Source organism: Mesoplodon mirus, assembly GCF_964341445.2.
Source record: "Mesoplodon mirus genome assembly, chromosome: 4".
Taxonomy (NCBI): Eukaryota; Metazoa; Chordata; class Mammalia; order Artiodactyla; family Ziphiidae; genus Mesoplodon; species Mesoplodon mirus.
In genome coordinates, this window is record NC_138979.1 from 6,523,212 (window position 1) to 6,667,390 (window position 144,179).

Below are 144,179 nucleotides of genomic sequence, written 5' to 3' on the forward strand. Positions count from 1 at the left end.
CAATGTTGTGTTAAGGTCTGTTTTATAGCAAAGTAATTCAGTTATACATACACATATATATATTCTTTTTAATATATTATTTTCCATTATGGTTTATCATGGGATATTGAATATAGTTCTCTATGCTATACAGTAGGACCTTGTTGTTTATCCATCCTGTATATACAAACTTACATCTGCTCACCCCAACCTCCCACTCCATCCTTCCCCCAACCCCCTCCCCTTTGGCAACCACCAGTCTGTTATTCTGTTTTTGTTTCATAGGTAGGTTCATTTGTGTCATATCTAAGTGATATCATATGATATTTGTCTTTCTCCTTCTGACTTACTTCACTTAGTATGATAATCTCTAGTTGCATCCATGTTGCTGCAAATGGCTGTATTTCATATTTTATGGCTGAGTAGTATTCCATTGTATATATGTACCACATCTTCTTTATTCATTCATCTGTTATTGGACATTTAGGTTGTTTCCATGTCTTGGCTATTGTGAATAGTGCTGCTATGAACATAGGGGTGCATGTATCTTTTTGAGTTATAGTTTTGTCTGGATATATGTCCAGGAGTAGGGTTGCTGGATCATATAGTAATTCTATTTTAGTTTTCTGAGGAACTTCCATACTGTTTTTCAGAATGTAAGTTGTTACACCAACTTACATTCCCACCAACAGTGTAGGAGGGTTCCCTTTTTGCCACACCCTCTCCAGAGTTTGTTATTTGTAGACCTTTTAATGATAGCCATTCTGACCGGTATGAGGTGGTACCACACTGTAATTTTAATTTGCATTTCTCTAATAATTAGCGATGTTGAGCATCATTTCATGAGTCTATTGGCCATGTGTATTTCTTCTTTGGAGAAGTGTCTCTTTAGGTCTTCTGCCCATTTATTGATTGGGTTGTTTATTTTTTTGTTGTTGAGTTGTATGAGCTGTTCATCTATTTTGGAAATTAAGCCCTTGTCAGTTGCATCATTTGCAAATATTTTTTCCATTCTGTAGGTTGTCTTTTTGTGTTGTTTATGGTTTCCTTTGCTGTGCAAAAGCTTATAAGTTTGATTGGGTCTCATTTGTTTATTTTTGTTTTTATTTGTATTGCCTTAGGAAACTGACCTAAGAAAACATTGGTACGATTTATGTCAGAGAATGTTTTGCCTATGATCTCTTCTAGGAGTTTTATGGTTTCATGTCTTATGTTTAGGTCTTTAAACCATGTTGAGTTTATTTTTGAGTATGGTGAGAGGGTGTGTTCTAACTTCATTGATTTACATACAGCTGTCCAAATTTCCCAACACCACTTGCTGAAGGGACTGCCTATTTCCCATGGTATATTCTTGCCACCTGTGTTGAAGATTAATTGGCCGTAGGTGTGTGGGTGTATTTATGGGCTCTCTATTCTGTTCCATTGATTTGTATGTCTGTTTTTGTGCCAGCACCACGATGTTTTGATTACTGTAGCTTTGCAGTATTGTCTGAAGTCTGGGAGGGTTATGCCTCCTGCTTTGTTCTTTTTCTTCAGGATTACTTTGGCAATTCTCGGTCTTTTATGGTTCCACATGAATTTTTGGATTATTTGTTCAAGTTCTGTGAAAAAATGTCTTAGGTAATTTGATAAGGATTGCGTTAAATCTGTAGATTACTTTGGGTAGTATGGCCATTTTAACAGTATTAATTCTTACAATGCAAGAGCATGGAATATCTTTCCATTTCTTTGAATCATCTTCCATTTCCTTTACTAATGTTTTATAGTTCCCAGTGTATGTTTTTCACCTCTCTGGTCAGGTTTATTCCTAAGTATTTTATTTTGGGGGGTGTGATTTTAAAAGGTATTGTTTTTTTTACATTCCATTTCTGATATTTCATTTTTGGTGTAAAAAAAAATGCAACCAATTTCTGTATGCTAATCTTGTATCCTGCTAACTTGCTGAAATCATTTATCAGTTCTAGTAGTTTTTGTGTGGAGTCTTTAGGGCTTTCTATATATAGTGTCATATCATCTGCATATAATGAAAATTTTACTTCTTCCTTTCCAATTTGGATACCATTTATTTCTTTTTCTTGTCTGATTGCTGTGGCTAGGACTTCCAATAAATACTATGTTGAATAGAAGAGGTGAGAGTGGGCATGCTTATCTTGTTTCAGATTTTAGTGGGAAGGCCTTCAGCTTTTCACCATTGAGTATTATATTGGATGTGGGTTTGTCATAAATAGCTTTTATTATATTGAGATATGTTCCTTCTACGCCTACTTTGGTAAGAATTTTTAATCATGAATAGGTGTTCAATTTTGTCAGATGCTTTTTCTGCATTTATTGAAATGATCATGTGGTTTTTATCTTTTCTTTTGTTTATGTGGTGCATCACATTGATTCATGTGCGTATGTTGAAGCATCCTTGTGAACCTGGGATGAATCCTACTTTGTTGTGATGTAAGATTAGTTTTCTATTCTTTTTTATAGATCTTTATTGGAGTATAATTGCTTCACAATACTGAGTTAGTTTCTGTTGTACAACAAAGTAAATCAGCCATATGCATACATCTATTCCCATATCCCCTCCCTCTTGCATCTCCCTCCCACCCTCCCTACCCCACCCTTCTAGGTTGTCACAAAACATCGAATTGATTTCCCTGTGCTACGCTGCTGCTTCACACTAGCTAACTGTTTTACATGTGGTAGTGTCTGTATGTCGCTGCTACTCTCACTTCGCCCCAGCTTCCACCTCCCCCACCCCATGTCCTCAATCCATTCTCTGTCTACGTCTTTATTCCTGCCCTGCCAGTAGGTTCATCAGTACCTTTTTTTTTTTTTTTAGATTCCATATATATACGTTAGCATATGGTTTTTGTTTTTCTCTTTCCGACTTCACTCTGTATGACAGACTCTAGGTCCATCAACGTCACTACAAATAACTCAAGATTAGTTTCCTTACATAAATTTTAAAGCAAATTTTAGAAGAAAAATACCGTAAGATTGATTTTTTTATATAACACATAGTGTCATTGTATTGAACATTCGGAATCTGCAGAATGTTCAAAAATAACTTTATAAAACATACTCTCAGCAGCATACTAGTACTTGCAAGAAAATAAGAGATAACCCCATGGACCAAACCTAAAGAAGAGCTCCAAAAAAAGACCAATAATCCAATGAGTTGGATATTCCCCAGCTGTCCTGGAAGAAGGCATGCGTGTTTTAGGGGTTGGGGTTTGCTTTCACAATTCTTGGATTTTCATAATTCAGAAAGATTCATGTACCACAGTGTTCACTGCAGCACTGTTTACAGTAGCCAGGTCACAGAAGCAACCTAAGTGTCCCTCGACAGGTGTGGCACATATATACAGTGGAATATTACTCGGCCATAAAAGGAATGAAACTGGGTTATTTGTAATGAGGTGGATGGACCTAGAGTCTGTCCTACAGAGTGAAGTAAGTCAGAAAGAGAAAAACAATACCGTATGCTAACGCACATATGTGGAATCTTAAAAAACGGTACTGATGAACCTGGTGGCAGGGCAGGAATAAAGACAGAGACATAAAGAACGGACTTGAAAACACGGTGGGAAGGGGAAGCAGGGACAAAGTCAAAGAGTAGCATGGACACATGTAAAATGGATGGCTAGTGGAAAGCTGCTGCACAGCACAGGGAAATCAGTTCGATGCTTTGTGATGACCTAGAGGGGTGGGATAGGGAGGGTGGGAGGGAGGCTCAAGAGCGAGGGGATACGGGGATATATGTATGCATATGGCTGATTCGCTTTGTTGTACAGCAGAAACTAACACAGCATTGTAAAGTAATTATACTCCAATAAAGATATAAAAACAAAAGTCTTGGGTTTTTAAGGCATCAAATCAAAAGATGATAACTTGAACTTGTGTGATGTCACTAATTGAAACTGAGACTTTCAAATGGCTGTACCTTTAGTGAAAGCATAGAATAAAAAGAAAATATGCCCAACACTCAAAAAACAAATAAGTGGGCTTCCCTGGTGGCGCAGTGGTTGAGAGTCCGCCTGCCGATGCAAGGGACACAGGTTCATGCCCCAGTCCGGGAAGATCCCACATGCCGTGGAGTGGCTGGGCCCGTGAGCCATGGCCGCTGAGCCTGCGCGTCCATAACCTGTGCTCTGCAATGGGAGAGGCCACAACAGTGAGAGGCCTGCGTACTGCAAAAAAAAAAAAAAAAAAAAAAAAAAATCCACCTGCCAATGCAGGGGACACGGGTTCGATCCCTGGTCCGGGAAGATCCCACATGCCGTGGAGCAACTAAGCCCATGTGCCACAACTACTGAGCCCACGTGCCCCAACTACTGAAGCTCACACACCTACAGCCCTTGCTCTGCAACAAGAGAAGCCACCGCAATAGGAAGCCCGTGCACCGCAAGGAAGACCCAACACAGCCAAAAATAAATAAATTTTTAAAATAAATAAATAAATAATGACTGAGAGAAAATATTAAAAATTAAATGGCTGAAACCTTTCCCAAATTGATGAAAGACCTGAATTTCCAGTTTGAAAATGTGCAACAAACACCAAGCAGGATAAATAGAAGTGAACCATACCGAGATAACACAATAGAAAACCAAAGATAAAGACATGTTCTCAAATGCAAACAGAGAGACAAGACAGATTTCCTAAAAATAAATGACCATTAGATAAACTAAAGACCTCTCAAAAGTAACAGTAAACTACAGACAACTGTAGAATGTTATCTTTAAGGAGTAAGAGAAAACAACTCCCACCTTATTCATACATTTTATTTATTTATTTATTTATTTATTTATTTATTTATTTATTTATTTTTTGCTGTATGCGGGCCTCTCACTGTTGTGGCCTCTCCCGTTGCAGAGCACAGGCTCCGGACGCGCAGGCTCAGCGGCTATGGCTCTCGGGCCCAGCCGCTCCGCGGCATGTGGGATCTTCCCAGACCAGGGCACGAACCCGTGTCTCCTGCATCGGCAGGCGGACTCTCAACCACTGTGCCACCAGGGAAGCCCCATACATTTTATTTTTATTTAACAAACATTTACATGTCACTTACCATGAGCCAGCACTCTTTAGGACCTTACAAATGTTAACCCATTTAACTGACATAATTTAAGCCTCATAAGCCCATAATGTAGGTACAATTTTAAACTTTCATTTCACTGATAAGAAAATTGAGGAACATCGAGGTAAAGTAGTATTCTCAAAGTCATATAGGAAGGAAGAAGCTGAACTTGTATTTTGTACCTAATGAAATTATCACTGAAGAATAAGACATTTTTACAAACAAGTATATAGTGACCACAAAAAGCTTCTCATTAGCAGAATTCAGAAAAGATATGCTTTAGGAAGTAAGAAGTTAAATCCTAAAAGAAGGGATGGTAAACAAAAATAAACCTTAAGTATAAAAAAGAGAAACATAATTTATAGATGACTTAAGGGAAAACTAAGTATTGGACACCACCACTACTAATTCAGTTCATTACTTACAGATAAAAGGATAATTTTTCAGATAGATATAACAATTCCAAATGTGTAAACATCTAATATATAATATAGGAATATATATAAAGCAATGCTTGGTATAAGAAAAAATACTGACAAATCTATATTAACCATGGGAGAACTAACATTCTCCTCCCCAGATGACTAATGAACTAGATTTTTTTTTAGGTTTTAAGGCTGTGGATGGAGAAAACAATGAACTGACATTTTAATTTACCAGTAATACACAGAAGCTTGTACCAGAAAATCAGAGAGCAGATATTCTTCTCAATCATGCACAAAACTTTTATAAAAATTCACCATGAACTAAGCCTGAAAGCAAGTCTCACCAAATACCAGAGTATCAGGATCACAGAAATGTGTGTCTGCTGAACAGAATATAATTAAACTAGAAATTAATAATAAATAGATCCCTCTAAGAAATATTTAAAATTTACTTGGAAATAATGAGTTAAGAAAGAAAAATCATGGGAATCATTAAATATTTGAACTGAATGATAATTATGAACATGCTATATATCAAACTTGTATAATTCTTAGATAGTAATTTTGTAGCACTAAATGCTACATTAAAAAGATTGAAAAATAATGATCTAACCATTCAACTCAAGAAGTTAGGAAAAAGAACACAAAAAAACAGAACATGATCATTTTGCAACTCCTAGTGAATTAATTGACTCACACAAGGATTTTCAATGGATGCTTAACCATTAGATAAAAGGTTGACAGAAAATTGAATGGACACAGCTAAAGTAGAGCCTACAGATTACCCACTGGTGACACCTTACTCAAGTGATCAATTTTAACAACAATAATTAGACACCCAGCCCTTTGATGTGATACAGTGAGAAATACATAGCTTTATTCTTAAAGTATTCTTACAAAGAAGTGTTTTGCCATCGAATTAATTTATTCAAATTAATCAAATAAAATTTTTACCCCTAAACTTTCAATTTACAGGAAGTACCAAAATGTAGAGTAAGGTACAAGTCAAGTAATCCCCACAAGGAAACAATCATACACATTTAAAAAAATCAGATATTCTAAAGTAAAATTGATCCAGTCTCTTCAAAAAATTAATGTAATGGAAAAAGGAGAGAGAAGAGGAATGTTCTATATTAACATATTCTTTAGAGAAGTGCCATATATTGTCATTGATTGAACCATGGTCTGAAGCAACTAGCTTTAAAGAGCTTTGTATGAACTAATGGAGACATCTGAGTAATATGAAATAATATTATTTTAGGGAACTATTATTAATTTTCTTAGAAGTGGTGAGGCTGTTATGATTATGTAGAAAAGTATCTTAACTTTAGAGATGCATACTGAAATAATTATAGGTATCTTGTTACGATGTCTGTAATTTATATTCAAAAATTTACCAAAAATAGATGAAACAAATGACTTCATTGTTAAATCTAGGAGAGAGATATTTATAATCCTCTTCTCTTTTTTTTGTATATTTAAAATTTTTTTTATAATAACAAGTTTCACAAGTGGAAACCAAAGAAAATAGAAGCAGCCTTGGGGCTCTACTGTTGTTTGCTTTAGAAGGGGTTAATGTGAACCAGACCTCTGTCCGTCTAGACTCCAGTCTCACCTATGGCTGCCTCCCAATGTTGCAGAACGTGTAGCACCAAAAGATTCAGGAGCAGACGTCGTTCATCCTTCAGCGAGTGTGGCATTCTGCCTGAGCAGAAGCCTTGCTAGTCATCCTGACACTAAATGAACCAGAGAGTTGATGATCGTACACCTTTTCCTCCTCTGGTTTTGTACACAGCGTTCCAACGTCAGCTCTGAGTCGAGCAGACTTGGACAGCTCCCACTGAAGATATCCAAAAAAACTGTAGAGACAGTCCAGGATAAAATTAAAAGCAGCTTCAACTTAGGGAACCAATTTTCCTATCCAGTTTTACCACTGCTGACTTCGTTTAAAACCAGTAGCATGTTCTTTTCTGGCTGTCCCGTTCCATCCAGTTTCTGACCTTTACCCAACAGAAATTGCCATTCTTCTTCCAGAATATAGATGAAGAATTAGATATTAGACTGGCAAAAATTAAGAAGCTCCATTCCATATTCATTTATTACAGTCTCAACCTGCCCACAGGGGATTCAGTAAATGCTGTGAGGAACTCAGACAAGCCCTAGAAGAAATCACTAGTAACAGCGGGAAAGAAAGGTCTTGAGCATTAAAGGCAAACTGTGTTATAGAACTCCAGAAAAAAGCGCTATGTGTAGAATAAAACATGAGGCAGGCTATGAAGAACGATAGTTTTGTTTCCACTTTATCAATCCTTTCATTTCTTTTTCTTGCCTTGCTGACTAGGACCTCCTTTTTGCATTGAACGAAAGTGATGATAGTAGCCATCCATCATTTGTTGCCAGTCTAAAAGGGAAAATGTTCTACTTCCTCCACTAAGTGTGATGTTGCCAAAGGCTTTTTAGTTTTTGGAACCTGTAATGGATGCTGTTAGTCCCTACCCAGACTCCTTTCATTGAACCGGTCAGTGAAGTCATTCCCCAGCTACTGGAAATTATTGTCAGTTAAAGTTGACAGTTGCCCCTTTCTACAAAGAATTACCCTCGACCGAACTGGAGCCCCTGGGGCAACCAGTGTCGAATGACTGACACACACGGGATTGCAAAGACTGAACACTGGTAAATACCAATGAGACACTGAAGAATGTGTAGCCTCATGTTCATTAATCAGCAATCTAAGACAAAGTATGCAACTCAAAAATTCTCCTAGGCAGCTTTTTAAAAAACAAACCCAAAAACTCATTTTCTGCAATGAGGGAACAAACAAACCTGAAGGCCAGATATATAATTTATTTGTGAGAGTAGCTGAACTTCAGAGAAGGCCAAATTCTCCTTGCCCAAGTCAGGGCCCTGATCATAAAGAAGTGGGATTCAGAGATTTGGGAAGGATGTATCTAGCCTCAGTTTCTCAATACGTGTGCCTGTTCACAGACAGCTTGAGTATCCTCACATCATGGCAGTTGGCTTCCCACAAAGTGGAATCTCTAAGAGATCAGGCAGAACTGCAATACTTCATGACTGAGTTTTAGAAATCACGTATCATTACTTCCACAATACCGTGTGGGTCACACAGTTCAGCCCCATTCAGAGTAGGAGGGGACTACTCAAGGGCAGGGGTCACTGGTTGCCATCTTGGAGGTCCCACAGACCACATTTTGTCCTCTAATAATAAGTCTCTCCTACATGTAACATCTATTTATTCCCTGCCTAAAGGCCCTAAGAGTCTCATACCATTATAGCATCAGCTTGAACTCCATGAAACTTATCTAAATTAGGCGGGTATGAGCTTCCTCGCCTGTAGTTTCTGAAGACTTGGGAGCTGAGACAAGTTGCCTGGTCCATACACCCATCACAGTGGTGGGGCAGGATAGGATAATCACAATAGTCTCTTCCATCCAAAACTGGTAAAAAAGGAGGTATTCAGGAGTTATGGGTCCCTAACAATTCTGAAATATAGAAGGACACAATGGGACATGTGTTGATAGTTCTTGATTTAGGACTTAAGTCCTGGGGATGATTCACTGTAGTTTTGGGTCTGCTCTCTGAGCTCTTGGATTTTTTTGTCACCCTTCCTTTTACCATGAAAGGTATCTCCTGTTTACAGCTAGGTAGTTTTCTCAGCCTTCTTCCTATATAAATTTAAGGGTTCACAGTCCAATTTTTATTTTTATTGTCTCTAATCCTTTCTGTCTAAACTGGTGCTGTTTCCATAAGTATGATTATTTTTTAAACTTTGTGGGTCTCCTGTGAATCTTATCAGAGTTTACTCTATTGGAAAAGAGCCACACTATGGCTCTCTTTGAGATAAGCCTTTTTCTAATTGGACTTCCCAGTGAGGCTGCTGAAGCATAACATACTTTAGATTCTTCGAAGCCCTTCTGTTTAAAGTAGAAGATCCATGAGACACACACCCGTAAAATCTTTAGAGGGTCTTTTGCTTGCTTGATTTTTCTAAGGTTTTTACAGTCACATTCTTCTTTTCATCTTTAGATTATGGTTTTTTACATTTCCCTGTATTGAATCTTCACCTGGAAGCCATTTCTTAACTTTTACATCATTTGTCATATGGAAGGTCTAGGGATTCTCCAAATCAGCAAGGCTTACCTCTTTTATGCTTAACTGTTATTTCCGGAGCGTATTGCTCTCCTCCTGTATTTTACTACAGGTGACAAGAAGAAGCCAGCTGGCACATTCAACACTGTGCCTGGAAATCTTCTAAGCTAGATCACCTGGTTCACTAAGGAAATTTTCTACTTTCCGCATTACTGCAGGAGATAGCATGTTACACAGGGATCCCTTTCTCTGTAGTTTCCAATATTTTTCTCACTTTCCTCACTGTTGGTCTCCTTGGAACCACCAGGCTTCCACTAACAGTCTCTTTGCTACCATCTAGGCTTTCACTAACATTCCTTTTAAAGGCCTTCTATGTGGCACATATATACAATGGAATATTACTCAGCCATAAAAAGAAATGAAATTGAGTTATTTGTAGTGAGGTGGATGGACCTAGAGTCTGTCATACAGAGTGAAGTAAGTCAGAAAGAGAAAAACAAATACTGTATGCTAACACATATATATGGAATTTTAAAAAGCGGTACTGATGAACCTAGTGGCAAGGCAGGAAATAAGACGCAGACGTAGAGAACGGAATTGAGGGCATGGGGGTGGGGAGGGGAAGCTGGGATGAAGTGAGAGTAGCATTGACATATATACACTACCAAATGTAAAATGGATAGCTGGCGGGAAGCAGCAGCATAGCACAGGGAGATCAGCTCGGTGCTTTGTGACCACCTAGAGGGGTGGGATAGGGAGGGTGGGAGGGAGACGCAAGCGGGAGGAGATATGGGGTTATATGGGAATATGTATATGTATACATAGAGCTGATACACACTGTTGTACAGCAGAAACTAACACGACGTTGCAAAGCATTTTTACTCCAATAAAGATGTGAAAAAAAAATTAAAAAGGCCTTCTGGGGCTTCCCTGGTGGCGCAGTGGTTGAGAGTCCGCCTGCCGATGCAGGGAACACGGGTTCGTGCCCCGGTCTGGGAAGGTCCCACACGCCGCGGAGCGGCTGGGCCCGTGAGCCATGGCCACTGAGCCTGCACATCCAGAGCCTGTGCTCCGCGACGGGAGAGGCCACAACAGTGAGAGGCCCGAGTACCGCAAAAAAAAAAAAAAAAAAAAAAAGGCCCTCTGCTTTTCCCCACTGCCTAGACTCAAAGCAATTCCTATATTTTTTAGATTTTTAGAGTAGCACCCTACTCCCAGTATCAAAACCTGTACTAATTATCTATTGCCACATAACCAATTACCTTCAAATTTCATGGTTCAGAATAAAAATAAACACGTATCACGTCCTAGCTTCTTTAGGCAGGAATTTGGGTGCAGCTTGGCTGGGCAGTTCTGGCTGAGCGGTTCTCATGAGGTTCAGTCAGATGTCAGCTGGGGCTGCAGTGATCTCAGGACACGAGTGGGACTGGGGCATCCACGTCAAGGTGACTCACTCACATGGCTGCCGAGGTGTTTGGCTGCTGGGGGAACGTTTTAGTTCTTCTCTATGTGAGCCTTTCCACTGGACTATCCACACGCTCATGACACAGCAGCTGGCTTCTCCCTGAGGGGGGGATCCTAAAGAACAAACGTGGGAACTGCAGTCCCCTTTATGACTTAGCTGCAGAAATCACACAGTGTCACAGTGTCACTTGTGCAATATCTTTTTAAAATTAATTAATTAATTTATTTATTTATTTATTTTTGGCTGTGTTGGGTCTTCGTTTCTGTGCGAGGGCTTTCTCTAGTTGCGGCGAGCGGGAGCCGCTCTTCATCGCGGTGCGCGGGCCTCTCACTATCGCGGCCTCTCCTGTTGCGGAGCACAGGCTCCAGACGCGCAGGCTCAGTAGGTGTGGCTCACGGGCCTAGTTGCTCCGCGGCATGTGGGATCCTCCCAGACCAGGGCTCGAACCCGTGTCCCCTGCATTGGCAGGCAGACTCTCAACCACTGTGCCACCAGGGAAGCCCACTTGTGCAATATCTTACTGGTCAGTTCTTGGAAGGGACTACACAGGACATGAACAGCAAGAGATAAGTGTCACTGGAGCCCTCTCGGAGGCTGGCCACCCCAGACATACGTGACATTCATCAGACTTTTCATATCTGGGTTTCTATTCACAGAATAAGAGTAGGAAGTAGGAAAGGTCAAGTGGAAGCTTCTGAGACTTCTCCTCCAGCTAAGACAGAGCATCACGTACACTATGGCATCCTGAGGGGAATGTCAAAGATTAGTGCCACGCTAGAAGACCTAAAGGATGCTGGGGTGATGGTGGCCAGCATGTTCTCCATCCAATTCACCAGTCTGGCCCCTCCCGAAACTGGATGGATAAAGGTGGATGCCAGCAGATTACTACAAACTTAGCTAAAGAGTGGCCCTGATTGCAGGTGCTGCACAGGCTGTGGTATCTTTACCACAGTTGAGTAAAACGACTTTGGGTACATGGAATATGGCTATTGACGTGATGAATGTGCCTTGTCATTACCTATCTGGAAGGAGGATCGGAGAGAGTTCACATTCACACAGGACGAACAACGGTACATATGCACTGTGTGGCCCCAAATTTGTATTTATTTTGCTGCTCTCTGTTACTGTATATACCCCAAGAGATTGGGACTATCTAGAAATTGCACAGAACAGCACACATGGATACAGTATATCGATGGTGCATTATCTATTGCTGCATAACAAAGGCACCCAAAGCTTAGTGACTTAAAATGACAATAAATATTTATTATCTCACGTAGTTTCTGCTGGTCAGGAATTTGGGAGCACCTTAGCTCAGAGGTTGTGGTTCAGGGTCTCTGATGAGTTTACATTCAAGGTGTTGGTCAGGACGGCAGTCAACTGACGTCTTGCCTGGTGGTAGAGGTCCCACTTTCACCTGGGCTCACACTCATGACTGGTGAGTGGGTGCTAGCTATAGACAGAAAACCTCAGTTCCTCATCACATGGATCTCTCCTAAGGGCTACTTGAGCATCTTTGTAACATAGCAGCTTGCATCCCCTAAGAAAGTAAGGAAGAAACTTTCATGACCTTGACTTGGGAATGATAGCTCTATTCACTGTGAAGAGGGAATACACAAATATAGGAGTAGCGGAAAGAGAGAACCACTGGGGACATCCTTGGAGGCTGGCTACTGCACAGGACATCCTGTTAACTGGACCTGTTAACTAAGAAGTGGGATGCCTGAAGAGGTTAAGAGAGAAACTCTACAAAGATTCGAGGGCCTACCAAGTCGGTGAAATCTTAATGGGTTCCACTGTCTGGGCATTTCAAGACATCCCTCCAAAATAAAGGACACATTATTATACCTTGCACCTCCTGCCACTGAGAAAGAACAATGCTGAGTAGCTTGCTTTACGCTTCAGAAGCAATACACTCCATACTTGAGTATAATGTTCAGTCTCATTCATCACGTGAAACCAAGTTTTGAGTGGAGCTGAGAGCAAGAAGATACCTTGCTGCAAGGTCAGGCTACAGGTAAAGCAACTCCGCCCCTTCCTGCATATAATCTTACAGCCCTTGTGGTTCCCAAGGTAACACATCTGTGGGGAAGAAAAAAGCTGGGTGGACCCGCAACGCACCCCAGTAGGAAATTTGCAGCACGGAACAAAGGCCAGTTCCTCGCCTGTCCTCAACTTCAGGATTCTCCTTGCAGCTTTGCCAACTGTCCTGCAAACTCTCGATTTCTCTTTGCACTTGCTATTTCCTCTGCCTGAAATACTCCTTCATCACACACCTTAGCTCCTGCTTACACATCTCTGCTTACACACCACTTTACTGTGAGTCAGGAATGGGCTCTATTTAATATTGCAGTCCCCTACTCCTCACCCACCACTCTATTCTTCTTTCTCTGCTTTATTTTTTCCCAGAGAATGTGATGTAACACACTATATACTTCATTTATCTGTTTTTCTCCATGTCATTCACATTAGAGTGTAAATTCAATGAGGGCAAGGATATTTGTCCATTTTTTTAAACTGCTTGATCCCATATATATATATATATATATATATATATATATATGGTTATTGGGTGAATGACCCCAGATTTTAATTGCCTAATGAATATCTTCATCTCATTGCTTCCAAGACACTGATCAGTCATTACCTCCCATGCCCTGCAACAAGCAGAGGGGTGCACCCCTCCAAAGTTGCTCATGTCCTAATCCCTGCAATTTGGGGATATAACCTATGTAACTGGGGAATCAGGCTTCAGATAAAAATTAAGATTGCTGATTAGCTGACCTTCAAATAAGGAGATGATCCCAGAGTAGCTGGATGGGCTCAATGTAATCATGAGTCCTTAAAGGTAGAAGACAAACAAGAGGAGGAGCTCAGAGTGACATGATGGGATATCAGAAGGACTCAACCACTGGGTTTCGGCAGCTTTCAAGATGGAGGAAGGGGTGACAAGGCATGGAATGCAGGCAGCCCCCACAAGCTGGAAGAGGCCAGGAGATGAGCCCTTCCCCAGACCTACAGAAAAGAGAACAACCCTGCTAATGCTTTGACTTTAGGCTGGTGAGACCCATTTCAGACTTCTGACCTGCAGAGCTAAGGGAATACATTTGTGTTGTTTAAGCTACTAAATTTTGAGGTAGATTGTTAGACTGCACAGAACACAGACACACTTCCTCCCCATTCTCCTCAGATCTGCCTGTTCTCCTCTACCCTCTTTATTACCAGGGACACACTTTCAGTCAGAGGTCGTAGCTTCCTTTAATGGGCAAGGTGTCCCCTCCCTCAACTCCAGTTTTCATGCACTGGCTTCAGTCAACTTCAGCCTTCAGAAGTCAACCTCCTGCTCATCTAGTCCTATTCCCACACCTGGAACCTACAGCTTTAATCCCCATTCATGTTTCTGGTCAACAGAAATGCTAATTTTGTATTGACACATAGTTGTGTTTTATTAACTTTTTAATAGCACCGTCTTTTCTTAGTCAGTCACCAGGTTTTATCTGTTGTGCTTCTAAAATGTCCACGGAATTTGCCCCTCATTGAAATCTCCATGGACTGCTCTAGTTCAAGTGCTAAGCATCTATCTCTTCATGATTGCATTTATTCCAATAACTTCCTTCCTTACTGGTTTAGATGTTTCCAGGCTTTCTCATCTCACTGCATTCTTCCAGGTATCATTATAAAATTGAAAGATGATGTTATCACTCCCCTATTAAAAAATCTTAACTAGCTCCTGTTATATTTAGAATAAAGTTTGTTTATTAAGAACCGAGGCCATAGACCCTGGAATCAAATCGCCTGTGTTCTGAACCTTGTTTCAGCTCAGATTCTAGGTCAGAAAAACCTAGGTTTGCATCCTGGTTTTTCCATTTACTGCATGATTCAGGGCAAAGTCCTTATCCTTCTAGGAGATCATTGTAGTACTTCACTGAGTTTTGAGAGTTTTGTACTGTAATACATGTAAGGAGCTTACTACAGTAACTGGCAATTTGTGCTCAATCAATATTTGCTTCTATAATTGTGTAAGATAGTATTCAATATTCTTAAGATTCTGGCTCTCGATATTATTCTATTCAGACTGCCCTAACAAAATGCCAGAAATTGAGTGGTCTAAACAATAGAAATTAATGTTCTCGCTGTTCTGGAAGCTGCAAGTACAAGACCAGGGTGCTGTCAGCATTGATTAATGGTAAAGCCTCTCTTCCTGGTTTAGAGAATGCTGCCTTTTTACTGTGCCCTCACGTGGTCTTTTGCCTGTGTACGTATGGAGACAGAGAGACAGAGAGACAGAGAGAGAGAGAGAGACAGAGAGAGAAGTAGAGAGAGGGAGAGACCTGGTGTCTCTTCCTCCTCTTATTAGGACACCAGTTCCATTGGATTAGGGCCCCATTTTTATGACCTCATTTAACCTTAATTAACTCTTTAAAGGCACTATCTCCAAATTCAGTCACATTGAGGTGAGGACTTCAACATATGAATTCAGAAGAGACACAGTTCAGTCTATGGCACCCTCCTTAACCTGATATTCTTCACTCATCTCTCTCTAGTGACACAAATACCAGGCTCCTGCCACAATGGGTTATGTAATGCCTAAATGTACATCCTCCCTTTCTTCTCTAGTCAAAATTCTATCCAGTTCAAACTTCTCTGGTGCCTTCTCCAGCTCAGATGCAGGAATAATTCATCTTCCACCTTTCCTCCTATGCTTCCTTGTTCAAACCATTAATATAGCTAATATAAGAATAGGATTTTTCATTGTGCATATATCTTTTACATACAACATACTCTGTTAAATCCCATAACTGTACGATGTAATTCTTATTAATAAGCTTATTTTATATATGTGGCAACTGAGGCTCAAAGAAGCTGTTTATTGGTGCCATTAAAAAATGTGCTTTTGCTGCATCGCACGGGCAGGTCAGCTCGGTGCTTTGTGACCACCTAGAGGGGTGGGATAGGGAGGATGGGAGGGAGTCGCAAGAGGGAGGGCATATGGGGATATATGTATATGTATAGCTGATTCACTTTGTTATACAGCAGAAACTAACACAACATGGTAAAACAATTATACTCCAGTAAAGATGTTTTTAAAAATGTGCTTTTTTATGGATAATGGCGCCATTCACTGATTATGAAACATTGAAAGGGGAGCAGGTTTTATGGGGAAAGATGTTTGATTTGGCACATACTGAGTTTGACGCACCTGTGACACATCCAAGTGTGCATATATTATGCACTCATCTAATATAGCTAGTTCTGGATTAATATGCAAGTTTGGATTGGATCTTAGTTAAAATGTTAGCACAAGTAAGTGATCAGTGGCAAATGACTAACTTCTTTTATTCTGTGTGTTAGTGAAGAATAATGTTAAATTATTTGTGTACTCTTTATGCTTGCTTCCTTTCCTTCTCACTCCTTCCATATATTTAAACTTCTAAACATCCAATTTTTTAAATATAGAAGTTGAGCAGTATCTAAAGTAAATGGGATATTGAGATGATCAAAGTGAGTCCTGCCTATAGACGAAGAAAGCACAGTATGGCGAGTTAAGTGACTCATCCAAGGTCACAGTACCCAAATGAAAACTAACATTCAGTTTTCTAATTCCTATCAAAAGTCTATTCCATTATATCAGTGATTCCCAAACAGTATTCGGCAGAACATAAACTGTGAGAAACTCAGTGAACAAAATGATTCAAATGTGTCTTTTAACCCTGAATATAATCCCATCTCTTGTTTAACTTTATTCAACCCCGCATTTAATGATAGAACCCCTTTTCCACCAGGTATTAATGTTCGTAGGAAATGCTTTGGGAAATGATACACTGTGTTATACTTGAGTGTGACAATGGTGGGTTTAAAAGAAACTTGGTATGCTTGATAGGAAAATTATCCTGCTGAGATGAGGTTAGGGTCATGCAAAGGAAAGCATTTCATTTGCTTGATAGATTTACACTGTTATTGGAAGACATAGGGCATATAAATTAAATAGTTTTATTAATAAATGAGTAGGGGATTGTCTTAGCAACCTGCCTAGAACTTCTTAATCTTATTGTAGGGCAGGTTTGTTTTTTTGGGTTTTTTTTTTTTGGTTTTTTTTTTTGCAGTACGCGGGCCTGTCACTGCTGTGGCCTCTCCCGTTGCGGAGCACAGGCTCCGGACGCGCAGGCTCAGCGGCCATGGCTCACGGGCCTAGCCGCTCCATGGCATGTGGGATCCTCCCGAACCGGGGCATGAACCCGTGTCCCCTGCATCGGCAGGGGGACTCTCAACCACTGCGCCACCAGGGAAGCCCATAGGGCAGGTTTTTTGAAAGATTGATTTCTCCTAAATAAGTGGTAGTGCAAATACACTAAATTAGGAGTCGAGGGCTTCTAGTTAGAGAATTGTTCTTTTCATGATACTTGCTAAGAACCTGGTAATGAAGCTGTTTTGCTTTTAGTTGACAAGGAAATTTGGGGAAAGACAAAAAGATAATTAAGCACAGAGTTAGTGTTTGATAATGAGTAATTAATACTGCTTCTGTGAAGTAGTGAAGATGGCTAAAGAGAATTAATTATTATGGAAATCTAAGCCCAGTTTTATGGAAGTGCCCTGACTTGAATTTGAAAGAAAGAGAAATACCACAAATAAAACTTAATGTGTGAGCAGGAAGCTTCTGATATTTTTAAACTCTCTTTTAGGATTAAAGATCTTTTATGCAACCTATGTGCATCTTAATGAGACACATCAATTTAATCAAAACCATAGATGGTCCGAAGGAAAAAAAATAATAGTATGCTAAAATATGGAGTAAGATAAATACTCCGAAGGAAATTTACATAATTTTCAAGTCATTATAAAAAAGAAAAAGGCTTTATTGTCCTGTACCAGAAATATATGCAACAAACTTGACTGTTTGCAATTTTTATTTTTCTAGGTAATTACTGAATAAGAACATTTTAAATGACGATTAATTTGCATTTTTACTCTAATTTAAGCAAGTTCACGATTTAAATGCAGTAAGTAATGAATAATTAAGGGACATAAATAATTTAACATTAATCAAAGATTCCTACTTAAAAATATGTCCTGCTAATTAAAAAATGTAGAATACTGCAAATAAAGACTATAATCTAAAGGTGGAAAGAACGTACAAATCAATGTCTACCCAAGATTTTGCCAGCTTCCCCATAGCCCGAAACTAAGAAAAATCACAGATCAAGAAATAATTCATTTTCAAGAATACATTTTTGAAAGTATAGCTTTTTCTTTCTATCTGTGGACAGTTAATCAAATCTATAACTACTATATGTATACTAATGGAAGGAAACCAAATGTGGCAAACACCTCTGAACTTAAGAGTTCTGCCACTTACAGGATCTATGAACATTGACCCTTCTCTGTCTCTCAGGAAGTGAAATAATTATGCAAATTGTAAATCACCCATGCAAATATTAGATATTTAATTGGACCAGTCAATGGTACTTCCCCTGGTTCCCTCACTTACTGAAAGATAGTGAATTCTTAAGTTCCAATAAAGACAAGTTTCATTCTGTCATCTAACAGGTACTGAGACCCAGGTATATTCAAGGCTGTGTATTAGGTACTATGAATAAGACAGGTCCTTGGCTTCCATAAACATATACCGCATGAGAAGAGTAAATAATTCTTTGCAAATATAAGCAAGTTATAGATAAGGTAGTATGAAATTTCAGAAGCTGCAATTTTTCCTTTACGTTGTAATAACTGGAGAAAGCTTTACTACAAAGTGCCACTTACACTACGTCCTGAAGAATGGGTAAGATTTGGTTTGAAAAAATAGTAAGATAAAGAATATTCTGAAGGGAATAACAATTAGGAGGAAGGCTATGGATATGGTTCAGGCACTTTGAATAGTTCCTTTTAACTACAGCAAAGGTTGCCTTAGTCGGAAATAAAGTGTAAGTTAGCAAACCCTCTTACTTGCTACCTGAAAGAAACCCATCAGAGTTTGCCTTTTCGTTGTAAATTCAAAGCTCAACCAGAATAAATTTCCTTCTTTTGAAGCAGCACAGATAGAAGTTTTCACCCAAACTAAATTTAACTGAATGCTTGTCAATGATTTATAACCTGGTCTTTAGCCCACACACCCTACAGTCTAGAAAACTGTAGATGAAATTGCTCTACCATTTACAAACAGGCCGCTTTGAATCTGTTTTCCTCTAAGTAGCTTTGTAATTCTGCGTTAGACACCTGGGAGAGACATTTCCAGTGCCCATTACGCGACATTTTTCGGTCCTGTTAATAGTTGGTTTGACTTTATATGACTGATCAAGAGGCTGACAGCCTTCAATTTATCGGCGGCCCCTCGACACAGACACGGATGTTTCCTCATGGAGATTCAACCATCGTCTCAAAGCTCTGGTTTGGCAGAATTAATATTACACATTTTAAGGTATAGGCCATGTTTCTGGGCCCTAGGGCTTGGGCCTCAGACACCCCAGCTAAGGCCAAAGCAGTGCGGACAGGAAGGGGGTATTCCAGGGGTAGAAATGTGCCAACGCCCACGGGACGCGATGCTCCTCCCAGCACAAAAGACGCCACCGCACCACCGGGCCCTGGGACTGAGCTCCGAAACGGCCAGGTGCTCGCCAAGCCGCCCTCGGCTCTTCCCAACCCCCCCACTTCCGCTTCCGGGGAGGCGCCGCCTGGCCCTCCGGCCTTGGGGGCGGTAGTGAAAGAGAAGCCGGAAGTGGCCGCAGTACTTCCGGTGCGGGAAACTCCTCGCTGCGGCTCCGAGCGGGCTTGACAGGCGCGGTCCCTGCAAGTAGGTCTCTCTCCAGTTGCCTTCCTCCCGTCTAACCTTCCAGCTCGTTTGCCGCCGCCGTCCCGCCACGCCGGTCTCCGAAGCCGCCCCTTCCCCATGTGCCGGGGCAGGAGTCCGGAAAGCCAAGACCCGCTCGCCGGTACCCCATCATGTCCGAACTGACTAAAGAGCTGATGGAGCTGGTGTGGGGCGCCAACAGCAGCCCCGGTCTCTCTGACACCATCTTCTGCCGCTGGACGCAAGGTACCCTGGCTGGACTCTGGCTTCCGGCCGCCGCTCCCTTTAGCCCCGCGAGAGTCGAGCCGTGACGCCTCTCGCGCCACCCCGCTCGCGTGCCCCGCACTCCGTCCCGGTTCCCCTGCTCAGCTCAGAAACGGGACTTTCTAGAAAAGCCCTCCCTGCCTTGAGGGTTAGAGCCTGAGTAGGGGAACGGTGCCAGTGGGCCGCCAAAGACCCGAGGCGCCCCTGCCACTCCCTGGGCTGCCTTTGGGTTGGAGAGGAGGAGGGGGCGGCTGCCGGGCTGCAGCGGGTGACACTGAAGGTGTGCCCTGTGCCCCGGCGTCCGTTCCTCCAGCAGGGCTCCGGCCGCCTGGATCTTTACCCCCTAACCAGTCTGGTCGTTTGGTCTCATTTTGGAGAGAGGGAAGTCCACGTGAAAGTCGCAGTGGTTAATTCCAGAAAGCGATTGTGTTGCTCGTATTTCAGTTAGGCGGGGTTAGGCGTGGTACTCTGTGCAGAAATGTAATGTTGCGGCTGCAGAGTGTTTGTTCCCTTGACCCGAAGCGTCCCCGGTTTTGAGGTGGTGTGGGATCTGTTGCAGTTCAAAGGAATATGGCCCATAGGACTTCCTGGCCCGATCTAATTACGCAGACAGACTTTTGAGTTATATAAGAAGTTTTGTTAATACTACGAGTAATTGTGAAATGAAAAAACACCATCTGTTTGTATTTATTAGTCATCATCCCTAACTCGTAAGTTTCAGTATTAAAACACAACGGGAACATTACTTCAGGTGACTTAAAAGGGACAATGGTGAGGTTGAGGTTAAGAGCATAGTGTTTGGAGTTAGGAGAATGAGTAATGGACGTATGTAAAACATCCCAAGCACGCAAATAATAGCTAGTTAGTACTATTACTAAAACATTTTATTAAAATATTTATTTAGAAAATACCGATTCTCAGCGGGTTTGGGGGAAGTTTAGCATAGTAAATCTAAGTCCTTGCTTCGTAATGTGTATTTAGTAACAAAAATTCAGGGTTTAAGTAATCCCTTCCTTCCTCCCAGATACTGGTAAAGAGCTGGTAAAATTAGAATCGTAATATATTACAGCCAGGTAGGTTATTTAGTCCTTTACTCTTGTTCTGAAGATGAGAAAAATGAGTTGTGAAGGGTTAAATGACCAGGCCAAAGTTGCACAGATTGATAGAACTGGGAACGAATTCCACCTCTCCCATCTCCTAATTCAGCTGTGTCTTTGTTGTTTTCCTTTGTGTGGCTCAACCAGGCATGTAATTAGTTTGGCTTTTTTTTTTTTTACAGATTTAATTATGTCGCTTAACGAATATTTTCTGAAATGTTGGACATCCACATTTGCAGATTTTAAAATTTATTTTCCAGTTTGTCTTATTTATCCTATTAGTGAACAGCCCTAAAGTATGCAAGACTGTGAAGGACTGAGAAAAGTTTTCCTTCCTGTTAATTAATTAGTCATACAACACAATAAGGTGATATTCAGCCTCATTTATTGTAGTACTGTGGTGCAGAGGCAAGGAGATTTCAGAGGCAGTTCTAATAATGGTTAAGAACAGGCTTTGGAACAGGCGTACTTGGGTTCTAGGTTCAAGGTTTTTAGCTTATTTGAGCCTCAGTTTCCTTCTCTGTAGAGTGCAGATGATAGTAGTACCAATCTTACAGGGTTGTTGTGAGGATTAAAGGCAGGTGAATTCGTTTAGGCACTTAGCACAATATCTGACATGGAGTAAACGCTCAGAAAAGGGTAGCTTGATTTAAAACGTGTTTAATTGTAAACCAAGCCGAAGATCGCCCTCTGGCCATGCCCTGACGGTTGCAAGAAGTTATTGTTAATTTGATGGATAATCACTAAAAGAGAACTTCGTAATGACATATGAGAATGCCTTGCCACCTTGTAGTCATACAGAAGTTCCTTTACAAGATTTGTTCAATCAATACCATTTCAAAATAAAGGATTATTTATTTATTGCTCTACAGGGAGTGCAGTTATATTGTGGCTAGGTAACTCTTCAGAGTCTTAAACTGATCATGATTTTTAAGGCAACCAAATATGTACTTTTAACTTGTCACCTCTGACTCAGAGGGATGTTGTCATCGGTCTTGCTGTGTTAACTTTGTATTCATTTATCCATTCTTAGAGGAGGCAGAGACCATTGCTGACGATTGCTGTGGCAGTGACTTGGGATTGTGGGAACGGGCACAGGACACTGCTTTGCTGCGCTTGCCTTACTGCATTCATACTGTGACATCAGCTTTGGCTTTATTTCATCATCTACATCTGTGCTTTGAATTGGCAGCTGTAATCTCATTAGTCTTTTGGAAACAAGTTACAGGTGTGAGGTGTTTGGGGTAAAGAAACATAGAACTATGTCCAGGGATGTTCCGTTTATGAAACTGTATTGATTGGTCATGTTAAATTCCTTTGATATGTTAAACAGCTGCAGCAGTTGGGGTTTTTTTTGTTTGTTTTTCTCTCTCTTAATTGATATGGCAGTTTCAGATAATATGTTAAAGCAGTAAGTGCAGGAGTGGCACATAATATTTTTTTGTTCGTTTAAAATTCATTTGGCAGTTTTAGATAATTCTCTTCTGCAAAGACTTTTTCTTAAGAGAAGAAAACAAAATAGGGTTTTGGTTTGGGTTTTTTTTTTTTAACAGTTTTTATTTTAAAGGCAATAAGTCACATTATTTAAAGCTTTGAAGTTGTTTTGTTTTTTAACTTGGGAATTTACTCCCTACTCCTGCCTGCTTCCCTCCTGCTCAATTGCCTATAATACTTTTTAAAGAAAAGCGTATATTTTCTACCTCCTTATTGGTGAGCACATTTATCCTTCATTGCCTTCTCCCTCAAACTGACCAGTGTTCCAGACCTAGACTTGATAGGGTGGGAGGGAAGACAAATGATAAACATAATATAGCATAAGTTAAGCATATATACAAGAAGGTAGAGAAATAAGGAATTACAGGGTGAAGTAGCCTGGACAGGCCTCATTTTAAGGTGAGATTTGAGCAGACTATTGAAGTAACTGAGTTAGTCATGCAGGTATCTGAAGAGTGTTGCAGGCAGTGAGGATGGCCATCGTAAAAGACTTAATGACGTATGCAGACTACGTCTGTTTTTTTTGTTCAAGGAACAGGAAGCAGGTTAGTTTGGCTGGAGAGGGAATGAGGGAACGGGACAGTGATAGAGATGGTGTAAGAAATAATGTGGCCCAAATCACTAAGATTTTATAGGCCATTGTAGGGACTTTGGTTTTTATTCTAAATGAGATGAGAGGTCATTGGAAGGTTTGGAGCAGCGGAGAGACAGGTTTTTAAAGGGCTGGTCTGACTGCTAAGTTTGAGGATAGACAGTCGTGTATTGAGTGCGACAGCAAGACCAAATGAGAGAGGGTAGAAGACCATGGCTTAGACCAGGATAGTGGGAAGTGGTCACATTGACCTCATGCCAGCAGAAGCAAAATAAGAGTCATCTAGATCTAACAAAAGTAAGTGTTAATCTTATTATAAAGGCAAACATTTTGACTTATTGAGAATTTGTTTTCTTTTCAGTACTGATTGTCTAGCCAGTGTTTGGCAATTGTTTTCTTTAAAGGGCCAGTGCCTCTATTGTCTCTGTCTCATCTCTGCCATTGCAGCAGAAGCAGCCCTGGATAATAAGGGCATGGCTGTGTTCCAAAACTGCATTTAAAAAACGGGCCAACCCTGGTCTAAATTATAAACTCTGAGAACCCATTTTTTCCTTTTCTTGGCCCCCTTGCTTCAAGTTTTAAGTTACTTCGTTGTTTCACCTAAAGATTAGCTAGAAGAGAAACCCAATTTGTCAGTCTATAGCAGTTCAGTGGTGTTTTGGGGTGGAGATGGGGAGGGAGCTGTAGTGGATTGAAATTAGAGTTTTGGACTTTCCGGTATAGGACAATTTTTGTTATGTAATATGAAATAAAAAGATTCTAAGTAACTTTGGAAAACTGAGGGATCAGTTAAAATGTAAGCATAAATTGTATGCAGGAGTTAAAGCGTTTGGATTAAAGTCCAGAAGTATGATGTCTATTATAATGTGATTTAACATTTTACCAAAGTACTAAAATGATACACCAGTATCGTTAATTTGTCTTCCAAAGTGAAGGTAAATTGGTGTTGTGGACCATATCATTTCAGAGGTTTTTGTTGTTGATGGAAGCCTTTTATTTCAAATATAGGTTTTACTTTCTCCCACCTACCTACATCATACGTCACCTAAAAACCAATTTTTTTAAACTCACAATTTGGAAGCTTATGTGACAAAGTTAATTTCTTGGTACTTTTGAGTACATAATGTGTTTTTCAGCTCAACGCATCTATCATAATACCTTACGTCTGTATTAGGCTTTACAGGTTTTGAAAATCTTACTTAATCCTTACAGCAACCCCAAGAGATAGCAAAGGATAAATGTATCAATAGTTATCCTCCTTTTTGTAGATGAGGAAACTAAGGCTCAGTTCAGGTTCCACTCAACCCGTATTATCTGAATTATAATGACAAATGAAGTCTTTCTGTGGCCTTTGGTTCACATGGAAGGCTAGAACCACAGAGGCACTAGTGGTCAAACTGGTTTGAATAATGTAAGTCAGTCATGAAAATAAAAGACTGGGAAATTGCAGAGAGGTTCATGGCTCAGGTTTAAATTAGTTATGAGCTGTAGAACTGAGAAAGACTTCTATGTCTGTAGTGCTGTGGAATGTGATACAAAATCGTATATTTAGGATCAGATGCTTTAGATGGCCTATTTCAGATCTAATTAGGAAAACAGCCATTTTGTGATAAGTTACTTCCTCTTAAAACTAGGAAATAAGATGAATATGAGAACACTTGACAAGAAAAATAACTCTATATCCTAAACAATTCAAACTCAAGTGAAACCTTATTATAAAAGGGGGTGCCTACTTAGCATAATCCTGTTTTAGGATAGGATAATTTCCATTTGTCTAACTTTATTTCACTTTTAAGCTCTAAGAGGCTTTGTTCATTATCAAATAACACACTCACGCATATATACTGTAATTAATGGAATTTGGCATAAAGCAGATCTGCCTAGAACTCTCTCCCTGGGGTTTTTATCTCTGAAGTACAAAAGCAACTTATCAGAATGCATTTCCATCTAAAAGCCCCACCCATGGATCTTGAAAATTGAGTTACGTTATTAGTCATTTTAAGGAAGGCAAGAATCCATTACTGAGACCTGTTTACCACATACGCTGGAAGTTTGACAGAGCCTAGTTCACCGCTGCACTTAGGCCCAACGCCAATGACCCTCCCTTCCCAGTAGGAGAAGCGGTAGACAAAGAGCAGAGGCCCCTTGGCTTCACCTCCTGTTTCTAGACTGGCTCTCAGATTTGGTGGTCCTGATGTGATAACCAGCACCCTCACGTTCTCATTTGTCCTTATTAAATTTGCCCCATCCACCATACCTATTTCTTATCCTGCATTTTTCTTATCCTCTATTCTGTTTCTCCCAAGGTGGTGGTGTGTGTTGCTGGGGAAAATTGTGGTCAGCATCAGTACACATGTAGGAATTAAACCTTAGCTGAGCCCTCAGTATTTCTCTTAGTTCTTTATCCTGTCTGCTTTTCTTTTGTGTTTTGGAATTAACATTCTCCTCAATTTTCTGTGCCCTCATGCCCCCCACTCGCAATCAACAGCATCTCTTCCCTTCCTCTTTGCCTGCATGTCTAACTTGGAAGCCTGCTAAGATTTCCTTTTTCTCAAGTTTGTTAAACTCAGGGCCCTGTTACACTCTTAAAAACTATTACAGGTTTCAATATGAAAAATAAAAAAAAATTAATGAGGCCTGTGGCACTATTTTACATTAAAAAAAATCTCTTCAGTGTCTAGCTCATAGGAAGACAGGTGGATTCTCCCACTTGCTTCTCCATTCTGTCTTACAATATGTTACAATATGTTGTTTCAATATGTTACAATATGTTGTTTCGGTTGAAGTATCTGCGGAAAATCCAGCATCACACAGATATGCAGTCGGTAACATAGGAGTCTTATAATAGCCTTTTCAGATACTTGTGGATATTCTTCTTTGATACTACACCAAAACTCAACAAGTGGTAGTTTCTTAGCGGTTACTTGAAATACAGAATCTGAAGCCACATCAATGAACTTTTCGTCCTCTGTTAAATTGAAATCCATTGGTTTGTCTTGTACTTTGACTGGATCTTTTACCCATGCATTAAATTTGTAACAGCGTGCATTGGTCATTGGAAGTTATCGGTCTGGTGGTTTATGCAGATCTTCTAAATGTTAACTACATATTGTTATACAGTATCAAAAGTCACATTAATTATTTCTGATCTTGTCAGAAAAATCTCTGAGTATTGAGAAGCTGTCAAGCTATAGTGCTGGACTTGAGTTTTCCAGAAGTTTAGTTGTTACTTGAAAGCTTGAGATTTTATCACTGGCAGAAATACTGTCAAGTTATTTTCCTTGAAGTATCAGGCTCACTTCATTCACTTCTGAGAAAAAGTCTAAATAATCATAATTTGTTAGTAGGTCTTCAAAGTAAAAACAGCATTCCACAGAAAAGCTGTTAGTTCAGCTCACAGTTCAAAAAATTACACATGTGCTTTGAGAATCTGTCAGTCATCGCTCAAGGTATGTAGCAGAGGTGCTTTATGGGTAGTTCCCATTTTGTCACACAGACTATTTTTTTTAAAGTACATTGTATTCAAAGTCAAGATTTAATAAGATTAGCATTAGTAAGGGCTTTTTAAAGTTAAATTGGCTTTTTTGTGTGTTTGAGAGCATATTGTGGTGTTTCCTAGTACAGTGACTGCTGGTACAGCTTAATGTCACTTAATGTGTGCTAAGGCACCAGTAACGTAACCTGCTATTCATTTTGTACCATCGCTGTGAATATCAACACAGTGAAAAGGGAAAATATGTTAGTATTGTAATAAAAATGATTTTCACCTCTAGCAGGTCCCCTAAAGGGTCTCTGGAACTTCCCGGGGTCTGTAGGCCACACCTTGAGAACCTATCTGTATTCAGTCCACCACCACCACCACACCACACTGTCTCAGTTCTTTCAGGACTTGGAGTCCTTAAACTCTCTCTTTCCCATTTAATCACTCTTTTCCTTCTTTTAAACTCATGCCCTTCCCTCTGTAAAATAATAATTCTTTATCCAACTACCCTTCAAGCTATTATCCTTTTCCCCTTCACTTGTTTAACAAATAGTTTGCATTTTCTCCTTCTCCTTGTATTCTGAATCACGCCTCAACCCTTTAAAATTTGACTGCTCTTCCCAGCATTCTACATTTCTTTTTTTAGTATTCCCAGTGACATGCTTAATCCAGTATTTTCATTTATGTTTTTATTCTACTCAGCATTTGTAACAGGTGACTGCTGCTTTTTCCTTTCTAGGACCTCAGTGTGTTTCTTCTCTTACCTTTCAAGTCTTTGTCAATCTCCTTTGCTGACTCAGCGTCTGCTCACTTTTGTTGTTGTTTTTTTTTTTTTTTTAATGTTAACCGGCTTCATTATCTTTGTTCTACACGTTCTCATTCACTTTTAACTGCCATGTTTAGGGTGATTCAACTTGCTATCTCTAATCCTAAACCCTGCCCTGGGCTCCAGACCCATGTTTCCCCAACCAAATTGTTGTTTCACATTTTAGAGACTGAACTTGGAAACAAACATCCCCATTATCTTCACTCCCAAAACTTCAGCAAGCATTCATTGAGTATTAACTATATAACATACTAGGAAAACAGTAGTTAATAGAGCAGGCAAGATACCTGTAAGGCAAGACAAACAATAAACAAGTGAACAACATGTAATTACAGGTGATGATAAGTACTCGTTGTGCTGAGGGATGGTAGGAGAGATCTACTTAGATAGGCCTGTCAGGGAGTATCTCTCAGGAGGAGTTAATACCTAAACTGGGTCTTTAAGGATGAGAAGGATTCAGCTATATGACAAGAGAAGGAAAAAGGGCTTTTCATGCAGAGGGAACAGCAAGCATCAGGGCCCCAGGTAAAGACCTTGGGATGTTCTGAGGGCCTGAGATCACTGTAGATGATGAAGGTAAGAGTGAACTGAGGGAAGGTGGGGTTGATAGATCCTACAGTGTCTCTTAGGCCATGAAAAGGAGTTTTCTTGTAATTGCAATGAGAAGCCATTGCAGGCTGTGACAAAACCTGACGTCCATTTCTAAAATATTTCTCTGGTAACTATGGTGAATAGATAAGGGGTGGGGTGGGAGTGGGAATGTGGGCAGAATGGGGGGACCTGGTTGGAAACTCTTAACAGTGTTCTAAGTGAAAGGTGATGGTGGTTTGAACCTGAAGGTGGACTAGAAATGGGGTAGAGATATGTTTTGGGTCCTTGAACCAAGAGGACCTTACCTTAAGGTGAAGCCTTAAAGATAAGTCCGATTTTTTCAGAGGAAGTGTTAGCAGGTGTTTCATGCGGAGGGAACAACGTGTTCAAAGTTTAAGAAACCAGAGAGAAAATGCATGTCTGGGGGCCTGAAAGGAGTTCAGCCTGCCTAGAGCCTAAAGGAGGAGAGTGGCGAAGAGCGAGGGAGGAGATACAGGCAGAAGCCAGACCATGCAAGACCATGTGGAGGAATTTGGATTCTGTCTGTGTCTGGAGTTCTCATCTGAGCTCTATTTGGGATTTACCTGATGAGCACCCATAATGGAAACCTTGGGCATAGGTGAGTTACACAGGGAGAACGTGGAGAATGCAAAGAAAAAAGATTCTAAAGCCAAGACCTGAGGAACATTAGCATTTAGAAGGAGTTGGTCACCGCTCATACTGAGAAGAAACAGAAAAGGAAAATTTGGAACAAGATGTACCACTAGAGCCGAGGGCCAAAAGATTTTCAGAAGTCAGTGGTCAGCGTTTCAGATGGTTCTCTGGGAGATTCATCTGAAATAAGAAAGACTTGAGAAATAGCCTGTCTGGTCATTGATGAATTTGGTGAGAATGAGTTTGGTGCAGTCACAGGTTGAAAACCAAATTATTGTGGGTTGGGTAACTTAAGACAGTGCATGTAGACAATTAGGTGGGCTTTGAGAGAGTGGTGTTTGGAGTTTTGGGTGGAAGGTTGTTGTTGTTTTTATGGTCAAATGATTTTTTAAATTAAGACTTTACTTTTTAGAACCATCTTAGGTTCACAGCAAAACTGTGGGCAAGATACAGAGATTTCCCACATACCTCCTGCTCCCTCAACATGCACAGCCTCCCACCCCACTGTCAGTGTCCCCCACCAGAGTAGTACGTTGGTTACAGTTTTGAACCTGCGTGGACTCATCATTATCACCCAAAGTCCACAGTTTTCATTCTTGGTGTGGCACATCCTATGGGTCGAGACAAATGTGTAATGGAATGTATCCATCATTACAAGATCATAGAGTATTTTCACTGCCCTAAATATCCTCTGTGCCTTGTCTGTTCAACCCTTCACCCACTGCCCTCCTCTTGGCAGCCACCGATCTTTTCACTGTCTGCATAGTTTTGCCTTTTTCAGACTGTCATATGGTTGGAATCATATGGTATGTAGCCTTTTCAGATTGGTTTCTTTCACTTAGTAATATGTAATTAAGGTTCCTCCATGTCTTTTCACAACTTGCAAGCTAATATTTTTTAAATGCTGAATAATATGTACTATTTATCCATTCACCTACTGAAGGACATCTTGGCTGCTTGCAAGTTTTGGCAATTAGGAATAAAGGTGCAGTAAACAGTGTGTGCAGGTTTTTGTGTGTGGACATAAGTTTTCAACTCCTTTGGGTAAATACCAAGGACCTTTTGGTAGAATCTTGAAGAGAATTTTTGTTTGTTTTTAAATATGTGAGATACGTTTAAATACTGTTTGAAAGAGAGGTTGAAGGGTAAAGAGAGAGGAGGTGGGATGGAATGGGAAGCTCCATACTGTTTCTTATCTGTCCTGCTATCTAGTGTCTCAAGCTAGAAACTTCAGTCAGTTCTAATTTCTTATGTCCCAAGCCTTTCCCCACTTGCACATATTCATCAAATATTAATTTTTACCTTAGAAATACTGTTTGGATATAGTGTCTTCCCTCCACACTTAAGTTTCTTTTATTAGTTTGGCACTGTATAGGTCTGTTGAAACGGCCTCTTCCCCATGCTGGTCCTTTAAAAAAGAAAAAAATACCAGTATGATTGTATTACTGCTTTAATTAGTACTTGTCATGGTGTGGCCCTTCCCAGTATTAACCTGCTGTCAGCTCTCCCTCCTCCCCTTTCCCATCTCTCCCGTCTGCCTCCATACTGCCCTTTGGCTGCATTAACGTTCCCTCTGATCTATAAACTTGTCCTGCTCTTACGAAACCTCTTTCCTTTAATAAAGGTATTTTCTTTACCTGAAAGTCATTCTGCCACCCTTGCCTCTCTGATAAATTTCTGTTCAAGGTCAGCCTTAAAGTTAGCTGGTATGACTTGACTCAGACCAAGTCACTACTTTCTGTATCCTCAACACTTCATACTTCTGTTATAACATTCGTTTATCCCTTCATCTTAGTAATTATTTGTTCATATATCTGTCTTCACCTGGACTGTTGGCTTCTCCAGACTAGGGACTTTGTCATTCACGTCATTTATATATCGTAGATGCTTGGTATAGTATCTCAGGGTCATTAAATGTTTGTTAAATAAATGACAGAATTATGACCATTAGTGAAATTTCACACATTCCTAGCATGTTGGAATTGGAAGTAATCATTTTAAAGCTAAGTACACTGAGGCCCAGGGAGGTGAAATGATTTCCTGAAGCTTATACAGATGGTAACACACTTCTCCTGACTTCCGGCCCCAAGCTCTGTGCAGTGTGCCAGTGCTCTCTGAGAGAACTTGTACTAGGTACTCTCAGTCAGTGCTAGTTGGGTAGTGTTTAAATTAAGATAGAACCAATATGGCCACATTCACTGTGTATGATGTTCTTTAATTTTTAGCTTAGCGAATGTGACTCAAAGATTGAAACTAAAAAAGATACTCTCTGAAAAGGGTCCTAAAATATCTGTTTAAATTCAGTACGTAGACTGTCTAGTCTTCCTTTCAGTAAATTATTTAAAAATCAGATTTAGTGTCCTTTTACTGAAGGCCACACTTTATCTCTCTGGTCCACTTAGTGGGGTCCCTGGACGCAAAATTGTGTGTGTGTGTGTGTGTGTGTGTGTGTGTGTGTTTATGTGCATTTGGCAGGGAGCCTAGGTTCCATATCTTTTTTCAAAGAGCTCCTTTATCCTCCAAAAAGTTAAGAACCACTGCACTTGACAGACTTGAGGATATTTTGCTGTTGTGATAAGTGATCTTTCTCAAAGCAAAGTACATTAAAAATTCTTTTAGCTACTACTTGAATTACATTTTTAATCTTTGCTACTTGCTTTCATTTTTAGGGTTTGTGTTTAGTGAATCAGAGGGATCTGCATTAGAACAGTTTGAAGGTGGCCCCTGTGCTGTTATTGCACCTGTTCAGGTAACATAGACTCTGCTACTTTACCAACTCCTTAGAGGGACGTGTTCAAACGTTTCATGCTTTACTTTCTGTTTTCTAATACCTGTACTCTGTAATCATGAGGCATGATCAGTTACCTCTTAACTTTTGTTCTTGTAAATTGCTTTAAATATCCAAAATAAAAATGATTTCAGAACATGAGTAGGTTACACAGCAGTAGCCATTTGGCTGTCTTTATTTTCAAGAAAACGTAGTAGGTGTTCTCTGACTTTCAGAAAATTTGGAGTTAATGATCATGACATCTTTCTTATACAGTGATCTGTTGAGTGATAACATTTTACGCCAAAGATAGTGACACCGTAGCAGTGGTACTATTTACATTTGTTCTATCTTTAAAAACGTTCTTTCTAAAAAGTTGAAGATGCATTAATATTTTCATGGCCTGAAACTTTATCAAATTTTAAAATAAGTTGACAGTATATACTGTTTTAGGCTCTAGCTTTGGTCTTTAAAATAAAATTAGTAGCAACCAATTTCAAACAGAATCCCCAAAATAAAAGATTTTTTCTTTGGGCAAAAGACAGAGTGAATCTCAATGTATGTATTTGATTTTGAATCTTTATGTGTTGCATTGTTTGAAATTCAGAGGCTGATTTGGTATAAACCATTACATTATTAAAACGGAGAATTGAATTTTCAGTTTGCTATAATATTTACAATGTCTAAACAGAAGTATAACTTCAGAACCGTTATAAAAGAAGCTTGAATTTATTGTTTTAATCAGCACATTTTGAAAATACATATTTAATGTGGTATTTATTATTCATTGGGCATAAAGAATGCATTCCTGAACTGTTAGCTGCAAAGTAAATTTGTGTCTCAAACCTTATACTCCATACACTTACAGTATGAAATTGAAAATGTATTTTCTGAAGGAGAAAAAAATTTTTCCTTTATGGTGCATTCTAAAACATCCTTTGTAGGTCATTATTTTTTATTTTTTTGAAGAGTAAAGTTGATACATTTTTTTTCATTAGTAGATTTACCAAAAAAATTTAAGAAAAACTTGAATGTTTGAGCTTTGCCTGGGGATTACAGAGTATAAAGAATAAAATTTAACTATAAATTAGTTATGAGACTGTTATGTTGAGTAATTGAGACAGATTTTGGTTGCTAGTAGGAATCTTACCTGAATTTGAAGATGACTTGTCCTGTTCATATGCATGTTAGATTATATTAACATAGACCCTCTTGGACCATAATAATAATACCCTTAGGGTCTTTATTGCAAGTCTTTGAATATAGTTAAAGTAAACCACAGCAGTTTCATGTTTATAAAATTTAGTATATTTCAAAAATGGTAGTTATTTTTACAAGTGGGGTTGCTATGTAACAAGGGTTAATTGTAATGTTCAAAACTGTGATGTATCTTTGAGGTAGTAATTTAGCTTCATAGTCATATGAATGTTTTCAATCATAGAAGAATTTTGTTTATATTAATATTTCAATGTAAAAGTCAAAACTAAATTACTAAGAGTAATGAAGGGAAATGTGCGAGTCCAGATATTAAAACTTTTTTAAACTATATAAACTAGAACATGACACTTTTGCTAGAAGAATAGGCATATTATGGAACCCGATAGATAATACAGTAGTAGACCACATGACATAATAATTTACCAAGAATTAATCACATACCATGATAAGAAGGAATATAAATCAGTGGTGAAATAAAATGTTTACTAAGTGTCACTGATAGGCCTATTTGATAATTTGAGGGGAAAAACTGAATTTAGGTCACCTCATAGCATATACCAAGTTTATTCTTGATATAATACTTAAGCACAGAAAGCTGAAAATAATGCATTACCAACTAAGATGAAAGATGAGTTCCGGGCTCAGAAAAAAATGTGAGGTAATATTAGCAATAAATCAGTGTCTTTCTTATACAGAGAACTCCTACAAATTGGTTAGAAAAACACTAAAACCTCAGAGGTGAAACGGGCAAGTGTATGCAATCATGACAGGTGGTATGATTCTGGACAACCAAAGAATCGAGGTGTCCAACTTCGCTAGGAATCCAAGAAAGTACAAATAAAACTTTAACTAGATTCTATTGCATACTCTTTCTAATCTTTAGATATAAAATAACTGCCAGTGCATATAAGGGTAGGGTGATGCTGGCATACTCAGATATCTCTATGTAGTACAAATTGGTACTTTGACCTAGGGAAGGAATTTTACGTTATAATTGGAACCATGATAATGCAGATTCTTTGATGAGAATAATTGTACTTCTGTGGATCTTTCCTAAAGAAATAATCCTAAATACGGAAAAGGTTGTATTCAAGAAGAAGCTGTTTTTAGAGCAAGTCCAGATATATTTTATATATATTTATATATATATAAAACATATATTTATATATATATTATATATTTTATAGTATCAAAAAATTGCAAACAGTGTAATGCACAGTAATGTAGTTTAAACATGGACTAATGTTTAAATAAATTTTAATAGCTTGAATAGCCATTTAGAGATTAAGAGTTAAAGTTATGAATTGTGTGGGAAAACAGAAACGTGGAAAACAATCACATACCCATTATGCTTCTCACTTAAACTAAAATTTAAAACGGGTATGAAAGGAAGACTGGAAGGAAGTATATCAAACTGCTGATGGTGGTTCTGTTAGTGTTGAAATAATGGTTGTCCCACTTCACCATTCCAGAGTTTTGAGGTGCAGTTATATTTTATGGTTTTTGTTATTGGGAGGGGGATCAGAAGCACTTGGTTGTAGTATTTGTAGATTTTATTTCAACGTGAATATACAGAACGTTACTTATTTTTTTGTTAAAATACTTTGAATTGATTGCTTATTAGGTACCAGGTACTGTGCTAAGTGTATTAATAGTTTATCTCATATAATCCTCACTACAACCTTTTAAAGTTTGTGCTATTATTATTTTTAATTAGTAAAGTAATGAAACCAGGATTCAAATCTAGGTCTGTCTGACTATAAGCAGTCCTCTTATCTGAATACTACTGTTTTCAAACACCTGTGAGTAAGAATCACCATAGTAACCTCTTTTTTCTTGAATCTGCCCCCTAGAGATAAAATAGGTGGAGTGTCAGAATCTGCCTTTTAAATAAACAAGTCAGGTGACTAGGATGCAAATAGCCCTTGAGCTACAACTTTGAGAAGGAAACACTGTTATACACTGAACTGTTATCTATCAAATCACCAATGTAACATAGTTGGCTCACTTAAGGAAAGGTTAGAAATGAGTTTGCTTTTTCTTTGGAATCTTAAAGCTTTATGAGTTAAACCAGGAAGTTAGGGGCTCCTTATAATAAAGTGATGACCTACACCTTGGTCATCTTGTGTCATAAAGCAGAGCTAGTAGAGCAGAACCACTTTTGTATTTAGATTTCTTTTCCCCCAAGGAATCAAGGAGAAATATAGATTTTTCCTGGTCTAAAGGGACTTCACTCTGTGAATGGAGCAGTAAATTTCTTTAATTTTCCAGTTATGTGGTTATTATTTTGAGTCAATTTTTCTCTTTGACAGAAAATATGTATTATAAAGGAGGAAGAATTGTATGGATCTAGAATCAAGCATGTAGTATATTCTGAGTAAGTAATTATGCTCAGTTACTGTTGAACGTGAAGGGAAGCCATTTGAAATTTTTATAGCACTATTCAAAAGATCAGAAAGGAGGTGCAAATTAGTTATTTTTTCCATTTTAAAATAAAAGAATGATATAAGATATGTTTATAATGCATTCTAATAATTATTGCTTTAATTGTATAAAGGCATTTCTTTTGAAGAAGCTCCTGTTTTCTTCTGAGAAGTCTTCTTGGAGGGATTGCCAAGGTATGATACCTGTCTTTTATCAACTTTTACTCCATCTTCTGTTTTATAGATGATCCATGCAGTATTCATTGGCAGTAATTTAGTTGCAATTATCTGTCTTAAAAAGTAAATTATCAGTGGGTTACTTTTTCCTGAGATTTACTTTTTAAATGTTTCAGAAAGTGTCATGGATGACTCCAAATTTTAAAATGTATATTTCCAAATTTGTCTTTCCTAAGAGGTATAAAGACAGGATATCACACTAAGGGAAAAATCCTCTGGGGCATTTCCCTGAACTGTTGAATGATAGCATACTATAAGGATAGTCACATGTTTGTTTTGTCTTATTTAGCTTTAAGCAAAAAGTCAGAATTATCTTTGTATTCCTGCATCTTTTAGTATAACGCCTTACACAATTCAGATAATACCTCAAGTAATTCTGAATTAAATCACAAATGAAGCTCTCATGGCTTCTGCAATATGATTAAGTCAGAGAACTGTATGTGCTACCTGATAATAACAGACATTTGCATCCTGCTTGACAGTTTACAAAGGTATTTCCTTCACTTGCACAGTTTTATGTGAACTCATAGTAACTGCTGAAAGAAGGTAGGATATCTTATAATTGCGGGCAAAACAGCTTCCATTCCAAACCATGCATGTAGACTCTACTAGTGGTTGTGAACTTGAGTTAAAAGTGCCGCTGTCATGTATTTTTAATTAATTAATAGCCGAAATGCAAAATAAATTTGAGGAGAGAAGAAACTATTCAAAAAATACTATTATTAACATGAACATTTTATTAATAAAATTTATAATATTCCTTGCACAGAAGTATATTCATATGGATAAAAGAATGAATGTAGCATTGTCATAAATGTCATAAACGCTGTGGTGGCTAGAGGGTGAATGGCACAGTTCCTGTCTTTAAAGAACTTTTAATTAGGAGAGAGAGAAAGCTTGTTCCAGCATAAAATTTTACATAGGATGTGTATACATCTCATCCCCTTTGTTTGAAAGTTTCAGAAAATGGTACTACTTCTGGAGATGAATACTGCTTGAAAGGGGGAGGGTGGCTAAGGTTCAGGAAGAAATTGCGCATTTGTGCTATTTTCTGTAAATGTCTAATGCTCAAATCACTGCAATACAGTATTGGTGGTTTCTGTATTATGCAGCATAACCGCTGTGGCCTCTGCTAATGTAATGGATGGTGGTATTGTATGTGCTGACGGTGTGTTATCTTATTATCCTTTTACCCCTGTGGGACTGGGAGATTAAAGACATTAGACTAATTCAGAAATGGGGAAAAACAGAGGTCTCAGCAGGCCCATATGCTGGCCTGGTTCTACAATAAAGGAATCCTCATGGCTGAAAGGCTCCGTTTGCAGCCTAAGAAAGGGGCGATCAGTATCAGGTTATTCCACGTAGCATATTCTTTCTTCTGATGTTTAATTCTGCATTTTCCAGGATTCTTTTTTTTCATTAATGGAAATATTTAACAGAGGTGACATTTTAACCCTCAAGCACATTGTTTTTCTGAACTGTAGTTTAAGATCAGTGGTTCACGGATTTTTCCCCCACTAAAAATGCTTGATTTTCATCATTAAATTAATGCATTCTTAATATTGTTATTTATGACAGGATTTTTTTCCCTACAGACAACCGTTATAACTTACCCTTTGGTTATTTTTAGAGGGAGAGCAGAAGGAACTCCTTTGTCACACCTTATGTGCTATTTTAGAAAGTGCTTGTTGTAGCGACTCTGGACCATACTGCTTGGCTTCATGGTTAAGAGGAAAGACGGCTGAAGAGACTGCTGGTCTTCCTGGGAGTCCTGCACAGTCTAGCTGCCAAGTGGACCATTCTTGTAAGATACACTTTGATTTCCTGAAGTAATTTCTTGTATGTTTGTTTAAATAAAACTATTGAAAATTTTAAAGGAAAAAAGCTTTAAACATTTTATAAGGTCTCTTTTTTAGCCTAAGCTTATTTCATGAGCTTTGTTAGTATTTTTCATTTCCCTTTTGATTATTTTAATTAACTAGAGGATGTTACATTGTTTATTTTTTCTTTCATTTTTGAAAAAACAGGAAATGCATCTAAAAATAAACTTATGTAAAAGTTCTAGTTAACTTCTGCTTGATGACAATCTCTTTTGAGCTTTGGAACTCTCATTTAGAAAGCTTAAATAACATGTTTCCATATTCTTTCATTTCAAATACCTTAATGTTATCTCTGGTATTGGGGAAAAAGATTTTTTTTTTAACATTAGAAAATGTCTTAAATATCTTTAGTTGTTTCCTAAAGTGAAGAAGGGGACGTTTTTCTTCACTACGTGTTGTTTCTTCTCCTCCTGAACTTTTTGGACATGGTTACTATGGATGAATTATTTTAAAAGATAGTTTTAATTTTGCATTCATTTAAGTTTTTCATACTTTGAAGATGTCTCTTTAAGATAAATTAAATAACAGCTGTTCTCATTCACAAGAATTCTATGGTCTTTAGTATTTGAAAATTCTTACATAGTTGACCTAAAAACTGCCAAAATGAGCTAGTAAAATGGAGACTTCTGATGGTACAGAAACTAGATAAAAACAGTTGCTTTTCTGGTTTTCTTTGCAGGAATTAACTTGCCAGTAGGTTGCTTTTGATAATTGGTAGTTCCAGGTGCTTATATTGAATAAGTGACTTAATCTACCTGTGATGCAATCCATTAACTATCATCTCTGGAACTTGTTTTTAGAGAAACTAGACACCTAGTTTCTAGAAAGTAGATTTCAGTTGCTTGAGATGCACACCTGGCTTTCCTGGTGGGATTGTCTGTGAGGCACATTGCCTCCTTGAGCTGAACTATCTCTGTGATGTCAGCACCTTCTCTCTCTCACCTTTGCAGTTACAGTGGCAGATTCTACTAATAGTGCATTTGCAAGGAATAATTTTTAAAATTTAAACAGTTGACTGGCATTTCCTTTTCAGGCCTTTCAAACATAGCCTTTCAAAGAGAATTTAATATATTTTTAGAGTTGATAATGACAGTTGAAGAAAACAAGTGGAAAGTATTCACAAGGTTGATAGTCAAAAAATGTGTCATCGATACTGGTTTTAAAACACTTTCCACGTTTTACTGGCTTGCATGTAAGCATGGTTAAAAGTGTTGTTTAAGATACTAAAATTTTAATAGGAATAATTGAACTAGTTAGAAGTGGTTTTAAAGAATATGCGCTTAAAACTGGTCTACGTATTAATATATAAGAAAATAGTGAGATCTTTTCTTGTAACATTTTTCATTAGTATCTTAGTAGACTGTGTGCTCCCTGGGATGTGCTGTACATTTCTGTGTTGATAGGCTAAATCGCTTTAGGTTAAATGGCCTCATGATTCATTAACTTTGGCACTTTAGTAATTAATTTAGGTGGGCATATTATATTGAATTCCCCTCCAAAAGACATAGTTTAGTAATTTTCCAATTTACTTTGTCTCATTTTAAAAATGGACATGAAATGAAACTATATTTTATATTTGTTTTTAATGTGGTATAAATTTGAAAAGTTTTGGTAACTGAAAATTTGAAAATTCACCTTAGATGTTGACAATGAAATGAACTTATATTAAAATTTTTATTCCATATAACAATCTGTTTTACCTGTTCCTTCCTTTATTCCCAGCTATGTTCTTTTTCTTGTGTTATATTTTTCCACCATCCTGCCTGCTAAGCTTTTTATTTTGCTTGCCTCTTTTCTCTAAATTACTATCTTGATGTCAGCTTTCATAGTATATACCCAGTAAAATGGTTTAGATAATCAGGCAGTGCAGAACAATTACGGTTTGGAAGAGATTAGGTAGAATTTTTATTTTATCCTGAAATTTTAAAAATGAACTGTTTTCCTCCTTGTCAGTATTACATTCTGTACAAACATTAATTTCATTGGCTTGTGTGGTGTGTAGTTTTGGCTTTTGGTAATGCACACTTGTTTGCAGTAGTGAATATTCAGGTTCAATTTCAGTTTGTTTCCCACACACAAATCAAATGATTATTTAAGTTAATCCTTTTGGCCTTCTAAAGATTTAAAAAAGTAATTTGAAACATTTGAAAATTAAAACTGGATTTTGGAAGGCTAGAATAATGTGACATTTTACATTGTAAATCAAAATTTTAATTTTGATTTCATAAGAAATCAATTCAGTTCTCTAGTGAGAATTAATATTTGAAAGTACTAAGATTTACTGTATAAAATATATATGAAATTGTCCACTGTGATAAATGAGAGTAGGCATTTTGATCCGTGTAGGATATCTTTAAAGACTTCATCTTTGGGCAGCCGAGACTATCTGGGTTCGGATCTCAGCTCAGCTGTTTATTGCTTTGTGCTCTTGGGAGGATTCTTCTCTGGGCTTCAGGTTCCTCCTCTGTAAAATGGGGTAATAGGGTTGTTTGAGGATTAAATGAGGTTGAGGCCCGTAGAGCATTTAGAAAGGGGCCTGGCCCTTAGAAAAGTGTTAAGTAAGCTTTACCTTTGATTTCTTAAAAATTTATAATTGTCCTGTATTAATAAACGTAATCTAAATAAGTTACTGAAAACTTCCCAACAGTTATACCAATAAACGCGGAAACAAACTTAAAGTTGTCGTTGAACCTGTGTACTTTCAAAGCGCTCTGCCTTTGTATATATATCTGTTTAATAATTAAGCATCAAGCCTAAAGATTTTATATTATGTAGGAGGAAGGTTAGCTATGAGGATTTTACTTGGCGCTATGAACTGAAAGATTATTTAAAGTGCAGGACACATTACAACTATGTGTGAAGCACTATGATTGTCAATAATTTCTCATATTTTAACGATTTCAGCACAACTGAATTAAAAAAGAAATGTTTATTATTTAATCACCCTTCTCCATTCTCAGGATTAAATCCATTTTAGTTAATAATCATGGTAACTAAGATGTTGAAATACAAATTTATGTTACAGTAAAGTTGAAAATAAGCTGAGAATTTTAAGGGAGTAAGGAAAGAGGGAAACTTTTAATTGCTTGAAAGTATTTACAGCCTGCTGTGTGTATCTTGTGTCATTTATTTGCCATGTGTAGTGCTGAAAAGTGTCTTTTATGTATAGCTGCCTTGGCTGTCGAAGAGCTTGGCTTTGAGCGATTTCATGCATTAATTCAGTAAGTAACGTTGGAACATTTAAAATACTTACCTTGTGGACACGTTGCCATTTTAAGTCTGTTCATACTGTGGAAAGGTAGTTAGATTTGTATGCTTGAGGATTAATTTGTTTTCAGATTTCAAAAAAAAAACTAATTTGTAAATGTGTACTTAAAATATTCTGATTCCCAAATTAACTATGGAAATATACCCTTTCATAACATTAAAAGCTTTTTCATCATTATAATGAAAAAATCATTTTAGCTTCTGTCTGAGTGAATATAAAGATTTCTAGTGTGATAAATATTTGCATTATTATTTATTGTTTGCCAAAATATGCTTTCTATAATTTTCATTAAAAGTGCCATATTTTCATCAGAGTATTTAAATTTTTTGTTATAAAATAAAAGGTAAGGATAGCTATGTTGATAGAATTACGGGTGGCATTTGATTTGAAATATAACATTATGTTAAAAGAAGCCACAAATGTACACCTTATCTTTGGTGTTCAGGTATTTGTTAAATAATTTTCAGGCTTTAAAAAGTCAAGTTTTCTTTGTTCTTAACCATATCCTAGAAGAGGGCCACCTCATTCCTTATAATAACTGTATGATCATTGAAGAAGTTGTTATTGCCAGACAGTTCACCTAAGAGATGAAGAGGTCCCTACTACGTAGGCATTCTATTTTAATGGTATCTATTATAGATAGTGACAGTTGTCAGCAGTAGCTTTTGCCTTTAATGGCTAAATTTGTATTTGAAAATTTGATACACTTACAAAAATCTCCTGTTTGTATGTATGCATTTTAATGTAGAAGACAATTAAAAATTTTTCCTATTTATGAATGTAGTCAGTCTCATCATGGTGTTAATACTTAATTCTTTTCCCCCTCCCCAGAAAAAGATCATTCAGAAGTTTATCAGAATTAAAAGATGCTGTCTTGGACCAGTATTCAGTGTGGGGAAACAAATTTGGAGTATTGCTTTTTCTGTATTCTGTGTTACTGACAAAGGTTTGTTGAAGAAGATACTTCTTCTCTTTTTTATTAGTTTGAGTTTAGTATTTTTCCTGAGGTGAAGAGAAATTTTATTCTTCATGTCGTTTCTAAATCTTAGAATTAAAATCTCTTATGCTGATAATGAAGAATTGACTTCTCTTTCTTCACTCATCTGTTACTTAACCACTTTCCAGCTTTCACCCATGATCTTCTGGACTGCAGAGATTATCAGTAATGTTCTAATGATGAAGAACAGTCAGTTCTTTGGAATTTAATTTTCTTTGATATTAGCAGTTTCTGGCACTTGACCCCTTTACCCCTTCTGGAAGCTCTTTCTAAACCCCACTCCCTTCTTAACTTACCTGATACATCACTAGTTCTCTTTCTGTAATGCCTCATAATTACATTTTTGCTTATAGCTTCATTTCCATCTTTTCCTGTTGTTTACCTTTTATTCTCTCAGCTTACCTTTATGTGGTTAATTCCAACATGTACACTTCCAGTCCTACCCTTTTCCCCAAATGCCAACCTCACATCTCTAGCAGCCTGTTAAGTCTCAGTTATCCTGCTAGATTTGCTGTATCTGAAATCAGACGTCATTCATTTGACAAATGTTTATTGGGCATTGACTCTGTGCTAGGAACTAAACTTATAATATGGGATACAGTTTTTTTAAATCATTCTTCTTTAGTGTTGTAAACAAACAAAAAAAGTGGACACATTAATAGTTACTTCCATCATGGCAGTGTGTTTTGGTGTTTATTTGTTTGTTGCATACACAAAGCATGGTGGGAAATAGGTGAAGAGATGCCAAAGTTCATTTGGTGAAGTCCAGGGCAGACCTTGTATTGTAGGGATCATTTGATGGATGAGGAGAAGTTTTCTGGACGGAATAGCTGTGGGCTGTGGGAAGATATTCCAAGCTGTGGGAACTGCAAGTATAAAGGCTTACGATTATGCCTTTGTAATTGGGGATATAACACTCATTTGGGAAACTCTAAGTAGTTCAGTATTAGTGTAGCATAATATACCAGAAAGGCAATTGTGGAAGATGAGACTGGGCATTTACATAGAAAAGACTCAGAATATGGAGATCCTTGTATACTGTGCAGAAATACTTAGGATTTCCTTTCATGTGGCCAAACTTAGAACAAAACAAAAATTGTGAACAGTGGGGTAACGAGATCTTTTTGTTGATAAAAGATTCTTAAAATTGGTATGAGAGTTGTACTGGAGGGGGTTGGTGTGTGGAGTACAAGACTAGAGTCAGGAAAAAGTGGAAAAGTAGTTACTGCAATAGGTGAACCTAAGCCAGAGCCATGACCATGGAAAAGAAAAGGAGCCTGTTTAGAAGCATGTTTTAAACTTAGCAACTTTAACACATTTAGGAGAATATTTAAGAGAAAGAACTTAAAGTACTTGGTAGTTCGTTAGCAGTGGGGAATGGCAGTCGTGGAGGTATCTAAGATGACTGGTTTCTTATGAGTTTGCCGTGACCGTTCAGTATTCTACCAGTTTTTTATGCTCAAAAATGTTGATGCCTCCTCCGTCTCTTGTCCTTTACAGCCAATAAAACCATCATGTCTGGTTGTTCTTCCTTGAGCTGGTCTTTAAAACGATGAGCCCTCTCTCCCCAGTCATTATGTCATTTGCTCATATTATTCATCATGGCTGTATCATAGTCTGTTTTGTATAGTTGTTTACGAAGAAGGCCAGTGCAAGATCTCACACTTGTTTGTATCCTTCTATAATATTTACACAATCATTACTATTTTGATTATTGATTATCATCTCTTTAATTCTTAGAAATGGCCTGTTGTCAGATAGAACCAATGGTTACAGTTAGGTGAATAGCACAATGAATGGCAGTTTATGTTTGTCATTTTGGAATTGATGGAGTTAAAATGCCTAGCTCTTCTTGTACTTATCCAGTATCTAGACGTCAGGGATTTGGATGCTCTTTTGGGGGATTAAAAATATCTGAAAATTGGCTTTCAGGAAAATAGGAAGCTTCCTGCCCCCCTAGTATACATTTTATTTTGTCAGTGCATGTTTGAATTACCAATATGTAAGAACACACAATCAGAAGCAAACCTTCCATTTTCTTATGTACCAGATATACCTGTTGTGTATTTAAATTCATATCTTTATCAGTATTCATGTGTGTATGTATTTAGTGCCAATAAGTTTTTTTAATGATCTAAGAAAATACATCAGACGCCTTAGCAGGTATATTAGGTTTGAATACAGTTTCACCTGAAGTTAAGTGAGTATTAACTTTCAGACACAATAATTTTCTCCTCCCTCCTCTTGAAGCTTAAACATTCTTTTTCTCTCTCTACCCCTTTAACCCACATACCAACATTGGATCTGTTACCTGTGTTCTTATGTAGAGCCCATGGAAGAAAAGAAAAGATTCTTAGACTGACTACTACTCACCATTATCATCTCAAATGCACCCCCCATTTCAAATCTGGGTAATTCTTTGGGAGAAAAGTTAATTAAGTAATTGTGTTTTATTAATTTATAGTATAAATTGATCAGTTTTTAAACTACCATAATTTTCATTTTTAGTTTTTAAAATAAGCCAATGAATTCTTGGTTTCTTTAGGGCATTGAAAACATAAAAAATGAAATTGAAGATTCAAGTGAACCTTTGATAGATCCTGTGTATGGACATGGCAGGTAATTAACTAAAATCTATTATTTCCTCATAGGGACTTTTGTTTTTAGGGACTTGACCTAAGATAAAACACTACTGGGTCAGATAATTTTGTCTTTCAATGCTAGCAGCATAGCGTCTATGAACTTGAGCAGTCTTATGCTTTATGCAGTGTTTGCTTTAGGTATGAAGTGTTAATTTCCACTTTAGGTTTATGTGTGCATTGGATTTATTATAGGAAATATTTTAAGATGACACTGGGGATATTTTAACAAATTCTGCTTGATATTCTGTTCATGAAATTTTCTAATAGATGAAATTTACTCATTTCGACTTAGAAATAAGTATACCCTTATTTGTAAATGCTTTCCTGCTTGGGTGAAAAAATTTTTTTATTTATTTTTCTCTGAGAATACCCTCCCTCTCAAGCTCTTTATAGCTATTTGTACTAAAATTAATAGCACAGTGATCGATTGTTAACTCACTCTAAAACATAAGTCCTTTTCTTTAGATCTTTCTGCCTCAGGGGTTAAAATTTACGTATCTTCCATCAAACACAAATTTTACAATTACATATATATTTTTTAAGACGATTATAAATATTAAGTAAAGTGTTAGTCTAAGTATCGTTTTTTTTCATCCATTTAAATACGATGTCTTGGAAAAAGTTGTTAAGTTTATATGCACATGTAGAACAATAGATACCATTGCGGTGATACAGCAAGTGACACATTTAGCAAGGTAGTTGTTCAGCAAAGTACATAAAATGAGAACTATAAAGTTTCTCTCTAACTTGGTTTTCTAAACGATATAATTTAATGCAAAAAGTCATTATTTTATGCCTTACCTTAGGAATCATTTGTTTTGAAAATTAGTGTATTCGTATTTTAATTACTTTTTAATTTTTGTTAATAGCCAAAGTTTAATTAACCTCCTTCTAACGGGACACGCAGTTTCTAACGTATGGGACGGTGATAGAGAATGCTCAGGAATGAGTAAGTATGTTCTTCATTGTGTTTATCTCGTTTATGATTAATATTTCACTAGAATACAGTTGATGGTTAATTAATCTGTTTAGTGGCTCTGCGTTACTTAGAGGTTAAGATAAATGCTTTATTATAGGAGAATCCCTTACAGTTTTCGAGGTGCTGTAACGTGAAGAGCGTAGACTTTGGAGGCAGACAAACTTGGGTTCAAATCCCAAGTGCATGACTTGAGTCAAGTTCCTTCTCAAGCCTTTAGTTTTCTCTAGTATAAAACTAGGATTGTAGGACTAACTTCTTTAGAAAAAGTAATAAATAGTCCTCTTAATATACATAAAGTTAGTACATATTTATCCAGTGGTATCTGTGAGTCTGGAACGCTATTGCATTTTGCTTGAAATTGAGAATTACAAGTATTGTGATTTAAAATATTTGCTTTAAGAGGCTAGTGGGTTTTTTCCTGTATTACATTTAATGTTCGTAATTTCCTTTAAAATGTGGGGCACATTTAAGTTTATCTGAGCATTTTAAACCACCATCGCCTCCATTTCTGGCCTTCATCATTTCTTGCCTGTAGCTTCATGTTGTTGCCAGGGATGTTGGCATGAAACCCCTTTGGCCAGGCCATCCAGTAGGCAGGGCTGACACACAGCCCTGAAGAGATTCCCTTTGGTTTGTTCTTACTCAGTCAGCCTGCTTTCATTTCTACTGAATAACTGCCGTGTACCTCCTCTTGAAGTATGTGGTACAGAACAGAAAGCATCATGGCTCCTATGGCTCACAGGGAAATTCATTTTTTCTTCTATAATTAGATAAAACTGTCACCAAATGACAGAAGCAAAGATTATGATTGAGAAAATAATAGTTACTGCTTTTTGCTCCCATTTAAATGAGTGAATCTTGATCTTAAATTTGAAGTTCTCTCAAATTTTAGAAAGACACATGGTTAACAGAAACATGAAAGAATAAAATATTAAGGGAAAAAAATCAGTAAAAATTAATGAATTTCAAAATTAAAAAGCACCTTAACACAATCCAACCCTTCATTTTACTGTTTAAGAGATTTAAGAGCTACCCTTCCTTCTTACGTTAGATAATATATGCAAAATTATCTGAGTGATGAGGTTAGAATGAGAACCTAATTTAGGTGACTTCTGGAAAAGGTCAAAACTTAAACAGTAAAATTCACTGACAAAAAAGTAGCCAGGTTATCTTGCTCTGTTTTTTTTTTTTTTTTGGTAATTGAGCCCATCGCCCATCCTATTCTTTTTTTTTTTTTTTTTTTTGCGGTGCGCGGGCCTCTCACTGTTGTGGCCTCTCCCGTTGCGGAGCACAGGCTCTGGACGTGCAGGCCCAGCGGCCATGGCTCATGGGCCCAGCCGCTCCACGGCATGTGGGATCCTCCCGGACCGGGGCATGAACCCGTGTCCCCTGCATCGGCAGGCGGACTCTCAACCACTGCGCCACCAGGGAAGCCCCCATCCTATTCTTGAGCCCTCATTCTGATTGATAGCTGAAAGTATTTAATCCTGCTGGTTAAAGGCATGTCAGCCTCTCAAGTCTCCCATAGGCTCTTCTTCATGCTGTGTACTTCCTTTATAGGATATTGGTCAATTATTCCAGTTTAGGTTCTTGATGTGTACTAATTCATCCTTTTCTGTTTCTTGAAATATTAGCTTTCAAAGCTGTTGTCTTGCTGTGGATTTTTTTTTAAAGTATAGTTTAAATGTCAAAACTAAGCAATGACTTTGAAATAATTATCTTGGAAAAGAAAATAGGCAGGGTATATTTCTTTGCATTCTTTGGGATTAAGGGTGCATTTTCCCTTAATCGTTAGGAATGTTGACTTAAGGTTGAATCTGTTTTCAGTCACCAAACTTACAATAAAAATCCATACATTCATTCAGCATTTATTGGATATTTTTCTGTCTGACAACATGGGAGGAGGTTGTGATATATGTAATATACAAAGAAAAGTTATAATTAAAGAGTTACTAGTTTTATAAATCTTTAGGCAAGCTGCTTTACTTCTCTTGGCTAATAGGGAGGTCATATCATCCTCAAAGGGTTGTTGGATTGTAAAGACTAAGGTTAAATTTCTAAAATGCCTCAGCTGGCCCATGGGAAGAACTTGGCTTTCCCTCAAAAGAGGAAAACAAGAACATGCACACAAATAACTATAATGCGAGGTAAAATGAAGCATGTTGAAATAAAGTGTTATAGAATTCAGGGGAAGGAGAAAACCTTTGTGATAGGTGGAGAGCCGTAAAGTAAGAGTTACCCTTTTAATGGGACCACGTGGAATGAGAGAGAGGGAAAAATATAGGTTGTGTCTCTAGGGACAGGGAGACAGATGAGTCTGATTAGAACAGTGTATCTTAATCCCGACTATGTGTTATCACTTAGGGTGCCTAAGAGTAAGTCAGTGCTCAGGCCACAGCTGAGAATAAATAAACAAATTAGAATTTCTAGGTAGTGGGGTCTGGACATGGATCATTTTAAAATTACCCCTAGATGAGTTTAATGTGCAGCCAGGTTTGAGGAGACAAGAGCATTGACTTCTGTGAAGGAGACAGTGGGAGGGAAGATCATAAACGTAGGGCTGGGTAAGAACCCAGAGGATCTTGATTCGAAGAAGTTCAAACATTAGCTGGCAAACGTTAGGAAGAGAGTCATTGAAGGCATTTAAACAGAGCAATAACGTAAGACACAAGATAAGAACGCTAATCTGTCAGCTTGTAGAATGCATTGGAAGGGAATGGGATGACAAGTCGAAAGCTATAGCACATAGTCAAGACAGCTGGGAGGTAACAAGATGAAATAGGCATGGCAGAGGAAGAGAAACAGAGGCACTAGGGTTTAGGTACTTTGTGCTAAGCAGTATGTTTTGGATGTGTATCTTCTCAATCTCAATATATACAGGTAAGAAAACTGAGGCTCAGAAAATTTAGTGATTTTCCCAGTGTCCAACGGCAGGCATACACAGCTTTTGACCATAGCCAAGGCCTGCGCTCAGTCCCCCGTAGCACATTTTCCTCCTGGACCACTCTTCCTCTGTGAAAGAGCCTACAGGAAAGTAGAACTTGTAGAATTCAGCTATGAATTAGACAGATGAGGGTAAGGTACAAATAACCAATAGGTTTTCAAATAAAGTTTATGAACAAATGAACATGTGAAAGAAGCGTCATGGGAAGCCAGCTTTAAGTCACTGTGTATGTTTTGGTGACAGAAAACAATCCTTTTCCTCAAGTATTTCATTTTCTTTAAAGAGCAGTTACAACTGTTGACGATTGTTAAGAATGCCCATTATGCAGCAGTGACAAACATTATCTTAACAATGCCAAGCTCTGTTCTTAGTATTTAATGACTGTCTTTTTTTTTTTTTCCATTTTCTCACTTCGTTCTTATAACTACTCTATGAAGGTCATAGAATAAAGGAAGGTTAAGGCACCGAATTAAGTATCTTGCTTCATCCATACAGTTTAATAAACAGCAGAGCTGGGATTTCAACCACAGTAGTCTGGTTTCCTGCAACCAGCATACTTAATCATCATGATATACAGCCACTTAAACTATACTTAACAGAGTCTTCAGTGTGAAAATAAATATGTAGGATGATGTGGAAGAAGTTTATTTTATTAAGTTTCACAGTAGCCCTGAGAGGTAGTTATTTGCCTCATTTATAGAGGGAAGCTGAGATTGAGAATTTAATCCAAAGATTTTTGTCCCTGATACAGAGTTAGTGAATGAGCTGTGCTGTATCCCTCAATCAAGGCGAATGAGGACTGGAAGTAGGCTATGAATTTAGCAATTAAAAGAGCAATTTAGCTCTTTCCTTTAAAAGAGCAATTGAGATAGAAGCCATATCCTAGGGAGTAAATATTTTAGCAGTGTAAGCAAGGAAATTTTGCTGGTGAAAGGATGGAAACAGGAGTTCATTGCCTGGTCAAAATAAGGCCAAGAGATGGTATACACAGGTATTGTTTTAAGGGATAGAAGTCACCTAAATTGTTCGTAAGAAAGGGAACTGCTTTTAATAGAAGAGAGAGTAAATGGAGTCAAGAGTAACAGTGACCTTGGAAGGACGCACAGTTCTTCTGAAACAGGAAGAGTGTGCTGAGAAAAGAAAAAGGCATTTTGAAATATGCAAGATTTGAAGTGGGAGAACTCTAAGAGAGTTTGAAGTTGCTGAGAATGAGTGAACAGAGAAAGTTAGAGGCATATAAAGGAGAGAAAGAGTTTGAATCAACTGCTGTAAGAAGGAATATAAAGATGGATTATGAAAAGTTTTTCAATGTGCAATCAGAATTAAGAGTTGAGATGAGGTTACGTAGAATTATTTAGAGTGGATCTAACCAGTAAAGCTTATAATTAGGCTTTTTCCTAGCAATAATCATCAATCTGGCAGTGGGAAAGAAAATGGACATTACGTGTTTATCCAGGAGAGGCCAAGAAGTTTCAATGAAAGATAAATGGACAGTTTTCTCACCTTTATTTGTAAAGGATATCAATGCTTGATCTGTCATATATGTAGTAAACATTTTTTCCCCAGTTTATCTTTTGCCCCTAGTTTATTTTTTATGAATGTTTAGATGGGTCTACCATTTTTGGCTGTTACAAACAATTCTGCAGTGAACATTTGTGTATATATCTCTCTGTTCAAATTCAAGTATTCCCGTAGGATGGATTCCTAAAAGCAGAACGTATGTTAAAAAAATTTAGGCTTCTGGGTTTTTTCTTTTTTTTTTTTTAACTAAATGGATTTATTGAGATGTAATTCACATACCTTACACATCTCCCATTTAAAATATACAAGTCACTGGTTTTAGTATGTTAAGAGTTGCGCAGCCATCACCACATCAATTTTAGAACGTTTGTATCATCTCCGCAATAATCCTTGAACCCATTAGCAGTCACTTCCCCAAAACACTTAGCAGCCATTAATCTACTTCCTGTCTCTGTAGGTTTGCCTGTTCTGGACATTTCTGGTAACAGAATCATGTCCTTAATATCTGGTCTTCTGTACCAGCTTCTTTCACTTAGCATAATGTTTTCAAGGTTCATCCATGTTTTAGCATGTACCAGCACTTCACTCCATTTTACTGAACAATATTTCATTGTATGCTTTATACCACATTTTCTTTTTTCGTTCATCAGTTGATGGACATTGGGCTTCTTTCCACTTGGTTGTGATGAGTAATGTGGTTAGGAACATTTATGTACAAATGTTTGTGAGAATATGTTTTTATTTTTCTTTAGCATCTTCCCAGGAGTGAAAATCCTGGGTCATATGATGATTCTGTGTTTATTTAACCTTTTAAGGAACACCTGTTAAACTTTGATAGATAATGCCAAATTACCTTCTAAGATTTGCTTTACCAACTAGAGAAGTATAAACCGATGCTTCCAGCACGTAGGAGAGTTCCTGTTTTTCTGCTTACTGGCCGACACTCAGAGCTCTCCGTCTTTAATGTTTTGTCCATCAGTTTATTGACACCTGGTAGCCTGTTTTGATTCATGTTTCTCTGATTCCTAGTGAGGCTGCACTTGATCATCTTTTCATATGTTTCTCAACTTTCAGTGTTTCTTCTTCTGGGAATTGTCTTTTTCTATTTTTTGGCATTTTCGGGGGAGAGGTTATTTATTTTCTTTTATTTACAATTTCTAGGGATGCTTTATAAATTCTTTGTTCTTTGTGTGTTAAATTTGTGTTGCAAATATTTTCTCTCAGCCTTTTCTGTCTCCTTTAACTTTGCCACTGGTATCTTTTATACCAAAGCTTTTCATTTTTATGAGATTAAATCATTTGATCTCTTCTGTTATGGCTTTTGTTTTTAAATTTTTTTCCTTGTATCTGTTTTATGTTTCTCCTACCCAAGATTAAAACTAATACTCTCTAGTATTTTCTTCAATTGCTTTTGTAGATGTTATTTTTTTTAATGTTTAGCTCGTGAATCCATCTGATTATTTATTTATGAGTGGTATGAAGTAGGGATCTATCTTTTTACTTTTTCCCAAAGAATTTCCTAATATCCTAATTCCAGTCAATTCTCCACAGATATGAAGCACCTGCTTTATCAAATAACAGATTTTCCCATAGGTATGAGTCATTTTTTGGAGTCTTCTATTCCACTAATCTATTTGTGAGTTCTTATGCCAAAAGTACACTGGTACATAGTTATATAATACACTTTGATATTTATTAGCACGTTCCCTAATATTGTACTTTTTCAAATTTATCATGGTCCTTTCCATACTATCTATTCCAATTAACTGCTTTTCCAGCTTTTTAATTTCTAGTTTTAAGAAATCTCTAAACATTTTGCTTGAGGTTACAGTAAGTTTGTGTATTATTTTAGAGAAGTGACATCTTTCCAATATTAGGTCTTCCCATCTAGATAGTTTTTTATATCTTTAAATGAAAGTATATATTGTTGATCATATAGTTCTTGAATTCATGTACATTATTCTGCCTCAGTTGTTAAAACTAGCTTCTGCTTCTGCCATAGAGTACAGATAAAACTGCAGTAGAACTAATCACTGAATTCATTCTTGCCCACGCCTCAGTCCTTCACAGTAACTAGCCTGGTATTTTAAACACTAAATCAGATCATGATATTCTCTCACTTAAAATCATTCAATAGCTGGCTTCCCCATGCCCTTAAAATAAAGTCCAAACTTCTTAGCAAGGTCTTAAAATCCTTTTGTGGTCTGGCCCCTATTAACCTGCCAGATACCTTCATTTTTACTGTTGCCTGTATTTTGAGCTGAGGTTTTCTTTGATTTTATTTTCCCATAGATCAGTCTTCCCATGGCCTCCTTTCTTTCGTAAACGAATCCCTCAGCATCTGCGTACCCTCTCTTTTTGTATGTATTGTACATTTATTGCTTTCGTATGTTTATTTGATGATTATTTTTATTTTAATGTTTTCTTCATTTTATGGGATTGAAATAGAGTCAGGTCTTATAAATCAGAAACCCACATTCTTCGTTTCTTTTTTCTTTTGATAGAAATCACTATGGCAGTCCTAACAGGCATAGTTAATTGAAAGCTGATTTAGACTCATGATACGTAGACAGTATGAGAATCTAAACTCTGAAGATTAAGATCATTTTGAAATTTTCATATTTTTAAGTAATTAATGTGAATTGCAGTTAGTGGCCAGGTGCTATACAAATTTGAAACGTATTTGGTTTATCAGAATTTATGTGAGGAAGGTCAGAAGTGCTCCTTTTCTCCAAATTCTATTAGTTGTAAAAATATATTAAGTTAGCTGGACCTAAGTTGCCAGACAAAATGCAGGACTCCCATTTAAATGTGAATTTCAAATAAACAATCATTTTTAGTATAAGTATGTCCCATTCAGTATTTGGAATATACCTATACTGAAAAATTATATTTTGTATCTGAAATTTATATTTAACTGGGCATCTTTTTATTTGCTAGATCTGGCAGCCCTGGCTAGATGCCAACTCTCTAGCAACCTGACTTCTCAGGAGTACGACAGACAGCTAATAAGGGGGTTTTAAAAAGCTCCTCACTTCAAAAATAGATTTCACAAAGTTTATGGCTCAGATGGCATGTACCTTTACCTATAAGTGAGACAACCAAGCCTTTTTCTGTATTGTATTGTTTTTTATTTTAGGTATTTTAACATCCTTAAAGTGCTTTTTTTCTTTTTTCTCCATATTTTTAACTATAGATTCTTTACCTTACTTACTCAGGGACCCTACATAATCTCACCCCAGCCTAAGTTTTCGGCCATCGTGAACCTGTGCTTGAACAGAATCATGCTACTTGCTTTCATTTCTTTCTTTGTTCATGCCGCTCCCTGTGCCTGAAGACCTGTATCCCTCGCATCTGTGCTTGTCCAGTCCTTCAGCTCGCACTTCATGTGCCCTCCCTTCCCTGGGGCACTTCCTGATTCCCACAGCTGCAGGTCATCCATCCTGCCTCTGAGCACTTTGCCTTCATGGCACTTACCACATTCTACTTTGTTTTTTTTGGAGGGGGCGAAGGGGTTGAATTTTTTTAACTGTAGTAAGAACATTTAACATGAGATCTATCCTGTAACGAATTTTTAAGTATAGTATTAGCTATAGGTACAAGATTGTGTAGCAGATCTTTACGACTTACTCATCTTACATAACGGAAAGTCTCTGTCTGTGGAACAGCAGCTCCCCATCTCCTCCCCCTCCCAGCTCCTGGCAAAACCACCGTTGTACTCTCGGCTTCTATGAGTTTGACTATTTTAGAAACCTCATCTAAGTGGAATCATGCAGTATTTCTCCTTCTGTGACTGGCATATGTCACTTAGCATAAGGTCCTCGAGGTTCATACATGTGCACATATAATAAGATTTCCTTCTTTTGTAAGCCTGAGTAATATTCCATTGTATGGATATTGCACAGTTTCTTTATCCATTCACTTGTTGCTGGAGTTTTAGGCTGTTTCAGTTTCTCAGCTATTGTGAACAGCGCTGCAGTGAGCATGGGAATGCAGGCATCTCTTTGAGATCCTGATTGCATTCTTTTGGACTAAATACACCGAAGTGGAACTGTTGGATCAAATGGTGGTTCTAGCTTTACTTTTTTGAGGAACCTCCATCCTGTTTTCCATTTTAGATCCCCACCAGCAGTGTACAAGGATTCAGATTCCACACACCCTCCCCAGCATTTATCTTTCGTGTTCTTGAGAATGGTTAGCCTAACATTGTGGTTTCAGTTTGCACCTCTCTGATGATCAGTGATGTTTAGCATCTTTCCATATACCATTGGCCCTTTTATGTATTCTTTAGAGAAACGTCTAAGTCCTTTGCCCAGATTTTTTTGTTTTGGCGTCTTGTTTTGTTTTCTGGGTTATTTGGTCTTTTGCAGCTGAGTTGTAGGAGTGCCTTATCTATTGTGGATATTAACCCCTCATCAGATACATGGTTTGCAGAGAGGCTCTTTGCTTCTTCGTCTTCACATTCCCAGTGGTACCTTTGTATTCCTATACTGTGCTTAGCATTGTTCTTTTTCATACCTGGCAGCCAGAGCATGTTTGTTAAATAAATGTAGTGCAGTTATCTGCTTTCCAAGTCAGCGTCAAGTTTGAAAGGCCCAAGAGGGACTTCTGTAGACACCCTGACAGTAGTGAGAAGCGATAGTTGGGAGTGGAGGAGAAGGGTATAAAAAAGCAAACTCAGGAATATAAAGCTCTGTGTTTAGGTGCAGTGTCACTGACTGAACAGAAGTGTTGATAGTCACCATGATTAGTCTTAAATGCTAGGCTAAAAAAACGAAGTTAGACAGAAAATTCTGAAATGTAATGACTTAATTATTAGAATTTTCTGCAAATGTAAGCAGACTTCTTTGAGACTTATTAAGTCTCTTATAGCTAAATTCTGTAAGTTTTAATATGAGGATAGTATATCCTCACTATAATTACAACTTTGTACAATAATGAATATTCTTAATGATGCACTTTAGCTATCAAAAGAAGATAAAAATTATAAGTACATGTCCTGTTTAAGGAAATAGGAGTTGACACATTTTTAAAATGCTACCATTCGAACAACATACCTAAACATGTGATTACTGACCTAATCTGAACAATTCATTATTCAGGAATTATGAACAGCTAATTTGCTATATTTAGTAGCATGATATTATAAATATACTATTCTAGACATTTGTTTAAAATTCTAAGGAAATAGATGATGTAGTATCAAGTTGTAACACTAGGTGGTGGTAACTGATTTTAGAAATTAAAGTGTGAAAATGTTTCTTAACATGTATTCTTTGAACTTGAAAACATTTAGTGCTGCTTACATTTTGGAAGGAAGAGGAGGAAAAACTTTGAAAGGCTGTGGAGTACCATCTCTGCCTATGTGGGCTGCTCACCCTCACTTCCTCTTTTTCCTTTGACGGCTATAATTCAACGATTCTCAGTTGTTGGTCTCATGACCTTTACACTATTAAATATAATGAGGATCCCAAAAAGCTTTTGCTTATTTGGTTTATAAGAAAATAATAATCACTGGGTTTTTTTGTTAAAAATTAAGACTGAGAAATTTTAAAAGATGTATTCATTTTAAAATTACTTTAAATATAAATATTTTTAATTAAACTATCTTCCCAAATAAGAAAAAAATTTCATAAGAAGAGTGACATTGTTTTAAAATTTTGCAAATCCCTTTAATGTCTAGTTTATTAGCAGACAGCTGGATTCTCATATCTGTTTATAGATTCAATCTGTTGGGAAGTAACGTATCAGTTAGCCTCTGGAAAACCCCATTCTACACTCATGAGAGAGTAAGAGTGAAAAAGACAATTAACGTCTTTTCATGTAAATCATTTCAGTTTCATGTAGTCTCTAAAAGGGCCTTAGGCATCCCTAAGGATCGTAACCAAAATTTGGGAACTATCGCTATGTCTTCTCTGCCTGTAAGAAGTTTGTGAAAAAATACAAACTATATGTATACGTGCCTTCTATTAATTTTGAATTTACAAATCTTGAAGCTTAAACAAGTTCTTGGTTTACACCATCCAGATGTTGTACTTCAGGATACACAATAAAATATTTACAACAAAAGCAAATAAGTTGATATTATTACATTAATTGATAAGAAAAACATAATATCCTAATAGGAAAATGGATGATATATAACCAGATGGTAAAAAGGATGTAGAGTTATATATACATTGTGTTTACAGTGGACATAATTTTTAACTGGAAAAAAACATGCTTTTTAGAAATATGTGTGGACCCAAATTACTATCATAGTGGTACTTGATGTACTTTAGCTGAAAGCTGTAGTCTGAAAAGACTTTATTACCATCACAGTTACATCTCTGATGTGGAATAATCTGTCTTTTCATTTTCTTTGCTTTTTCTGTTCTTTCTTACCCATTTCCATGATGTCAGCTCTCATCTCTATGCGGGTGATTCCCCAAACTTTACACCTAACCCTGATTTCTCTTCCGTGTTCCTGAGCCTTACTTCTAGTTGTGTATCCATCTCTAGCTAGAAGTCCTAATGGCGCCTCAATCCTAGCTTGTCTAAAACCAAACTCATATTCTCTCTTCACGCCACTTTAGAACCTCTTCTTCTTAATTTTTTCTCTTAGTTAATCACCATTTATCAGGTTCCCCAGGCTAGAAACCTTTAAGGAAGCTTTGACAACTTCTTCACGCCTTAGATACATTGATTTATCATACTTCTTTGCCATTTCCTCTGCTTTGAATTTTCTTCTTAGCCTCTTCTTGGCCTGGAAAATTCCTACATATGCTACAAGATTCAACTCAGATGTTACCACTTGTGTACACCTTCCCTAACACAGTAAGCAGGTGCTTTAATACTACTATAAGATGTGTGTGTTCATGTAAACAGAGCACAGGTTTTTTCATCTGCCTCCTTTGATACGCTCTTAGCCTTTGTAAAGCAGTTACTGTGTTCTGTTCATCCTTACTTCCCCACTTTTAAGCATGCTGCTTGTGTTTGTTTATAGGAGAGGGGAATGGTATCAAATGTCCATCAAAAGTTAACATTGAATATAAAATTTTATAAGTACATTTAATGTACATCTGAAGGATCACATTACCCACTACCTAATTTAATGGTATTTTATAATGAGTAGTACTGTCATGATGACTTGATGTGAACTCCTAACAATAAATATATGCTGGGCTTTAAAGTATAGTTTTGGGTAAAAGTAAAAGTTTTGGTGTAGAACGTATATATGTGTACATATATATTTACATTGAAGTGCCTTTCAGATTATATGCTAATGCAATGCTAACTTTTTTGTTGCAGAACTTCTTGGTATCCATGAACAAGCAGCTGTAGGATTCTTAACACTCATGGAAGCGTTAAGATACTGTAAGGTAAGTTGATTTTTAAGGTACTTTGAATGGTTTGTATTCACATGTCCACTGTTGCAGAGAGCATTTTGCTCGTGGGACACCGTATTTTAGCTTACTACCGACAGTGTGTCCTCTCAGTTCTCTTCTGACCTCCCTTCTTGACCTGACAGGCTTCTCAAGGATGGAGCTAAGCTGGCTGATCATGCTGAGTCTCCTTATTTTTTGAGGCTTGTTCCTTTTTGAGGGTCGGGGTCAGAACCCAGCATGAAATAATTTGTAAAAACAGATATCCATTATCGAATATAAATACAGTTTGGGTAAACTGAGGGGAAGGAATGCCTAACAGCATGCTTCGCTGAAACAACTGATAATACTTTATCAGGCAAAGAAAAAGAATCTGCTAAATGCCTGAAATTCTAACTTGTGTTTTTCATCTGAAAACTGATTTCACACTAAAAAGCAAAATCTAAGCACTTCACAGCATTAAACTCTTTAACATGTGCTAGAATTAGGAACTGCCCTGAAACTCTCGTTTTTTGATATATATTTCATAGCTTTCCTGCACAATCTGAAATAACTATTGGATATTCCAAATAGTTTTAAATGGAGTTTAAATCGTTGATGATTTGTGCTTAATAAGATGTTCTGATTTGGGGGAAAGAAAGAAGTAGATCTCATATTCTTTTCCATTTTAGAATGGTGGTTCCATAGCAGTGGTTCTGGTGGTGATTATTTTTAGTAACAATAACGGTGCCTTTTTTTCTTTTTTCCTTTCTTCCTTCCTTCCCTTCCTCCCCTCCCTTTCTTTTTTACCAGACAGCATTCCTCTTTCATGACAACACTTGGACAGGGGTGACACGGATATGATAATCAAATAGGTGTCATCCTGCCCTTATTCATTAGTAGTAATTGTACTGTCAAACAGTAGCAACTCTTATATTTTCAGTGACTTTGACTACACAAGGTAAAGCTATCCTGAGGCAGCTTAGCGACTGGAGAATCAAACTGCGTCTCCTCCTCCCCAGCACACCCACAGACGTTCATATTCCTAAAAGTCTGTGTGCACATAAAAAATGGTAACCACATAGAGACGATGGATATGTTACTTCGCTTGATTGTGGTGACGTTTTTACGGTGTATACATATATCCAAGTATCAAGTTGTACACCTTAAATACATACAAAGATACGTCAGTGAAGCTCTTTTCTGAAAAGTGTGTGGTGTGTGTTTTGCAGGCAGATAGGGTGTGAAGATGATATATTTTGAAATCTTCACCCTGTGGCCTTAAGGCCCTGATGGTCTGGATTCTGTCTGTCCTTCCAGAGTTGCGTTGCACTCTCTCCATTGCTGTGCTCCAGCCACGCTGGTCTCCTGTCAGCTTTTCATACACGCCAGGCCCTTTCCTGCCTGATGAGCCTTCATACTTCCTTCATTTCTGCCTGGAATACTCCAGCTCTTAAATGGACGGCTCACTCTCTCCTTCAGACTCTACTTCAGACTGTGCCTCAAAGACCCTTTCCTGGACCATTCCCTCAGTGACTCTTTTTTCACATTATTTCATAGGAATAATCCCCTTGCAGTGATCTTTTTTATTGATTTAGTTCTCTTTTTTTTTAATCTTGAATTTGTTTTTCTGTTGTTCCTAATGGAATATAAACTCTTTGAAGGCAGGCACATTGTCTTTCTGGGTACATATTAGATGCTCAGTCAATATTTGTTGAATGAATGAGCAGACACTTTCACCAGAATTGTAATTTTCTAAATATGTGCATTTGCTTTTCTTTAACTGTTAGATAGAACAGAGGAATGTCTGTTTTATCCCCACAATCTTAGCGGGACATCATTAGCTGCTGTATGTTCTCCTGTTACTCCAGTATTATTGCTCTAGTGCCAACCGAGTGTTACTGCTCTAGTGTTCTAGCAGTAACTATGGTGTTTTCTAGGTTTAAAGATATTTTTAATGGTGGGATACAGCACACTGATACTCAGATAGATGAAAGGCAGAACTCTGTGACCTACAGCTCCAAACAAGAGAATGCTACCAGGCAGGGCCAAGAAGAGAGTTATAGCTGGGGACAAGGCAACAGCAGGCTGCAGCCCTAGGGAGCAGCTTACGTGTGGAAATCGGGATGGAGTTAGCTGGGTTGCCTGGGCTCCCTGTGACCTGGCTGGCTTGAATAGTTTGGGTGAGCTCTGGGCTTGGGAGTTGTCCCTTGTTGTCTGGGGCCTGGCTCCAGAGCGATTAGGGCCATGCAGAGTGGCCTGGGGTGGGGAGACATGTCAGGTGGCTGGGGTTTGGACTTATGAGCTGTCTTTTTTAAGGAAATTGACCAGCCCCCAATCAGGGCCTCAAAGCTGAGTTAAGACAGCATTAAAGAAACAACAAAACACTCACTCTTACACTCTGGTACTCATCTGTATATAACTGTAGATATCCTTCTGAAAAAATATATACATTCACTTATCAAACATTTAGAGAAATGGCGTTAAGGGAATAATTGTGTTTGTATTAGTTTTGTGAATCTGAACATCTCCCTGTTCTTTGATAGTGCAGCAAATTGCCCTTTAGAATTGAAATTAACATTTTCATATCATTTTGCTCCTGTGTTCATTAAGACAAATGAAACAGTCTCTCTCACGGGCTCTCTAGGTCTCTCTCTCTCTCTTTCCCTCTCTTTCCCTCTCCTGCCCCTGTATGCGTGCGCGCGCGAGATAAAAGGTGACTCTGAGTGCTTTTGGCTGTGCCCCTTTCAAAAAACTCATATATAACTCATGCATAAAATTCACCATTTTAAAGTGTGTTATTGAGTGGTTTTTCGTATATTCACAGGGCTGTGCCATCATGACCACTGCCTAATTTCAGTATGTTTTCCTCGCTCCAAAAAGATCCTCTAAACCAGGGGTCCCCAAACCCCAGGCCACACAGCAGGAAGTAAGCGGCGGGCGAGCGAGCCAGCGAAGCTTCATCGGCCGCTCCACACTGCTCCCCATCGCTCACGTTACCACCTGAGCCATCCCCACCCCCAACTCCCCTGCAACCCCGGCCCATGGAAAAATTGTCTTCCATGTCACCGGCCAAAAAGGTCGGGGACTGCTGCTCTAAACCCTTCAGCTGTCACCTCCTCATTCCTCCTCAGCCCCTGGCAACTTTCTGTCTCTGCAGTTCTGCCTGTTTTGGACATTTCATTTAACTGGAATCCTACAGTATGTGGCCTTTAGTGTCTGGCTTCTTTCACTTAGCATAATGTTCTCAGTGTTCATTCACGTTTTCACATGTATTAGTACTTCATTCCTTTGTATGACCAAATAATATTCTATTGTATGATATATCTGTTTATATCAGTTTCATTTTTCTGTTTATCAGTTGATGGACACTTGGCTTGTTTCTGATTTTTGGCTATTGTGCATAATACTGCTATGAACATTAATATATAAGTCTTTTGTGAGCATGTTTTTATTTGTCTTGAGTGTACACCCAGGAATGAAATTACTTGGTCATACGGTAATTATATACGTAGCTTTTGGAGGAACTGTCAAACTGTTTTCCAAAGTGCTTGCTCCATGTATGCCTTCTTTTATTTATTTTTCTTATTACAGACACTTCGTGAGCTCAGCACTCATTTACCCTTTGATCCCAGTGTTTGTAATTTTATCCTCATGTTTTACTTCTACCTTAAACGCACACGCATATATATACACACACACTTTTTCTAAAAGAGAAGTTAAACAGCACCTAAACTTTTCACCACAAGAGGCAGCATGATGTAATAGAAAGCTGCCACATGAGGAATTATAAAACCTGAGCTTTAACCCCAGCTCTGTACTAGTTAGCTGTCTGAATTCAGGCCAAGTACAGGTCCTGTGGAGTTTGCAGCTTCCTTATGTAAAGTGGAAGGCCTTGCACTGAACACCTCTAAAATCCCTTCACTCTGAACTGTGACCAGAGCTTTTCCTGTTTCTTTGTCCTTTTGCTGTTAACACTTTTCTGTTGTCCTCAAACCATCCTTCCTCCTCTGCTGGTTCACCACTGCCGTTAGCACATCCCTCTCATCCCTCCCATCATAGGTCAGAGATACTAGCTTTACGATCCCCGAATACAAAGGAGTACCTGCCTCTTTCCCACTTCCCTCCTAATGATAGCAATCAGTTCCAAAGGGTGGTTGAAAGCCGGGCACCAGAGCAGGGCTTTTGGCTGCTTAGGGGCAGATAGTTGGCCGGACTGCTGCGAGCAGCCACTTGGAATTTTCCAGTTCTAGGGAGTCTGTGTGAGAAAAGAAAATTCAGTAAATGTGATTGGTAAGGTTAGTTGTTTTTCAGTCAGAGTCTTTGTCCATCTAAGAGTGTGGGTGATTAATGTGAACATGATCAGATTTCACAAGTCTGTTGAATTTTAAGCTTTTTTTTCCCTCTGTCACGCACAAAAAAATGCTACTCTCAAATTTTGGGTACTGTCATTTTTATATTAAATATATAACCTCAAAGGCAGGCTATAAAGTATAACTTCTTACATATTTTAAAGAGACTTAATACTGTAAAACTTTGAATTTACTTCCTACCATGAAGAATCAAATGACAGGATTCTTTTATATTCTTAAATGTTTGGGAGTGTGTGTTTTGCTTTAGAGAGATTACTGTGTTGCCCCAGGTTCTTTGAAGACAGAATGTTCTTAAGGTTTTTCCCCTTATTTATTCATATATCTACTCACTTGTTAATTTATAATTATTTTCCTGATAAAGTAATTGTTGTCAAGTTCATAGTTTTAGGGTTTGAGGTACCAAGCTGAAATTCTAGAAGTGGTCATTTTATCTAGGATCTTTAGTGAAACCTGAGAATGATTCTTAGAGCTAAACTAATTCTTTTTAGCTTTGTTAAATCTGTATTATTCTTCTAGTGGAAAGGTGCAGTAAAACTTAGCCCTGACAGTCTTTATAACATTCATTTTTACACTTAGCATTTGACCATTACGGGTAAGGCATTCTGGCACAATCCATTATTCCCTTGAAATATGAATTAGACACTTCAGTTATGCTTCAAATATTCGTTGGCAGATATTTAACAGGCAGTATAAAATTTTCATTTGTTTATTTATTTTGCTACATTTGTTCTAGGTTGGTTCTTACTTGAAATCTCCAAAATTCCCTATTTGGATTGTTGGCAGTGAAACTCACCTCACCGTATTTTTTGCCAAGGTATGCTTATAGCAGGATTTTTTTTTTTTTATAAGTATGACATCAGGCAAACAAGTAATATAAGTCCATGTTTAGTTTGGATCTTTGTACAGACTTCAGTGTATTCCCACTGTGAAGTGGATTGTTTCAAAATCTAAAAAATTAATACTAAAGGACATTAAGTTGTACTGCTTTGGTTTTGGAATCATTTCAGTAAAATCAGTCATGATTTACTTATAATTTCTTTATCTTTTCCAACTTTAGAACTTTGGCTCTTGATTTTTTTCAGAAATAACTTGTGTTATGGTGAAAATAATTGAAATTAAATGTTTTGGGTTACTCTTTTATAGAGAGGATAAAAATCTAACGTGATATAAAATAGTTTTAGTTATAACATCTAGGAAAAAGCATTTTAAAATATATTAATAGTTCAGTGGTATAGAAGTCAGTTGCTCTTTCAGGATGGAATATTTCCTACAGTTTTAGTAGATACAGTATTACAATATTGAAATAGATTAAATACATTTGAATATGTTTGCTATAAAATTCTTGCAACAAAACTGTTGCTGAATCCCAGCCTTTATAATATTTCTTTTTCCGCAATCGAGTGGTTAAGAGCCTTGAAGTCAGACAGCCTTTGTTAGAATCCCAACCATGCCACTTCCTAACATGGCTCAGCCTCTTCTCCCCTGTCTTCAGAATAGGGTTTAAGAATAGTGCCTTGCTCTTAGGATTGTTGTCAGGCTTAAATATTAAACAATTAGCAGTACCTAGTACAAGTTAAATGCCCAGTAACTCTTAGCTGTTGTCATCATCATCATTGCCATTTTCATTATTCTACATTTATTAAACATTTCTGGTATGCCTACAAAGAGTTGCTAGATGTTGGACTAAAGGAAGAAAATATATAATTATATTTTTGACGTTTCTTAATTCTGTTGCACTTTCCTGATTACTCAGCATGCCTTTTCAGCTTGTACTTGTTAAAGTACTTTATTTGTGTCTGTAAGAAGTATGAACTGTATAAATTGTACCAGACTGAACCGACAGTGCTAAGTTTTGTGGATCTATTTCCTTATTTATTACTGTATTCACTTTTATTGTGCTGGCAGACGTCCAGCTAGTGGATTTAGTGAGAGATGCATACTTACCTGTCCTTAAACAGGGAAAGCTATAAAATACAACCGTCAGAGTGCAGACCATACTGATTTGTTACATTTCGTCTGACAGCTTTTGCTATATATTTTCCTCCTGAAGTAGAGAGGAAGAAGTTAAAAGCAAATGTAAACTACAGAACCTAAACAACTAATTCCTGCCTGAGGATTTCATCATTTGACTCATTTCAGTGTCAAGTGTTATCAATTTCCAGAAAAGGAAATCAATTCCAATTCACATACAGAAATGTATTTTCAAGCCAATTATTATTTTTATCACCAACTCTATTCTTTAACATTAGGAAAACTAATAAATTCTGTCAAACTATATGTGTCAAATATAAAAGATATAGTAAGATAAAAATATGTTAAACCTTAAATTTTATGATTGATAATTAAGAAATGATTTTGTTGTCAAAACAGCAGAAGCGGTTTCACGGGAGGTTAATAGAAGGAACAGTGTCACTTGCGCTATGTAAATATGCAGACACTTTGTTTTCAAACATCGAAATGTTAGGTATATTGAGAGAGTCATGGGAGTGAATGATACCCGCCTTTCTATGGAGCAGACACTCCTTACCTATCTGTCCTGGTATTCTTTGTTGTTCCCATAGCAGTGGGTCCATTGTGCTGTTGAATTTGTCACGTGATGCACCGTTGCTACTTCCCACACCTTTCTTTGCATGGCCCGTGGTCGGCAGTGAGCCTTGTGTGGGGCAGGGACTCTCTCATTCATCTTCTTATCCGTAGGCCTCAGCCACTGCATTGAAAAGTGGAATTGAGCTATGAACTACATAGACAAACTTTAAAAACCCTGCCACACCAGTTGTGGACCTGACAAAACACACTAAGCGTACACCGTGGACGTCAGTTAAGGTTTTAAAATCTGTCTTCATGTATTTGCATCCTTGAAGCTACTAATAATCCTGATAGGAAAGTGCACACACACATAAAGTGATTATAGAAAAACTTACGTTAAGATTTCAGGCTCTTCTACTGTTATAAACCATAAAAACCAGGTATTCCAAATACCTTATCTCTCTTTTAGAACTCTTAATTTTGTACTGATTGTTTTGATACTTACCTTTGTGTTTTCCCCATCTGGTATATAGACTGGCACATAGTGTAGAGAATTCATTAGTTTAATGAATAAAGCCTTTGCACGAATTTTCTACAGTTAGGTTCCAGTGACATTTATATCTTCTAAAAATATTTCCTCATGACTCACTCTGAAGCTTCTTAAAAGCACGGGTACTTCCTTTTCCATGAATTTTAGCACAGTTGAATTTGGATTGCTTGAACATGTTATCGTTATAGAGTTACAGGTAAAAAACTTTTCCCTTTGAAAAAAAGTATTCTAAAGCTGGAAGAACACGTAAATGGTAAATAACATTGATGATACTTGATAGCATTTACTAGGTCCAATTTTAAATTATTTTAAATGAAGCAATATTTATATAGTCTTTATCGTATAGAAAATACTGTAAATTTTGCTTTTCTTTATGTTACAAGAAGATCCATTATTTGGTCATTCTTTTTTGGATATTTATGTATTTGCACAAGTAATTTTGGCTATGGCTTTGTTTTTGTTATTCTGTTTGATTTTTGGTTTCTTTGTTTCTGGTAGGTAGGTTCACTTTATGTTCTTGGCCTGAAATGAACGACAGTTTTGTTCCCCAACCCCCACCTGCCCTAGACCTTAATGTGAATGTTTATATCTTTTTCTGTAAAACTTCTGTGTTTGTCTGGAAATGTATTTTGTGTGCTGATTTCTTTGTACTGATTATGATGAAGTAAAAAAGCATGTTTTAAGGTCACAGTTTTCAAGGCAGTCTGTAATTTGGCATTGTAAAATGCCTTTGAAAAGCAATTGCCTTCTTCATGTGACTTACACACTGGAGGTGGTAATAGTTGCAGTTCTCTGCCTTCACGTATATACACACTTGTCAGATACTTACAGGGCGTATAATACGCACCTGGTATTATGCAGGGTGCTGTGAATACATGGTAAGGGAAAGGATTAGGCACCTGTTTTTATGGAAGTGTGCATTTTAATGGGGGAGGCATTAATCAAAGAGTCACACTTATAAAATTACAGCTGTGACGGATGCTAACAAAACACAGGTCTGTAAAGCTTTAAGGAAGATTAGGAACGTCTCCTTGAGGAATTGATGTTGAAAATGAGCCCTGAGGCATCAGTAAGATGAAACTACAGGGAGAGGGAAAAAAGAGCATTCCCTACTTAAAGAAACAGTTGGAGCAAGCAAACAGCCGTAGAAGAAAGGACTGTGGTGTGAACGACTGAGAGAAGAGCAGGAGCGCTGAGAACTGGGGGCAGGGCCGGGGGCGGGGGGAGGCTGCAAAGGTAGGCAGCCCGTGTGACTCTCTTCTAAGAGTAAGGACCGCCACTAGACTTTAAAAATCGGTGGGAGTAGTTTGGGGGGGTAGATATGAAGGAAGGGAACAGGACTAAAAATGCATTTTGTAAAGATCACTCTGGCCAATTGTGGAAGACAGACACTGAAGGATATCCTAGGGGTAGGTGAACAAGACTCTGGTAGTCTTCCTGGTGAGCAAAGAGTGTATTTTGGTCCAGGGGAATGATGATAGAGATGGAAAGAAGTACAGCTGACCCTTGAACAACACCAGGTTTGAACTGAGCGTGTCCACTTACACATGGATTATTTTTCCATAGTAAGTCCTACACAATTCCCAGTTGGTTGGATCCCCAGGTGATTGAATCCGTGGATGCGGAACCACAGATAACAGAGGAACCATGGATACATAGGACCGATTATAAGTTAAATGTGAGTTTTCGATGGTGCTGAGGGTCAGCGCCCCCAACCCCTGCATTGTTCAAGGATCAACTGTATATAAATTTGAGAGATTTATACCTGAGTTAAGCTGACAGGACTTGGTGATAGATTGGCTCGGATAGATGAGGGGTGAGAAGCCTCATGAGATGTGGGGGGGGGGGTTTGTTTTTTGTTTTTTGCGGCACGCGGGCCTGTCACTGCTGTGGCCTCTCCCGCCGTGGAGCACAGGCTCCGGATGCACAGGCTCAGCGGCCATGACTCACGGGCCCAGTCGCTCCACAGCACGTGGGATCCTCCCGGACCAGGACCCGTGTCCCCTGCATTGGCAGGCGGACTCTCAACCACTGTGCCACCAGGGAAGCCCTGAGATGTGTGTTTTTAATGATTAGATCTCAGCAGCTTTGCACTTGTTGAATGTACCCACTCATGATTAAAGCAATTTATTTTTCTTTGGCCAAATTGACCAGGCCAAGATACTGCAATGAAACGGCCCAACCAAATAATCTCACAGTGAGGTTTCCAAGTCCTGCCCACACAGACAGTGCTTTTTAGTTTTTCCACATATTAGCAGACCACCAAGGATCATCAGACATTTGAGGAATGCTAACATGAAAAACAGAAATCAGGGACTTCCCTGGCAGTCCAGTCAGTGCTTAGAACCCCACACTCTCACTGCAGGGGGCACGGGTTCAGTCCCTGGCTGGGGAACTAAGATCCTGCAAGCCAAGTGGCTTGGCCAAAAAAAAAAAAGAAAAAGAAAAACAGAAATAAGAGCAAATAAGGAAAAAGGAACCGAAAAGATTAGAGACAGTGAAGACATCAACACAAAACTTCAAAAAACCAAAAACCATAAGAGAAGTTATTATATCCATGAAACTGTGGAGGCCATGAGGACAGAACAGTTGAAGGACGAAAGAGAAACTGAAAACTTACTGAAAGGATTGAAAGACAGATTGGAGAATTCTCTTTCCTCCATCATTGCCGTGGCTCCTAACCGATGACTAGACCATGCTGTTGCCCTCCATGGGTCTGCAGTAGCTTCTCAATTCAGGACTCAAATGAGCCCGTTCAAATGTAAGTCACTTCACGTCACTGGCTCCCTTTTCACGAGTCCTTAGAATGAGCCCCTAGGCCCTTCCTCTGCTCGTCGGATTCCCCGTTGCTCTCTGATCTCATTTCCTACTGCTCTCCCCTCCTGTCTTGCTTGGCCACGGTGGCCTGTCCTCTGCCTCAGAAGTGGGGCAAGCCCTCTGCCCCGGCTCCTCCCTTTAGGATCTTGCATCAGGTGTCTGTATAAAGGATTCCTTCCTACCTTCAGGTCAGCATTCAAGTGTCACCTCCTTAGTGAGGCCCTCTCTAGCCACCTTTTCTAAAAGCTCAACCCCATCCTTTCCCCCTTTTCATTAAGATTCTCTTTCCCACTCATTCTCGAAAATAGATTTTTTTTGGGGGGGTGCCGTGCCGCACCACGCAGCTTGCGGGATTTTGGTTCCCTGTCCAGGGATTGAGCTCACACCATTGGCAGGGGAAGTGCAGAGTCCCAACCACCATACCACCAGGGAATTCCCTGAAAAATAGATTAAAAAAAAAAAATTTTACTTATTTATTTATTTTGGCCATACTGGGTGTTGGTTGCGGCCTGCGGGCTCTTAGTTGCAGCATGTAGACTTCTTAGTTGCAGCATGTGGACTCTTAGTTGCAGCTAAGTGGTCATTGTGGTTTGATTTACATTCTCCTCATGACTGATGGTGTTGATCATCTTTTTATGTGCTTTTTGGCCATTTCTATATCTTCTTTGGAGAATTGTCTATTCAGGTCCCTTGTCTATTTTTGAATTAGGTTGTTTGTCTTTTTATTGAAATGTAAGGTTTTAATAAATCCTGGTGACTAGGCACATACTATATATCTTACTTATTTGTTTTATGTATTATCTGTCTCACTAGTAAGCTTTATGACAGCAGGATTTTGGTCTGTTTTGTTTCTGTTTCCTAACACCAAGAACAGTGTCAGGCACAGTGTTCATGCTCTATAGATTGCTGTTAAAGAAATAAATTAGCAGAAAACACTGAAGATTTATTTCACATTGTAATACAAGCATGTTGGTACTTGATAAAGGGGGAAAAGGGGACTTAAGTGTGCCAAGTTGTCTTCAATCACAAGAATTCAATAGATCCCGGTGGTCTGACACGGGCCCTACCCTGGAGGCTGCTGTGGGAGGATGGCCCCCCCCTGGCACCTGGGTGCCCCTGAAGGCCCCCACGGTCCATGGAGCTGATCCCTGCCATGTGGCTGACAGGGTCTTCATGCTCCGGCTGGGTGTCAGGCCTGTGGCTCTGAGGTGGGAGAGCCAAGTACAGGACATTGGTCCACCAGATACCTCCCAGCCCCATGTAATATCAAATGGTGAAAGCTCTCCCATAGATCTCCATCTCAATGCTAAGACCCAGCTCCACTCAACAACCAGCAGGCTACAGTGATGGGCACCCTATGCCAAACAACTAGCAAGACAGGAACACAACCCCACCCACTAGCAGAGAGGCTGCCTAAAATCATAATAAGGAACAGACACCTCAGAACACACCACTGGATGCAGTCCTGCCCACCAGAAAGACAAGATCCATCCTCATCCACCAGAACAGGGGCACCAGTCCCCTCCACCAGGAAGCCTATGCAACCCACTGAACCAACCTTAGCCACTGGGGGCAGACACCAAAAACAATGCGAACTACAAACCTGCAAAAAGGAGAGCCCAAACACAGTAAGTTAAGCAAAATGAGAAGGCAGAGAAACACACAGCAGATGAAGGAGCAAGGTAAACACCCACCAGAACAAACAAATGAAGAGGAAATAAGCAGTCTACCTGAAAAAGAATTCAGAGTAATGATAGTAAAGGTGATCCAAAATCTTGGAAATAGAATGGAGAAAATACAAGAAACGTTTAACAAGGACCTAGAGGAACTAAAGAGGAAACAAACAATGACAAACAACACAATAAATGAAATTAAAAATTCTCTAGAAAAAATCAATAGCAGAATAACTGAGGCAGAAGAACAGATAAGTGACCTGGAAGATAAAATAGTGGAAATAATACCACAGAGAAGAATAAAGAAAAAAGAATTGAGGACAGTCTCAGAGACCTCTGGGACAACATTAAATGCACCAACATTCAAATTATAGGGATCCCAGAAGAAGAAGAGAAAAAGAAAGGGACTGAGAAAATACTTGAAGAAATTATAGTTGAAAACTTCCCTAATATGGGAAAGGAAATAGTCAATCAAGGCTAGGAAGAGCAGAGAGTCCCACACAGGATAAATCCAAGGAGAAATATGCCAAGATACATATTAATCACAAAAATTAAATACAAAGAAAAAATATTAAAAGCAGCAAGGGAAAAACAACAAATAACATACAAGGGAATCCATATAAGGTTAACAGCTAATCTTTCAGCAGAAACTCTGCAAGCCAGAAGGGAGTAGCAGGACATATTTAGAGTGATGAAAGGGAAGAACCTACAACCAAGATTACTGTACGCAGCAAGGATCTCATTCAGATTCGAAGGAGAAATTAAAACCTTTACAGAGAAGCAAAAGCTAAGAGAATTCAGCACCAGCAAACCAGCTTTACAACAAATGCTAAAGGAACTTCTCTAGGCAGGAAACCACAAGAGAAGGAAAAGACCTACAATAACAAACCCAAAACAATTAAGAAAATGGTAATAGGGACATATATATCAATAACTACCTTAAATGTAAACGGATTAAATGCTCCAACCAAAAGACATAGACTGGCTGAATGGATACGAAAATAAGACCCATATATCTGCTGTCTACAAGAGACCCACTTCAGACCTAGGGACACATACAGACTGAAAGTGAGGGGATGGAAAAAGATATTCCATGCAAATGGAAATCAAAAGAAAGCTGGAGTAGCAGTTCTCTTATCAGACAAAATAGACTTTAAAGACTATTACAAGAGACAGAGAAGGATATTACATAATGATCAAGGGATCAATCCAAGAAGAATATATAACAATCGTAAATATTTATGCACCCGACATAGGAGCACCTTAATACATAAGGCAAATGCTAACATCCATAAAAGGGGAAATCGACAGTAACACAGTCATATTAGGGGACTTTTAACACTGCACTTTCACCAATGGACAGATCATCTAAAATGAAAATAAATAAGGAAACACAAGCTTTAAATGATACATTAAACAAGATGGACTTAATTGATATTTATAGGACATTCCGTCCAAAAACAACATGATACACTTTCTTCTCAAGTGCTCATGGAACATTCTCCAGAATAGATCATATCTGGGTCACAAATCAAGCCTTGGTAAATTTAAGAATATTGAAATCGTATCAAGTAACTTTTCCGACCACAATGCTATGAGACTAAATATCAGTTACAAGAAAAAAACTGTAAAAAATACAAACACATGGAGGCTAAACAGTACGCTACTAAATAACCAAGAGATCACTGAAGAAATCAAAGAGGAAATCAAAAAATACCTAGAGACAAATGACAATGAAAACACAGCCACCCAAAACCTATGGGATGCAGCAAAAGCAGTTCTAAGAGGGAAGATTATAGCAATACAATCCTACGTCAAGAAACAGGAAAATCTCAAATAAACAACCTAACCTTTCACCTAAAGCATTTAGAGAAAGAAAAACAAAAAAAACAAAAAACCCAAAATTAGCAGAAGGAAAGAAATCATAAAGATCAGATCAGAAATAAATGAAAAATAAATGAAGGAAACAATAGCAAAGATCAATAAAACTGACAGCTGTTTCATTGAGAAGATAAAAAAAAATAGATAAACCATTAGCCAGACTCATCAGGAAAAAAAGGAAGACTCAAATCAACGGAATTAGAAATGAAAAAGGAGAAGTAACAACTGACAATGCAGAAATACAAAGGATCATGAAAGATTACTACAGGCAACTATATGCCAATAAAATGTACAACCTGAGAGAAATGGACAATTTCTTAGAAAAGCACAACCTTCTGAGACTGAACCAGGAAGAAATAGAATATATAAACAGAACAATCACAAGCACTGAAATTGAGACTGTAATTAAAAATCTTCCAACAAACAAAAGCTGAGGACCAGATGGCTTCACAGGCGAATTCTATCAAACATTTAGAGAAGAGCTAACACCTATCCTTCTCCAACTCTTCCAAAATAAAGCAGAGGGAGGAACACTCCCAAACTCACTCTACGAGGCCACTGTCACCCTGATACCGAAACCAGACGAAGATGTCACAAAGAAAACTACAGGCCAATATCAGTGATGAACATACATGCACAAATCTTCCACAAAATACTAGCAAACAGAATCCAACAGCATATTAATCCAAGCAATCATACACCATGATCAAGTGGGGTTTAGCCAAGGAATGCAAGGATTCTTCAATATACACAAATCAATGAATGTGATACACCATATTAACAAATTGAAGGAGAAAAACCATATGATCATCTCAATAAATGCAGAAAAAGCTTTCGACAAAATTCAGCAGCCATTTATGATTTAAAAAACTCTCCAGAAAGTAGGCATAGAGGGAACCTACCTCGACATAATAAAGGCCATATGTGACAAACCCACAGCCAACATCGTTCTCAATGGTGAAAAACTGAAACGATTTCCTCTCAGGAACAAGACAAGGTTGCCAACCCTCACCACTATTATTCAACAAAGTTTTGGAAATTTTAGCCATGGCAATAAGAGAAGAAAAAGTAATCCAAATTGGAAAAGAAGTAAAACTGTCACTGTTTGCAGATGACGTGATACTATACATAGAGAATCCTAAAGATGCTACCAGAAAACTACTAGAGCTAATCAATGAATTTGGTAGAAGTAGCAGGATACAAAATTAATGCACAAAAGTCTCTTGCATTCCTATACACTAATGATGAAAAATCTGAAAGAGAAATTAAGGAAACACTCCCATTTACCAGTGCAACAAAAAGAATAAAATACCTAGGAATAAACCTACCTAAGGAGACAAAAGACCTCTATGCAGAAAATTATAAGACACTGATGAAAGAAATGAAAGATGATACTAACAGATGGAGAGATATACCATGTTCTTGGATTGGAAGAATCAACATTGTGAAAATGACTCTACTACCCAAAGCAATCTACAGATTCAGTGCAATCCCTATCAAACTACCAATGGCATTTTTCACAGAACTAGAACAAAAAATTTCACAATTTGTATGGAAACACAAACGACCCCGAATAGCCAAAGCAATCTTGAGAAAGAAAAATGGAGCTGGAGGAATCAGGCTCCCAGACTTCAGACTATACTACAAAGCTTCAGTAATCAAGACAGTATGGTACTGGCACAAAAACAGAAATATATGTCAATGGATAGAAAGCCCAGAGATAAACCCATGCACCTATGGTCACCTTATCTTTGATAAAGGAGGCAAGAATGTACAGTGGAGAAAAGACATCCTCTTCAATCAGTGGTGCTGGGAAAACCGGGCAGCTACATGTAAAAGAATGAAATTAGGACACTCCCTAACACCAGACACAAAAATAAATTCAAAAGAGATTAAAGAGCTAAATGTAAGGCCAGACACTGTAAAACTCTTAGAGGAAAACATAGGCAGAACACTCTGTGACAGAAATCACAGCAAGATCCTTTTTGACCCACCTCCTAGAGAAATGGAAATAAAAATAAACAAATGGGACCTAATGAAACTTAAAAGCTTTTGCACAACAAAGGAAACCATAAACAAGACCAAAAGACAGCCCTCAGAATGGGAGAAAATATTTGCAAATGAAGCAACTGACAAAGGATCAATCTCCAAAATTTACAAGCAGTTCATGCAGCTGAATATCAAAAAAACAAACGACCCAATCCAAAAATAGGCAGAAGACCTAAACAGACATTTCTCCAAAGAAGATATACAGATTGTCAACAAAGACATGAAAGGATGCTCAACATCACTAATCATCACTAATCATTAGAGAAATGCAAATCAAAACTACGAGGTATCACCTCACACCTCACCGGTCAGAATGGCCATCATCAATAAATCTACAGACAATAAATGCTAGAGAGGGTGTGGAGAAAAGGGAACCCTTTGCACTGTTGGTGGGAATGTAAAGTGATACAGCCACTATGGAGAACAGTATGGAGGTTCCTTAAAAAAACAAAAACAGAACTGCCATATGACCCAGCAATCCCAGTACTGGGCATATACACTTAGAAAACCATAATTCAAAAAGAGTTATGTACCACAGTGTTCATTGCAGCTCTATTTACAATAGCCAGGACATGGAAGCAACCTAAATTTCCATCGACAGATGAATGGATAAAGAAGATGTGGCACATATATACAATGGAATATTACTCAGCCATAAAAAGAAGCACAGTTGAGTTATTTGTAGAGATGTGGATGGACCTAAGAGTCTGTTATACAGAGTGAAGTAAGTCAGAAAGAGAAAAACAAATACCGTGTGCTAACACATATGTATGGAATCTAAAAAAAATATATGGTTCTGATGAACCTAGGGCCAGGACAGGAATAAAGACGCAGACATAGAGAATAGACTTGAGGACACGGGGAGGGGGAAGGATAAGCTGTGACAAAGTCAGAGAGCGGAATGGACATATGTACACTACCAAATGTAAAATAGATAGCCAGTGTGAAGCAGCCGCATAGCACAGGGAGATCAACTGGGTGCTTTGTGACCACCTAGAGGGATGGGATAGGGAGGGTGGGAGGGAGGGAGATGCAAGAGGGAAGAGATATGGGGATATATGTATATGTATAGCTGATTCACTTTGTTATAAAGCAGAAATTAACATACCATTGTAAAGCAATTATACTCCCGTAAAGTTAAAAAAAATTATTCAGTAGATCCCTAAGCTTATAAATCAAGAAATAACAGTTAATGCATGCAGTATCCTATATGGAGACAAAAACAGAATAACTTGCTTTTATTCTTCTGCCTGATCAACTTAAATACACATAACATACACAGGTTCTTTCTCCAGATTAGTGAATAAAAACAATTTTGATGAGTATTTGTAAGTAAACATTGTCACATTATATATGCTATCATATTTAAAATTTGCCTTCATGGTTTGAGGATGGGTAAGAAAATTGTTTCTATTCATGAAATAGCTGTTTTGGTTTTTCTTTTTGAGATGAACAGTTTATCTTTAGGAGTCTAAGTAATTACAATTTTTTAAAAAGAGTTGTAAGTTTGTCATTTTAAATTTCAGTGCCAATCTGTTTACTTAATAAAATCACTTGATATTTGAGATGTCCAATGGCCCAGAACTTAGTTTTATATCATTGGAGCCGTCTTCTTGACCCATAGAGAATCACTGAACACATTTTGTAGGACTGGGAGAGATTTTTCACAATTGAGTTTTATTTGAATGTCAGTGTTGAAAATAAATTTTAATAATCTTTATGAACAGGTTGTAAAACTTCAGATAATTGATGAACATCTTTAAATTTTTAAATTGAACTCTGCCATGTTTTATAAATCATCTTTTCTATCCAATGTAGACATGGTCATCTTTTTAATCTTAACATCTGTGTGAAGCAACAGACATGATACTGTACTCTGATGTATTTTAGAGAATGTGGTTGAAAAAAATGTAGCTTGCTATCCTACGTAAATAGGAGTTTTCTACTTAATACTGAGGGGGAAAAGCACAGAATCTAACTGCAGGGACCTTTTAGGAACTCAGAGTCATCAAGCAGCAGGGGTTTCCCAGAACCCGCCAATAGAAGGTTTCCTGGTGAAGAGAGGACAGTCCCATGACACAGTTGAGACGTTCTGCATCTTCAGATTTCTGGGAAGGACTTTTTCTGACACCAGCTCTGTAGGCTGGCAAGCGTCTTCTCCTTCAGTTTGCTCCTTTCTCTCCTGCACTTTTCAAGAAACACCAGAGAAAAACTCTGCAAGGCGTGTTTTCCACTGTGAAACAGGCCCTCTGCCTTTAGGGATCCCCTAGGCTTGCACCTGGACTTGGACTAGACTCCTTGGAAAGTGGGCACCTGAAGAGCTGTCACGGATGCAGCATGCACCCTTGGGGGCACAGGTTCACAAGAAAGGTTTGGAATGAACCTGAGATGCAGATGGAGAAGGGAGGTCCTGTGAGCCATGGCCCGGAAGGGGCCCGTACTTGGGTGTTGCCGTGACGGTGGATGTGCTTGCAGAGACGGGAAGCGGAGGCACCCAAAGCACGGCCAGTCTCCTGCCCACTGAGCCAGCCAGGTTCATGGCTCTGCCCTCGCCTTGGGCACAGCGGCAGTGCCTTGTCCCTGGGACGTACCTGAGGGAGGGCCTCTAGAAAGGCTGCTGGTTTAGATGAAACCAGGAGGCTAAGTAAGGCTCAGGCTGTCCGCTGGAGACGGTGGCTGGGGGCTCCTGTCTCGGCCCCGCCAGCCCCGCCTCGGCCCCCTGTATCCAGCCGGGCAGTGGGAGAACTGGGAGGGGGCCTGACCCCTCTCCACGGTGGCTCATGTTTGCTAGGCCAGTTACGGTGCACCAGTGAGGCGGTGTTTGCCCTCTTCTGTTTCCCTCCCAGTTTCCCCTTTTCAGGGTTTGCTGGAGGATTTTGTCGTTGTTGTTGTTTTCTTCCTCTCTCATTTGCGTTTGAGGCTTGTGGTCAGTGGAGCCCCGCCACCCCCTGGAGGGACCCTGTGGTTTCTGTGCGAAGAGGCACCTGCTCCCGCTTTGATGAGGGTGAAGGTCAGCGGGTTGCCGTTTGTTGTATTCATGTCCCTCCACCACCGCGGGCGATGCTTTACAGGTTCACCTCCTGTACAGAGAAGGATTTGCTAAGTTTGCAGTTGGGTGTCAGCATCAGGACCCATGGGTGTCTTCCCCACCCACACGTCCCACCGGGCACCTTGACTCTTCGAACCAAAGTTCCTTAAAGGGGCACAGCCCGGCCTGGTCCGCAGCCTCAGCGGTCTGGGACCCCTGTGGCGCTTCCTGGAGTCCAGGTTGGCAAGAGACCGCGGGGTCTGAGGCCAGCCGGAAGGGGGGCTCCTCCAGCAACCCAGGTGGCAGCCGGTCCCTACCCTCCCACCCAGCCGGGGGGCCGGGTTCCAAAGCGGTGAGCGAGCTCGTGGACTGGCACGGGGCTGGAGGCTCCCAGCCCCGCCGGGCAGTGCGTCCAGGGCCATTCAGATGCCAAGCATCAGGAAGTCATTTTGTGCAACCACCTGAAGCAGAGATATTTTTTAAAAAGCGTAAATTATTCTCAGTTGTTCTGTGATGATCCTGCCTTTTTCTTTTCCCCATGACTTCGCATCAGTGATTCTTTCACATCAGGTAAATCTTGAGAAAGCCTTGGTGCCCTCCCTCCCGGGCCCCACTCAGTACCCATGCGTGTGCACCCCCAGCCTTTCTCAGTAGTTAAGACGTTCTAGGCAATGCCATAGGCACAGCTGACTGTGCAAGAAACTCAAGTCATCTTAAAAAAATACCAAAAAAAAATTTACAAGAAAAGAAACACACCAAAAAATATCTTTTTAGGCCAGAGTTTTCTACAGGTACTAATGAATATTTTCCTTAATCCTTATAAGTTTTATGTGTTTAATATTTCTTAATACCAGTAGCATTAATTTATACTTTTGTAGCAACACAATATTTTTATAAACAGCCAGTGCTTTGGCTCAAGTCTCCACAAGGGGCTTATGCAGGGTTTTCTTGGGACCTGTGTACAATGTACTGTATTTAAAAAAAAAAGTTAGCTAGTGTCACCCTTGCTGTGTTAATTAACAAAAGACGTTGTTTCTGGTCTCCTGTGTCATTCGTGTGGACCCAGCAGTTCTCCAAGGAGTCACGTTGCATGGGGGTTGAGTTGACGGTTCTTGTGATATGTAAACCCCCAAGACCAAACTTGAGGGTTTATTTAGGCTTTTTTTCTGTTTGTCCTTTGGATTTTTGGTTTCATTTCGTTTTGGTACCGTTTGCCATTTACAACCAAATCAGTTTTGTGGTGTTTAAAGCTTTTACTGATGTCAAATGGAGGAAAGGAACAGAAAAAAAAAAAAAGATTTTTACAAAGTAATAAAATTTAAAACTGAGCTGTTTAAATGTTGCTGTTTTTACCTGTCCTTGTCCCAAAGTGGGACCTTCCCAGGGAGAAGAGGAAGGTTCCACTTAGTTCCTTTAAGTCGCCAAAAGCCCCTGCCCGAAATTCAGCACCCCCTACCCGCCCCGAATTCTTGCAACATTATTTCCCAGTTGGTTGATGGCAAGGCAAGAAGACATCCTTTTAATGGTTAGGGAGGATCAGTTGCTTAAATGATTTCATCTCAATGTTGTATTTATGGTTTGACAGTAAAACGACCTTGTGGGGGGGGAGGATGTGGGTGAGGTGAATTGTAGTACAGTGTACGTCCATGGACCTCTTCAGAGAAGGAGACAATTTCTATTAAGTAAGGTAGAGAATGCTCCAAGCAGGTCTTCTGAACGATGATGGCAGAGTAAAACCTTTGGATCCGTACCTCGGGAGGGAGCGAGCCCTGTGTGCATGGGCAGGGTATTCAGATATACCATGGTAACCATGGTACTCTTCATGAGTTAGATCTCCTGCACAGGTAAAAGAAATGATCTTGAACAGTAGATGCTTAAGGAATTTAGAACTTTATTGTTAAAACAAGATGGTGTAACATTTGTTTTATAATATATTAAATCTTTTCTTCTTTTAGAAGCCAGGCCTTTTCATACTGAGACATGTTAATATACTTTAAATGCCCAAGTATTACCTGATAGAACATTTGGACATTTGTCCTGTTATGTTTTTCTTCTCTCTAATCATCGTTTTTCCCTTTGCCTCATTGACTTCCTTTTTTATATTTGGGGCCTAAGATTAAATTACTTTGGTCACTTACATATTTCCCCCTTGAATTGGAACTAGTTTTGGAATTAATTTTCAGTGCAAATTCAAGACGAGGGCTTTACATTTGAAAATATGATACTTTAATATTATTAGAATTATATATATAAAATGTTAGACAAATAAATTTGTCATTTTTGGTTTCGTGCATTTGAATCTCTGGGATGACAGCTGCTGATACAACATAAAAATAGTTGGAACCTACCTGTAACATCTAATTTCATCTTCAGATCAGTGACTAATTTCCTTGGTAATCCATTTCAGACTTTCTTTTGAAGTTGGGAAGATGAGTTTTACATTCCTTTTTGTTCTCTTTTATGGTTATAAAAGGACTCTTTGTATGTGTATACAGTGTCACCTTTGACCTTTCCTATGATAAAGCAGTTTTCCTTTTAGATAAGAACACATGAAAACACACTTCTTTTTAAAGGCACAGTATATAGAGAAACTGAATTTAATGCAAAGGAGAAACAAAACATTTAACTGTTCCTGCATGAGCAGACTGTTCTTACAGTGGTATCTGTTCCTGGGAATCTAGATAGAATTCTTTCTACAGAGCAAGCTCCTTTGTGTATCACTCTTCAGTGTAACATTAACAAGACTACTGCAGTTACATGATAGAGCCCTTTTTGAGGGTGTTCAAAAGTTGGACAGTTCTACTTTACCATTAATACATTCCTCTACATGTATCCACACAGTTTTAAGGAAATGAAGTAAAATGATGCTTTATAGATCTTATTTATTATAAAGAAAATTCACTTCTATGTATCTTTAATTACTGGGTAAAAGTCTTGGGAGTAGGAATATAATTAGATTCACAGTTGGGCATTTTGTAAAATAATAGGGTTTTCCTATGTATTAATGCGGTTTAGTCATCCCATCCGTTTATCCTAAGTAAATTTAGAGTTTGTGCATTTGTTTAAATTTCATGCCTTATCTGCTACAGAAAGGAAATGGATTTAAGAGCTAAAGTATTAATTTTTATAGTTTAAATCATAACTTGTCATGTTTCTGTATTGGTTTTTATGAATTTTTTTCTCTTAGTCAATCATGTCAGTGATGTCACCCAGCTTACTGAAATTAGTTCCTCTTTCCATTTGAATTTATTTCTTATAACTTTTTGTTACAGTAGAACCCAGATAATTGTCCAAGCCAGATAAGTATCGCTGATGCAAAGGCCTAAAGGCGTTCTGTTATGAGTGAAGTCCATGAGTTTTCATTAGAATCAGCATTGATGAGTCCACATCTCTACCTGTCCGTCTAGAGTTGATGAACATAATTGTAGCAAATGGAGTGGGTAGCAGAAAAGGCCTTATAGCATATATTTAATGTATGATAGTAAGTATGAACAAGTTTATGATTTTGTTTATTTTCCTGTGCTTTTGTTTATGTTATCATCTGCCCAGATTGTGATCAAAATCCTGCTCAGCATTCATGGTCCAGCCTTGCTTGACATTTTTTGTGATGTGATTGCTGATTCTCTTACTCCCTTATGCTCCTGTAATTTCTTTAAACTTTCTACCTTCTTGTGATCAGGGGTACTACCTGATTTATCTGTTTTCCCCCAGTACCTAGTAGAGCAAACACTGGCCATGGTGCTAAGTACTGTTGAAATGCAAGGATTCATAATAACATTATAGGGACTTGCCTGGCGGTCCAGTGGTTAAGACTCCACGCTTCCACTGCAGGGGGTACGGGTTCAGTCCCTGGCCGGGGAACTAAGATCCCGAATGCCACGCCGTGCGGCCAAAAATAATAATAATGATACATTATAATAGTTTAGTAGGTAATTCTACTGAGTGTTTGCTCCGTGTCAGGCACTGTGATAAGCATCTTGCGTGCATTTGTCATTCAATCCTCAATGCAACCCTGTAAAATACGTTCCGTTTTCATCTACATTTTATACTCTGGGGCCAGAGGAAAATAACACCTACTGGCTAAAGCAAGGATTCTGTCTCCCGAGCTTTTAGCTACTTAGGAAAGTAGTGTTGTCCCTTAGGAAAACAAGCAAATTATTATTCTAGTGTGAAACGGAGACTGAAAGAGGGGAGGGGGTGCCGAGGGATGATACTTGAATTAAAGGACATGATGTGTATTAGACTGAGGTGAAATGAAGAATGTATTCTAGGCTTGGGAAAAGAGTAAGCAGAAAGGCAAGAGATGTGGGATGGGAAACTTCGGGCTATATTTGGAGAACAGTAACTGGTTCAGTATGGCTGAACCATACTCGTTGTGCTAGGAGATTAAGATGGAAGCAAAAATTGGGATCAGGTACAGTACCAGCTGAAATAATCATTTCTCCCCAGACCATCTTCACTGTACTATGTTTCCATGCTTGTCTTGATATGAAAGGCTAAACATGAACATCCAGGTCATGAATGTAAAGCCTATTCATGGAAGTAGACCAGTTACTTAAGGAACAGTAAGAACTTCTCTGTGAAGCTTGATAAAACTTAAGAGTATTAACAATTGAGTATTTTCACTATTTTTCACAGTCAAACCCTGTTTAAAACAATAGAAAAGGAGGTAGGATTTGGGGGAATGTAGGGTCAGGGAGGTCCCTCACTTGCATTTATACTAACCCAAGCCTACCAAGCTTAGGTGACCAGTGTTGTGTGGACTGTGATGTCAGTCATCTTTCTAGGCATCCATTTTCATAGGAAACACAGGAAGTGTGTATACGTGGAGATTCTCTATATGCAGCTTGTATTGTTAAAATCAGTGTCAGTGGGTAGCATGGAGGAATAGAAGAGGAAAAAATAGGTCACGTTTGAATGGGACGAGCAGATATTATACATGTGATATAAGCAAGCTGGAACCCCAGCCAGAATATTAGGGTTTAATTCTTTTTGCCAGCTTCCTGCAGTCACAAACAATCCTAAAATTTGAGTGATTTACGCAGTAGTAGTCAAGAAGCGGGGAGGGGAGGCAGTGAGAGCAGTCCACCCCAGGTAGGAGGGATGTTTGACCACTGAAATTGTCTAGAACTGCCTCCATGTGATGATGATAAAGACGAATTCGACCAAGTCAGTTTTATTATGTTTAAACTGCAAACAGGGCACCCTCTGTTGGCCTGTGCTGGGGCACCCTGTTCCCACCATAGCCCTCTCCCCCCACACACACACCGAAGTGTCTTGCTCTTAATTTGTACGCTGGCTGCACGTGTCCTCCAGGTGCCTCTCCCCTGCTGTGATCTGGACGGAGGAGCAGCCTCTGTCAGGACGGGGCAGTTCTCCTGGCAGAGGGAGAAGAGGAAGACGCCTGGCCCAGCCACTGATGGCACCTAAAGCTTCTGCCAGGAGCTGGCAGAATGTCACTCTGCTTGTATTTCTCTGGCCAAAAAAGGCACCTGGCTAATCCCTGATTAGCTAGTCAGTGCGGCTAGGAAGTAGACACCCACAAAGAGGTACTGCGGGTCCCATAGCAACAAGCAGTGATTGTACTGTCACAGGGAAGTGTGAGGAATTGAGAACAACAGGACCAAATCTACCTCCATGGGTAACTGTGGGTCCAGGTGACTTAACAGAGTTTAATGTAAAGGATATAAAGAGTCTTTGCCTAGAAATAAGGAGGAATTTTTGACTGTCAGATTGATTTTCGCCCAGGTGATTATATAGTATTAACTTCTACCATTTAAAAAAGTCAGATAATCATTTTTCTTGAATTTTGTAGGTGTCATGTGCCTAGAGAGTAATGGCTATGTTAGCTGTTTCTTTAATGACATACAGTGGTTAAATGGCAAAGAGCTTCTCTCGGTCCATTCAGTTCTCCATAGTAAATGAGGGAACACAGAAGGTGATTCTAGATGCATAAGAGAGTGGACGCCTCGGGCCTGAGGGATGGATCCCCTGGCAGAAACCAGTGGAGAAAGGCTAGAGGGGCCCCTACTGTGAGTTGTACGGTCATGGCAATAGGGAGAAAAAGAAGTCCAGTGGTTAATATTAATAATGGTAATGACCATGGCAGATCATATCTGTCGGAGGCTTTCCTCCTCCTACCTTATTCCACTTACACATTTAGAGTGTGTGTTTCTGTGTAGAAAGAATCCCAAAGGGCTTTGCTTTATGTTTCCTACCCTGACTTCTCTGCTGACACAACACAAGTCAGCACACAGCAGTGGGCTGTTTTGGAGTAGCCGGGCCTTTTGTGCATTGTTTGGGAAATCATGGAAGAGTAAGAAAAAAGACCACTGTCCTACCTACTTTCAATTAATGGCATTAACTGAATTCTGTTTCTAACACTGGCACTGAAGCACATTATATACTTGAGAGCATTTGACAACTGATTTACAATATGTTTCACAGTGGTTCCCAAATTATTTTCCTAGGTAGTTAGTGAAGAGTCAATATGGAACATATAATAAAGTGATTTTTTTTTTTTTTTTTTTTTTTTTTTTACTGTACGCAGTCCTCTCACTGTTGTGGCCTCTCCTGTTGTGGAGCACAGGCTCCGGACACACAGGCTCAGCGGCCATGGCTCACAGGCCCAGCCGCTCTGCGGCATGTGTGATCTTCCTGGACCGGGGCACGAACCCGTGTCCCCTGCATTGGCAGGGGGACTCTCAACCACTGCACCACCAGGGAAGCCCAATAAAGTGATTTTTAAAGCAAAATTTTACTTAAAGCCTAAAGGGAAATTATATACCAGTTAACTTTATTATTTTTTTGGAAGGACTCTTAATAGCACTATAAAATGTTGTCTGCAAGCTAGAATGTCATTTATGTGTGCGTGATCATTGCTGAAGATAAAGTTCTCAGAGGTTCCTTGATTACTCATGACAGCAGATTGCTCTTGATAATGATGAAAGGTATAATAAATAAGCTTTAAAGACCTTTCCAGTAATGAGCTACATACTTAGACCTAGCTAACGAACTGAACACGGGCCTTCCTTATATTTCTGTCGGTGTTTAGAAGGGTAGCTAATGTTACAACATTTTAAAAGGTTTATGGTGAACAGACAGAGCTACATGAAAAAGAGACATTTGTTTCATGACTCTAGGATATTAGATAGTCCCGTTACACCTTGGTGGTTTTTTTGTTTGTTTGTTTGTTTGTTTGGGTTTTTTTTTTTCCCCCTCTTCTCTTCTGTAGCACTTTGCCAGTTAAGGAAAGTTGGGTGAGGCTAGATAATTTTAAATGCTATATTGTTTAGCAATCCCTGTTGACCAGTAAATTGGCTGAGAAGGGGTTGTTTGCCCTAACATTCCTGTGATAAAAGCATCTGATTATATTTGACTAATGTAGAGAACTACTTTTAAAGTAAAAATAATGTTGATGATAAATCAGAGTTTAAAAGCATAGTGCATTAAAATATTATTTAAATATTAGACTCATGTTTAGAATCTCTTGCTAGTGGGAGTACCTTAAGGAGTTTCAGGTGCAGTACACAGTGAAATCTTAAGTGCTACAACTGGGGATGAAAAAAAAGAAAATGCTTACAAGTATCCTTGCTGACTTAGATAATTTGGAATTACATCATTGGAATCTGTACTTCTTTATAACTCAACAGTTTTTTTTTTTTTTTTTTTTTTTTTTTTGCTGTACGCGGGCCTCTCACTGCTGTGGCCTCTCCCGTTGCGGAGCACAGGCTCCGGACACACAGGCTCCGCGGCCATGGCTCGCGGGCCCAGCCGCTCCGCGGCATGTGGGATCTTCCGGGATCGGGGCACGAACCCGTGTCCCCTGCATCGGCAGGCGGACTCTCAACCACTGCGCCACCAGGGAAGCCCACTCAACAGTTTTTTGAGGGTGGGGGCTTAATGTATGTTTGAATGTTATTTGAGAAGGTAATTTTAAGATAATAATATTCGTGGAAACATAGGAACATATTTTTCTCTCTTCCATTAGATTGTGACATTAAATGTATAGACTAGGTCTTTATCTCATCTAATAGGCTTGACAGTATCAAAACATTATGGCCGTGTGGATAGTTTTATGGGAAAAATATATTAAATATGTAATCTAAAAGCCATTGCCATATTAAGTCTTGGAAATGGAAAATCTGAGGGTAGAATCCTCTTCTTTGTATTATTCTTCACACCTACACAGTCTTTATGTAAGAGTTCTATTCTACTTTATCCTTTCTAATTAAATCATTTCCTTTATGTGCAATGAGAAAAATTTGGCAGTTATATCTCACACACGTTGTATATCTTAAGGTTGTAAAGGACTCTTTCTCAATTAATGGAATTCTATACTTGCTGTTCAAACTTGCTATGCAAATATGAAATATATATAATATTAATATATTACCAAAATTACTACATGGATCATTCTGCTCCAGGTCTTAAACCAGAAGCCTTGTTCAGAAGTGTTTAAGTTAAATAAATTGGTAAAAGTGAGTGTTGGAATTTGTTATTTTAAATCGAATTAGGAAGGTAAAAGTAGTTCAGGATGAAGCGCTTTAATGAGAATAGAAGGTGGTTTTGTAACTTGTCCTGATTTCATCTATAAACGTTTAAACATTATATAAATTTAAACAAGCTTTAACTAAGAGATCTTTTTCTACAGTAATCTAAAAAGCATTGTAAACATTCAAAATAAGCAAGCAATAATCAATTTGGAAGACTGTACTGGTTTTGATTAGTGGATGAAAACTTTTAGAATGTTTTCATTAGAATTTACTGTAATCTTTTTTTGTTTTTGTTTTGGCCTTTCTTTTTTTCACCCCTCTTATATAAACACATCTTAAAATACGTGATATGATTAAGAATGGTTAATTCCTAAGGAGTTTAGCACATTAGCTATTAGTATATCACTGAGACCAAAGGAGCAAGCAAGATTTTTTTTTTTCTTAATCGTTCAAGACACAATTTGCTTTATTAGTCATGACAGTTAGAGTTGATGGTTTTATTATGTGGAACCTGACCACTACCACTGGGTTGTATTTTGAGAAGAAAAAAGGATTTTCTGTTTTGGTAGTTTACATCTGGAGGTTTTTTGTTGTTTCCTCACAGCGTTTTGAGATACCTTCACACTTATAAGCTTTCAAGCAAGAAATTCTCTAAATTCCTTTTTGGAAATACTCTATTCTGACGTCTTTGAAGTAATCTGCGTTCACCTGTTTCCATATCTTACCTGGCAGGCTCTCCAGCCTTGACCTCCTCTAGGGCCCATGGCCTCTTTCTCCTGGCACGTGAGAAGCCTACGATGGGCAACACTGGGTGATCGTAGTGTGCCGGGCGTTAAGACAGCCATGCGCATCACCTCCAAACTCTGCACGTTCGGAGTCAGTTCATTCTCCCATCAAAGCTGATCTCCCTGCCTAACTACTCCTTGCCTCTCACAGTTCTCAGTCCTCTTCAGCTCTTTCGGTTCCCCTTGTGCTGCACTAATTCACCCCTTTCTGCCTCTCATGATTCCGTTCCTGCCAGCTAGAACTTCCTACCCTCTTTTCTCTCTCTCAGATGAGACCCAAAATATCATCTTGGTAAAACCTAGTAAGGTGATTAAAATGTCATTATATCTGCAGATGTGTCAAAAGAAGGCATGTGTACTAAGTGTTAGAGCATTGGGGGAAAAATATAATATATTCTCTAAATCATGAGTCAGCAAACCATGGCCCACAGGCCAAATCAAGCCCTACCACCTATTTTGTAATTTATTGGAACACAGCCATGTGCATTTGTTTATATTATCGTACCATCTTGCTGCCTATGCATTGTATTATCATGCTACCTTATGGCCTGCAAAGCCAAAAATATTTACTTTTTGGCCCATTACAGAAAACACGTGGCAGCCCTTACTCTAAATGAACACTTGTTAAACCAGAGTATGCCAGGAGTTGTCCCTAGGCTTCAACTGATCTTTCTATATCAGGCCAGGCCTGTTCAAACAAGAGCTAAGAACACATTTTCTGAAGCCTAGTTTTTTTATATGTTCATAACCAGAGGCAGATGATAAGCAGTAAACATTTTATTAAGTTTAATTTTTTTCTACATAAGCATAGTATATTTTTTATTTGTAGCACTTGAAACTTAGAGATGAGGCATCAGGTAGTTCATGTTAAAAAAATTTTTTTTTTGCATTCCTGCATTTTCTGAAATCTTTAATGCTGGAGAATTTGATGCAGACCTTTTTCTCTGGCTAAAAATGGAATCTTCCTTGTTCCCCCAACTTTATAAATGGTAATAATTTCCCAAAACTTCACTTTGTGGGAAGATTAAAATGATGCTTCATTTATATTCTTTGCCACCTCTTCCCCTAAAAGAGTGTTTGTTTTATTTTGACCAAGAAAAACAATATTCCCTTTCCTTCTATTTAGATCATACTTTTAATTAATATTTAGCAATTCTGAAGTAGTGTTTTAAAACTCATTTCAAACTTTGCCTCATCACTTACTAGTAATAAAGGTTGAAATGCAACAGATTGTGAATAGGAAGAATGACTGTATCTTCATCTTGTGTCTCCAAATGTTCCCCCTTGCGTAAAATCTCATCTACAGCTGTATACCTCCTCCTCCATGAGAATTTTAGTGGCAGTACTCATCCACAAATTCCAACAGCCATTCTAAAGGGAAGAATTGAAGAAAGAAAGGAGAGTTGGAAATAGTTCAGGGGGCTAAAGCTTATTCTGGAATACATGTAGAAATGTTTGCAATGAAGGTTTGGGAGTGGTAAAAGAAGCTAAGGAGTAATAATAATGATAGCCCTGTTCTAGTAATTGCTCCCTAAACCTGAGAGCTGACGCTGCAATCCTAGCCTTGGTATAAAGGTAATTATAGAGCTAAGACTGTCCTGGTGATGTATTGGACACAGAAAAGCACTTTAAGAAATATTGTTAAAGATAGGTTAAATGAACAGAGGTAACCCAAGAACCTGGCAGTATTCTACCAGAATTTTAAATGCCTTCCTTCTTTGGCCCAGCAATCCTACTCTGGAACTCTGTCCTGCAGATACAACTGTTCATGTATGAAATTACATGTTCAAGTTTATTTGGTGCAGCATTGGTTATGGCAGAAGATTAGACACAATCCAAGTGTCCAGCAATAAAGGACTGGATCATAAAATCAGAAAGGCATTGAAGGTTGAACCAGATGAAAGCATGTCCCTTGACATGTGTATTATCTACAAAATAACATTGAAAATGCACGCAAAGGAGACCGTAAAAGTTGCTAACACAGGATGGTAAAAGGGAAATAATTGTACATTACCAAATTTTACTATGTTATAAAATAACAGATTTTAAAAAGTATTTTATCATTTATTTTAACACATTAAAACTGTGTAGGAGCTTGTATATATTCTGTTGTTTTGATTCCCATACCCATTTGATTTCTACTCCTATATGAACCGAACATACTATTGAGGTGTTCGGGCATGGCCCAGTAAGAACTACTCTAGGGGCTTCCCTGGTGGCACAGTGGTTAAGAATCCGCCTGCCAATGCAGGTGACACGGGTTCAAGCCCTGGTCCGGGAAGATCCCACATGCCGCAGAGCAACTAAGCCTGTGTGCCACAACTACTGAGACTGCGCTCTAGAACCCGCGAGCCAAAACTACCGAGCCCAAGTACCACAGCTACTGAGCCCGCGTGCCACAACTACTGAAGCCCACGCACCTAGAGCCCGTGCTCTGCAACAAGAGAAGCCACCAACAAGAGAAGCCCGCGCACCACAGTGAAGAGTAGCCCCAGCTCACCACAACTAGAGAAAGCCCACATGCAGTAACGAAGACCCAACGCAGCCAAAAATAAATAAATTAATTAATTAAGTTTTAAAAAAGAACTACTCTAATTGACTCTTAAGAGTTTATTCCTTCATCTTTGAGGTAAGGGTGGGATGATTAGGACAAAAGTTAATTAGTGCATTTCTTATAAAAATGTTTTTCCACAGAGAAACAGCAATTTAAATTCTTTTTGACTTTTATACCCCACAACTTTTTTTTTTATTGAAATATAGTTGATTTACAATGTTGAGTTAGTTTCTGGTGTACAGCAAAGTGATTCAGTTATACAAATATATATACTCTTTTTCATATTCTTTTCCATTATGGTTTATTACAGGATATTGAATATAGTTCTCCATGCTGTACAGAAGACCATGTTGTTTATCTATTTTATATATGGTTGTTTGTATCAGCTAATCCGAAACTCCGAATTTATCCCTCTTTCCCCTTTGGTAACCATAAGTTTGTTTTCTGTGTCTGTGAGTCTGAGCCTGTTTCTGTTTTGTAAGTAAGTTCATTTGTATCATATTTTAGATTGCACATGTAAGTGATATCATACAGTATTTGACTTTCTCTTTCTGGCTTAATTTAGTATGATGATCTCTAGGTGCATCCATGTTACTGTGAACGGCATTACTTCATTCTTTTTTGTGGCTGAGTAGTATGCGTGTGTGTGTGTGTGTGTGTGTGCACCACATCTTTTTATCCATTCATCTGTGAATGGGCATTTAGGTCGCTTCCATGTCTTGGCTATTGTAAACACTGCTGCTATGAATGTTGGGGTGCATGTATCCTTTCAAACCATGGGTTTCCCCGGATATATGCCCAGGAGTGGGATTGCTGGGTCGTATGGTAGTTCTGTTTTTAGTTTTTTAAGGAACCTCCACACTGTTCTCCATAGTGGCTGCACCAACTTACATTCCCACCAACAGTGCAGGAGGGTTCCCTTTTCTCCACACCCTCTCCAGCACTTATTATTTGTAGACATTTTAATGATGTGGCCATTCTGACTTGTGTGAGGTTGTACCTCATTGTAGTTCTGAATCCATTTCTCTGATAATTAGCAATGAGCATGTTTCCATGTGCCGATTGGCCATCTGTATATCTTCTTTGGAGAAATGTCTATTTAGGGCTTCTGCCCTTTTTTTTTTTTTTTTTTTTTCTTTTTTGCGGTACGCGGGCCTCTCACTGTTGTGGCCTCTCCCGTTGCGGAGCACAGGCTCTGGACACGCAGGCTCAGCGGCCATGGCTCACGGGCCCAGCTGCCCCGCGGCATGTGGGATCTTCCCGGACTGGGGCATGAACCCGTGTCCCCTGCATTGGCAGGCGGACTCTCAACCACTGCGCCACCAGGGAAGCCCCTTCTGCCCGTTTTTTGAGTGGGTTGTTTGTTTTTTTGTTATTGAGTTGTATGAGCTGTTTATATATTTTGGAAATTGAGCTCTTGTCAGTTGCACATTTGCAAATATTTTCTCCCATTCTGTAGGTTATCTTTTTTTTTTTCTTTATGGTTTCCTTTGCTGTGCAAAAGCTTATAAGTTTGATTAGGTCCCATTTGTTTATTTTTGCTTTTATTTCTATTGCCTTGGGAGACTGACCTAAGAAAACATTGCTGTGGTTTATGTCAGAATGTTTTGCCTATGTTCTCTTCTAGGAGTTTTATAGTGTCATGTCTTATATTAAAGTCTTTAAGCCATTTTGAGTCTATTTTTGTGTATGGTGTTGAGGGAGTGTTCTAAGTTCATTAATTTATATGCGGGAAGGCTTTTAGCTTTTCACCATTGAGTATTATGTTGGCTGTGGATTTGTCATAAATAGCTTTTATCATGTTGAGATATGTTCCCTTTATACCCACTTCTTAAAAAGGATTCAAGATGGTAAAAAGGGATGTTTGGAAACTTGTTCTCTGATGAGGTGTGTCTGAGTAAACACAATTACAGGCAGATGCTTGGACCAGATTTATGAATAGAGGAAAACAATTAGAACCTAGATTCTAGTTTCATGTCAGTCAAGTGTAGAGTTTCATAATGGTTGATATATGTGGAGTAAAGGTTTGTGAAGAGTCCAAGATAACAGTGAATTCTGTGCTTATTTTTGGTAAATTGTAATATTGCTTACTTTGTAAAGAAACTAGTCATAGAGAGTTAGTTTTATGGGAAAAAGAAATCCACCTTTTGATATTTCCTTTTAATAAAAGTTAAAATTCTGAACATGCAGAACTTGATTATTGATCTATGCCTAGGTATTGATGTAACATACTTCCTAAAGTAGTAAATTTCAAATGCATTTCTATGTAATTGTTTGCTGTCATATCTCTGGATTTAATTTTTAAATATTTGAAAACTAGAGTATGCTTCCAGTTAGATTTTTTACTTGGACAATAATATAAAGCAAAACTATCAGTCATTATTTTCAATGCCATTATATTGTAGCTCGTTGATAGCATGCTTTTTTATGTTTTCAGGATATGGCTTTAGTTGCCCCTGAGGCTCCTTCAGAACAAGCCAGAAGAGTTTTTCAAACTTACGATCCAGAAGGTAAAAGATTTTAATTTTTATTAACATTGACTCTGTGTTTTATATTTTCATATGTTTGAAATATATTGATACTTTCCTGAGTTTTATTTTTAAAGAGTTATGAGATTATTGAAAGAAATGTAGCTTGCATTTCTTGAAAATTTTAAATAGGATATGGTGAAAATGGGAACCAAAAAAATAGGAAACTTAGTGATCATCATATTCTCACATGGTATAGGGTTTTGTGTTTCTTGTGGTACTAAAGTTATGATTACTTGAATCTTGACCTCTGATGGTTTTAAACAGGGAAAAACACCACCTCTTGAATAACTTTTCAAAGAGCTTAAGTCATTTCTTTATTTATTCAAATGAATAAATATTTCAGAATATTTCTTTTTTTAATAATTGAGAGGTATAATTGGCATGTAACATTCTGTAAGTTTAAGGTATACAGCATGTTGCTTTGATATATTTATATATTGCAAAATGATTACTATTTTAGCATTAGGTATAACACCTCTATCACATCACATAATTACTTCTTTTTTGTGGTGAAAACAGTTAAGATTTGGTCTGTTAACAATTTTGAAGTTTATAATACAGTATTGTTGACTATAATCACCATTGCTGTTCATTAGTTCTCCAGAACTTATTTATCTACTAGTTGCAAGTTTCTACCTTTAAACAACATCTCCCCAATTAACCTACCTCAAGCCCCTGCTAACCACCATTCTACTCTGTTTTTACAAATTCAGCTTTTCTAGATTCCACATATAAGTGATATCATACAGTATTTGTCTTTCTATGTCTGATTTACTTCACTTAGCATAATGTCCTCAAGGTTTATCCATGTTGTCACAAAAGGTAGGACTTCCCTCTTTGTCATGGCTAAATAATATCCCATTGTGTGTGTGTACACACACATACACACTGTAATCTTTATCCATTGACAAACAGGCTGTTTCCATAGCTTGGCTGTTGTGAATAATATTGCAGTGATTATGGTTGTGCAGATATCTCTTTGAACTACTGATTTCACTACCTTCAGATATATACCCAGGAGTGGAATTGCTGAATCATGTGGTAGTTCTGTTTTTAATTGTTTGAAGAATCTCTGTACTGTTTTCTTTAATAGAGATACCATTTTATATTTTCACCAACAGTGCATAAGGTTTCCCCTTTCTCCACAAACTCACCAACATTTAATCTCGTCCTTTTTTTTTTTGGCCATACCATGCGGCATGTGGATCTTCCCTGACCGGGGATCAAACCCGTGCCCCCTGCATTGGGAGCGCGTAGTCCTAACCACTGGACCACCAGGGAAGTCCAGTCTCTTGTCTTTTTGATAAAGGTCATCCTAACAGGTGTGAGGTGATACCTCATTATGATTTTGATTTGCATTTTCCTGATGATTAGTGATATTGAACATTTTTTCATATACCTATTGACCATTTGTATGTCTTTAGAAAAATATCTGTTCCGGTCCATTGCTAACTTTTTAATTGAATTATTTGTGTTTTTGCTCTTGAGATCTTTATATATTTTGCTTTATATATTTTGTGTATTAACCTTTTATCAGATATATGGCTTGCAAATATTTTCTTCCACTCTATAGGTTGCAATTTTATTATTTCCTTTGCTGTGCAGAAGCTCTTTAGTTTAATGCAGTCCCACTTGTTTATTTTAGTTTTGCTGCCTGTTTTTTTGCTGTCTTATCCAAGAAATCACTGCCAAGACCAATGGCAAGGACCTTTTCCCCTACATTTTCTTTTAATAGCTTTACAGTTTGAAGTCTTACACTTAAGTCTTTGATCCATTTCAAATTGTTTTTTGTGAATACTGTAAGATAGGGGTCCAGTTTCGTTCTTTTTTGTTGTTATTGCGCGGTACGCGGGCCTCTCACTGTTGTGGCCTCTCCCATTGCGGAGCACAGGCTCCGGACGCGCAGGTTCAGCGGCCATGGCTCACGGGCCCAGCCGCTCGGCAGCATGTGGGATCTTCCTGGACCGGGGCACGAACCCATGTGCCCTGCATCGGCAGGCGGACTCTCAACCACTGCGCCACCAGGGAAGCCCCCAGTTTCGTTCTTTTGCATGTGGATATCCATTTTTCCCAACACCATTTATTGAAGAGACTATCCTTTCCCAATTGTATGTTCGTGGCACTCTGATAAAAAATTAGCTGACCAGGGCTTCCCTGGTGGCACAGTGGTTGAGAGTCTGCCTGCCGATGCAGGGGACACGGGTTCGTGCCCTGGTCCGGGAGGATCCCACATGCCGCGGAGTGGCTGGGCCCGTGAGCCATGGCCACTGAGCCTGCGTGTCCGGAGCCTGTGCTCCACAAGGGGAGAGGCCACAACAGTGAGAGGCCCGCATACTGCAAAAAAAAAAAAAAAAAAAAAAATTAGCTGACCATATATTCATGAATTTATGTCGGGGCTTACTATTCTGTTACACTGGGCTATGTGCTTGTTTTTATGCCAGTAGCATATTCGATTATTAGAGCTTTGCAGTATAGCTTGAAATCAGGTAACATGATGCCGATGGCTTTGTTCCTCTTTCTCAAGATGGCTTTGGTGGTGCAGTATCTTTTGCGGTTCCAAATAAATTTTAGAATAGTCTATTTCTGTGGAAAATGTCACTGGAATATTGGTAAGGATTGCATTGACTGTGTAGATCACTTTGGGTAGTGTGGACGTTTTAACACTATTAATTCTTGATATAATCCGTGAGCACAGTGTATCCCTCCATTTATTTGTGTTGTCTTCGATCTCTCTCATCGGTGTCTTACAGTTTTCAGTGTCTTATGCCTCTTTGGTTAAACGTGTGCCTGAGCGTTTCATTGTTTTTGATGTTATTGTAAATGCAATTGCTTTTTAAGTTTCACTTCCAGATAGTCCTTGTTGGTGTATAGAAATGCAACTGATAACACTATGTTGATTTTGTATCTTCCAAATTTACTGAAATCATTTTTTCTAACAGTTTTTTAGTGGAGTCTTTAGGGTTTATATATAAGACCAAGTTATCCACAAACAGAGATCATTTTACTTTTACCTTTCCAATATGGATGCCTTTTCTTTCTTTCTTGTGCCAAATTGCTATGGCTAGGACTTCCAATAATATGCTGAATAGAAATGGCAAAAGTGGGCAATCCTGTCTTTTTCCTGTTCTCATAGGAAAGGATTTTAACTTTTCACCGTTGAGTATGATATTAGCTGTAGGTTTGTTGTATGTGGCCTTTATTACACTGAGGAACATTCCTTCTGTACCATATTTTTTAGTGTTTTTATTATGAAAGGATTTTGTATTATATCAAGTGCCTTTTCTGCATACTGACATGATCATACAATTTTTTTCTTTTATAAATGTGGTATATCAGATCTGTTGATTTGCATATGTTGAACCATCCTTGCATCCCTGGAATAAATCCCACTTGATCATAGCGTATGGTCCTTTTAATCTGCTGTTGAATTCCGTTTGCTAATATTTTGTATCTGTATTCATCAGGGATTATGATCTGCAGTTTTCTTTTCTTGTAGTGTCCATATTTGGCTTTGGTATCAGAGTAATGCTGGTCTCAAAGTGAATTTGAAAGTATCCCCTCATCTTTAATTTTTTGGATGATTTTTAGAAGGATTGGCATTAATTCCTCTTTAGTTGTTTCATAGATTCACCAGTGAAACCATCTGTTCCTGGACTTTTCTGTGTTGGAAGGTTTTGGATTACATTGTCAGTCTCCTTTTTGTTACTGCTCTATTAGGATTTTCTTTGTCCTCATTAGTCAGTTTTAGTAGGTTTTATGTTTCTAGGAATTAATCAATTTCTTCTCAGTTGTCCAATTTGTTGGTGTGTTATTGTTCATAGCAGTCTCTTCTGACTCTTTGTGTTTCTGTGGTAACAGTTGCAATGTTTCCTCTTTAATTCTGTTTTGTTTATCTTGTCAGAAAATCAGCTGTTAGTTTTATTGCTTTTTTCTATATTTCTGTTCTTTATTTCATATACCTCTGTTGTAGTTTTTCTTCTTTTTTTAGTTCCTTAAGGTGTAACGTGAGGTTGTTTATTTGAGGTCTTTTTTGTTTCTTAATGTAGGCATTTATCTGTATAAACTTCCTTCTTAAAACTGCTTTTGTAGCATCCCTAAGTGCTGATACATTGTGCTTCCGTTTTCATTTGTTTCAAGATATTTCTTGATTTACCGTTTGATTTCTTCTTTGACCCATTGGATGTTCAGGAGCATGTTGTTTAATCTGCATATATTTTGCATTTTCTTCTTGCGGTTTTTTTATAGTTTCCTGTCATTGTGGTAGGAAAAAATACTTGGTGTGATTTCAGTCCTTTTAAATTTGCTAAGACATGTTTTATGCCCTATCATGTGATCTATCCTAGAGAATCTTTTATGTACACTTGAGAAGAAATGCGTATTCTGCTTCTGGTATATGGAGTGTTCTGTATATGTCTGTTAGGTACATGCAGTCTAAAGTGTAATTCACATCCATTATTTCCTTACTGATTTTCTGTCTGCATGATCAAACTGTTGTTGAAAGTGGGGTATTGAAGTCCCCTGCTTTATTTCATTGCTCTCTCTTCTCCCTCCAGATTTGTTAATAATCATTTAATACATTTAGGAGCTACAATATATGGTACATACATGTTTATAGTTGTTATATCCTCCTGATATATTCATCCCTTTATCATTACATAATGACCTTGTCTCTTGTTACAGTTTTTGATTAGAAGGTATTTCGTCTGACATAAGGATGGCTACCCCAGTTCTCTTTTGTTTTCCATTTGTATGCAATATCTTTTTCGTCTCATCACTTTCAGCCTGTCCATGTCATTGAAGCTTAAGTGAGTCTTTATAGACTCACATAGAGTTGGGTTTTGTTCTTTTATCCATTCAGCCACTCTATGTCTTTTGATTGGAGAAATAAAACCATTTACATTTAGAGTAAATGTTGATAGGTAAGGACTTACTATTGCCACTTTGTTAATTAATTGTTTTGTAGTTCTGTAGTTTTCTTCTTCTGTTGGTTTCTTTGTGACTTGATTTTTTTATAGTAGTATGCTTTGATTCTCTTCTCTTTATGGTTTGTCTGTCTATTAAAGGTTTTTGCTCTTTGGTTATCATGTGGGTTTTGTAACACATCTTAGTCTTATAACTATTTTAAGCTAACAACAACTTAACTTCAATTACATAAGAAAGTTCAATGCATTTATGTGACCTCCATAATTTATTTTGATGTCCCAGTATACATCTCTTTATATTGTGTATCCATTAACATAATATTGTAGATGTAGTTATTTTTAACTCTTGTCTCTTAGCCTGTATGGTAGAGTTCAAAGTGATTTACGCACCACCACTACAGGATTTTTATTTTTTTAAGGTGTAATGATGTTTAATATTATATTACTTTCATGTGCACAACATAATGATTTGATATTTTTATATATTGCAAAATGATCACCTCAATAGGCCTATTGATCATCATACGTAATTACAAATTTTTTATGTGTGTGATGAGAACTTTTAAGATTTGTTCTGTTAGAGACTTTCAAATAAGCAGTACAGTATTATTAACTATAGTCACCATGCTGTACCTTACATCCCCATGACTCACTTATTTTATAACTGAAAGCTTGTACCCCTGACACCTTTCACTCATTTCACCTACTCCCCCACTTTTGGTGTTAAATCCAAAAAATCATTGCCAAGAGTGATGTCATGGAGCTTACCACCTGTGTTTGCTACATAATAAGAATTTTAATGTTTCTGGTCTTACATTCAAGTCTTAACTCAAAATAGATCAAACTTTGTGTGTGGTGTAAGATAGTGGTCCAGTTTGACCAGCACCACTTATTGAAGAGACTGGCCTTTCTCCATTGTATATCATAGCTCCTGTGTTGTAAATTCATTGACCATTTAAGTGTACGTTTACCTCTGGGCTCTCTGTTCTGTTCCTTTGATCTGTGTGACTGTTCTTAGGTCAATACCGTACTGTTTTGATTACTACAGTTTGGTAATATAGTTTGAAATCGGGAGGTGTGCTACCTCCAGCTTTGTTCTTTTTTTCTCAAGATCGTTTTGGCTATTCATTCGGGGCCCTTTGTGGAGCAGTACAGTGTCAGAGCCCGGGTCCGAGGATCCAGTAGTCCGGAGGTACAGGTGCACTTGCTGCAGGTGGGGCACCGATGTCTGCGGCAGACGTACGTACAGCTCTTCCGTGGGCCTGGGACCTGAGTTGCAGGGGCTCCCCGTGGCGGCTCGCTGGTGTGGGGGTGTATGACAGTGGCACAGGCCCTGGGATGACAAGCGGTGGCGGTGGCTTGGGCCCAGGCTGCAGTAGCAGCATAGACTGGGGATGGTGGGTCGGAGCCTCACTTTGGCCCCACGCGGCAGTCACAAGGCGGTAGCAGCAGCACGTCTGCAGTGCTGACCTGTTAAAGCTGAGCATCAGGAGCGGGGCTCAGGGCATCGCAGCCCGGTCTTAGCACTGATGTGTCAGAGCCCCAACCTGGGGGCGGGGGGACTCAGTGATGGTAGCATCCTTGAGGTTGATGGGTCAGAGCTATAACCTGGTATCCAGTAGGCGGGGCCCAGGGCAGCAGACACTGTGCTGGTAATGGTGGGACAAAGCCACTACCCTGAAACCATGGATGAGGCCCAGAGCTCCAGTCCTGTGTATGGTGAGGTGCTGAGGCACACCTCATTCCAGAGAGCAGGGTACAGCAGACACTGGGGTCCCTGAGGGCAGGTCTCCTGCAGCCACAGCTCTAGCCTCTGGGAGTAGATGCAGGGGCTGGGCAGCATTGCGGGCAGCTCCGTCAGCTGGGAGCGATGTTGGTAGGAGACCACTGCAGCAAAGGCTGCACATGTCCCCAGTGGAGAGGCCTGCAGGGGTTCTCCTTTTCCCCCCGTGGTGCACTTCCTCTGAGGCTGTCCCTCCTGGTGCCAGGCTGCTCTTGACTGGGTAATGGCTTGACTCGGGTAGTACACTTCCTGTACTGTCCTGTGCAGCTATCCTTGATTTATTTTGGAGCTCCGCAGGGTTTTTTGCTGCTTCTTTGTAGCCCAGTATTTTCCCTGGGCTGTTTTCTTCAGTTTGTGCTGTTTATTGTTTTTGTTGGCTTCTTGTGTGGGAGGCATGAGTTGGGGTCTCCTAGCCCTCCATCTTGCTGACCGTCACTCCCCAGAACATTTCTGTGTAATTGACTGTGCCAGAAGAAAATACAGAAGAAGGATAAGAAAACTCATCTTTAGGATTCTCTTTTGATCCTGAGCTTAGCTTCTCTACTGCACTAACAAAGGTTGTCTTAAAAGTTCACATATATGTCACTGTAATGTCAACTCTGTCATTGTTAGCTAGGTTATTTTAATCGTCTTTGCATTTATGTACTTTGATAATGGTTATGACTAAACTATGACAGCTAACTCACTGACTTTTCCAGTATAACTTTAAAACTGAGCCATGCCTTATGTTCCATTGTAAATTACCAGGAAGGAACCTTCGTTGTTGGGTTAATCCTTGTCACCTCCTGAATGGACTCAGTTGTCTTTATAAATACACTTTCTTCTGTCTTGAAATTTTTAACTCTTGGAGACCTACTCTTTCCATCTCTGAAAATTTTCAGTCATACAAATTCTAGGAATCTTAGTAACCATATAACTTTAGTTACTTTTCAGTCTATAAATCTGTTTTCTTATATATCAGATGATAATATAACCACCTGTTTCTTGAGAGTCCTTATGAAGATTAAATGAATAGCATTGTAGAAAGCACCTGCCCAGTCCTTAACACATAGTAGGTACTTTATAAATGTGAGTTCCTCTCTCTCTACACCTCAAGTTAATTGGTGCTGGTATTGGTGAGCTGACCTTCAGTTAGCTTCTTCCACTATGCCTTTTCCCTAACTTAAGAAAAATAAATGTTGCTTTCTTCTTGGAATTAATAATCTTTTAAACTTCCAATAACATTTCATTCCAATAACATTTCATTCTAAGTCTTTAGAAGTAAAAGTAATTTACTTCTTTATATTTTCCCACCACTGAATGAAATTCGTCTTACAGTAAGCTAACAACTTCAGCTGGAATCATTGGGATATGTAGCACATTGAACTATGTCATGGAGGATGACAAATGCAGTTATTCTCTTACCAATATGAACCTTCTGATGGAAGAGATAGGAAATAAATCATTTCTATTCCTAAATGCTTTTAATATATTTTGAGTTAGGATCAAACTTAATCGAGTGCAGTTTTTGGAAACTGTAGCAAGTTAAAATGAAAATAAGATTGATATAAATAATATAAGGTTAAAAGAAATGTGATCACAGTGAACTGAGATTAGCTAGAGAGCTATCATGAAGACCTGAGGAGGTACGATCACGTTGGCAAATGGAAGCACAAAGAAGAGAAAATGATACCTATGAACACGAGGTAGGAGATAGAAATTTATATACGAGGAATAGCCAGCAAAGTGTTTGACTTGAATGGAAAGACAGGACACAAGAAAAATAATTATGTAGCATTTGCTAAAGAGAAGTGATGCTTAGAGGCAAGTGGTTATTGGAATGACCAAGGAAATTAACGGTCAAGGCTTGGATTTATATTTTAAAGAAATATATTTCAGAGAATGAGTCAGGCGATTTCCTGTGGCATACCCTCCTCTTAAGGATTTATTTAAAGTATTTGGTTTTTTTCCCCTGCCATCTCTCACCCCGCTTCTAGATGTTTGCCTTTTCTATACCTCATATCCCAGGGGGGAGTGGTCGTGAAGTGGTATACACATACATATGTAAATGCCTGCTCTGTTTCAAGATATGTTAGGTGACATGTTTCTACCCATATTGATAATAATTACTGTATGAGAAGAGGATTCCTTCTAGAGTGGAATACATTATAGGATGAAGTATGTAAGATGGCATGGATAAACTGGGTATCTTTCCGGAGTTTCCAGTCAGGTCTTTATAGTGCTGCTTAATTTTGATTTGAAATGATTGTCCAAGATATCAAGCATACTCTTACCCCAGTGTAACCACTACAGACCATTCTCAAACCAAACATATGGCTTTTCTGTAATCTGCCTTTTGGGATCCCTCTGCATTAGTTTCCTTAGTGAGAGTTTTAGAACTGAAATTGAAATTGGAAGTGAATGAGTTTCTTGAGAAAGGAAATGTACAAGGAGAGTATCAGAATATCTTAGGAGATAATAACTGTGAAGGAACAAAGGCATAGAGAAACGCCTTCAGAGCAAGAAGGAGTGTTCACAGCCATAGGAGACGTGGACTTGAAGAGCCTGATGTTATGTAGAAGGCCAGTTTGAAACAACTCCGTCAGGAATACAAAGGTACTAAAACTAAGCTTTAGTATCTTATAGTCACAATTAGATTTGTTTGCTTTTTGCAATTTCAGTTTTTTAAAATCATTAACGAGGTAGCGGGCTCCATTTTGTCTACTAAATTACAAGGAAAATTAGACTATCTTGTTGGCAATATTAAAACATAATTTATGATCAGTGGCAGTTTTTCAGAATTGAGTCCTGAGAAATACATATGAAAATAAATTTGCTGGGTTTTTACTAGAGAGAGAAAATTATTTTTTTTTTTTTTTTTTTCTTTTTGCGGTATGCGGGCCTCTCACTGTTGTGGCCTCTCCCGTTGCGGAGCACAGGCTCCGGATGCGCAGGCCCAGCGGCCATGGCTCACGGGCCCAGCCGCTCCGCGGCATATGGGATCCTCCCAGACCGGGGCACGAACCCGTATCCCCTGCATCGGCAGGCGGACTCTCAACCACTGCGCCACCAGGGAGGCCCGAAAATTATTGATTAAATAAATTAGTTTTCATCTATATAGTTTTATGTGTGACAACTTAGCAGGACTATAATCTGAATTGTTAAGAAGCAAACAAAACTTGTTCGGTCATCTCAGAAAAGCTACCTCTTTCTGTCTATGACTTACGGAGAAAATAAACTCCACTTTCTCATTTGAATATCAGTTTATGGTTTAGCTATAGACAGTCCACTCTAGGAAGCTGAAAGATTAAAAATAGAAAATTCTTCATTTTTAGTCACAAACTAATCAGCTAATTTACTGATTTGATTCACCCTTCCCCCAACACAGCACACTTTTGTTTCAGGGTCTGACCAGATCTGGCTTTCTCAGAAACTATATGAACAGTACTTACAAGTTTCTGGGTAGTTCCAGTTTCCGTTTAGCAGAGGCTGGTGTGGTGACAGTTGCCGTTTGTCCCCCTCTTTAGAATATCTGTAGAAAACCTGACCTAGAGGGAAGCTAAAGACACGAGGATTCAGGCCCTGGTACCCGTGGGTACTTCGGTGTCTGTCTCACTCTCCCCACCTCACCCTCGCTCCCACCCCTGGTGTCTGCGCGTGCCTGTCAGGTAGGTACACCTGTAATCAGCACTGTTAACGCCTGCTTTAGGCATGTTATGAATTAAATGCACTTGCAGGCTAATCACCATCTGCAGCATTGCCTCCGTGAGGCTGTAGTTCCAGGGTTCTGAACAGGTGACTTATAAATCAGGTTTAGGTTTCAAAAGACCGTTGGTAACTGAGGACCTGTCTAAAAATAGTAATAATCATGATGGCTGGCCTTTGCATGAAACATCACAGTTTATAAGGCAGTTTACCTGCATGGTCTCATTAAAACCTTACCATAAACCTAGGAGATAAGCAGGGATGACCAGCACCATTTTGTTCTTAAGAAAAACCAACCTTGTGAGGGTTTAGGTCACTTCTTCAGAGCTGCATGCCTAGTTGTGAGAACTGAGACCAGATTCGAGGTGTTCTTCCAGAAGGTCAAGCAGTCTTTCCCCCTCTCTCCACTACCAGTACCTTTTTAAAAGGCTGAGGTCATAAAGAGCTGTGTTTTAACCTCTTTGTGTACTTTTAACTATTTTTAATTTATTGGAATAAGGATATGATATTGACTGTCATTCCCACTGAGCAGTTAGTCTCTATTTCAGAGTCTTTAAGATCTAAGGATCTCAATAATTATTTTGATGCCAAGCATACATATAAAATAAGTTCAAAAATATATTTTTAGCTGTTAGTTTCTCCTTTGTAATACTTCCAGAATTTTAATTTCAAGCAGGACCTTGACATACTATCTCTAATTACGTGGTCCCTTTAATGAAGAATCCCAAATTCAGAAATGGAAATGAACACTAGTGTGCGTGCTCAGATCCTAAAGAGAATCAGGTACTGGTCCTATATAAAGTGTTACATATGGGCTTTAGAGAAAGTCCATAGTTTTGTTTCCTGGGGATTTGGGTTGGGGGGTGGCGTTTGTTTTTCTGTTTTGTTTTGTTTCATTTTGTTTTTTACATCTCTTTTGTGGGGGAAAGTTTGGATATTTGGTTTGTATTCAGATACATGTTTTATAGTAATTTTAAAAAACAACAATAAAAGAGTAAGGACAGAGGTAAATTGAGCAATGTGATCAAAGATACTGGTCAAGAGAGGAATTTTGGAGTGCCTCCAGGTATCAGAAAATGGCTTTCTAAAATGCTAAAAGCATTCCAGTGGGTATCAGACAATGTGGATTTAAATCCCACCTCTGTAAACTCAGCTGTGTGATGTTGGGCAAGTTCCTTAACCTCAGTTTCCTCAGATGTAAGGCTTTGTATCTACTTTACATCATTATTCAGGTACTCAATAAGTTGACCATACTGTTAGTTAAAAAAGAAAAAAATCCAAAACTGTGTAGCATAGAGCTTATTCAGTAATCTCCAAAGAACTGAATTCTACACAGATGATATTTGAAATTTTTAGCATCACCCGTAATGGGGTTTGTTTTGTTTTCTTCTCTCTCTCTCCCTCTTATTCTCTTTCTTCACCCCGCCCCGTTGTAGACTTCATCAACCCTGTTTGGACAAGGGATATGTATTTTTATTTTAAAGAGCCCTTGTATTCTTTTTAGGTTGCTGAAATATATTGATAGCATCTTTTGTCTGAATGATTTCAATGTGGTACATTTTTTGAATCTTTAAGAATACTTTTACTTGTTGTAGATAGTTTAGTGTACACCCATCCTTAGACATTATCTAGACGTTGCCTTTTGTTTAGTCCTGTCTTTCCCCTTCCTTTTACATCACGTTGTCTTCTCTCCACCTTAGCGTCCCTTCCGTCGCCGCCGTTCACCTTGCTGTGCCGTTCTCGTCACTGTTTCCTGCTGCTCCAGCCATAGTTGTTTTGTATCCTGTGCACCGTGTGTGGTGTGGTTTGCAACTTTCCATCACATAATTGAAGTGGTTCTGCAGGACAGGCCACAAAGCAGCTACTCATTTCTTTGTAAACTTCCTAGGTACAATTCACAGAGCTGTTTTTGGTTGAACCATGGTGCCTGAAATCTGAAGTTAGGATTCGCTTGAATAATTGAATGTAACAAATGTTATTGAGCAGCTACTTGTGTCAAGCACGGTGCTCGGCCCCCGGGTCACGGCATCCCTGCTGTCCGTGGCCTCCGTTTACGGGGCCAGAGGCGCGGAGCAGCAGGGAGACAGGAGCCAGGAGACCAGGGCAAGCGCGACTACGAAAATGCCCTAACCTTGCCTCCGGGCAAAAGCCACATACTTTTTTTCACTAAGAGTTCTATTAAATTGTAGGGATATGTTATTAAATCGTCAATAATAATAGCTAGGTAAAGTATGATACAACATTGAGTAAAACTAAAATAATTTGTTAATTTTTTACTAAAACCAACAGCATTTAAATTCTCCTCAACTTGATCTTCATTGTCTCCTCTGTTCCTAAGAAACTGTACTCTTTCTCACCTACGGGGGTTTGAAAACGTTACGGTCCCCAGTGCTGGGTCCCCATCTCCTCTCACGCTGTTTCTCGTCCCGCCGTGGCCTCCTGACACTGGCTCTCTCCCGCAGCTCTCCCTTCGGCTGGTGCCTCTGCTAGGAGGCCTGCCAGGCTCCCCCCCACAACCCGTCTTTCCAAACGGGAATCACGATGGGTCCTTCCTTCTCCTTCGAGGCCAGCCTGACTCCTTCACCATTCTGAACGGGTCCCCCTACCCAGCAAATTGCTAACTCACGTCACCGTGGCGCCCCTACCCAGCGCTGCTCTGCGCAGAGTTCCTCTTCCCTAGCTCTAGGAGCTGGTCGCTTCTTGCCATCTGTTTACTGGGTTTTAAAGAAACAAAAAAAAACCCCTCTTTTTAAAATTTATAAACGAACAGCTTTTTTCCTCCTTTTCAAATGTCTTAAACACAGTTTAACTGTATGTGAATATTGACACCGTAGCCGCGTACCGTCACAGCCGCGGGCAGTGCCCCCTTGTCCTCCCCGCCCATCCTCCCCATTCTTCTGAGCTTGAAAGCCTGTACCAGTCCATTTTATATTCATGTGGTTAAATTACGGTGCATTCAAGTTCTACTTTTTCCTTTGGTGCTTCTTAGGTCGGCTTGAGCAATCAACAAATTGTATGCTCACATTTCCTCTGCTGTTGGTATTGAGGTCTTCTTATCATTGTGTCTCTGTTTCCATATTCTCTGAGGAACCAGCTGACTAAATACTAGATGGTATGAGTTTCGATCTGCTTAGACTTAAGGCTGCTTTTTCTAAAGAATTTGTCTTCACAGGTATGATTATTAAAGAATAAAGTAATTTCAAAATCAGTGTTTTAAAAAGGTAACTAATTCCAAATCTCCTCTTCTAATCTTGGGTGTATTAAAAGTCTTTGAGGTATTGAAAAAAATGATTCTGCAGTCTCCAGTTATAAAATACTGTATGTACAAAAACTAGAGTCACTGGCTTGGTGTGGTCATTGCTGTACTCCAGAATGTCTGTGTTTACAAGTTGTAAATCTCTTAGGCCCCTTAAAAATGTGTCAGAATGTTTAAGCTTGAGGTTAATCATGTTTGAGTTAGGAGGTCATTGTGTTGTTTTCCTAGTTGCTGTCTGTGTCTGTGTACAGCCCATTAGCCCTTTCTGGGGATGGGAGCTGAGTCTCGGGTTACATACAGTAAGAAGAGATAAGGCTGCCTGCCATTCAGAGCTTCAGAGGAATATTGTAATACACACTGCTTCTGTCAAGTGGATACACATGATAGCCCATAAACATAGAAACCTATCCAGATAACTGTTCCTGACTGCCAGTAGCCAGATAAAGCCTGTTTTACATTTGGAAATGCTAAGCTTTTAGCTGTGACCTAACTAAGCAAAATGAGTAATTTTCTACCTTTCAGACTCATCAAACTTAGGCTTACAAAGCTTGAATATTTTTCACAGGTGCCTTCAAACAAGTTTTTTTATTCTCTATACCTTCAATTATTGGTAACTTGACAAACTGGAATTATTCTAAATGTTCACTTTCTAAAATTATATTTAGGATAATTTTTAATTATCCTAAATGATTCTTAGCCTCTTAGTCAAAGCCAATCTGTCTTCACATGGGTAAGCATGTGCTTATGAGGTTTAAGAAAAGACTTTAAAAAAAATCTTAACTTTATTTCCTCGCTGATAGTACACACGATGTGTGCAGAAAGAGCAACTCCACTTTGTTCTGTAGTTTGATTATAGAAGCAGGGCTTTCAGGCATCTTGTCCTGCAGGACAAGGTTTTGGTTTTTTTTCCTTAATTATCCTAATCCCTGAAAAGGTTATTGTGTTGGAAGTTGATTTATAGCTGAGACAGTCTTCAGGAAAGAATAAAGGGGTGGAGGAAGTCAGGCATTGTACATTTAAGGGAATCAACAAGTCGCTTGTTTATAAGTACTGTGATTTCAAACTGCCCTACAAGCTTTTTGTGTGTGTCACGTCCTATTGCATCATCTGAGTTCGGGCCATTTACCAATGCTATTTCCTCATCGAGCCCAAGAAAAGGAATATTTTCCATAAACTACTCGGCATCAACATTTGATTCTACTCTGCGTTCCAACTTTGAATTTTTTTCGCTATTAAATCTATGGCTTTTATTTAAATCAGGTCTGTTGATGTAAGTCAAGAGATATCTTTTCTTGATCGTATATTGTCAGAGATCTAAACAACAGTGGATCATGAACATTCTTGCAAGAAGCTAAAATAACATTGCGACAAAAAGAATTTACTGGTAAATTATTTTAATTGGATAACTGTTAAAGACTTCTTAAGTAGAAAAAAACTTGTATCATTTAAATTTGTAAGAAGTAATTTGGCTTTCAGGTTTCCTTGGAGTTCTCAGGGAGAAGTCATGTGGTTCATTTTTGTATTAGGAAACTAACCTTGAAAATAAATCTTTGCCTATGTGCCCAAGAAAACTAAGAGAGTACCTAATAATGTGCCCAAAATAAACTTAATATGTTGTTTCTTAATTCTTAATATGTTGGTTAATTCTTTGTATCCCTCTTAAGTGATTCTTTGCTGGAGTCTGTCTGAGCAGCAATAATAGCATTTCTTGAAGTAAACTTAATCCAAATTGCTTCTGTAATTCTTTTCCAGATAATGGATTCATACCTGATTCACTTCTAGAAGATGTGATGAAAGCATTGGACCTAGTTTCAGATCCTGAATAGTAAGCTACATACGAAGTATTATTTAACCAACTCTGATTCTGTTAAATGTAAAACATTATACACACATTATTGCCTCTTTTTTAAAAATCTAAGCGTTTATGCATATATAAACATAGCACTTTATATTAAGCAACGATTTAGGAAGCAGTCAGACCAATCAGTATTATAGCAGAGACTTGACTTACTTAAAATGAGCTTCCTTTTCCACTCTGCACTTATGGTCTAGTTTTTTAAAAAGGGTCCTAAAAATATAAATGCCTTCTTCCATATTAAATATGTTTTTTCTCACTGTGAAACTTCTTCCATATTTTGAAATTTTGTGCATGTCTTTAGTACCTTCAGCGAAAGTAGTGACAGTTACGTAGAATGTCTATATTGCTAGTCATCCTGCTTAAATAACCAGCAGGCCTCTGACATTCAGTCTTAAAGACCCTGAACATTCTAAATGATCTGAAAGCTTTTTAAGTGGCCCCAGTATGTTACAGAATATAATTTTCAGTATTGCCTAACATTAATATCAGTCGTTGTCTTCGTTAATAATGTACATTATTACATCTGTAACTTCTTCCATAAATTTGGGATCTTTATTATCCACGGGAAAATATTTCTCTGGTTAAGTGGATAGATCTTTTGATCAAATATGGTAATCAAATATATAATATATTGATCAAATATAGGTGATTTAAATATCACATTTGATCTACACTGTTTTCCTTTTTCTGCTGTTTTCTGTTGTTGTTTTGTTTTGTTTTTTCCCCCTTCTGAAAATGCATCTGACAATGAACAAACTTTAGCTTACACACATTTAAGGAAAGGATTCAGCAAAAGCAGCATAAAACATATTGGTACACAGTTTTTAGAACTTGATCCTGTTCTGTTTTAAAATAGTTAGGGTGTATTTTCTTTGAAAGTATGAAATACATATAAACACTTGCAAACTAATCACACCTGAATTAATATGTCTCAATGTCAGTACCTAGCGCTGTGATGTTACCCTTACTTAGTAGACATAATTGTTGATTCCAACTTAAAGAGGAGAAATTCAGGGCCTCCCTGGTGGCGCAGTGGTTGAGAGTCCGCCTGCCGATGCAGGGGATACGGGTTCGTGCCCCGGTCTGGGAGGATCCCATATGCCGCGGAGCGGCTGGGCCCGTGAGCCATGGCCGCTGGGCCTGCGCGTCCGGAGCCTGTGCTCCGCAACGGGGGAGGCCACAGCAGTGAGAGGCCCGCATACCGCAAAAAGAAAAAAAAAAAAAAAAAAAAAAAAAAAAAAGAGGAGAAATTCAGAGACAGTTGAACTAGTCCAATAAATGATATAATAGTAACTACCATATTTCTTAACTGATTTCCAAGTGGAGACCTTGTTTACATTGCTCTAATATGCAAAAGGGAATTGAACTGAGGTAATTTTGGTTACTAACAATTCTTAAGATGGAAAGGAGGAAAAACGCAAAGTTGGGTTTTGTTTCAGATTCTTAATGTAGATGCCTATACGTCATCTACTTAATTTTCCTTGTTTCATCAGAATACATAACACACCCTGAATTTTAAAGTTAGCACAGTAGAGTCAAATTGTTTTTCTAGAAGTAGCTGAAAGATTGCACTGAGTTATTTATTCGGTCCTTTGGTCTAGTCACATTTATAATATGTGATGGCCCATAAACTAACAGGGCCTTATTATCAAGGACTAATAAATTATATTAAATATAATATGACCTTGCCTTTCTCTGTTTCATGTCATAACCTCCTGGCATTACTCAGACCCATTAAAGTGTCATATCCTTTGCATGTTGTACAGTTGACCCTTGAACAACACAGGGCTTAGGGGCACTGACCCCCGCGCAGATGAAAATGCGTGTGTAACTTTTGACTCCCCCAAAACTTAACTACTAATAGCCTACTGTTGACTGGAAACCTTACCAGTAACATAAACAGTCTATTAACTTATATTTTGTATGTTATATATATTATATTACTGTATTCTTAAAGTAAGCTAAAGAAAAGAAAATGTTATTAGGAAAATCATTAAGGAAGAGAATTTATTTATGGTACATGTATTTATTGAAAAAAAATCCACATATACGTGGACCTGTGCAGTTCAAACCCATGTTATTCAAGGGTCAACTGTATAAGAAGTTGTATTTAACCTGACACAGTTTGAAAGATAACATGGAGAATGAAAATTTTCTGCAAAGACCATTTTCATTTTTAAAACTCTCTTCAAACTGCAGTCCACTTTTCTCTGCCTTCTTTCTAGTCACGCATAATACCTTTCAGCAGCCTCGGCTACACCTGATCGTTACACCTACACTTTACTCTTTGAGAATTATCTTACCTTTTTTAACCTTCAGTTTACACTGTCTAAGAATTTTAAGCCTCCACCTTATTTGGTTCTTGAAAGTAAGCTTTCTCGGAGACGTTTTTGATTATCTGATGTACCACTGCTTTTGATGCTGTTTCTTTTTCTCTTTGGGCTTAAAAAAAAAAAAAGTTTATTTTAAGTTAAATGCCTCTTTTGATAGTTAAATTCAGGCATAGCTATGAAGCAAAGAGAATGTGCCTTTGGGAGGTTAAAAGCCTGTTTTTACAAGCCTGGGTTTTTAAGTTACTTTACCTAATAAGGAACAATATTCCAAAGTCATCATCATAATTTAAATTCTAAATAGTAACAGATTACTCTGGTTTAAAAATAACCGAGTTTTGGCAAATTAGATGTCATCCTGTGTATTTGTCAGTAAGGGTCTAAAAAGAACAGCTGTCAGGATTTTTGGCAGTCAAATGTGTTACAGTACTAGTAATTTAATCATGAAAGAAGAAAAATAAGCTTTTTTTTCCCATTGGTATCCACTGTTTTTCTTTTTTCTCTCCCCATAGTATAAATCTCATGAAGAATAAATTAGATCCAGAAGGATTAGGAATCATATTATTGGGTCCATTTCTTCAAGAATTTTTTCCTGATCAGGTAACATAGCTGAAGAAATATATTTATTGTTTTGTTCTATTGGGAGGATCATATTATGATTGTTTCAGCATTTTTTTCTACTAGTTAAAAATGTTCTAACATGCAGATATTCGACTAATAAAGCACTATTATCATGTAAATACTTTCCCAACAGAGAGGATAGAAGAGTTGTGTGTTCCCGTACAGCAACGCAAAACTTTGACTGGGGGACAGGGGTGGTGGAAGAGAGTATATACACCAGTATAGACACACTGATATTGTTTTTCTAAAGGAAGATTCAAATTCAGAAGTTTGTGGAGTAAAGAGAGAAAGATTCTCTTAAACCACTCCCACCCGCATTTTCCTTCTCTCGGGTAACTGCTGTTAATTCATTGGTATGTATCTGTTCAGAACTTTCTAAATACTAGCAAAGAAGGTAGAGGAGCCTGTATGTAGTGCGAACCTGCTACCAGCGCTAAGTTTGAGGAGGATTTCAGTTGAGGAAAAGGAGAGCCTTTGACTGGAGTGGAGCTGTGCTGCTTCATGCTGGGACATGCCTTCCACTGGCTGTGACAGGAGCTGAGTTAAAAGGTTCCATCTTTACCCGTCTCAGTATGCTCAAGTTATGTCTGTGTCATTGGCTAATTCTACAGCCTGCACCTGGCTTGTCTTCCTATCTGAGTGCAGGGTTTTACCACTCACCCAAATTATTTAGCCAGGTGTATTGTGATCATTTCATCAGATACCAGCATGGTGTATGGTAAGACTAGCAGGCGCAGCTCCCATTTATTGAGCATGTACTATGCACCCAGGCACCGTGTGCCATACAAATTAGGTATTATTTTTCCCCCATTTTGTCAATGAGGAAACGGAGGATTAGAGAACTTAGGAAAATGGTTTAACGTGCTAGCACGAGGCCAACTCAGGATCCAGTGTAGGTTATCTAAGCAAAGAGACCAAGTACTTTAACCACTGTTTTACACTACCTTTCGTTGCTTTTTATTTTGTATCAGTTGTTAGTTTCCAGAACTGGAGATATAAATTGTATTCAATTGTAGTAAAATATTTATGTTGTAAGTTAAAGTATATTAACTAACTGAAAATCAACAGCCAAATTATCTAAGTGACTAATGGCACTGACTCATGTATACAATTAAGATGATTGAATAAATTCTAGATTTTTCTGTTTTGTAAAGCATTTGAAGGGGATACAAAAAATTGAGAGCTTAGATTTTAGACATGAAAAGTTGAAAACAGTTAAAAATGTAAACAGTCTTTCAGAATAACAACTGAAGAGATAATGCAGAGTAGTATATGATTCACAGATTGATTGAGACAATTGTTAGAAAGACCCCAAAGTAATAAGGAACCCAAATAGTGTATTTAAGGCAAACTTTACAAAGTAAGATTTGAACCAGATCTTGAAAAATGAGAAAAGAGTTTAAAAAAATCACAAATGTGCAAAGCGCCAACAACCAAAGGTCTCTTCATGGGAAGATGAGGAATATGCTTGTCTCCAACAGAATTCAGGAAGGTGAGTGGTTGGAGATAAGACTGGAAGGGTAGGTTAGGTCCTGTAGTTTAGGATTCTTGGTTGCAAATCCCAGCCTGAACTGCCTGACGTGGGCCGGAAAGATAGGAAATGGGAGGGGGAGGACAGAGGAAGCAGCGCCTGGAAGGAGCCTCATCCCCACCTCATCCCTTCTCATTGGAAAGGAGCTTCTTCTCTTGGTTCCAACTGGAAAAAATTCCAAGGAGGGACACTGGCCCAACTTTTGTCACAATCAGATATGACCAGGAAGATCCTTAAGGGGGATGGGCACGGGGACACTCAGCCGTGGGCACTAAAGGGAATCACTGGGAGTCAGGCACCTGCAGGGGCCTGACCGTTAACAGCCTTCAAGGCTACGTTTAGAGAGGTGAACTTGAGCGAACTGAGAACCAAAGTTAGAACAGTGGGAATGACATGATCACTTTCTCTGGAAGTTAGTATAATGATTTATTCAGCTTCCTTTCTCTATTGAATGTTGTTTAAGTCTCTAAGCACTATGTTTCCTTTTCACAGTTAAAGTTCACAATATTCAGAAGATATTTATGGGGATGGAAACCCCCAATTTGATACTATGGACGGAATTGGAAGGATTGGTGCATATGTTTGTAATCTGAGTGAAAGTGGTGTCACTGCTTTTCTGTATTTATTGAGAGGAACAAATTACTTATAAGCAGAAAAAAAGCAGAGATACATTTTAGGAAGTTTTTTTGCATTTTAGAACTGTGTCCTTTTTTAAAAAAAATTACAGTAATGCATGCATGTATTTAAAAATATAAACTGTAGAAGAGCTTATAATAAAAATCAGCACTGCCCCAATTTCCACTCTCTTCCCCAGAAGCAAATTTCAGCCTTTAGGTTTTATGGTAGTTACCTGCGTAAGTCTAAGTATCTTGCTTTGTCAGATGATTCTGTAATCAAAGGATGTGGAATTAAGAAACTTCCATTTTACTTTCAATTGCTTATTAGAAATTGCCTGATATAAAGATTTAAAGTTTTAATTGTTCTTTGTTTTTAACAGGGTTCCAGTGGTCCAGAGTCTTTTACTGTCTACCACTACAACGGACTGAAGCAATCAAATTACAATGAAAAGGTATGATAACTCACGTTGTAATTTGTCTTCACCTGGCTTGATAAAATATAGGAGTATATAACAATGTTTGATTCCCATAAACTTGCCACCTAAGGAAGGAGATTGCTCTAGGAGTCTCTTTACTATCAGAGCGTATTTTAGACCTGGACTCAGTGAGATCTTCATTGGAATTTTGGAGCAGTAGGGTCACTGGGACAAGGTAACTCCATCTACATACATGTTGTTACCCTTGGGTGTTGTAGATATTACTAAATCAAGTTTAGTGTGCTGAAAGTTACTGATCCGTTTAAATGGAGAAAGAAGGGGTAAGAGTGAGATTTTTGATTTAGAAAAATATTTTAAAGGATTTAAATTAATATCCATACCACCACCTAGCATTTATTGAGCACTTCCCTGGAATTGTCTTAAGCACTTCGTTTTATGTGAAGTTTAACACCATCCCATGAAGTAAGTAGTGCCTGTATATCCCCCTTTTACGGTGGAGGAAACTGACGCATGGGAGAGGTAAGCAGCTTGCCGCGGTCAGGCAGCCGGGAAACGGCGGTGCTGGGACGGGAGCCGAGGGCGTCCCCCTCAGAGCCCGCGCGCGGCTCACCCACTGTGCTTTGCTCCACGGACAAAGGCACATCAGTGCTTCACGTCCAGATATACTCACCGGCTTTAAATCAAAACTTTGGTCTCGCCAATTCACCCTCTTTGATTAATGAGCTTTGTCTACACCTAAGATATAGCTCCTATGTCTGCATTTATGCCAGTAACGGTCACAGTAGATATAGCTACTATTAGAAGGAATAAAGCCTAACATGCCTTTTGTGTGGGGGGGGGAATACGGAAGTTTAAGTTATTCCTTTATTTTACTATAACTTTTAAATCTCAGAAAGCAGAAACCAAACAAAAAAAAAGTATTTATACAAATAAAATAATAAACTATAAAACTGTACTAAGGGAGTAAAGGAAGACTTGAACAAATGATGACAGAAAGTGTGATAATGGAGCACGCTGTGTCCCAGAGAGCGGGGCGACTCCCGGCAGCGTCAACAGACTCACCCCTCACAGCTGGGAGCTCCCACTGGCTTTTGAGTTGGAAGGTGCCATAGAGACAGTTGGTGCTGAACCCCTATTTTACTTCCCTCATGAATGGCCTCCAGTCTCTTGAAATACTGTGGTAGGGGTGTCTTCTTCCAGTGCTAGCAACTGGCCCCATTGTCCTGAAGCAAGTGGTTCCGTTTTAAATGATTAACATCTGTATTAGAGTATAACTGCTTTACAGTGTTAGTTGCTGCTGTATAACAAAGTGAATTAGCTATACGTATACATATATCCCCATATCCCCTCCCTCTTGCGTCTCCCTCCCTATCCCACCCCTCTAGGTGGTCACAAAGCACTGAGCTGATCTCCCTGTGCTATGCTGCTGCTTCCCACTAGCTATCTGTTTTACATTTGGTGGCTAACATGCCTCTTTAATTTGAAATACCCATGCTGGTTTCAGATGTATCTAAATTGAGGATGGCTAGAGAAAATAGATCATAATGTATATTAGGTGCATAATTTCAGTTAGAGCAAATCTAAACCTGTGACTAAAATTTACTTTTATAATATAAATTAGAACTTTTATTACATTAGGTTTGAGATCTTTTTCATAGTAAAATGATTTACTGATATCTATAGCAAAATATAAATTGTCAATAAGCAAACTTGTATGCTCTGTTCTCATATGTGTAAATGAGTGTTTCCTCTAGATTTTGAAGTTTTATGTAGCCTTGTAATAGAAGGTACTTTATAGTCACTACTTAGTTACTTGCCTACACAATCCCTGCAAGGTAGGTCAGTCAAATATTATCCGTATTTTACAGATGAGGCCTCTGAGACAGGCGGATTAAGTGACTCACTCAGGGTCACAGAGCAAGTCATTGTCAGAGCAGGGATTGGAACTGAGTTCCTGATTCCCAATCGTGTCCTTGGTCTGCTTGACCACGCTACCCGTATATAGTAAGTTTTCAAGTCGTGCTCATGACAAGCGTCTGACATACTAACAAAGAGGTCAGAAATCAAAGATGAACTGTTAACCTGACAGTAGTATGTAAGCAATCTTAACACGCAGCATGTATGCCATTAAGTTGCAGAGGTATACCATAAAGTTACTCAGGAGCTAGAAATCTGGTAGACCACAGAGTAAGGTACTATTAAAAATATCTGAGGAAACAGACAACAGAAGGCTGGCCAAGCGGAAGGGAATGTGACCCACCAGGGGGCACGGGCCAGGGAGGCCACACCGGCAGGTCGGGGTACTCCACCCAAGCAGGTCTGCTGTAACACCATGAGCAAGGGATGTTCTTCGTGGACAAGTTTTCAGCAAAAAGTTTTGCTTTGGAGAGCTGAAAAGCATGACTTACAGTTTTAATAGTAAATTTATTCCATCAAAACTGGAAAGTAATACAGTAACCAAAGTAAAGATGCAAAAAAGTAAAAGTATTTGTTAAAGTATGGCTTTAGAGCCTCCTAAAAAAGGAGATTTATGAAACCAAATTATCTGGCCTAGTAATAGAAAATATTCCCATATTTAATGTTTTTTAAGGAGACTCCAACTTAAGCTAATCAATCAGGTTGTTTCTCTTGGCTCCTTGGTCAAATAGTTTATAGCTTTTATCTTGGAAGAATGCAATTACAATCATGTGTATCAGCCACTGAGTGTAAAAATCATTACACATACTTTGGAAGAGGGCACTCGTCTGTATCTGTTCCTTTTAAATTATCAGTTAGAATTTCTCTTGTTACAAAGCGAAATTCATGACTGAATGCTTTAATGTATACAGTGGGTGCTTATAATGAGTTAGGGCTTTAGCTAGTATGTTACTTCACAGATGACTTCTAAAAGTTGTTCAAAGAAATCAGGATAAAACTTTTCTGATATCCACCTGCCAGTGTATCTTTTTAATAGTCATTGCCATTATTACATATAGAGAGTTTTGTTTCTGACCTGACATCCTTTAATTTTTCTTTCTCCATGATTTTTCATGCAGAACAAAGTACATTCATGAACAGCATTTCAGAAGTATTTAGTACAGTAATAGAAAATTTCATTGACAAACATCCAGTTTGCTTGCAGCTCTGGAAATTCAACATTTAAATTGAAAGTAGAAAATAAAGTCCTTCTCAGAATATATAGCTGAGTGCCTCCATATTAAAGCAATAGGAACTATGTAAATGTTGTTATATAAAGAAAATTGTAAATTTATTCAAGGGGTATATATTATTGGAAGAATGATTTTTCTTTAATCAGAAATAGTATGTTCTTGGGATTTGCATATGCTCCTTATAAATCATGATCTTATAATCTAAATTCAGCTTGTTTCACTATCTCGTTTCCAGATTTATTTTCACATTAATCAGGAAGCAGATATTCTAGCTTATAATTTCTATCAAAATAAAATTAGATATGAAGTTCCATATGAAACGGTACACAGTGCCCTGTTTGCTAGCCTATGAAAAGTGCTGTATCCCTCACAAGACTTTGCTAAGAATATTGATTGCTTGACCTTGGTGGCTTTATTTTGTTCAACAGGTAATGTATGTGGAAGGAACCGCAGTTGTTATGGGTTTTGAAGATCCCATGCTACAGACAGATGACACCCCTATTAAACGCTGTCTCCAAACCAAATGGCCATACATTGAATTACTCTGGACCACAGATCGGTCTCCTTCACTAAACTGATTTGCCGAAGTATTTATAAGGAAGATTGTAATAGCAGGTGTTGAAAGAGGGATGAAAGACTGGCGATTGGCTCAATTAAGCTATACACTGGTATCATTGATTAACTGTAGATAACAATTGAAAACACATTTTCAGTGTTTAAGATATGTTTAAATTATTTGTTTTAAAGCTTTAAGTTAAAGGTTACCCTGTTTAAACTCTTTATGTGAAATTTACTAACAAAACTAAGCTGTAATCAAAGTTTATCACTGTTGCAGTCAGATAATTTGGTCATTTATCAAACATCATATTATAACATTTTTTATATTGAGTATCAAAGTTACTATTTATAAACTTCTACTTTGGGGTTTTATTTCATTCAGGCACAGTTTATTGTTTAAATGATTCTGGCATGCAATATATCAGCCTCCAAGCTGAAATGCAAAAGAGTTTATCTTTGTTATTTTCTAAAATCTGGTTTCCATTAGAAACATTGATTGATAAATAACAAATTGTCAACCTGGACCTTTGACAATTGGCTTAGCTCTGGCATGTTTATAAAAAGTAGAAGCTATAAGGGAACATTACCATTTATTCACAGACATATAGAGGAAAGAGGATCTGATAGTCTTAAGACTGTCAGCTTTCACTGTATTGCCAAATACACTTTTCCAAATTTGTCCCAACAGCCCTGTAAGCCAGCTTTCTTGTATATTTTAAATGTGATAAATGCATGAGAACATCTGTTATTACATTAGTATATTGCATTATTTATTACGATCCTAGTGGATGGCCTAAATAAACACTTTTTTTCTTCAACCATATCCTTGATTTTTCACATTCATGGCTCAAAATAAATACTTTTAAATGATCCTGCCCAGTAACCCTGAGAGCACAGCATACAACAGACGCCTACCGGATGCACACGACCCCTTGACAGGGACACCAAACCTTATGCTTACCTAGGACTTCTGTAACTCAGACAGCCAGGAGCACCAGAACCTGACGGGCAGCTGTCTGCATCAGTGGACAAAGTTGCAGAAGCCCCATCCTGTTCATCTCTGAGGGAGATTTACTGTATGTTGATAGGTTTGTTGCCCAGCAATTTGAAATGTGAATAGCCAGAAAATACTTTCTTTCCTTCACTTGAGAAGCCAACAAGAGATCCTCTTATGAATTTCAGAACTGAGCTTTGCCTTCAGCAGTATAGTTGAATATGCATTTCCTCTATAAGTCTCTTGGGGGTTTTATTTATATTTTTATAGACATTAACAATTACAATGATCAGATTTTAGCATAGGAAAACACCGAATTCTATATATAACGACTTTTGGTAGCGCTGTGTTCAGGAGCGTGATACTAGCTACTACAGTTACAGCTGTACACTGTGTCTCTGGTACATCATCGTACCTGTTTCCAAGTGGCTGGAAAACACATACCAGAACTGATTTCTAACTCTGCTCCTATATTCCATACGGATTATGAAAAGGCGTAGATTCTTCTCAAACACTGCACCTACAATATAGTCATTTCTCCTTACAGTTGCTTCATGACAAACCATCCCAAAACTCCACAACATATCAATCAATCATTTTACAAAGCCTGTGGCTCACGAGTTTGAACAGAATACAGTGGGCATGGCTTATCTGCCTCTCAATCTGGAGGCCCAGCTGGGAAACTGTAGGTTTCTTAACTCACACGACTGGCATGACTGGGACCTTAGCTTGATCTAACTGACAACTGTCAAACACGACATCAAACAAACAACTGCAGATATGTTTTCTTTTCACGTCCAAGTGGGACACTTATCAAAACAAACTATATGCTGGGCCATAAAACAAACTTAGAAAATCCCCAAAAGTCTGGAAATTAAGCAGCACACTTCTGAATAACCCAAGGGTCAAAGTGGAATTGGCAGTGGGAATTAGAACATATTTTTTACTGAATGATAATGAAAATAGTACATAGTAAAAATTGTGGAATGTAAATAAAGCAGTGCTTAAAGGGAAATGTATAACTAACTTTATATAAATACAGTAGAAAAATAGAAAGTTTAGAAATTAGAAAAATAAGCTTTCATCTCAAAAACAAGAAACTGAAAGTAAAGTAAATGAGATAAAGAGATACTGACATGCAAAACAAATTTGGACTTTACACACCATGTGTAAAAGTTAACTTAAAATTATCAGAGATCTAATTGTAAGAGCTAAAACTATAAAAGAAAAAACAATCCTCATCACAATGGGTTAGACGGTGGTTTCTTAGAGTACCAAAAACACAACAGCAGCAGCAAAGATAAATTGAACTTCATCAAGATTAAAACCTTTGTGTATCAAAGGACACCATCAAGAAGGTGAGATGACAACCCACAAAATGGGAGAAAATACTTGAAAACCATACCTCATAAGGAATTTGTATCCAGAATACATAAAGAAATCTTATATAACACATAAATTAAAAATATTTTTAAATGGGCAAATAATTTGAAGAGATATATCTCCAAACATGATATACAAATGGCCAGTAAACACACAAAAACATGCTTAACAAAATTAGTCATTAGGGAAATTAAAATAAAAACCATGAGATACCACTTCACCTACCCTAGGATGTCTAAAATCAGAAAGCTAGATAGTAACGAGCGTTGGCAAAGATGTGGAGGAAATGGAAATCTTAAATTGTTGGTGGGGATATAAAATAGTGAAGTCACTTTAGAAAAACAGTAGTGCAGTTCTTCAGAAAGTTAAATCAAGGGTGAGCATATGACCCAGCATTTCCACTCCTAGGTATACACTCAAGAGAAGCAAAACATATATACACACAAAATTTTTTCTTTAAATATTTATAGTGGTGTTATTCATCCTAGCCAAAAATGGAAATGACCTAAATGTCCATTAACCAATGGGTGGATAAATAAATGTAGTATATACATACAATGAAAAATTATTTGAAAATTAAGAAGAATTACTGATATGTGCAACCACACGGATGAACTTGGAACACACACTAAGAGAAGCCTGTTGCAAAAGACCACACATTATGATTCCATTTATGTGAAATGTCCAGAATAGGCAAACCATAGAGACAGAAAAGGGATTAGCAGTCACAAGAGCCTAGGATGGGGACAGAGAGGAGGAACACAATTGGGAAATGACTGCCAATGTATAGGGGTTTCTTTTGGGGTGATAGGAATGTTCTAGAATAGATAGTGATAATGGTTACACAACAGACTATATTAAAAACCACTGAATTGTAAGAATAAAGGATAAAACGTGAAACCCATGAAATAGCAGATATGTAATATGAAAAACGTCAGTAACACCAGAAGTTAGTTCTCGGGGGGGAGGAGGGAAACTAATAAAAAAGAATAAAAACACCTAACAAAACTGATCAAGAACAAAATGAGAAAGAAATTATTAACACCAAAAAAGAAAAGGGAAACATTGCTTTAAATTCTCCAGGTATTAAAAAGACTGGAGTTAAGAGTACATTCAAACTTAAGTTGTTATTATCTTAAGAGACTGTTATAAATTTAAACCTCATGGTAACAACAAAGCAAAAACCTGTAATAGATAGATACACAAAAGATAAAGAGAAAGGAATCTAGGCATATCACTACAGAAGATCATCAAAACACAAATGAAGAGATCAAGAGAAGAAAAAAAATGAATTACAAAACAGCCAGAGAACAATTAACAAAATGGCAGTAAGTACATACCTATCAATAATTACCTAAAAACTAAATGGACTAAGTTCTCCAGAATACGTATCATGGCTGAATAGGTTTAAAAACAAACAAAAAACAAGACCCACCTATATGCTGCCTGCAACAGACTCACTTCAGTTGTAAGGACACACTCAAAAGTGAAGGGATGTAAAATGATATTCTGCACAAATGGAAAACAAAAAAAGCCTGGGATAACTAAACATTAATCAGGTAAAACTGGCTTCCAGACAAAGACTGTAATAGACAAAAGGTAATTATAAAATGATAAGTCAATCCAACAAGAGGATATAACGTGTAAATTACACACAGCATAGCAGCACCTAAATATATAAAGCAAATATTAACAGCCTTAAAGGGAGAAGTAGACATCAGTATAACAATAGTAGGGGACTTTAATAATCTACTTTCATAAACGGATACAACATCCAGACATAAAGTCAAAAAGGAAACACTGGACTTAAACTGCATGTTAGACCAGATGGACTTAACATATACAGAACATTCCATCCAAAAGCAACAGGATACACATTTTTCTCAAGCTAACATGAAACATTTTCCAGGGTATATGATGTTAGGCCACAAAACAAGTCTTAACAAATTTAAGAAGACTGAAATCATCTCGAACATTGTTTCTGACCACAGTGGTATGAAACTAGAAATTACAAGAAGAAAACTGGAAAATTCACAAATATGTGGATATTAAACAGCATGCTACTGAACAACCAATGGGTCAAAGAAGAATACAAAAGAAATCAAAAATTAAGACAAGTGAAAATGGAAATAGAACATACAAAAACTTACGGGACACCAAAAGCAGTTCTAAGAGGGAAGTTCATACTGATAAATGCCTATGTAAAGAAACAAGAAAGATCTCAAATAAACGACCTAACTTTACACCTCGAAGACACAAAAAACAAATGGATCCCAAGTTTGTGGAAGGAAGGAAATAACAGATCAAGCAGAAATAAAATAGACTAAAAAGACAATTAAAAGATCATTGAGGGCTTCTCTGGTGCCGCAGTGGTTGAGCGTCCACCTGCCGATGCAGGGGACGCGGGTTCGTGCCCCGGTCTGGGAAGATCCCATCCCACATGCCGTGGAGAGGCTAGGCCCGTGAGCCATGGCCGCTGAGCCTGTGCGTCCGGAGCCTGTGCTCTACAATGGGAGAGGCCACAACAGGAGAGGCCCGTGTACCACAAAAAAAAATAAAATAAAAAGACCACTGAAACTGAGCTAGATTTTGAAGATACACAAAATTGACATTTGGCTAGACTCACCAAGAAAAAGAACTCAAACATCAGAAATGAGAGCAGAAGCAAGAAGACCTACAGTCCTGCAGCCTGTGGAACAAAAACCACATTCACAGAAAGATAGACAAGATGAAAAGGCAGAGGGCTACGTACCAGATGAAGGAACAAGATAAAACCCCAGAAAAACAACTAAATGAAGTGGAGATAGGCAAACTTCCAGAAAAAGAATTCAGAATAATGATAGTGACGATGAGCCAGGACCTTGGAAAAAGAATGGAGGTAAAGATTGAGAAAATGCAAGAAATGTTTAACAAAGACCTAGAAGGGCTTCCCTGCTGGCGCAGTGGTTGAGAGTCCGCCTGCCAATGCAGGGGACACGGGTTCGTGCCCCGGTCCGGGAGGATCCCACATGCCGTGGGGCGGAGGGGCCCGTGAGCAATGGCCGCTGAGCCTGCGCATCCGGAGCCTGTGCTCTGCAACAGGAGAGGCTGCAGCAGTGAGAGGCCCGCATACCGCAAAAAAAAAAAAAAAAAAGATAAAATATAAATATATATGCACCCAACATAGGAGCACCTCAATATATAAGGCAACTGCTAACAGCTGTAAAAGAGGAAATCGACAGTAACACAATATATATAATAGTGGGAGATTTTAACACCTCACTTACACCAATGGACAGATCATCCAAAATGAAAATAAATAAGGAAACAGAAGCTTTAAATGACACAATAGACCAGATAGATTTAATTGATATTTATAGGATGTTCCATCCAACAACAGCAGATTACACTTTCTTCTCAAGTGCGCATGGAACATTCTCCAGGATAGATCACATCTTGGGTCACAAATCAAGCCTCACTAAATTTAAAGAAAATTGAAATCGTATCAAGCACCTTTTCTGACCACAACACTATGAGATTAGAAATGAATTACAGGGGAAAAAATGTAAAAAACACAAACACGTGGAGGCTAAACACTACGTTACTAAATAACCAAGAGATCACTGAAGAATCAAAGAGGAAATCAAAAAACACCTAGAGAAAAAAGACAATGACAACACTACAATCCAAAACCTATGGGATGCAGCAAAAGCAGTTCTAAGAGGGAAGTTTATAGCTATACAAGCCTACCTCAGGAAACAAGAAAAGTCTCAAATAAATAATCTAAGCTTCCACCTAAAGGAACTAGAGAAAGAAGAACAAAACCCAAAATTAGCGGAAGGAAAGAAATCATAAAGATCAGAGAGGAAATAAATAGAAACAAAGAAAACAATAGCAAAGATCAATAAAACTAAAAGCTGGTTTTTTGAGAAGATAAACAAAATTGATAAACCGTTAGCCAGACTTATCAAGAAAAAAGAGAGGACTCAAATCAATAAAATTAGAAATGAAAAAGTAGACAACAGACACCGCAGAAATACAAGGCATCCTAAGAGACTACTACAAGCAACTCTATGCCAATAAAATGGACAGCCTGGAAGAAACGGACAAATTCTTAGAAAGGTATAACCTTCCAAGACTGAACCAGGAAGAAATAGAAAATACGAACAGACCAATCACAAGTAATGAAATTGAAACTGTGATTAAAACTCTTCCAACACACAAAAGTTCAGGACCAGATGGCTTCACAGGTCAATTCTATCAAACATTTAGAGAAGAGCTAACACCCATCCTTCTCAAATTCTTCCAAAAAATTGCAGAGGAAGGAACACTCCCAAACTCATTGTATGAGGTCACCATCACCCTGATACCAAAACCAGACAAAGATACTACAAAAAAAATTATAGACCAATATCACTGATGAATATAGATGCAAAAATCCTCAACAAAATACTAGCAAACAGAATCCAACACATTAAAAGGCTTATACACCATGATCAAGTGGGATTTATCCCAGGATGTAAGGATTCTTCAATATACACAAATCAATCAATGTGATACACCATATTAACAAATTGAAGAATAAAAACCATATGGTCATCTCAATAGATGCAGAAAAAGCTTTTGACAAAATTCAACACCCATTTATGATAAAAACTCTCCAGAAAGTGGGCATAGAGGGAACCTACCTCAACATAATAAAGGCCATATATGACAAACCCACAGCAAACATCATTCTCAATAGTGAAAAACTGAAAGCATTTCCTCTAAATTCAGGAACAAGACAAGGATGTCCACTCTCACCGCTATTATTCAACATAGTTTTGGAAGTCCTAGCCACGGCAATCAGAGAAGAAAAAGAAATAAAAGGAATACAAATTGGAAAAGAAGAAGTAAAACTGTCACTGTTTGCAGATGACATGATACTACACATAGAGAATCCTAAAAATGCCACCAGAAAACTACCAGAGCTAATCAATGAATTTACTAAAGTTGCAGGATACAAAATTAACGCACAGAAATCTCTTGCATTCCTATACACTAATGATGAAAAATGTGAAAGAGAAATTAAGGAAACACTCCCATTTACCACTGCAACTAAAAGAATAAAATACCTAGGAAAAAACCTACCTAGGGAGACAAAAGACCTGTATGTAGAAAACTATAAGACACTGATGAAAGAAATGAAAGATGATACCAACAGATGGAGAGATACACCATGTTCTTGGATTGGAAGAATCAATATTGTGAAAATGACTATACTACCCAAAGCAATCTACAGATTCAATGCAATCCCTATCAAATTACCAATGGCATTTTTAACAGAACTAGAACAAAAAATCTTAAAATTTGTATGGAGACACAAAAGACCCCAAATAGCCAAAGCAGTCTTGATGGAAAAAAATGGAGCTGGAGGAATCAGACTCCCTGACTTCAGACTATACTACAAAGCTACAGTAATCAAGACAGTATGGTACTGGCAGAAAAACAGAAATACAGATCAATGGAACAAGACAGAAAGCTCAGAGGTAAACCCACGCACCTATGGTCAACTAATCTATGACAAAGGAGGCAAGGATATACAATGGTGAAAAGACAGTCTCTTCAATAAGTGGTGCTGGGAAAACTGGACAGCTACATGTAAAAGAATGAAATTAGAACACTCCCTAACACCATACACAAAAATAAACTCAAAATGGATTAGAGACCTAAATGTAAGACCAGACTTTATAAAAACTCTTAGAGGAAAACATAGGAAGAACACTCTTTGAGATAAATCACAGCAAGATCTTTTTTGATCCACCTCCTAGAGTAATGGAAATAAAAACAAAAATAAACAAATGAGACCTAATGAAACCTAAAAGCCTTTGAAAAGCAAAGGAAACCACAAACAAGACAAAAAGAGAACCCTCAGAATGGGAGAAAGTATTTGCAAATGAATCAACAGACAAAGGATTAATCTCCAAAATATATAAACAGCTCATGCAGCTCAATATTAAAAAAAACAAACAACCCAATCCAAAAATGGGCAGAAGACCTAAATAGACATTTCTCCAAAGAAGACATACAGATGGCCAAGAAGCACATGAAAAGCTGCTCAACATCACTAATTATTAGAGAAATGCAAATCAAAACTACAATGAGGTATCACCTCACACCAGTCAGAATGGGCTTCATCAAAAAATCTACAAAGAACAAATGCTGGAGAGGGTGTGGAGAAAAGGGAAGCCTCCTGCACTGTTGGTGGGAATGTAAACTGATACAGCCACTATGGAGAACAGTATGGAGGGTCCTTAAAAAACTAAAAATAGAATTACCATATGATCCAGCAATCCCAGTACTAGGTATATACCCAGAGAAAACCACAATTAAAAAAGACACATGCACCCCAATGTTCATTGAATCACTATTTACAATAGCCAGGTCATGGAAGCAACCTAAATGCCCATCGACATATGAATGGATAAGGAAGATGTGGTACATATATACAATGGAATATTACTCAGCCATAAAAAGGAATGAAGTTGGGTCATTTGTTGAGACGTGGATGGATCTAGAGACTGTCATACAGCATGAAGTAAGTCAGAAAGAGAAAAACAAATATCGTATATTAACGCATATATGTGGAACCTAGAAAAAGGTACAAACGAACCAGTTTTCAGGGTAGAAGTTGAGTCACAGATGTAGAAAACATACGTATGGACACCAGCGGGGGAAAGCAGCAGGGGGTGGGGGTGGAGGTGTGATGAATTGGGAGATTGGGATTGACGTGTATACACTGATGTGTATAAAATTGATGACTAAAAAAAAAAATCAGAAATGAAAGCGGAGACACAACTGTACCAAGAAATACAAAGAATCATAAGAGGCTGCTATGAACAACTGTATACCAACAAATTGGACAACCTAGAAGAAGTGGAAATTCCTAGAAAGATAAAACCTGTCAAGACCGAATCATGAAGAAAGAGAAAATCTGAACAGGCTCATTACTAGCAGGGAGATTGAAACAGTAATCAAAGATCAACAGAGGCAGAAAAAGCAAATGACAAAATTAAACATACATTTATGGTAAAAACTCTCAACAAACTGGGTATAGAGGGAACAACATGCCTCAATATAATAAAGGCCATACATGACAAGCCCACAGCTAATATCATACTCATTGGTAAAAAAAAACTAATAGCTTTTCCTCTAAGATCAGGAAAAAGACAAGAATACCCACTCTTGCCACTTTTATTCAACATGGTAATGGAATTCCTAGCCAGAGCAATTAGACAATAAATAAATAAATAAATGGCATCCAAACTCTAAAGGAAGTAGTAAAACTGTCACTGTTTGCAGATGATATATACAGAAAACCCTACAGACTCCACCAAAAAATGGATAGAGCTAATAAATTCAGTAGAGTTGCAGTATACAAAACTGATATGCAAAAATCTGTTGCATTTTTATACACTAATAAACTACAGAAAGAGAAATTAAGAAAACAATCCCATTTACAATCACATCAGAAATAATAAAATACCCAGGAACAAATTTAACCAAGGAGGTGAAAGACTTGTACACTGAAAACTTTAAGACATTGATGACAGACTTGGAAGACACAAATGAATGGAAAGATGTTCTAGGCTCACAAATTGTAACAATCGCATTAAACATTTCATACTACACAAAGCAATCTACACTTCATGTAATTCCTATCAAAATTCCAATGGAAGTTTTCACAGAAATAGAAGAAACAATCCTCAAATGTATATGGAACCATAAAAGACCCCAAATAGCCAAAGCAATCTTAAGAACAAAGCTGGAGGCTTCATGCTTCCTAGTTTCTGATTATATTACAAAGCTATAGTAATCAAAACAATATGGTATTTGCTTACAAACAGATACACAGATCAATGGAACAGAATAGAGAGCTCAGAAACAAGTCTACACATATCTATGGTCAATTAATTACAAAAAAGAGGCCAAGAATATACAATGGGGAAAGGAAAGTCTTGTCAGTAAAATGTGCTGGGAACACTGGACAGCTCACATGCAAAAGAATGAAACTGGACCACTACATTACACCAGACACAAAAATTAACTCAAAAATGGATTAAAGACTTGTACCTAAGACCTGAAACCATAAAACTCCTAGAAGAAAATAGGTGGTAAGCTCCTTGACATGAGTCTTGGTGATGATATTTTGGATTTGACAGCAAAAGCAAGGGCAACAAAACCTAAAATAAACAAGGTGGGACTACATCAAACTAAAAAGCTTCTGTACAGAAAAGGAAACCATCAACAAAACAAAAAGGCAATGAGAGAAAATATTTGCAAATTGTATATCTGATAAGGGTTCAACCTATATATATATATATATATATATATATATATAAAGATCTCATGCACCTAATAAAAAGTCTGATTAAAATATGGGCAGAGGATCTGAATAAACATTTTTCCAAGAGACATACAAATACCGTGAGGTACATGAAAAGGTGGTCAACATCACTAATCATCAGGGAAATGTAAGTCAAAAGCACAGTGAGGTATCTCCTCACACCTGTTAGAATGGCTATTAGCAAAAGACAACGAACAGCAAATGTTGCAGACGATATAGACAAAAGGAAACCCTTGGGCACTGTTGGTGGGAATGTAAATTGATACAGCCACTATGGAAAACAGTATGGAGGTTCCACAAAATACTAAAAGTAGAACTACCTTATGATCCAGTAATTCTTCTGGGTATGTATTCCAAGGAAATTTCATCTCTCTCTCTCAAAAAGGTATCTGCATTCCCATGTTATTGCACCATTACTTACAAAAACCAAGACAGGGAAACAACCTAAGTGTCCACTGACAGATAAATGAATTGTTTAAATGTGGTATATACATAAAAGGATATTATTCCACCATAAAAAAGGGAAATATTGCCATCTGCAATAACTTGCATGAACTTAGAGGACATTATGCTAAGTGAAATAAGTAACACCGAGAAAGACAAATACTGTATGATCTTACTTATAAGCGGAATCTGGAGGGGAAAAAAAACCTCATAGATACAGAGAACAGATTTGTGGTTGCCAGAGGTAGGGAGTGGGTGAAATGGGTGAATGGGGTCAAAAGGTACAAACTTCTCATTAATACATAAGTCCTGATGAGGTAACATACCGGATGATGACTATAGTTAATAATACTGTATTGTATATTGGAAAGTTGCTAAGAGGTAAAATTTATCACAAGAACAACAAAGTTTATAACTATGCATGGTGATTAATGTTAACTTATTGTGGTAATCACTTTGCAATATACACATATATGAAATCATTATTTTGTATAACTAAAGCTAATCCAATGTTATGTGTCAGTTATATCTAAAAATAATTTGAAGGATAGGGGAATAATTTTAAGGATAGCCTATAAGTTATAGGCTAAGCAAAAGGTACACACGTCCTTTATCTATCATTAAATAAAGGCTAATGAAACCAACATAATTCTCTTCTTTCAAAATCAAGCATTAATTATTGAATAAATAGCACAGGATACCATTGATGGCTTAGGCTCACCCAATCCTTTCCAGGAAGACAAACAATAAAGCAGAAAGAACACTGGACTTAAGCTTATAAAATCTGGTTTTAAATCCTGGCTCTGTCACTTACTTTACTTATTTATTCATTGAGCAAAAGCATTTATCGACTCTCTCCAGTCCACTTAATGTTTTGAATCCTAATTCCTCTGCTATAAAATGGGAATAATTATACCTACCTCGCAAAGTGAGATACACTCAATAATAGTTGACTGAAAACATTTTCACTTGCTTAAGTCCCCAGAATAAAGATTATTGATAATACTCAGGAAAAAAACAAAAAAGAGGGCAATTAGAAAAAAAATAGTCACACTGTGGGTAAAGTTTTCATTAGTTCTTACCATGTGTCCAGTATCATTTTCTCAGTGTCTTTAAATTATAATTACAGGAACCATTTTTTAGTGTCTCTGAATCAGCTGTGACCTTTCAACAACCCTATGGTATAAGTTTCCCCGTTGTATAGGTGCAGTTCCTGAGGTTTAGAGACGAACTTACTGCCCATAATCACACAATCAGAACATGGCAGGGCTGAGACACAAGGCAGGCTTAACCATCTCTGGTGACACTGCTGTTCAATGCCAGCAAACCACAGTGGCACTAAGCCCAGAGAACAGTCAAGGTCACCTACACCTGCAAATAGGGATGATTTTGCACACTCAGTACAGTGAGACACAAGAGGAACCCGGTCTCACTTTGAATATTTGCTCCCAGCATGGATTTGGACAATTTACTTAAATATTTTATATGCATTTTATATATAAAATGGAGATGAAAATGATACTCATTATCATTCACAAGACCTTAGGAAGCATTACTGTACATACTAAATAAGATCTTAAATATAAAGCCTTCTAGCTTTATATCTAGCTTTGGATCATACTAGATGATCCAATGAACGTTTGTTCTTTTCTTCCCACCACTTCCTTATGAAGATGACGGAATTGCTTTATGTACCTGGGAGACACTTGTACCACACGGCCAAATCTATACCAGCCCAGAATTTGTAACTACAAGAAGAAAATACATTACATGACTCGCTGTAATGTAATACAGTATTTATCATATCAAGCTATGTGACTTAATTTTCTAAGCATGAATTTAAAAAACCTGTTATGCTACAAAGGTTTTTTTTATCTGAGTGTAAGATTGACAGTACAATTTTTTTCACTATATTCCACATCAGAGTTAACACGAAATGTCTCTACTGAAGAACACTAACTCATTCTATCAACACAATGGTCACATTAAAACAATAATATTTTCTTCCCTGTCGACTGCACTTTTTTTCTTGTTCACACTGATGTTACATATTAAATCAATTGACTAATTCTAAACAAATATTTTGAGCAAAAAAGCAAATGTGAGCAATTTCCAGCTGTCATGTAGAGTTAAATTAAAACATTTTGTCTATAAACACATATATAATCTTGTTAAAATTTAATAGGGGAAATATGCCATGTCAAAATCACATTGCTCTGGTAAAAAAAAGTTTCTCTTTATTTACTACATTTCTTATGTAGTCTTGTTTGTTTTCTGTCACACTTCTTATCTACTTACTTTTACAAATCCTAGAAAGTGAGTACCATTTTTTTCCCATGGCAAGATTCCAAAATTCTAACTGAAATACAGATTATTTCCTTGCAAGAAGCTGGAGCCAGAAGATGACATAATGGATGTTTCTGAAGGCAGGGTAGACCTCTGACACATGTCCTACCACTGACTGCGAATCCTTGAATCAGTTCCTTGGTTTCTATATTGTTTTCTTCACCCGAGAAGTGGGTTGTAAGAATACTAAATATTATGCATAAATTTTCTGGTGCAAAGGAAATAAATAGTGGGTATTCTTTTTTTTTTTTTTTCCGGCCATGCCCAGCGACTTACAGTATCTTAGCTCCCTCACCAGGGATTCAACCTGGGACCTACCAGTGAGAGTGCCGAGTCCTAAGCACTGGACCACCAGGGAATTCCCAGTGGTGGGTATTCTAATCATTATTATTGATTATCAGCTTCCTCGCTTGCCAACAAATGAGTCAGGATCCTGATCAACCAAAAATACTAACTTTATAAAGGAGACGGTACACAAATCAATTGGGAATAGACAGAAAAATATAACTACATTTAAAATGTTCAAGCTTTCAAACAATTCAACGTTTTGTGGGATGGGGCAACAGTTTTCAGCAGAAGTGGGCTTGAGAGCCCACTTACAATGTTAATAATCACTGCAATAAGTTTTCAGAGGCAGCAACCAGATCTTATTCGTATCTGTAATTCTAGTAACAGTTTATGGAACACAGTTGAGACTTCAGAGTGGTATGTTGAATTGTTATTCAATATAATACCTATTTGCAATCCATTATAATCTTTACTCATTTGAGGAAGTGAAATTTCATGATTTGATTTTTCTCTTAAACTGCTGGTGTTCGAAAACTTTCCTCCACTTGTCCTCAGTAAATGTAATACCTAGTACAACTAGGATAAGAGATGCATATGGACTAAAGTAACACATTATCTGCAGATCCCATACTCCAATAAATGAGGATACTGGGTAACCCAAGTGAATCTTGATTGGTGAAATTTGAAATAGAGTCGGTTACAAGATTCGGTAAACACCTCGGGCACTGGGCTAAGAAAGAAGGCTCTAGGAGGAAAGGGCTCTGTGTCTCTCCTAATACAGAGCCAAACCTTGAGGGAATAGTAGCTTTGGTTTGGCCATAGAGGAGGTAGGTCATAATTCTGGAGCAGAAGCACCAGGGACGTGGGTTAGATCCTTGTACTGAGGAGTAGACGTCTGGTGCCTGGATGTCGAGGTGCAGGCTGTGGAAAGTGGGTGACAGTTGGCAGAAAGGGAGGTGAGAGAAGGCCAAACGCAAACATCCCAGGTCAATATTCTTAAAAGGTAAAGGTGTTGTAACCGGGATGGGGTATTTAGGAGCCAAAACCAGACAGCCCCATCCAAGGTGGGGAAACTTTCAAACAGGAGGCAGGAGGGGCTGTCCCAAAAGGTAGACAGTACTTGGTAGATGTCATGTTCTATCCCCACTGCACAGATGGGAAAGCAAGACCCAGAGGTTCAGGCTCCAGGTCCTACAGCAGTGGGTGGCAGAGCAGGGGCTCACAGGACCTTGAGTCCAGTCTATTCTGACTTTGTTGGCGGGAAACTTCCGTTCCCACCAACGCTGCAAAGGGTTCCCTTTTCACCACACCCTCTCCAGCATTTATTGTTTCTAGATTTTTTGATGATGGCCATTCTGACTGGTGTGAGGTGATGCCTCATTGTAGTTTTGATTTGCATTTCTCTAATGATTAGTGATGTTGAGCATCCTTTCATGTGTCTGTTGGCAATCTGTATATCTTCTTTGGAGAAATGTCTGTTTAGGTCCTCTGCCCATTTTTGGATTGGGTTGTTTGTTTTCCCAATATTGAGCTGCATGAGTTGCTTGTATGTTTTGGAGATTAATCCTTTGTCAGCTGCTTCACTTGCAAATATTTTCTCCCATTCTGAGGGTTGTCTTTTCTTCTTGTTTACGGTTTCCTTTGCTCTGCAAAAGCTTTTAAGTTTCATTAGGTCCCATTTGTTTATTTTTGTTTTTATTTCCATTTCTCTAGGAGGTGGGTCAAAAAGGATCTTGTTATGATTTATGTCAGAGTGTCCTGCCTGTGTTTTCCTCTAAGAGTTTGATAGTGTCTGGCCTTACATTTAGGTCTTTAATCCATTTTGAGTTTATTTTTGTGTATGGTGTTAGGGAGTGATCTAATCTCATACTTTTACATGTAGCTGTCCAGTTTTCCCAGCACCACTTATTGAAGAGGCTGACTTTTCTCCATTGTATACTCTTGCCTCCTTTATCAATGATAAGGTGACCATATGTGCGTGGGTTTATCTCTGGGCTTTCTATCCTATAACAGGGACTCTTATACGAGACAAAGAAGGGCATTCCATAATGATAAAGGAGTCAAACAGCAAGAAGATATAACACTTGTAAGTATGTATGCACCAACCTAGGAGCACCTAACTATATACAGCAATTAACAGACCTAAAGGGAGAAATAAACAGCAATACAATAATAGTAGGGGACTTTATAAGCCACTTACATCAAGAGATCGATCATCCAGACATAAAATCAGTAAGGAATCATTGGCCTTACATGACTCATTATGCCAGATGGACTTAACATTCCATCCAAAAACAACAGAGTAAACATTCTTCTCAAGGGCACATGAAACATAAAGCAGGATAGATCATATATTAAGGCACAAAACAAGTTGATAAATATAAGTAGACTGAAATCATATCAAGCATTGTTTCCTACCACAGTGGTATGCAACGAGAAATCAATTACAAGAAGAAAACCAGAAAATTCAGATATGTGAGTATTAAACAACAGGCTACTGAAAAACAAATGGGTCAAAGAAACATCAAAAGGGTAACTAGAAAATGCCTTGAGATCATGAAAACAGAATTACCACATACCCAAACCTATGGGGTGTACCAAAAGCAGTTCTAAAAGGGAAGTTCATAGCAATAAATGCATGTATCAAGGGAGAAGGAAAAGCTCCACTAAATAACCTAACTTTACACCGCAAGCAACTAGAAAAAGAAGAACAAACAAAGCCAAAAATTAGTAGAAGGAGGGAAATAAAGATCAGAGTGGAAATAAATGAAATAAAGACTAAAAAGACAATAAAATATGTCAGTGAAACTAAGATCCGGTTCTTTGAAAAAATACATAAATATGACAAACCTTCAGCTAGACTTACCAAGTAAGACAGGAGAAGACAACTCAAAATCAGATATGAAAGAGGAGATGTTACAACTCGTACCACAGAAATAAAAAAGATCATAAGAGACTACTGTGATCAATTTTATGCCAACAAATTGCACAACCTAGAAGAAATGGATACATTCCTAGAAACCTACAAGACTGAATCTAGAAGAAATAGAAAACCTGAACAGATTGATTACTAGTAAGGAGATTAAATCAGTAATAAAAACCTCCCCAAAAGCAAAAGTCCAAGATCAGATGGCATCACTGTTGAATTTTACCAAATATTCAAAGAAGAATTGATATAAATCCTTCTCACACTCTTCCAAGAAACAGTAGAGGAGGGAACACTCCAAATTCATTTTAAGAAGCCAGCATTACTCTGATACCAAAACCAGACAAGGACATCACAAAAAAAGAAAATGACAGGCCAGTATCTTTGATGAACACAGATGCTGAAATGCTCAACAAAAGAGAAGCAAACAGAATTCAATAATAATTAAAGGGATCACACACCATAATCAAGTGGGATTTATTCCAGGGATGCAAAATGGGTCAACATCCTCGAAATCAATATGATATAAAACATTAACAAAATGAAGCGTAAAAATCGTATGATCATTTCACTAGATGCAAGAAAAGCATCTGACAAAATTCAACATCTTTTTATGATGGAAAATCTCAACAAAATAGGTATAGAGGAAATGTATCTCAACATAATAAAGGCCATATATGACAAGCCCTCAACTAACATCATACTCAACAAGTGAGAACTACACGTTTTTCCTCTAAGATCAGTAACAAGACAAGGATGCCTACTGTCACCACTTTCCTTTAACACAGCGTTGGAAGTTCTAGTTAGAGCAATTATGCAAGAAAAAGATATAAAATGCATCCAAATTATAAAGGAAGTAGAAAAACTGTCACTGTTTGCAGATGATATTATACAGAGAAAGCCCAAAGACTCCACCAAAATCCAGATAGAATAAACAGTTCAGATGCAGGATACAAAAATCAATATACAAAAATATGTTGCATTTCTATACGTTAATAACAAACTATAGAAAGAGAAATTAAGAAAACATTCCCATTTACAATCACATCAGAAATAAGAAAATACCCAGGAACAAATTTAACCAAGCAGGTGAAAGGCCTGTACACTGAAAACTTTAAGATACTGATGAAAGAAATTCAAAGGGACTTCCTGGTGGTGCAGTGATTAAGAACCGCCTGCCGAGCTTCCCCGGTGGTGCAGTGGTTGAGAGTCTGCCTGCCAATGCAGGGGACACAGGTTCGAACCCTGGTCTGGGAAGATCCCACATGCCGTGGAGCAACTAGGCCCGTGAGCCACAACTACTGAGCCTGTGCGTCTGGAGCCTGTGCTCCGCAACAAGAGAGGCTGCAATAGTGAGAGGCCCGTGCACCGCGATGAAGAGTGACCCCCGCTTGCCACAACTGGAGAAAGCCCTCGTACAGAAACGAAGACCCAACACAGCCATAAATAAATAAATAAAAATAATTTTTTTAAAAAAAGACAATGTTTAAAAAAAAAAAAAAAAAACGCCTGCCAGTGTAGCGGACATGGGTTCGAGCCCTGGTCTGGGAAGATCCCACATGCCATGGAGCAGCTAAGCCCATGCACCACAACTAGTAATCCTGCACTCTAGAGCCCACGAGCCACAACTACTGAGCTTGCATGCCTAGAGTCCGTGCTCTACAACAGAAGAGGCCACCGCGGTGAGAGGCCCACGCACTGCAACGGAGAGTAGCCCCTGCTCACCCCAACTAGAAGAGAAAGCCCGAGTGCAGCAATGAAAACCCAACACAGCCAAAAATAAGTAAATGAACAATTTTTTTTAAGAAAGAAAGAAATTCAAGACACAAATAAATGGAAAGATGTTCTGGGCTCACAAATTATAAGAATTAATAGCATTAAACACTTCATACTACCCAACGCACCGTACACTTCATGCAATTCCTATCAAAATTCCAATGGAAGTTTTCACAGAAATAGAAGAAACAATCCTCAAATGTATATGGAACCACAAAAGACCCCAAATAGCCAAAGCAATCTTGAGAAAAAACAAAGCTGGAGACTTCATGCTTCTTGATTTCCAATTATATTACAAAGCTATAGTAATCAAAACAGTATGGAATTTGCATAAAAACAGACACATAGATCAATGGAACAGAATTGAGAGCCCAGATATAAATCCACATATATATGATCAACTAATTATGGCAAAGAGGCCAAGAATACATAATGGGGAAAGAACAGTCCCTTCAATAAATGGTGTTGGGAAATCTGGACAGCCACATGCAAAAGAATGAAACTGGACTACTATGCTACACCATAAACAAACAGTAACTCAAAATGGATTAAAGAGACTTCCCCGGTGGCTCAGTGGTTAAGAATCCACCTGTCAACGCAGGGGACACCAGTTCAAGCCTTGGTCCGGGAAGATCCCACATGCCACAGAGCAACTAAGCCCGTGAGCCACAACTACTGAGCCTGTGCTCTAGAGCCCGTGAGCCACAACTACTGAAGCCCGTGTGCCTAGAGCCCATGCTCCACAACAAGAGAAGCCACCGCAGTGAGAAGCCCGCGCACTGCAACGAAGAGTAGCCCCTGCTCGACGCAACTAGAGAAAGTCTGCACGCAGCAATGAAGACCCAACACAGCCAAACATAAATAAATACATAAATTTATTTTAAAAACATGGATTGAAGACTTGCACATAAAACCTGAAACCATAATACTCCTATAAGAAAACATAGGCAGTCAGCTCCGTGACATCAGTTCTGGCGATGACTTTTCTGGGTCTGACATCAAAAGCAAAGGCAACGACAACAACAAAAAAGTGGGACTACATCAAACTAAAAGCTTCTGTACAGAGAAGGAAACCATCAACACGATGAAAAAGCAACCTACTGAACAGGGGAAAACATCTGTAAATCATGTATCTGGTAAGGAGTTAATATCCAAATGTACTGATATAAAGAACTCATATAACACAACAGCAAAAAAACAATCTGTTTCTTTTAAAACAGAGGCAGAAGATCTGAATAGACATTTTTACAAAGAGGACATACAGGTGGCCAACAGGTCCATGAAAAAGTGCTCAAGATCACTGATCATTACCTCACACCTGTTAAGACGCTTATTATCAAAAAGACAAGCAGTAACAAGTGTAGGTGAGGACGTAGAGAAAAGGCATCATCATGATGCCTAGTGATGATGATACTCATCATCACTAATTATTCGAGAAAGGCAAATGAAAACTAAAATGAGATATCACCTCGCACCAGTCAGAATGGCCACCATCAAAAAGTCTACAAATAATAGATGTGGAGAAAAGGGAACCCCCTTACACTGTTGGTGGGAACGTAAACAGGTGCAGTCACTATGGAGAACAGCATGGAGGTTCCTCAGAAAACTAAATATATAGTTCCCATATGATCCAGCAGCCCCACTCCTGGGCATGTATCTAGACAAAACTGTAATTCAAAAAGATCCATGCACCTCGATGTTCACAGCAGCACTATTCACAGTAGCCAAGATATGGAAACAACTTAAACGTCCATGGACAGATGAACAGATAAAGAAGAGGTGGTACATATACACAACGGAATACTACTCAGCCATAAAAAAGAACGAAATAATGCCATTTGCAGAAACAGGGATGCAATTAGAGATTATCACACTAAGTGAAGTAAGTCAGAAAGAGAAAGCCTAATACCATATGATATCCCTTATATGTGGAATCTAAAGTATGACACAAATGAACCTATCTACAAAACAGAAACAGAATCAAGGATATAGAGCATAGACTGGTGGTTGCCAAGGGGGAGGGGGAAGGGGGAGGGGTGGAGTGGGAGGTTGGGGTCAGCAGATGTAAGCTTTTATATATAGAATGGATAAACAACCAGGTCCTACTGTATAGCACAGAGAACTATATTCAATATCCTATGATAAACCATAATGGGAAAGAATATATAAAAAATAATGCATATATATATATATAAATAACTGAATCACTTTGCTGTACAGCAGAAATTAATGCAACATTGTAAATCAACTATTCTTCAATTTAAAAAAAATTTTTAAAGGTACAAACTTCCAGTTATAAAATACATAAGTCTTGGGGATGTATTTACAGCATGGTGACGATAGTTAGTAATATTATATTGCATATTTGAAAGTATTAACAGAGTAGACCTTGAAAGTTCTCATCACAAGAAAAAATATGTTATCTATGAATGGTAACTGACGTTAACTAGACTTATTGGGGTGATCATTTTACAATATGTATAAATACCAAATCATTATGTGTATACCTGAAACCAATATAATGTCACATGTCATTTATACCTCGGCACTTCCCTGGTGGCACAGTGGTTAAGAATCCTCCTGCCAGTGCAGGGGACACAGGTTTGAGCCCTGGTCCGGGACAATCCCACATGCCGCAGAACAACTAAGCCTGTGCACCACAACTACTGAGCCTGCATGCCATAACTACTGAAGCCCGTGTGCCTAGAGCCCGTGCTCCGCAACAAGAGAAGCCACCGCAGTGAGAAGCCCATGCACCGCAAAGAAGAGTAGCCCGCACTCACCGCAACTAGAGAAAGCCCGCGCACAGCAACGAAGACCCAACACAGCCAAACAATAATAAATAACTTTATATTTTTGAATTATACCTCAATTTAAAAAAAAAAGAAAATGAGAAGGTAAAGAAGAGGTGCAGAGAGGTTTCTCTCTGGTTGTCCATCCCTGTGGGAGTGGAACATTCATGGTGAAAGAGCATCCTCTCCTCACACCACGTTTGGGCATAGATGGGAAAGGGTCTCCCCTCCCTGAAACCAAATGAGTGAGGCCCCAAGAGAAACACTTCTGAGATGGTGGGCGCTGGCAAAATGAGGCACCTCCTCAGACAGAAGCTATGGGGATATCAAGGAGGAGGACGCTTGGGACAGCGGTGACAAGGTGGTGGGGCAGGCATCATGTCCACTTGCTGGAGGCACCAGGGGATGTAGTTGTGCTGGAGCTGTCTCCAGGTGGCCCAGCTAGAGCAGCACCACCAGGGACTAGTACTTCACACACCAGGTAACTGCACTGAAGGGAGCTCCGCAGTACAGTCTAAAGGACTCACCCATGTACACCCTTGAGAGAGCATCACGTGGGAACCCAGTGAAATGAGCATATCAGTGGGTCAGTGTAGCCAGGAAAGGAGTGACCATCAGCCAAGAGGGGACTGCACAACTTTCCAACTCCATCCCTTTCTCTCTCCTCCATCCTTGCTCCACACATTGGAGCATCATTCCAAATACTTTCCCTACCCCCCAATCTGAGAAGTCCGAGTCTCACTTCAAATCGGTACTAGCCTAGTGAGGGTGCGGAAGAGAGGGAGGTGATATTGTCATTGAATTTGAAATTGAAGCTTCAGGCTGGATTGATTTAATAACTAAGTGAACTGAAAGTTAAGGACTCTTAAAAGTTACCCTTAATTCCCTTTCTTTCTCTCTACACCCCAATCAAACCATCAAAGGAGGCTGTTAGTTTTACCTTTAAAATATGTCCTTAATTCAACCACTTCTCACCACCACCCCGGTACACCACACATTCTGGAACAAGCTACCATTCTTGTTTGCCTGGATTATTGCAAAAAGCCTCCCCACTTGTAGCCTGGCTTCCAATCTTGCCCCACTACAGCCTGTCTCTAATGCGGCAGATAGAAAGATCCTACTGAAATGCAATTCAGTTCACGTCACTCCTGTTCAAAACCCTCCAGTGGTTGCCCTTCTCATTCAGAATCAGAACTGAAGTCTTTACACTTGCTGATACAGTCATACATGATCTGTACCCACCCCATCCCCATTTTCTCTCTGATCTTATTTCCTGTAATTTTCCTACAAAGACACAACTGGCCTGTTTTCTGTTCTTCAAGTTACCACACATGCTCCTGCCTCAGGGCCTTTCCACTTGCTTTCCTTTTTCTCAAAGCTCTCTTTACCCAGATAGTCCAAACCTCACCCACTTACCCCCTTCAAATCTTTGCTCAAATGTCACCTTCTGAACAAGTTCACCCTTGACCATGCTATTAAAATGTATTTCCTTTTCCGGGTCCCCAGCACTCTCCTCCTCATTTTTTATTCTTTATTTTTCAACTCAGCCCTTGTGTATATCTAAAATATTTTGCTAGTTGTGGAAGACTATGTTCCCAATTATTTGCCGTCAGGATTGTTCACGTGGTGATAAAACGTGAGAGGCACTGATGCATGGTACTGCTGAGCAGAAGCTTTAAGAGGCAGCTCTCTTTTCCCTCTGCCACAGACCAGCATGTCCCAGGAAGGGATGTCTCCTTGACCTTGAAGGAGACATGGAGCAGAGAAGCAGCCAACCTACAGAGGCCATACAATATAACCTTGTTTAAAATTGTTTGCATTATATGTAAACCAGCTAACTAATCTGATACTTATTTTGTTTATTACCTACATTTTCCACTATAAGGTAGGCTCCGTGAGAACAAGGATTTTTGCTTGTTTTGTTCACTGCTATATCACCAGTGTTTAACACACAGTGGGAACTCAGTAAGCATTTGTTGAATGAACTACCCTAGCCAAGAATTTGTCACAGGATAGGAAAAGGAGATTTGACAAATTATGGTTTAAACCAGTGACTGGGGGAAAAGATACCACAGCACTGAGACCGCACAACAGTAAACCAGTCATCTGTATGCTTGGTGCATAACAAATGCTGCATAAATGTTTGGATGATGTCTACTATTGTTATTTGTAGGTCAAGGAGTATATGCAACTGAAATCAGGGTATAAATGCCAAAGGTATTTTGAGATGGGAAAATTCTGTGTTGGGTCCAGGACACTGGCATGGTGGGAAGTTCCAAATGGCCTTGCTTACAGAGCTGAGATTGTTGCCAGCTGATGATGGCTGGGAGTTCAGCTGGGGTTACGTCCAGGGTTCTCAGTTCTTTGCGACGTGGACCTCTCCCTATAGCTGCTTGGCCTTCTGAACACAGTAGAAGCTGGATTCTAAAAAGGAATGTCCCGAGAGGGCAAGTTTCAAATTGTAAGTGCCAAGTAAGCCTCGAGTCGTGTTTCATTTGTTGATGTTCCATTGGTCAATGTTAGACACATGGCCAAGATCAGAGGCAGTGAGGGAGGCAACTACACCAGGATGTGAGCACTGGGGTGTCTGGGTCATCGTGGGCAGCCAAAGGAACATCTCAGGGAGTATCTGGACCAAATACAGATTGAACATCCAACATCTCAAATTCATCACTGTATCCAAGTGATAAAGTATGAACTAATTTGGGAGTTCACGTCACACGAACCAACTTTGTGACAGTGTGATTTATCAGTGATAACGCCCATTCATTTTTCTGGGGAAATCTGTATCAAAACTTGGAACCATACACGTAGGGGCAGCAGGTCCTCGTGGTGGGAAGGGTCAACGGGAGACCAGACGGCAGTTCATGTGGTGCACAAAGAGTCAGTGAAAAGGAAATTCTGCACTGCCAAAAGGACATTTTCAGCAAACTGAAAATACCTCGTGTGTTGTCATTCTCCAAGTCTAAGAATATTTCATCTCCATCAGTGGAACTGGTCATTAGAATCCAAGTAATGAGCTCTCTGGACACTGCTAGACCAAGAAACCAGATTTCATTCTCTAAATTTCTTCTTTAAAGACTTGGTATGGATGTATGCAATTCTTGTGTCAAACATAAATACCACCAGATTACCAAGGACAAAGCTTCTGCTATTTTAAATTTAAAGTGATGGTTTCTGGATGAAATTCAAGGATATCGGTATCAACGGCAAAACACATACGTGATACCTCACACATACCTTACTCCGAGAGCCAATCACATTCACTTCTTGATGCTTCGACTTAGCCTCAGTTATACGGAGCAGCATTTTTGTACTTGCCTCCAATTCCAGAAAAGAATGTACCCGATTTGGGCATAAAATTTGAAAACAAGTGTTTAGCAACATCAGTCTGGCATCGCCCTCCAGAACGTTAGGAAAATATAGAAAGACTAAAGAAGGAAAAATAGATCCATGATGTGGGCCATGACTAGGGAAGGGAAGAAGGAATCTGAAAAATCACAGGAAGGAAAGACCAAAAGGACTTGCTTTGAGGGCTGTACTGGATACAGGGTACACAAAGAGGGAGGAAATAAAGATGACTCCAAAATACTGATTTAGGGAATTGAAAAAAATGGAATATGAGAAACAAAATCGTTTGGAGTTGGATGGAAAAAATAGGATGATGACTTATTGGCATGGGTGGGGGGTTGAGTTTCAAATACATTCATTCATTCTACAGATATATTTTGAGCTCTCACTATGCAGACACTGTTCTAAGCTCTAGGCTCCAGTGGGGAATAAGACAAGGACCCTGTCCTCAGAGAGCTTACATTCTACTGGAGAGCAACAGACTGCAAACATGTAAGCAAATAATTTTGGATAACAATTTATAAATGACACGAAGAAAATAAAACTAGGAAATGGGAGAGAGAGTGAATGGGACTCATAGGGGAGGGTGGTAAGCATATTACTTCAAGAAGTCAGGGGAAGTCAGGGGAAATCCGAGACGTGAATGGAGGAAATGAGCTAGGGAAGGGAGCATTTGGGGAAGGCATTCCAGGCAGAGGGAACAGCAAGTGCAAAGGCCCTGAGCTGGGAACTAGTTTTGCATAGTTGAAAGCTGGAAATGAGGGAGGCAAGGTAAGACATTGGTTTGGGGAAGGGAGGCAGAGGTCAGATAATATAGAGGCTTTAAGTAATGGTGAGAAGGTTGGATTTTATTCTGATAGCAATGGGGCACCACCAAAGAATATTAAACAAGAAAGTAATAGGATCTGATTTTTAAAATCACTTGTGTTGCAGTACATAAGTGTACCAAATCAATATGCTGCACACATTTACTTAATGATGTTTCATGTCAATTACATCTAAATAAAACTGGCGAAAAAAGATTGCTCTGGCTGCTCTATGGTGGATATATTATTAAGGAGTAAAAGTGGAGGTGAGAGACCAGTTTGGAAGCTACTGAAGGGCTCCAGGGAAGAGATTTTGGTCTAGATTAGGGTGCTAGCAGGAGAGGAGTTGAGACATATTGATAACCTGTCGGTGGATACATTTTGATGGAAGATCTGCTGATGGATTCAAGGTAGGGTGTGAGGAACAGAGAGTCATCCTGCAAGACTCACACCTGCAGATCCCAGAGAGAGACTCCGTGAGAGACACTGAGAGGGAAGTAGAGACAGACACACAGAGATAATTTGAGAGACAGCAAAAGAAAGAATTGTAAGATATTCAGGATGAGGGCATTCTCTAGGTACCTAAAAATACAGGGCTAGAATTTAGGTGAAAAGTTAGGACTGGAGATGTAAATTTGAGACTTCTTAGCCTAAGTATGATGGTTTCAGTGTTCATACATTCTATTAGACTAAGCGAAGAGTGGGAACAGCAAGTCATACCAAAGGGAATATTCTTATTTAGAAACTAGCAGCGTGGCTTTGGGGCGAGGATGGTGGGATAGAAGGATCTGAGCTCACCTCCTCCCACAAAACCACCAAAATCACAACTAACTGCTGAACAATGATCAACAAACAAGGACTGGAACCTACCAAACAAGATATGCTACTTCCAAGAAACTAGCAGGATGAAGGAGAGTCAGAGGGCTATTCCCAGAGACAAATGACCAGAAGGGAGAGCACCAAGTGGACTGAAGTGGCGTAAACACGGTGTCTGGGTGACTTTGTCTGCTAGCAATGGCCTTGTTTGTTGGTGTGTCTAATCTGAAATGAAGCTCCAAAGGCCTTAGTGATGCAGGAGGATGAGGTCTCGGAAAGGGCCAATCTATTTTTAAAAAGGAATTCTTAGCAACCATTAAAAATAGAATCCGTTGAAACAATGAAATGCCACTACACATCTACTAGAATGGCCAAAATCCAAAACACTGACAGCACTGAATAGGGCTACAGCAACAGGAAATCTCATTTATTGTGAGTGGGAATGCAAAATGGTGCAGCTACTTTGGAAGACAGTTTGGCGGTTTCTTACAAAGCTAAGCATACTCTTACCATATTATCCAGCAATTGCACTCCTTGGTATTATATGAAGAAGTCAAAAATGTATGTCCAGGGCTTCCCTGGTGGTGCAGTGGTTGAGAGTCCGCCTACCGATGCAGGGGACACGAGTTCGTGCCCCGGTCTGGGAAGATCCTACATACCACGGAGCAGCTGGGCCTGTGAGCCATGGCCGCTGAGCCTGCGCGTCCGGAGCCTGTGCTCCACAGTGGGAGAGGCCACAACGGTGAGAGGCCTGCGTACCACAAAAAAAAAAAAAATGTCCACACACAAACCTGCACGTGGATGTTTACAGCAGCTTTATTCCTAATTGCCAAAACTTGGAAGCAAATGGATAACTAAATTGTGGGACATCCAGATAACAGAACGTTATTCAGCACTAAAAAGAAAGGAGCTGTCAAGCCGTGAAAAGGCATGGACAATCCTTAAATGCATATTGCTAAGTGTAAAAAACCAATCTGAAAGAGCTACATACTGTATGATTCAAACTATATGACATTCTGGAAAAGGTAAAACTATGGAGACAATATACAGATCAGTGGTTGCCAGGCATTAGGAGTGGGGAAGGGATGAACAGGCAGAGCACAGAGGATTTTTAGGGCAGTGAAGCAATTCTGTAGGATACTACAAGAGGGGATATGTGTCTTCATACATTTGTCAAGACCCACAGAATATACAACACCAGGGAACCCTAACATAAGCTACAGACTTTGGGTGACGATGACGCGTCAACGTGGTATAAAGGAAATCTCTCTACTTTCCGACCCAGAACCACAGCCACAGCCATCAGTGAGATAAGCATGGCCACTGCTTTTTGTTAGCTCGACTCCAGTCTTCCAGTTGCGCAGGTGAAAAACCACCGTGCTGTCTTCATTCCTCTCCTTCCCTCACAGCCCTCACCTGGTCCATGAGCATAACCGCTGGCTGTACCTTCAAAATACATCCAGGAGCTAATCACTTCTCTTCATCTACATGATCTTCTTCTTAGATTATTGCACTAGCCTCCTAACTAGACCTCTGTGTCCCCCACCTTGACTCCTTAAGATCTGTTCTCAGTAAAGGAGCTGAGGAATCCTTTTCAAGCCAGAGCCCAAAGTCCTGTCTCCACTCAAAATCCCCCAAAGACTTTCCAGCTCACTGAGAGCAAACCAACATCCTTACGTGGCCTTAAAGACCCCACATTTTGTAGCCCTGTCTCACCTCCTCCCCATCAGTCTCACCTCGCCGCCTGGCCCTCTCCCCCTGAACTCCATCTCAGGTAGGAGGTAGATGGGCCCCTGGGATGGACAGCTGGTGCTTGTCAAGCAGAGTAACACTGAAGCTTTGTTTTTTCTGGACACTCCAAGGACAAAGTTAGTGGCAGGAGCTCAGCTCTCCTGGAGTCAAGAGATAAGATGACCACTCCTGGGGTCAAGGAAACCTCCCCAGCTGCACATGCACAGGAAGGCTCCTTGGGGGTCACAAAGGGAGGGGCACCACCCCATAATCAGTGTGGACACACCCCCATAGGCTTCTGCGATGGGATCCATCTTAGCAAAAAGTTGCGCACGCATGTTGGGGAGGGCCCTAGGGCAGGGCAGGTGTGGAAAAAGAAACCAGATAATTGGCCAAAGGCAAACAACGACCCAGAAGGACTGTCCTACGGAAGTGATTCAAGTCACCTCATTACTGAGCTCCTCCTCTTAGGGAGGACGCCCACACCCTTTCCCTCTGGGTGTGTACTTCTGCCTTGCTTCTGACTTAAATAAAGAAACTGCTTCTCTGTATGCTCTCCCACTTGTGCTGTGTCTCTAATAATAAACTTTGTATCTGTTTTTTACAGTTTTTGCCTCCTTGAAATATTCTTGGTGGACTAGTGGCTAGGATGCCTGGTTTTCATCCAGGACACCCAGGTCCAATTCCTTAGAGGAAACTAAGATCTCTCTTCAGGACTGCTCACTGCTGTCTCTCCAAGATCACATCCACACCACCTCCCTGTGCTGCAGAATCCACTGGGCGTGACCTGTGTGCTTCTCGCACTTTCTGCCTGGAATCCTTTTCTCCAGGACACCCCCATGGCTCACTCCCTCATTTCGCCCAGATGTTCACACCATGCTGTCTTACTGGCGAGGCCCTCTCTGTCCTCTCTAAAGAAAACAGTCCCCCCGCCAACCATCGGCCAGGCCTTGGCTATCGCCCTTAACTTGTGTTATTTTTCTTCTATATGATACTCTACTATTTGGTTTATTATGTCCTTACGGGTTTATTATTTTATTGTCTTTCCTCTCTAGAGTGAAAGCCTCATGAAGGCAAGGACTTCTGTCTGCTCCAGTTGTGTCTGTCCACCG

The 144,179-nt window shown here is 38.6% G+C and overlaps 1 protein-coding gene across 1 annotated transcript; it reads left to right on the forward strand.

The window, feature by feature from the left end:
• The first annotated feature begins 19,763 nt into the window (after positions 1–19,763).
• Positions 19,764–115,872, forward strand: MINDY3 (MINDY lysine 48 deubiquitinase 3). The gene is made up of 15 exons (XM_082618230.1): positions 19,764–20,069; positions 31,492–31,571; positions 35,365–35,425; positions 37,098–37,271; positions 40,517–40,568; positions 41,447–41,561; positions 44,158–44,231; positions 45,124–45,203; positions 56,989–57,059; positions 62,148–62,228; positions 90,210–90,282; positions 105,701–105,773; positions 108,649–108,736; positions 111,286–111,357; positions 114,920–115,872. The coding sequence occupies exons 1-15, from the start codon at positions 19,976–19,978 to the stop codon at positions 115,067–115,069; spliced, it is 1,338 nt and encodes a 445-aa protein (XP_082474356.1). The 5' UTR covers positions 19,764–19,975; the 3' UTR covers positions 115,070–115,872.
• The last annotated feature ends 28,307 nt before the right edge of the window (positions 115,873–144,179 follow it).

Coding starts and splice junctions, on each gene's coding strand:
- MINDY3 (XM_082618230.1), top strand. CDS start 19,976: ATGTCCGAACTGACTAAAGAGCTGATGGAGCTGGTGTGGGGCGCCAAC. Junction 41,562..44,157: donor ATTCTGTGTTACTGACAAAG/GTTTGTTGAAGA, acceptor TGGTTTCTTTAG/GGCATTGAAAACATAAAAAA. Junction 44,232..45,123: donor CCTGTGTATGGACATGGCAG/GTAATTAACTAA, acceptor TTTTGTTAATAG/CCAAAGTTTAATTAACCTCC.